At 45.2% G+C, this 144,179-nt stretch overlaps 2 long non-coding RNA genes across 9 annotated transcripts; one reads left to right on the top strand and one right to left on the bottom strand.

The window, feature by feature from the left end:
* Positions 1-82,777: 82,777 nt before the first annotated feature.
* Positions 82,778-129,286, top strand: LOC129383518 (uncharacterized). Of its 8 annotated transcripts, none has more exons than XR_011895304.1 (6): positions 82,778-82,864; positions 92,080-92,131; positions 93,061-93,185; positions 98,588-98,665; positions 124,614-124,743; positions 129,167-129,286. It is a non-coding gene; the product is annotated as an uncharacterized lncRNA (long non-coding RNA). The 8 variants fall into 8 exon arrangements; XR_011895301.1 differs by lacking the exon at positions 82,778-82,864 and adding an exon at positions 126,169-126,250 and having other exon boundaries at positions 91,453-92,131; XR_011895299.1 differs by lacking the exons at positions 82,778-82,864; positions 129,167-129,286 and adding exons at positions 126,169-126,250; positions 128,149-128,327 and having other exon boundaries at positions 91,453-92,131.
* A 9,456-nt stretch (positions 129,287-138,742) lies between these two features.
* On the bottom strand, positions 138,743-140,289 carry LOC140218841 (uncharacterized). Its single transcript, XR_011895029.1, has 2 exons — positions 140,229-140,289; positions 138,743-138,936 (listed from the first exon to the last, which is right to left on the bottom strand). It is a non-coding gene; the product is annotated as an uncharacterized lncRNA (long non-coding RNA).
* Between the last annotated feature and the right edge of the window lie 3,890 nt (positions 140,290-144,179).

Here is a 144,179-nt window from a genome sequence, read left to right as displayed (position 1 = left end):
ATAACTACGTTACTACCAGCAGGTACGGATGCCGAGGTAGCTAAAAGTAAAATGTAGCCATTCCCCTGCTACGACATGTAACATTCTACACTGTATTAACTTTTTATTTTATCGTATTTGTTTCAGTAACTTTATTTCATCTCATTGTATCTACTTTCGTAGTATTTATTCAAACGACACCATTTCTTTATTGCTCTTTGCAGACTTTCTCTATTGTTTTCTTTTTACACAGAATTCGAAAGTTAGATGTTCCGGTGTGCAGTGGTGAATGTTATGTTCGTGAAATATATTAAATGGGGACCGAAACCTATTTAAGTAAATATGCAATAAAGAGGAAATGTCCAAGTGTATGGCCACTAAATTTTATTTTCGGCAATAGACGAACAGAAGGATATGGTAAGCACTGGCTCATTTTAACGAGAGAAGAAAAAAGGCCTTAACGAAGGAACACGGATCTGTTTATATACTGCGCGTAATATGACAAATTGAATACTACGAAACCTCCAATGCGCGGTAATATCGGGTGAACAAGCGGAAGTGCAATAAATGTGCGCATGCCTTAAAGTGTAACATAGAAGGTACTGCGGCACATCTACTCCTCTGCGAGCGTAGTTCTCTATTCCTAAAGTGCTTACTGATGCTGCTGTAACATGCCATGATAACTCTATGCTTTATCCACATTCTCACTAGCTCGACGCAGGCAAAAATGAAGAACATCTGATGGGGCGCATGTCGACATTTTATCTACTTTCAGTCAGTTCACATCATGTCCTTAGGTTGTGCATCAGAGCTTCCGTTTCCAATCCTCTGGAATCTGCAGGTCGCCGCGAAGCCATTCGCGTTTTGCCATCAGTTGCTCCTGATTAATATCCGCCCAGCAACAGCGGTGCTCCAGTTTGTGTGGCTGCCTCGATGTCGACATCCTACGTCACATACCATCGCTGTTCGAAGAAGAGGGGGCGTATTATTCCCTTGGGCGCGGTCGTCACGGGAATTCTGCTGTGCTGACGCTGCCGTCATATTAGGCTCATCCCGCCGGTGACAGCGCGCTGTACCGGCAAATTCCCGTGAGCAATGAGTTTAGTCCACACGTGACAGTGTGATTTGTCTATGCTGCATTCCTCGCTCGCCATTTGGTATCGAAGGGTACGATGGGTTAGGGATTATGCCACCGCTTCTTGGGCGAATTGCGCCCGCTCTTGTGCTTCACCCGGACCTGAGTCCCTGGAGCCTATGCGTTTAGGTAGATGGCCCACCGAGTACATGGACACAAGGGCAAAAAAGGAAAAAAATATCAGCTACGTAAAAGTGACTTTAGAGAAGCTGTCTTGAAGCAGCTGTTATTATGCTTGAAAAGAGAGCTCAGTGCGCTTCGACCTGGAAGGATGCTATTCCTCCCCATACCTTAAGGACGGTTGTAGGTGAGGTCTTTAAACTTCCAACGCAATTATCCAAGCTTATGGAAGGCTTGTCTATATATTAAAATTGTAGGCGGCTTTCAAGAGCCCACTCAAACAGCGACAGCTGGCTTAGTAGGCTCTTGAGTAGTAGTCGTGTTCTTCCAGACACGATTTCGACCATTCAATTCGTTACACCTTGTGTTGGTTATGACATTAACTGCTGCTCTTTAATTAAAGACGTAGTGATATTTAGACCACATCTATTACTCCATTTTTTTCCGTCGTTCGTTTATGTTCATTGTGCAATAAAAAATTATTTATTTTGACTGTATTACTACTAGAAAATTTAGGTCTCTTAATTTTTACGCCAAAAGTAACCTTTCATAATGCAGAAGTATCTCAGTATAGTCATCTGACCCTATTTAACCAGACACTGCGATCGTGCCAAACAATGCAACATACCACTGTGCTTGTGGGGCAAAAATTACTATTTCTGTATTTTCATCACGTAACACGATCGTGGTTGCGCCAAGCAATAGTCAAGGTTATGGCCGGTTCCGGGTTTTAATACCGTAAGCATTTTTGTAGCCAATTGCACTTTGCACAACCAATTAACGGTGACCATCAGCTCTACGAAAACCAACAACAGCCCAGAAATCACATATGCACAGACGGCAGCTGAAAAGTCAAATAATCGTTTATGCAATATGAATTTTAGCTATCAGCTAGACCAATTTCTAATCGTGCTTAATAAACGTACACTTGCCAACTGAAAAAATTCAAACCACAGATTGATGTTTCGGCGCCCAATAGAGGTGCCTTGTTCACAATGAACGAATGCATGATGGTCTTTATTATATACGTGTCGGAAGACGTAATGCACTTTTGTACAACTCGGGGAGGGGTCCCCATGTCCGGTTTATCGTGTTAGTGCTAGATTGTATGCAGAATGATTCAAGTAGCAATCGGGATGATATTTTTTTCTCTCTTTCAATGATAGAAGCCGAATGCCAGTTAATACTGTGTCCAGTCTTTTCGTGATGCTGTGCCAGGGCGCTGGCGACCGTTTCCTCGCCAGCCGAGTTTTCGTGAAACCCTAGACTTCATTGCTCTTCGCAAAAAGCATGGACGGTCCGCCGTAACGAAGTCGAAGTTGGCATCTTTTCAATGCCACCTGCTGTTCAACCTGCGCTGTAAAGCCCACAGCATCATCCCGAAGTCACTTCACCTACCCGTCTTGGTTCGTACGCCGTTTGGAAAGCCTGTTATCTCACTCTGCGAGAAGCTCCTTCTAAAAGCACGCATCCTTGAAACGAAGGCTACCATAAAGCGTTGGAGAACGATGTTTTCTTTAGCCAACGCGCGCTGGAGCGCACCACTCCCACGGAATTCCACGAGATTTTACTCAACTCTAACGGAGCAGCTACGGCGACTCGACAGAAAAGAGAAAGGTGTCAGGAAAACAAGTTTTCGTCTCTGCTTGACAAATGTCAGGCCCCTGACAACCAAGCTGGTGTTTGCAACTTGTCGTCACACGACCTTGATACCGCAGAGCTTAATCTACTAAACCGCGGCCTGAATTTCAACATTGTTACCACGCCAAGTATGCGAAAAATGGCTTGTGCAGTTGAGGAGGTAGTACGTTATGTCGAGCCGTCTCTGCAAAACGAAGCACGTACCCGCGCCATTCGGGCTCTTTCAAAGCTTCGTAATGCTACGACCTCAAGTAGCCATGAAAAGACTGCAAAATAACAAAGCCATTGCCATCTTGCCTGCGGACAAGGGGAATGCCGAGGTTGTCAGGAATCGGGATGACTACGTTTCGAAGATGACGGAGCATCTCCAGGACCTGACCACGTATTCGAAGATCAACCGGGACCCCACAAGAAAGACCGAGTCATAACTTCAGAAGCTACTGACTGATGTTTTCAAGTTTGTGCCTCCCGAATAGAAGCATCTGTATAACCAGCTGCTGTGCCACAACGGCTCAGCTCCTGCAATATACGGCCTGCCCAAGGTTCACAAACCTACTGCCCGCTGCGGTCTATAGTAGACTACACTGGCTCTCCGTTGCACCGTCTCTCTGTCTATCTTCATGGTGTGCTCCGACCCCTCGTTGGACGAACGCCGACGTACGTAAAGGACTCCGCTGATTTTGTCGGCAAGGTCAGGAACGTGACTTTAGACAGCGAAGACGTCATGGGTTCCTTTGACGTTAAGTCTATGTTCACACGCATACATCTAGATTATTCTGTTGACTGCTGCCGAACAGCATTGCAAAACGACACATCTCGGCCTTTATGCACCTCACTCGAAGTCGACGACGTGTGCCGCCTCTTGGATTTTTGCTTACGCAACACATATTTTTCATTTAATGGATCATTTTACAGGCAGGTGTTTGGAACGGCAATGGGAGCATCGGTGTCAGTGTCTTGTGCCAACATTGCTTTGGAAGCCCTCGAAGATAAAGCCCTCACGACGTTTCAGCCCGCCCCAAAATCGCTCCTGCGGTATGCTGACGACTGTTTTTTCTATTCATCGATCACTTTCTCGCTGCCTCTTTTTTTAGCTCCCATTTCAATGTATCAGCAAATCCTAGCTCGCAACGTGACGCTTGATTTGAAGCCATTAGGTTTTGAGACATTGCAATTTTCCTACAGTAAAATTGTTCAGCAGCGCCTACTGTAAAATGAACTGCCTCTGGGGCTTTTGTTCTGGGTATTGAAACGCTTCCTCGTACACGGTGAAACGAAACAAATGCAAGGTGAGAGCAACAGAGAAACGTGAAATTGCATAGGCATTGACAGAAATCCTTGAGATATGTCGGAGCACAGCAATGAGCTCTTCTGTGTGCGGGGGCGGGCAGAGTCGGGGTAAGGGAGAGCAGTACTGAACAACAGAAGTATACACTAACTAGAATTTAGTCGACGACAGCATAGAGTTAGCAAAAAATCGATATCACTATGCAAAAATAGAACTTTACAGCGAAGACAGATGTTGGTCGGAGCGTTGATAAGTTCCATAGCACCCCATTTTTTTTCGCCTCCCATATTATGCATTTTAAGCTAGAACAGTTCACTAAAAATTCATACTCGCAGTAAGAGAGCGAGGGGATGGGAGTGCGGGGAGGGGGGTATTTGGCACAGTAATTTTTGAGACTTGCCAATGGACGCCTGAAAACGGTGAAAACTTTCGTCCTCATCCCCCTAAAGGGTTGCTTGGCGAGAGACTAAATCTGACACCGAGTTGTGCCTTCCTTTTGCAGCACCAGACCTGGAGAGCCAAGTATGTGCAGCGCGATTGCTTTCGAATGAGTTCACAGTGAAGCTTTCATCCAGGTAGTTGATACAATCACAGCAAAAATATTATTTCCTTCAGAGCCTAACAAACGGTTCAATTTCTTCCATTCCATGAAACGGCCAACCTCGAACGCTCTCACTGTATGGGCCAACGGCGCTCGGGCTTTCAGCAGCCAATCATCGTCAAATTTAGAAAATATAAATCGAAAGCACGAGTTTAGGTGACTTAAAGGCTAGTCACCTAAACTGCGTCACGAATAATATTGTTCGTGAAAAATTGAGCTGGCGAAATATAAGTGAAGCGGCAGAAGGTTCACAAGAACAATCGTGGTGAAAAGGAGCGTCCTATATACCTCGACATTCAGCAGCTTTTACTTTCAGGGCGAGACCTAGCGCTGCGAATTGACTATTGGAAGTGTAGTTCCATCTTACAGTGGAAAAGCACATTCTACCTTGTGGCCAGCACCTAAATCGAAGCTTAAATGTGCCCCGCAATAGCCTGCTACAAAATGCGTCACTTCTGTGATCCGGTTAACTTCCGCAGTTTAGTTCCCCAAATAAGTTTCCTAAACTCGTTTGTGTCCTTATGCTCAGCAGATATTATAATAGATACTGAAATTTAGCTCTCTGATGACATCACTATCAATAAACGTGCACTACTTTCATATTTTCCCATCTTCCGTAAAAATAGAAGCGGTAGCAGAGGGGGAAGAGTAATGGTCGGTATTAAATTACTCTCAGCCCAGTGTTCTCAAAATTGACTCATCTTTCGATACCGTTAGCTTGTGAGCTCGCTCTGACCAGTTGTGCTGCATTATAGGTTCCTACTACGACTACCCCCCGACAGATGAGTTCAGTGGCTTCTTGAATGACGTTCTCAAAATTTTGTATAAGTTTGCACATTGTCACATAATTTTGGGCGGTGACTTTATTCGTCGACCTATTCGGCGGCCAACCAGATCAATTGCCTTGGTTTTCTTCACTCTGTTCAGCATCACAAACTGATGCAGCCTGTGAGGAAACCAACTCGATCATGTTCCTGACCTGATCTTTCCCAGCCACTCCTCCAATGCTAACATTAACGTGTTAGAGGAAATCAGTGACCGGAGGCTCTTAAGCCGCCTGGTGACTCTACCCTGCGCAAATAAAACCAACGTACGAAAACGATATTTTATTACGCTCTTGCAGATATAGACAGTACGAAAAATGCTTCAGCTAACCTAATGAGCGACTTTGAAGAAAATCTCAATAACCCTTGACACTAATTTCAACTGGTCGACATTGGGAGATAAACTAAGGAAGTTAAATATAGGGACCTGCGGAAATTATCTGCTGCCACTAGAATTTAATGAGCCTAGGTACACTTTGTAAGTGAGAATATCTATGAATAAGTAAAACATGGTATAGAAAAACTCCAATATAAACTGCCATGATGACTGGCGAAGCTAAAGGGATATTTTTATAATTGCTAAAGGAACTATCTCTGAAGCCGAACGCACATACTTTACTTGCACTCTCCCGCACAGGCCCTCAGAACGTTCGGCGCGTAATCAACCGAAAGTTTAATGATTCAGTGCCAATGCTTACCGGCGAAGATGGTATAATGTTACGGCCTGGTGAGCGCGCTCACGCATTTACCAACATCTTTCCCGAGATATCTACAGACGAAATGCCATTTAAGAGCCCCGTAACATTCCCCCAAAAAGCTGTCTGGGGGAATGTTCCTCCTGCCTTTGTCTCTTCTAGTAACATAGCTTCAGCGCTAGACAGACTCCCACTAAGTACCAGTAGTGGACCTGATGGCATTAGCACAAAATACTAAAAACGAATCTGCCGTTACTCATTTAACATTCTAGCTCTCCTATCGCGGCAGTCTCTAGTTGCTGGAAACATCCTGGGTGCTGGAAAATAGCTCTGGCCTTTCCAGTATTCATGTCACGTGATAGCGCTGATCCGAACAACTGCAGGCAAGTTTCTTTAGCCTCACTCTGCTGCAAAATAGTACTGCACAGTATTTAGCTGCGTGCCTGCTACGCCACGTGAGACGCGCATCACGCCACCGTTGTGAGACGCATGGTAGCGGCAAGGACATTGTACCTTCTGTCTAGAAGAAGTTGCCTTGCACGCTGCTACTCCCTTTGGAGGCTTAGCGACTATGGTATTGCCTCGCTATGTATGTGGTCGTGGTGGTTCAATTTCGCTGTGGATAAAACGTTCGTGCACCATGCATTGGGTGCACGTTGAATAACTATAGTTGCTCAACATAAATGGGAAGTTCCCCATTACGGCGTTCATCATAATCAGACCGTGGCTTTGGCAGGTAAATCAACCGAACAATAATGCGTAAGCATTCTTACGCTACCTCACTCACTCGGCGGGATAAGTTGTGTGTGTGTATGTGTGTGTGTGCCTGTGCGTTTGTGTGTGTGCCGCTGGGTAGCTTAAGGTTCAATGGGCAGCGCATCGGGCCGCGGTGCTGAGGATACAGAGTTCGAAACATACCGTCGGAGTAACTTCGGTCACTCGGTATGGGACAGTGTGTGCTAGTGTGCCGTTCTTCGACGAATCCACTTCATGCCGACATGTATCACTGCTCAAACGGCACAGGGCGTGTACAGCTTTTCAATCAAATTCTTTGATCCCGTCTTGGAGCACTGGGCATGAGTGCTGGTCCTCAATAAACGTCTTTGACACCCACTTAAGGTAACTATGTGAAACTGGAAGGTGCCGTTCTACAACGTCAAAAAGGATTCTTTAAATTTCTGCGATGCTCGTCAGAATTAAACCTACTTCACCCAGGCTCCTCAAAGACAGCAATCCGACGCTTTAGTAGGCTGCGCCACAAGCGCACTGGATATGTGCCGTACTTCAATGAACTTCCCGCGAACATACGTGATTGAGTATGTGCCACTGGGCAGGGGACAAGCCAGGAAACCGTTCTCAGCTTTCGGACGCACAGGCGTGCCACGCTTCTGGTCTCGGAGGCCATGCGCGGAGTTCTGGACAGCGCCAATAGATGGTGCGGAGTCTGCAGAAAGAAGCGCGAGTGAGGAGTCCGCCTGCCGCATGACGCGTTTCTCGGCCGTGAATTTCGGAGGCCATATGCAGGCTTTGTGGCGCCGCCGCTCGGTGGTTCCGAGTGTGTTTTAGGAATCGCAAAAGAGCAGTCCCGCTGCAGTACGCTACGCATACCTAACTCGTTCCGATAGTGCCCAACACGTTGTGTCCTTCTACTCTTTCAATGCAGAACGCATTACCATGCACAGTCACCCTGAGATGGGTTCTGAAGAATTTATATTTTGATATAAAAAGAAAAAAAAACACAGTGCTCCAATTTATCACGGAATCGATTCCATCAACTGGGTCAACATTAGTGAAAAAGCTTTGACGTTGGAATTTTTTGTAAGAGCGACGGCCGACCGATCCCGACTCTACAGAATACCAGCAAGGAAAGCTGGTTCACAGAAAAGGGAAGCTGCGAGCGTAAAGCTACGTGAATTCTGCCCCAGATTTGAAAGGAAAATGGCGGTTTAGATTTTCACAAAATAATTATGCTTGATGTGCTCTCACGTCTTTTTGTTAATTTTCTCGCTCACCTGGTCGGAGACGAATGAATGCAATTTAATGCACGCATTTCTTAATGCCGAGAACGGAGGTAAAAGTATCTGAGAAGTGGCGAACGAATCTGCAGCCAGAAATAAATACATGCGACTGCGCCCGTGGTGGTGTAGCGGCTTTGGTGTTGCATTGCTAAGTCCGAGGGCCTGCCATGAAGATTACAGTCGCTGCGGCCACATTTCGATGGACGCGCTGTGCAAGAACACCCGTCTACACTGGTTTGGGCGCACGGTAAAAAAGCCTGCGTTGTCAAAATTATTTCGGAGTCCCTACTACGGCGTGCCTCATAATTTTATCATGGTATTGGCACGTAAAGCCGGCTACTTTAATTAAACTTCTTTACAACCAAGTTCTTATGACCAAAAAAATATGACGTGGTGGAAATTATTTCGAAGCTTTCTACGGCACCACACTTTCATACACCTTACTGTTCTGGCAAACCTCATAACTTTGATTTGCAGTGGTGTTTCATTGTTTCTTGATACGGTGTTTCTTTTTTTGATGGTGTAATCTCCCATGCATTGGAATTCGTAGAAATCTATAGAGTTAATTTGGCGCAATTCAAGAGTGTGAGCTGTTATGGGCTCGTTCCGCTAGCCGTTTTGGTTGCCGATGTTGTCCACCGCCGCCGCCGCCGCCAGTGACCGTCGCAGCTATCGCCGGGAATGAGAAAAGTAAAATACTTAGTTCCCGCCGGGATCGAACCCGGGCCTGCTACTCTACCACTGAGCCACGCGAGCGCTTGCTAGCTTGCCGCGGGAACATGCCCTATACAGGCGTCCAAGCGCGCGAGGAAACACGTGACCTGACATGTGCTCTGAAATTGCGCTCTTTTGCCGCTGCCAAAATTGTTAGAGAGAAGTATTCATGCTACTTTCCTTAGAGGGCATATCTTCAGCTTGTTTCCTAGTTGCTTTAATGAACGTCGTCAAATAGTATTAATGAATAATATCTCATCGTCACCACAACTTCCGCATGAAGGTGTGCCCCAGGGGTCAATTTTGGGACCCTTGCTTTTCTTTTTATATTTCTGAGCTTCCGCATGCCCTACACTTTGGAGATATGCTGATGTATGCAGATGACACCGCTATAATAGTTACAGGAGATAACATCAATGAAAAAGAGTCTAAAGTAACCTTAGATTTGGCAAGCTTCTCCGAATGGTTCTCAGCAAACAAACTTTCCGTAACTGTTTTGAGAACAAAATATACTATATTTCACTCCAGTAGTAAACATGTAGACCTTAACACTGTGCACATTAGCATTGACAATTACGTACTAAAATATGCACCTTCTTTTAGGTATCTTGGCATAGTTTTTGACAGGCACCTGCACTGGCAAATTTATTTATTAGTGGTGGGGGCGAAGATGGCTTCAGGGTGCTATAAACTGATACTGGCTCGTGACTTCTTTGAGAAAAATACATTACGAATATTATATTTCTCTTTTATTCACAGCTGCCTTTCATATTCTCTCGATTGATGTGGATGGACTTACAGTAGTTACGTCGAACCGATCCAAAAAATAGAGAAACCGTCATAAAGACCAAACCGTCATAATAACACTTTATAAGCGGGGTCCCCCAGCAAGCCCCTATTCGTCGACCTACACATACTAACCTTCGATTCACTGCGCCTGCAAAAAAAGCAACAACTGTTGTAAACAGTATCGTGAGATATAACCACCCCTTCCATATATCCATCTTTTATATATCATGTCGAGCTACTAGAAATGTAACACTTGCTAATTTCAACCTCCCTACTAAATGCAATGTATATGGACAAAGACGGCTCTCTTTTATCCTGGCTATAATATGGACCACCCTTCCGCACCACATAAGATATGCTAGAACGTTTGCTACAGCAGTGCAACAGTTCTTCATGCAGATGCATATTTTGTCCTAAATATATTCTACCTGTTGTGTGCATCCAATTTAACCATATAATGTCAATATATAAGATGTTCTCTTGAATTGATGAAATTCCTCCTCGTTATGCTTTATTTATTTTTTTTACATTTGTGCTCATGTAAATTTTCCTCTCCCCGCTGTTTCAAAAATTAAGTTATGGGGTTTTACGTGCCAAAACCACTTTCTGATTATGAGGCACGCCGTAGTGGGGGACTCCGGAAATTTCGACCTGGAGTTCTTTAACGTGCACCTAAATCTAAGTACACTGGTGTTTTCGCATTTCGCCCCCATCAAAATGCGGCCGCCATGGCCGGGATTCAATCCCGCGACCTCCCCGCTGTTTTATGCTGGTATATTATATGTAATTAAGGGTCTGCATTATTGTGCTTTACTTTTTGGACCCATGACTAAGCTATGGCTACGGGTCCAAACAGCGTTGGAGACGTTCCTATTATGTTGGCAAGGATTTTTAAACAATTCTAATGCCAGTCTTGAACTTGGGCACTAACTGGAGACCTCACAAAACTCGGTGCCTTCCACATTCTACTATATGTTTCACAACAAAGCAGCGTGGAACAGATGTACCAGGTATAGCGACCAGTGCAGAGTAATTGCCGTCTTTTATAGCAAGGTTTACTTGCTGCTATCATAGCGGCCATACAAGTTTGAAGTGCAGATGTTTAGATCCCCAGTCTCTTTATATAACCTACAAAACAGTGGTTCCTAGAACGTCTACATTCCCTGACCTTTCTTGTTTGTACCTTCACCAACACAAGTCAAACATTCACATAAGTCATGCTTCAAATACTGTTCCGCTATGCCAAGATCGATGCGAGCGCTTTAAGTTTAGTTATATATTTTATGTATTAAAAAACTTTGCTTCTTGAAACAAAGACAAGTACTTTGCAAAACAAGAGATTTGAGAATGACACCGACTTCTCATTACTTGAAGAAATATTTACTGCATTATGACCAACAAAGACAGAATGCCACGGTTTCTCTTCCACCCTTCCAGCTTTTCTTAGGAACAGAATCAGAGTTCTTCTAATCTTTAACTTCTTTTCTTCTCTGAAAGAAAAGAATAATTAGGGCAAGCATTGCTCTTTTTGTTTTGTTTTCGACAAAGGTTTATTCTGATAAGCATATCGCACAATCTATCATTTGTTAGTTGCATTTATAGGCTCTCTGCTGGTGGTAATTGTTCGTCATTTATTATTTCACTCACAAAAAGTTTGCCATGCAATTTTTTATTCTCTTATAGCTTGTATATTTAAGGAAATCGCTTTATGCTCAATTCAACAAATTCCTCCTTATTTTACCTATAGCTCCGCGAAATATATGATACAGAATATAATGCCGACTCTGCACCTCGTATTGCAGCCTTTTAAGTAAGGCTGCGTTTCTGTACGTTCGCGTTCATTATTTAATGTACCATTTCCACGTTAGCGAACTCAACTACGCTCATTGGTATCTACACTCTTTTGACAGCTAGAAGTACCCAAACTTTCGAACGCCATTTGTGCAAATAGACTTGAGCTATCAAGAATGCTGGAAGATCTCACATAGTCAAGTCCTTTGAGTTACGAAATCAGCCTTGCAACTAAACAATACGAATGCCTAACTAGTTGTGAAGTTCTGTTCAGGTATTCTGGCACGCAGATATTTATTTTTGCCTGATCCAGAGCAGCCGATGTGGGACTTAAGCTCTGAGCCATCTGAGGGAGCAAGAACTACCGGTGAAATGTTCTACGAGACTTCTAGCAAAGATCCAACCGTAGTTTTAGTTGGCAAAACAAATTCCTTTCGGGGTGCGGGAAGATAAAGGAGCGAGAAAGACACCCATGGGCTGTACTCATTTGTAGGACCGCAACATTTCCTATGACCTCGTATCGCTCCAACTCAAAGGCATCTTCACCTTATAGGTTCATTTGCCATTCCACGTGGGAAGTTGGCGCCGCAAATTTGTTTTCTCCGGAATATCCCCCGCCCCCTTTGTTTTCCCGGCCAATGCGGACAGATGCAGCCGATTTTGCTCTTCAAATAGCTCGCGCGCCAAGAAGTGAGCAGTTACGTCGGTGTTCGACAGGCACGCGAGTCTCTACACACGGTCGAGAAGCTTCCTGGCACAAACCAGCCGATGTCCGTCTTTCCAAATCATCTCAAAGACTGACTTCAGTGGTGGCTAAACAACTACCGTTCGTCTGCTTCTTTGACTTCGTGTATATGCCTACCTTGTACGGGAGATCCTGCGCTCGGGATTCCTACCGCAATTTTCTTCGTCAACATTACCAAACGAATCCCCCGGTACTTGAAGCCGCGTGCCTCAGCTCTCGAGATGGGGGCTCTAACCGAACGTGCTTTCGATTTCCGAATTCTTCGGTCTACGGCGCTGCGAAAATGCAAGCATGCCTCGCATTCTTTTTAAACAACCACTTTCCATTCCTCTTTTTTTTTCTGTGAATTATTTCCGATCTTCTCAGGCACTCTGTCTTCATTTTTATTCTTTTCAGGCCGCTGTGTACACTTCGCGTCGCGAGAAACATTGGCAGGTTGGTGTTATTTGTAACATTTCCGGTTCTTTGGAGCCGCACTTAAGTAGACTTGCACAACCCACCGTCTTTAGAAATAAAATATACTAGAAACAAGCAAAACTTGCACAATTTATCTTGTATATAATCAATCATCGCAAACCGGAGTAATAAGGTTACTCAGACAATAATATTCGTGCAGTCCCATAACCTAATGTATGCGAAGGCCATGGCCTAATCAAAACGTCATGGGTGGGCAATGATTAGCCTTTAGGTCAACGTCGACGTTAGTCATCATACTTCGAATTGAAGGCTCCACATGTTTTAAACGACGCAAGTTTCTCGAAACATTGAAAACTGTTTACTGTGGTACTGCCATCTGATTCTGTCATAAATGTTTAGGAGTTTCGATTTGCAACATTTTTTTAAAATCAATTTAATCACGAATATTTGACCTAAGCGATGTTTCAATGTCGGATCGAATACCGAATATTTGTAATTTCGAAAAAAAAGAAACGATATGAACCTTTAGGGGAGTCAGCTGGGTAACATAGGATTTGCGTATACCAATGGAACGAACCTTATCTGAAGCGCAATGCCAGTGACAGTAATGGAACGTACTACCTCGGGAAATTACCCTGAGAGTTGTACGTTTTCTTCCCCTATGAACTATCTTCAATAGACCCTTATGTGCTATCAGCTATCGGCTCGCCGATTGTTAGCAAATGGAAAGTTATTTCTGCCGTGGAATACATGTTGAGAAATTAAAGAAAGGAAACAAAAGAACGGCATGTAATCAGACGGATTTAGTAAAAGGGTACTGCTCGTCAAAGTATTTGCAGCGCAGCACATCGTCTCAAAGGAAACCAAACATGGTTCAATAACTTGAGGCAAGGCGCAAGAAAGCACGGCGACAACAGAAGGGAACGAAGACACAGCACTTTGTCTTTGTTCCCTTGTGTTGTCGTCGTCCTTTTTAGCGCTTTGCCTCAAGTTATGCGGTACCAACTAGCGCACCACTCTGTTCTCTTGATGGTGGAACAGGAAGCAGTATGTGATTCATAACCGAAATTTCGAATATTCACACTCCCTTATTAATCTTCATCTACCTAGTGAGCAGGCATTCAGGCATAAGCTCAATTCCTACTAGAAAACGCGTGTGAACGCGATATAACTTGAGCTTGAGGGCGAGAAAAGTGAGGGCCGAACTTGCGAAAGTTCGACAAAAACAGGCGATGCTTACCTTCGGAAGTTAGCTAAACTCGCCGATTCGACTAGGCGCATACAAAAAATTTGCCGATGCATTCCAGCGCGGGAGAAATTGCAACGGTTGCTTCGTGCAAAATTGGCCGACTCACGTGTTTTCTTTCTTTCCCGCTTTTCTTTTTTCTACCACCGTGAAAACGCGGTACACAATTGAAAACCCTGAGATGGGCGTGTTCTTCCATTTGTTTTTTTTTTTCTTAGTTCCTTATTTCTACCGCCCACTCATTCGTTTTTGCTTTTCTTGCTTCTTTATTGCTTCTTCCTTTGATTATTTATGTCTTTCTTTCCCTATGTTTGTATTTGCGCTTTGCTTTCCCTATTTTTTTCTTGGCCGCGCCGCATGGAGCAACGCGAGCTCGGAATCGCTGCAACGTTGCATGCTATTTCCTATATATAGGCTGCCGAGCTTGTGTTCCATTTCCTCCTTTTTGCTCTCTTCTCTCCACCAACGTCATTCCCTCCACAACATACCACTGTGGCTGCACAGTAGTTCTGTGCAGAACCTTTCAGTTATGCGGCCAGCGTTCATACCTGAGCAGGCCCGTGCACATGTTCTTATATTCTAGGTAGCAATTCGTGGTACAATAACGAATCCAAATATAAATTAAGAAAACCTTACAAACTACATTTGAAATAACCGGTTTAGCAGCACATGATTGAACAAACAATTTTTATGGACACAAACTCACAATGGGTCGTGAAATGTTTTGTTGTTAATACTTTTATTACTTTTCCGTAATAGATTTCTTTCTCGACATTCGTAAATACTGGACTCGAAGTACATTGCAGTTTAGTGCACATTTGTAGAAATGGCGGAAAGAGGATAGTTGCTATCAAAAGGTTAAGTTCTCGGACAGAATTAACTCAAAGAGAGAGAGAAAGGATGGGATAATTTGCCGGGAGGCTAACACTACTGACCCCAGTTGGCTACTCTTCACTGGGGGAGAGAGAAATGGGAATAAAATATTGAAAGAAAGACATAGCAAAAGGTCACAGCAAACGCGAACACACGCATTTAAGCGGCTGGCGTTCATTTCGTCAAAAGCTATCGCATAGGCTGCTGCATTTAAGAAAACATGCCAGTATTTTTATTTTGTGACTTTGTACAGGCTCGGCCACATTAAGACGGTTTCATTCGCGAGAGAGCGCCCCCAAGAAACTTCCGGTCATGGGCCTGATCAGTCTGCTGCGCAGAAACACAAATCGTGCTTTTAAGTTCTCCCAATATGCGGAGAGTTTATTTTTAAGTTGTGAGATAAAATGCATGCGCATTAGGCCTTAGGAGCAATACATAAAATTTCTCGTATAACCTACGACAATATTGACTCGTAAAATTGTTGTTATGTACAGAGGAAAATTGTTGGAAATCTGCGGGCTTAGATTTTAACGCGCTCCTACTACCATTTTCATGCTTACAAACAGAGTTCCTGGAAGACTTTCAGTTAAGCCTACGACAATTTAGACTCGTAAAACTGGTATGTACAAAGGAAAAGTGTCGAAAATCTGCGGGCGTAGATTTTAACGCGCTCATGCTTAGAAATAAGAGTTCCTGGACAACTTCTACTTAAGCCCTTCGCAAGAGTACGCTGCAATAGCCTATAAATTTATAGGACCCTCTAGCTCGCACCAGCTTTGTTAAGGAGTTATAGTGTTTGACAAGTGAATTGTATTGTTAAGTGAACAAAGCAATAGCTCATACATGAGTTCGACGCATGGCGCACGTTCTTTATATCTGAAAACATAAAGAATATGTGCCTACAGCATACTACGCTACAAAACACTTATTTTTTCTTGGCTAACGGGACTGTCATAAATGGCTGACCGGAAGTTCTCTGGGATCACGAACGCGCTGCTGCCACATCGCGGATGCAAAGGGGCTCGTTATATTGCGCGGGCTACGTCAGCGAGCGAAACCGGAAGCCGTCCAGGGCCTTCGCGCTCCAGGGAGCGCAAGTGCATCAAGCGCAGCCGCGCCTGTAAAATAAACCTGCGCAGCTGTATAGTGGAGTCTGCTTCACCATGACTGTGTTCTGGGGAAACGAACTTCGCTCGCGTGAGGACGTTGTCACAGTCGTGTTGGCGAAGACCGACTTGCGTTTGCGGACCTCACGTAGGCGGCGGTCGAATTTCCCGCAACGAGCCACACGAATTAAGGACATCGGCCCTTTAGGGAGAGTAAGTTTCTGTTCTTTCGTTCACTGTTGAGGGTGAAAAGAGGAGTAAAAGTGTTTTACCTCACGCGCGTGTTGGCTGGAATTGATGCAGCATATTGGAGTGAAGGTGATTAAGAAACCGCGATTTAGGTATGGCAAACACGCAGAAAGCTGGTTTTCCCGCAGTGACGACATGTATTGAAAACGAAGTTATATCCACGGAGAAGCAGGCTTCGTGCTCCCGAACAATGTGCACTTGAAAGTAAAAATAATGTACGCCATTATAAGGGAAAAAGGGTGTAAATGTCTCTATAAGTTACACCCTTAGGGTCATTTCATAAGAAGCCAACAAACACTGACAGCAAAGACAACATAGGGGAAATTCCTTGTGCTTAATAAATGTAATAAAGAAACGATAAATTAATGGAAATGAAAATGGACGAGAAAACAACTTGCCGCGGGTGCGGAACGATCCCACAACCATCGCGGGCTCGTCTGTTAACGTCCTTTCTTCTCGTTTTTTACATCCTTAGGGCGTGATTTATATGACCAACACGCTAAGGGTGTGAGTTATAAATGCATTTAGACCCTTTTTCACTTTTAGATATGTAAATTATTTTAGAGTGTGCCAGAGCACGCTTGCGCAGGTTTCCTTGGATGTGCGGCCACGGCGACTGCACTGGCACTTGGCTGGCACACGCGCTCACGTGTCCCCCCTGGAGCGGACACCCACGTGTGCAGGGTTGCACAGTCTCCGCAGACGCGAGGGACTCGCAATGCGTTTGGCTGCGAAAAAAAAAAAAAAGCGAGACAGGCAAGTGGTGGACGCATTCCCGTGCTCCTTTCAATCGACTTTGCAGCAGAGCCTTGGCACCGTACTGTCTCCCACTGCTGGAAATGTCGTTCGGTGCACAAACCCTAGCTTTTGTGCTGAGCAGAGGTATGCATGCGCACGGCCACGCTGGAACGGCAGAAAAAAGAGTGCACGCATTCGAACGCGGCCGCAGCATACCAATGTCTCCAACGATCTGGTGCCCCTATCTATTATTGTAAGAGATCCGTTCGTGTCAAACTCCTCCCTCTTTTTTTTTTTTTTTCGCCAATACTCTAAAGCTCTCTTGCTTATCTCGACTGCTGACCGGCTGATGCTCCCGTCCACTTTAAGTCCCAGCGCTTCTGCAAGTTGTGCATTACCTATGAGTCTCACTGGGTGGATCCCTTCGCATTTAATTTGTATATGCTGAATGGCCTCCGGATTTTCGGTGCAGCATACGCATACCTAATCTTGCTGCGAGTATTTGCCCCGGTATGTTTTTGTCCTTAGGCATGCGGCTCGATCCACAGAGAGCAAGGCACTGCCTTTTGTGTTATTGTACAGACTTTATCTTTGAATCCAATTCACTGCCTGTCAATCGTGCTTTCATTCTGAAGACTCCTGATTGTCTATTTACACTTCTAATACTCAGTACTTGGTCGCAAATTTTCTTGACCACTTCCTCCATTCTGTGTTCACGCTTTTCTGGTTCAGATGCCTGTGCACTTTAACCGCCCAATATTATCGATCCATGTTCATGCGACTTTCTTCAAACATAATTTTGCTCTGCACATCTCCCTCTTCAAAAGAGGCTCAACCCATGTCATCCTGCACTGACTCATTTGTGGTTTTATCATTGACTCCCAAGGCAAACCGGCCTACCGATCTTTGGTTAACTTCAAAGACGGATAAGATATCCCATTTTAAGCACTGAATAACATTTGCGCACATTAGCGTCAGCAGCGTTACTCCTTTCCAGATTCCATGCACCACCTGATATTTATGTTGGCCCCAATGTGCTCTCTGTTTTGTTAATTCTGCGTACCAGTTCGGAAATTTATCACCGGGTTCGTGGCGCCATCTATATACCCGCGCCGCTGATCGAAACAAAAGCGTCACCTTAAAATTTCTAGGGCATTAGTTGGCGTCACATAGAAAACTATCCTATTCTGTGGGGTGATGCAAGACATCATTTGACTGCCCTTTCAGCAAGTTTTATAACCAGTCGGTATCCCGTACTAGGGCATGCGCACAATGCTTATTCTACGGGCTCCTTTGAAACGTTCTGCTCTTGTTGTACTTTGATGTACAGAACCACACCAGTTACTGTAAGCCATTTATTATAGAACTCTTCTAACCCATTGCACTTTTTATATCTTTGGCGTACGTGATGGCTGTTCTCTTTTCTGTTGTTAGGTATGCCAGTGGTTGTAATGCAATATGTGATACTTTCCTGTGATAAATTATTTTATTGATTGCTGTAAAGCCCATGGCGATGAGAAGTGACAGTTATCGATTTGTGTCTGGCCCAAGAGCTACCAGCTCGGCCAGGCCTTCAGCTTTGTGAGACGCTGATACGCTACTAAACAGCTCCAAAGTTTTAGATGTCATGTAAAGAAGCGAGTTGTTACCCACTAAACTTCCACTGCCTTGTTGTCGACGCGGCAAGCTAGGTCATCTTGAATTTCCTCATTTCTGGCGGGAACGCCTCTCACGTTAAAAGGGTAATTCAAAACCGTAAACGCAAGGCAATTTAATACCTGTAGCGTCAACAGCCATGAGGGCATTATGTTACCATAAGAACGATTAGCAACTGTTGGAATAACGGTTTCTCTGTGACCCAGTTTCTGAAGAACATTGTCGAATGTTTTGACGTCAAGCTTCCAGGCACCGAGGATCTTAATGGGATTGCAGCAAACACGTATCCAATTACGTTGAAAGGTGGGTGGCTTATTGACCCCTTCATTCCTCTTCCCTAAGCATTGCAACTGTACAGCCTCCTTCTCTTTATTTAAATAGTTTCCGCTTTAGATTGTGAACTCTTGGAAACCGTGCACAAGGATTCGAGTTTTGTTTTATGCATTTGTATCGGCAGGAGCCTGACATCACCAAACAAACAAATCAATAGAATTTCGGTTCACACAGACCTCCAGTTTCTTTGCAAGTTTCTAAATATATGCTCGAAACAGTCAAAAAATTTCAAAACGTGAAAAATTCAAGGCGAAGATAGCTTTTGTAATAGTTGATCGGACTGGGCATCACAATGGAGTCTTCATGCAAATGAGGAGGTCAAGTTGCCCTACCAACGTGCACGTGCCAACGACGTAAGCAAGACAGCCACTGTGATTTGCCGTAAAGCAGGATCACTAAAATTGCCGAGCGTGGCAATGTGGCAGAGGTCACATCGTAGAATTCCGATTTCGCTAAAACCAAAATCGAAACGAAATGATGAAAGTCGAACGACAATACGCAGCCCTTTTTTATGCGCCTTGTGCAATTATTTTACGAGGAGAATTTCATTGCGAGAATCGTAAATAAACTGGACCAAAAGAAAAATTTCTTCCTTGTTTGGCAAAATATTTAAAAAAAAGGTCCTCGACTTTATTGGCGCTTAAATTTATTTAGTGTAAAATAGTACTGCGGGACAATCAAGTAATAAACTAACAAAAAAGAAATCCAGAGTATTTGTGCCTGAAAAAACAACTACATCATAGCTAAAGGTTTGTGGGAATTTTTCTAAGTCTTTTTCAGATCAAAGTTGCCCAATCAGCACCTTTACAAATTGGAGTATTTTTGCAGGTTCAGTATACGAATATTTGAAGTAAGAAACGCTAAAATAACATATTTAATAATTTTCATTGCAGAAACATGTTTGGCATAGTTGAGCCAGCTTTGAAAGCATGTCAGGTGGCACAATAGTTGTCCCGCACGAATATTTTAGGAAGAGACTGTGAGCCATGTACCAAATACCGGTGTGTTTTCTAACCAAAAACTAAGGTGGTTGAGTGACACGTCTTGGACACTTGGTGCAGACGGACCCATTGACGTTGCCTAGAATTTAAAAAGATTTGTGGGGTTTTACGTGCCAAAACCACGAATATGATTATGAGGCACGCAGTAGTGGGGGACTCCGGAAATTTGGACCGTCTGGGATTCTTTAACGGGCACATAAACGTAAGAGGGGCACAATAAACGCAGCTAGCGCAAGCGAGCCACGACTATTTCTTGCCGCGCAAACCCGTACCGGCCAGTGGAGCAATGCGTGAAAGGGCCGAGCCAGTAGCAGTTGGTGAGCGGGCCCGTGGGCGTGCGGGCACGTCGGCGACAAAGACGGTGACCTTGCATGGCCTCGCGTTTGACCTTGGCTCCGACTAGGCAAAGAAGTGCTTCGCATTTGTAATGCCGCTAAAACGAATCCTCAGTGAAGAGTTGGCAAAGTGATGTCGCATTCATGCCGAAAGAGATAGACAACGTTATCATAATCATAGTTAACCTAGTTTTATGTCTACTGCAGGACAAAGGCCCCTCCCACTGATCTGCAATGATCCCTGTCTTGCACTAGCTGAGTGCAACTTGAATCTGAAAATTTCATAATTTTATTACCTAACTTAATTTTCTGCCGTCCTCGGCTGAATTTCCATTCTCTTGGCATTCGTTCTGTAACTCAGATTCAGATGGTTCACCGGTTATCTGCCCTAGCCATTGCATAGTCAACCTAGCTCCATTTTATTTTTCCTAATATCAACTAGAATATCGGCTATATTTGCTTGCTCTCTAGTCCACACCGCTCTGTTCTTTTCTCTTAACATTGCACCTAACCTTTCTTGCTCCGTCGCTCTTGTCACTGTCCTCAACTTGTTCTCGAGCTTCATTGTTTATCTCAAAGTTTCTGCCTCGTGTGGTAGCCGTAGTAGAATACAATGATTGTACAATTTTCAATGACAGTGATAAGCTCCCAGTCATAATTTGGTAATGGTTGCGGTATACACTCCAACCCATTTTTATTCTTCTGTAAATTTCCGACTACCTTATAAAGTGCCACGCAAATGTTTGCATTATACACAAAGAAATACATTTTCTCCGGCGGCTCCGAGAAGCCTGCGCCAGAGCTATAGGCGGCTGCTATCTTCTATACATTTCGGAAAGGGCCAGTCTCCAGCAATTACAAAAGTGCAATTTTCTTTAACACAATATTACATTAGTGTGTACACGTCACTTTAATGTGGTGAGTTGTACCGGCTTTTGACGTCCTGGGAAAGAAAGGCTAAGTGAGCACATTGGAAAAATGTTTGGCTAATCGCAAAAGAATAATGGCTGAAATCAAATAGAAACAAACTGAAATAGCTTTACGTGAAATCGACGTAATTTACCTATATGAGCTATGTTTTCTTGGAGCGCAGAAATATGTGATGGTGGTGGTGGTGGTGGTGATGTTGAAGCAGGCGGGGTTAGCCTGGCATACATAGCCGGCAATTGTTCCGCCTGATCCTCCTTCGAGTTGAGATCAGGGGGTGTGTCACCAGGTGTCGATGAGCCCCGTGTCTCGCAGGAAGGCTATCAACAATCGTTGCGCTCTCTTCCTGAATGCCGCGGGCCCTCCGGGGAAAAGGACGTCTTCAAAGGTCCTGTGCGTGAGACCGCTTTTTTGCAGGTTGTCGACCAACGCTTTTCTTTCTGTGTCAAACTGTGGGCATAGCCAAATGAAATGTTCGATGTCACCAATGTCACCACAGAAAGCACAGCGTGGGGAAGCGCGAAGCCCAGTCTTGAATAACCAAGCTGGGGTGTATGCGGAGTCGGTCCTGATGCGGTATAAAAGCGTCGCTTGTTCGCGTGTAAATCCATGAGTCACACAGGATTCGTGTGGATTCTTGTGCATCTGTCTAAAGTTAAGGCGGATTGCATCCTTAGGGTTTTGAAAAGCTTTTGGAGCTTTCACTTTTGGGACACGTGTCAGCGCTAGGCGTGCAAGGGCGTCAGCTTCCTCGTTTCCATCAATTCCTACGTGTGATGGAATCCACTGAAACGTTATGTTAAATCCTTTGCTCGCTAGGTCGTCAATCAGTGCCAGAGACTGCCTTGTAAATTTCTCTAGAGGTAGGCCCCGATGTAATCTTTGTAATGCTGACTTGGAATCCGTCAGCACCACGACATCTCGTGCAGAAAAGGCACGTAGTTTCCGCAAAGCCGCGGTGATTGCGGCGCTTTCTACTGTTGTAGAGGAAACTACGCGATCCAGTCGGCCAGACCATGACACATCAAGGGATGGTATGCAGAATGCCGCTGCACAGCTATCTGCTTGTGCGCACACCGAACCGTCTGTGTACACTTGTAGATGGCTTTGAAACACAGCGCTCAAGTGGTCCAGCACAATAAACTTGGCTTCGGCAGTTGAAATGGTGCGTTTCGTCGGTAGGTGGGGTACATTGAGGCTGCAGGTAACATCCGGAAAAGACCATGGCGGGTCAAGGCGACTTCGTTTAGGCCATTCCAATCCTAAAAATCGGAAGGTGTTCAGCGCCTCATGAAAATGTGAGCGAGTTCTTGATCTTAGCCGTCGGAGAAGCGCCGTGCCTGCGCGTGACTCGCCCAGCCTTAATAGCTGCGTCAGCAAGGCCTGAGATGCCAAGAGGCGGAGTGGAAGAGACTCTGCCTCATTAGTGAGTTTCTTGTTTGAAGCCGCCGTTGGAACTCCCATCGCCAAGCGAAGTCCCTTTCTGTGCACTGCCTCCAAGCGCTCGTATTGACTCGATGACGGTGATATCAGAGGGAGCTGATAGAGAATGCGGCTTGTTATCAGTGCAGCGTTCAGTTTAAGCATGGATGTAGGATTGTTTCCCCAACGTACACCTGCCAATCGACGAAGTGCGTTGACTCTTTGCACTGATGCAGCCACAATACTTTCGACCGCACCACGCCATAGTAGCTTGTTGTCGATGGTGACGCCCAGGAATCGAACATGAGTTGCACGAAGTATTGAATTCCCTCTGATATTCAGCGTCAGACGTGTTGACTTGCGTCTCACTCCCGGGAAAAGCATGAAGGCAGATTTTTCTGCTGATAAATATAGGCCAAGCGTCGATAAGTGGCGATCGATAGTGGAGATTGTGGCCTGGGCTATCCGGGCCAAACGTTTGTGTTGGTACCCCGGGATCCAAATGCAGATGTCATCTGCGTCGATGGACATTTTAACTGCCGTCCGACCTACTTTCAGGGCATCTGGAAGGCTGGCCATGGCAACGTTAAAAAGCAAGGGGGATAGGACACTTCCTTGTGGGACGCCGAGGGAAATGCGTCGCTTGGCACTCATTATACTTCCCAGCTTAACTTGTACACATCGATCACTGAGAAATTCATGGACGAATCGAAGAGCATTTCCCGAGACGCCCATGGCTCGGAGTCCGTTGATGATGCCTGTATGAAGCACACAGTCGTAGGCCTTGGCAACGTCCATAAAGATGGCGAGTGTGGAAAGGCCGTCTACGCGATGGTGCTCGATATGGCTTAGTAGATCCAAGACACTGTCCTGGGCACTCAACCGTGGACGAAATCCGGTCATACATGATGGCAGTCTATTTCCTTGCTCAAGATACCATGCTAACCTCGTACATATTAGTCTTTCCATCAACTTTGATACGCATGATGTTAGCGATACTGGCCGATATGAGGTGAGGTTTGCAGGATCCTTTCCGGACTTGAGCACTGGCACCACCCATGCTGTCTTCCACGCTTCTGGGATCTCTCCTTTGCTCCAGACGTGATTAAATATGTCCAGAAGTGCTCGTTTTCGTTCATATGGCAGATTTGTCAGCATCTGATTGCTGATCGAATCGGGACCCACAGCACAGCGTCTTCTTAATTTGCTAAGCGCCAAATCCAACTCACGAAAGGTGAACGGCGTATCCATGGTATGGAATGCTTCAGATAACAGAGGGTTCGATACTCCTGCTGATCTGCCAGATGTGTATACGTCTGCAAAATCTTCTGCAAGGGTTTGCAAATCTTTTCCTTGCTTTAAAGCAAGTGCTTCGAATGGCCTGTGTAGGCGAATCTTTCCGGATAGGCTATTCATTACTCCCCATATCCTTGTCATGGGAGTAAACGCCGATAAACTCTCACAGAAAGCAGCCCATTGAACTCGTCTTAATCTTTTTGTGTGACGACGGATGACAGCGTTTATCCTGTTGTATTCAGTTTTCGCAGATGGATTTCCCGTTTTTCTCATTAGTTTTCGCTCCACTCTCCTACGCGCTGCGCAGAGGTTCTTTAGTTTCAAATCAGGAGTAGGGAAATGATCTGGAAGTTTCAACATTGAGGTAGCCACTCTTTTGCTCCGCAGCATATCTGCGAACAGCTCACCAGGGGATTCGTCCAACGCTTCTCTGTATGTGTCCCAGCGGGTCACAGCCCAGAATTGTCGCCCAGCAGTGTGAAATCCGGTGATGTTGGTGAAGATCGGAAAGTGGTCACTGCCCATCCTGTCTGGGGCCGTTGTTGACGATACGACAAGGTCTGTAGAATGGATCACGAGGTCTATGGCACTCCATGAATCTGGTGGTCTGAAGAAAGTCGGTTTGCCATCGTTCGCGATACACAAGTCAGCAGCTTCCGCGGCTGTGACTAGTTCCTTGCCTCGGGAATCTGCAGTCTTATCTCCCCAAAGCGAATGATGTGCGTTAAAGTCCCCACAGATTATTATAGGAGAGGGGCAACGAATGCAAAGGTCCTTTATGAATGCCTCCATGGAGACCTTCCTGCGCGGGCTTATATACACCGACACCACACTGAGTTTTCGTTTTCCTAGGCACACTTGCACAGCGGTGACTTCCAAGAAGGTAGAACAAAGGTCTCGCACTGGTAAGGTGACGTGAGGTATTTCTCGCCTGATGTATATCATCGCACTTCCATTTGCAAATGATGGTATACTCGGATTTCCATGTCTGTATACCCTGGGATCGTCCTACCATTTGGGAGACCGGCCTCCGAGAGGGCTAGAATTGGTATAGGTATGTCTCGAAGGAAAAGGCTGAGTTCAGAAAGACGCTGTAGAATACCGGCGCAGTTCCATTGCATTATTAAGGGCACTTTTGGACGACGGAATTGACCAAGTGGGCGAAACATTGCCATTATGCTACTGAGTGTATGTGGAAGTAGAGCAGAGTATTACTGACTCAAGAGCCAGCACTGCTTCCAGCATATCCTTCGTTGAACTAGCAGGCATCTTCGCGACGTGGGAACGTAGTGCCGTGAACAAAGCGCGTATCACATGCTGGCAGTTTTCCTGCTGACTGTTGCCAAGTGGTACTTGAGGTCGGTTTACTGCGGCCGCATAGGTGCGCTTTTCGGACTCTTTTCGAACAGGTTTCTCAGCCGCTGTGACCGTTTGCGTTGACTCAATAACTTCGTTTATCGGTGTGAGACGCGGGAAATGAGATGCGTACTCTGTTTCCAAACCAGTTACTTGTGACGCTCTGGACGTCTTCTTCGTGTTCGATGGTGCGCTTGCACTCTTTGGACCCAGAAGAAACATCTTATTTCTTCGCTGAGCAGCTGTCCGCGCCGGGCATCGACCGTAGCTAGCAGGATGGTCACCGCCGCAATTTGCACACACAAAGTTGTCTTTACTTGCACACGTCTTAAAGTCATGAGGTCCCCCACAGCGCTTGCGCCTCTGTTCCCCACGACAGTACTTAGCGATATGTCCGAAGCGCTGACACTTAAAACAGCGTGGTGGTGTCTCCACGTAGTCGACAAGCTCGTGTCTGGTGAAACCAAGGTTGATCTTCTCCGGGCGTTCAGAATTTGGTGCAAATGTGAGAACCACCGAGTTAGTGCGCCTTGACTCCCATTCAGATGACGAGGTTTGGACCCGACGGATGATTCTTCTTGCATGGAATACTCCCTGAGGTCTCAGGTAGGTGAGCAGCTCCTCATCCGAGTACCATTTAGGGACTCCTCTAACAATGCACGTGTTTTTCATATAACTGTGTGGGACACGGGCAGATATGACTATGCCACCGATATTCTTGGTCTCTAGAAGGACGTTGGCTTGTCCTTCTGTCTCTACATTTAAGAGCAGTGCTCCCTGTGCTGTGAAGTGGCTCTTCACTGGTGCTCCACCGAGCATCGTTTCAAGCTGAGAATACAGGACAATAGGGTTTACTTGCCTTAAATCATCTCTTTCGGATGTTGCAGTGATTAACACTGGAATGCCCTCCGCCCTGTCTTTCCGATGGCGCACAATTCGGAAACCACCCTCGTCCATGTCTAGGTCTGAAGCGTTCGCCACGTTGTCGTCATCGATGATAGTTGACTCGTCTTCAGATTCACCAGTGTCTTGTCGCTTGCAGTCAGGCTGGCTTGTACAAACGAGCTGGCGTTTCTGACCCGGTGTCAGCCCTTGGGAGGTCGTGGCGGGGTGCTCGTCGGTGCCAGCTTGGTTCCTTCTAGCACCTTGTGAGGCGGCGGGTGGCGCAGCACCCGTCGGTCTCCGATACGGAAGGTACCTTTTCGAGTCGACAGACGTCTTGAACCTTCTGATCAGTAATATTACCAGAAAATAACGATAAATGTAGGCAGAGCTACTCAGACAGGCTAGAAGCAGGTTCTTCGTCTTCTTCGTCTACTTCCAGGTCACTTCAGAAATATGTGAATCAGTATGGTTATATCAAGATTTATAACAATAACAAGCTATATCGAATTCGTATTCTTTATTGGTTGTTTTAACAAGTGCGAGGCCCACAAAATCCCGTACTCGTCAGTGCACTGTCGTTTGTGGTTGTGTTTAAATGGGGATTGCCGACAACTTGTGAAATTTATCTTATTGCTAGCAGTGCATATTGAGATCATGCTCTTGTTACAAGGGGAATGTGTGCCTTGCTAACTGTGCGCTTGGCGCTTGTAATGCATAAGTGCATCGCCCTTGTGCTGTGCAGTAGGCGTTGAGCCAGCACAATGAAAGTAGGCAACCGGTTACCGGTAGTCGTGCCGGTGTCTTCGATTGGTCCGCTTCTCCTTTCTCAGATTTTGGTGGCTCGTCGAAAGCCGTGAGGTCGTGTAACGGGGACTTTTAGCGTACGCAGAATATTACAATGCCCAGGAACAGGTGTTCTGTATTTTCTTACCTCTGTAGACTCAGCTAATGGTGTGAGAAATGTAGAGCACAAGATAAATTAATAAGAGAGTCACATAACCTGTAAACATTACTAAATAAATTTGTTTGTTATTGAAGAAAAACTACCAGCAGGACATCTGCTTCAAAATGTACTTGGATTGTATTTTGGCGAAGAAAATTGCCTCGAACTTGCCCCGCAAAACAGACCGAGTAATCTTCGTAAAAGCAAGCGCTGATGCATGAAGCAAACAAAATTTACAGTTTCGCCCGCAGGACAAAAGACTGACTGCGATACCAAGGCTTAGCGTTGCGGCTTATCTTCTGGGACGTTCCTCTAACTTTACGGGGCTCCGACTGACGCGGACGCGACTTATGGGTGCGCCAATATTTATCGCACTCTGAAAAGCTGTAACACGCCGTGTAGAACCTGTAATGACGTCACACAGGTGGTACTGCAGTGCCCGTAAAGAGTCGCGCCAATAAAGTTACACCACTTTCAGCTTGGACGGCGATATTTCGTTGCACTTTTAATATTTTGCAGCGTGACTCTTTGTTTTGCGCTTCCTTTGCATTTCTCCTTTCTTTGCGCGTTTGTCTGAGTGTATGGAATGCCTTTCTTTAATATGGGCGAAATGCGAAAACACCCGTGTACTTGAATTTAGGTGCACGTTAAAGAACCCCAGGTGGTCGAAATTTCCGGAGTCCTCCACTACGGTGTGCCTCATAATCAGAAAGTGGTTTTGGCACGTAAAACCCCATAATTTTTTTTTCTTTAATTTTTTTTTCTTTTCTTTTTTCTTTTAACACAAGGACTGGCCACATTGTCTATTCTGCTAAAGATGCAATAACCGTCTCCCACAAGTGCAGTGGGAACACCTCAGATTTCTTGTTTCAAGTCAGCTACACTGCTTTCTGCTTGGAAATAACGTTTATCGATAATCATTCGCCTTCTTTCATACCATACCGGTAATGAAAGACAAAGTGTTTTTCTTTAATAAGCTAGCTTATGTCTCCAGGATTACGTTATTTAGCGTAACGGTGGTTTCTTCACCGCATATTTACTTAGTCTCAGGCAAATGAAAATGTGTTACGTAGAGGAAGAGGCTGTTTCTATATTATTTCCGCTGCGCGTAAAGTGACAGGTAAATAGCTCTGCTCGCTTTCAATATTAAGTCACGTGGCAGCTGTCCTGCTTACTTCGTGAGCGAAAATGAAATCCGCAAAGAATTCCATGTTATAGTGCAACAAAGAAGACGTTCTTTTTTTTCACTTCTCATCGTTCACCTGATGTCTCATGCTTATTTCTGGTTCAGCGTGTCGAGTAGTTTAACGCCCCTTTGTTCTCTGCGGAGAAAACAAGAAAGATTTTTTTTTTCTGTGGCTATACAAAACACAACGTTGAAGCGTCTTCCACCCATCGGCCGCACCACGGTTTCCTATACCTTTTCATTCATTACACCTACACGTAACATATTCCAGGGCTGAACGTAAGGCAGAATCAGGGAGAGTGCACGGACGACGTTGTCCATCCATCAGCGTTACCTTATCGGGCAGCGTGGGGGATCCCCTCGAAGAAAAAAAAAAGGCATGCCCGCAGCGCCAGGCGTGTCGAAAGTTATTTGTCAGAGAATCTGGAGGTCTGGCGTCGACATTGGGTATAGGCGCGTTCGACAGGATCTTCGCGAGAGAGGAGCGCGGTAAAATGTCGTGGTCCGCTTTATCGCGAAAACAGCTCGGCCGAAGCAGCTTTGTACACGGGCAGGCCAGCGCCTTCTCTGGGCCATTCTCTACGCCTGCGCTGGCGAGATTGCACACCTTATCTCGCGAAACCCGGCTTTGTTTGCGGGCCGCACGTGGCTGTAGTGTAAAGCGTGAACGCGGCCCTATAGCGAGAAGATTCGGGGCACTTTTCGCCTCACGGAGGTTGTCGCTTTATTGTCCTTTAAATCTCAGACGTAAGCTTTAGGCTGTGTTCTGGTGCTTCGACCTTTGCTAACGATCCCCGGGCCGTCCAATCAATGTACTTTAGATTCGCCGATGCCCCTCCTCCCCCCCCCTCCCCCACCCGCGTAACCAGTTCTTTTGCGAGGTAATTTAGGACCCCCACGTTCTATATTGCATCGAGGAGGCCTTGTGTTGTGCTTGTATTCCTGAAGATGCTGTAAACAACGGTGCTTCACATAAACTTGCGAAAGTGCACAAACGGGGTGGCGCTCTCATGTGTTTATTTATTCGAAGGTGTTTTCTTCATTGCATTATCACGATGTGTTTTACAGAGGGCCGGTCATAGCGTTTGCAGGGTTAGTCCAGAACACTCTGTTCTTACGCAAGCATTATGACAACACGAGAGAAGAGGGAACTCATTACATATTGGGGCTGTTTCTTCAGAGGCCATGACTATTTATTTTTTTAATTTCTAATATTTTTTGAGGGGGAGGGGGTGCTTTTTCCTGCCAAGTAATGTTAGAGCGACGTCATGTTGTGTGCGCTAGTGCGATTTCAGCACTACATCAATACAAACACACTAACCAAGCGTTCGTCTAAGGGCACAAAATACCAGGCTACCCGTGGCCTCACGGAAGCATGCGTGACTACGCTTTCTTATAAAAAAGAGTGAAGACGCTTAAGCTTCGCCTTTAAGATTGCGACGTGATAGCATTTATTGATCCCTCACTGTCCTTACGCTTTCCGACAACTACAGCTTATGTAACCGTTATGTCTACCGGCAAGGGCTGGCGGCGAACGCCGTGCACGAAGGCGAGCGGGTGAGCTTTCTGGTAGAAACGCGGCCTCTCGCGTGTGTCGCGGTTGCGCACAGGCGAGCGCCATCTGGATGGTGTTGTTGCAAGGAGCCGAGTGGGCCGCGGCATTCTATCAATGCTAGAAACGCTGGAAAAGAAGTTCGTGTTTGAGTTTCCGTTAAACAGAATTATGTTTTCTGGTATATTAAAATTACAATCCGATGCTATCTTGTCCGTTGATTGCGTTTAGATTGAACTTTACGATTCTTTCGGACGCGTCTGATGTAGAGAAATTCAATTAGTCGAATAACGCCTCTGCGCCACGCGGAAGGCCTGCGCTGTTGTGGTTCGGTATCATTTTTCGCCAAACGACGCCTGATGCAGGGGGGCGTCACCGGTTTTCTTTTCTTTTGCGACATGGAGCCCTTCACGCTATCACATTCAAACTATACAAAACACGCAGGTTGATAAATTTCTCCTCACTGTCGGGCAACTCGACAAGCCGCAGAAGCCCTCCCAACACGCGAGCCACATGATCCGCATGGCCGCCTACTGCACTGTTTCCGAGGGCGCCATACCTTTCATCACCCCATCTGCAGCACATCCCCAGTTTGCCATCGCACAATCTCCAAAGATGACCAGGACTATTCAGCTAGAAACCGACAAAGCATGTGCGCCAAACACGAGTAAATCGGGCATATAATGCTTTGCTTCATTAAGCAAATCGCGCACTCGAAGGCGAGCAACACTTACGTTGAAGATATTTAGGAAGCGTCTGCTGTTTCACTCCGTATTTCTGTGGATAACAGAGCCGGCGACCAGCAAACCATTAGGGGCAATAGCAATCGGGTTACATATAAGCCGATTCGTTACATGAATGCTGACGTTTGCTTGCGCTATTGAGCAATATAGCAGCAGGTACGGTTAGCAAAGTTCGGGATGGTTCGCGTAGTAAAGCTTTGCTTTGAAGAGAACGCATTCGCAGTCCCTACTTCAGCAGGCCAAAGCACCACTTTGATTCACGTACACCAGCTGGATCTTCGGGCTATCCAACCCAATCTTTATTTCGCGTTGTAGCATCCATCCTGCGGTACTACATGGAGGGAAAGGAAAAGGCACACAAGTGACGTCATAGTACACCATACCGCACTGGAAAATTGTAATTACAAAGAAGCCGCGATAGAAATGGAGGTTGCGGGCTAGGCGGTTGGCATATTCACTGGCTCAAAATTAAACATGACATGGATCAGTCACCGCAGACTCATTCACGAGCCAGAGGAAACCGCACTCGCTTCTTTTTCACTTCTTTCGTGGCACCATGCATTATTATGCAAACAGGGGAAGCCATAAAGGAAGCCGTTCACCAATATTACTATATGTGCTAGGGGGAACGCTTATAGACTTACAATGCCGATGGCGCCCCCATTGTGCCTTTGGGGTCTGAGACATTGTAGGGTACGCTGAAGTAAATATGACGGGCGTTGTTGTTGCCTGTTGACAGGACAGGCTACTGCCAATTTAACGCGATAAGTTGTCTTATCAAGGGCACAACGGTGGCGAATCGAGTGATTTGGAACTTATCCATAGTAGCAGCGCCCGGCAATACGAGGCCACAGAAAAGAAATTGACTGAGCAGTATGTCTTTCAACTTAACATATTTTGATGCGAAACATGACATCAAAAATAGGGAACAACTACACTTCCAATAATCAAAACCAATAGCGACAATGACCGATCAGTGTGTGTCAGTCAAATAGAAAGTTACACAGACAAGTCAAGAGGTGTCAACGAATGATACATGTTGTCTATAGCACTTCAATTATTTCGCGCAAGAGCTGACCTTTGTGCGTGGCGATGACGGTAGTGTAACAGAAGGCTGGCACGCATCTATAATCACTTCAGTGGGAGGACAAATGGGACGTCGGTGTACCTTTAAAGTTCGTTTAGTTTCCGCGTAAACGAACGTTAATAGAACGTCTCGTATGTCAATTATACTTGTGACCACATGATAGAGGCAAAAGATGCACTACCCCGGCGGGACATCCAGAACATTTAATGATGTGATTACATGTACTATGAACTCATGACTCAAGCATTTAATACATACAGTCTGAACTTTTCCTTGATTCAGGTCTAGCACTGATGTCAATGTCTACATACGACATACCCACACGAAATAAGCTACATTGATTCCATGGCGTCCTGCAGCCTTCTTCAGGCGGTGCAACAAAAACCGCAAACAAGGTACAACAGCAACCCTTCTCTTAACTGTAGAAGAAGCAGCGGCAGCATTATTTAGGGAGCTTTTGACTTTCATGCGTAGCCTTTACGAAGTGCTTACCAACCCTTGTTTGGAAATCCTGCAGATATGAAACATTCGGTCTGCTTAAGAAAACCTAATTTTGCAGTGTGGAAGCAAAACTGCGACAAGGAAGACAAAGGGCAACATGCAAGGGGGCCATTTTTCACCAATTTAGACTTTGCAAGCTTCCAGTTTAACGAAGGCTTAACAGAGCGGGGGAACAGAACAAACAGACATGTCCTGGATTGCTCTAACGTAAAGCTATTCCAAACTTTTCTATTTCAATTCTGTAATCAGTCCTCCGCGATTGGCGAAAAGCTTTTTTAGACCACCCCCACTTCACCTGCTTGTCACTCGACGTCATGAAAACCGCAATAGCTCGCCAGCTGGTAGGACATGTACGCACTGATTATGCATCTTTCGGCAGAACGAAAGAAAAATTGTTATTTCTGATTCGACGCCTTTTTAGCATTAGCCCTCGGCTATTGGTGAAAAGTTCTCGAGCTGCACCCACTTCACCTGCCTTTCACACGACTTCACAAAACCGCGAAAACTCACCGCGTCAAAGTGACGTGTACGCGTTAAAGATGCAATAATATGCTGAAGAAAACATAATTTTCTTCTGAATAGCCGCAGGCTGCCCCGTTCTGAAAGGAATAAAGGATGGCAAATGCAAGTGTTTGAACACTTGCAGTTGCTAGGTGTTGTCGACAAATTCGACTTCGCCCGGCGATCTGCTAGTCACCTGGTTAGCTCAGATGGTAGAGCGGCTGCACCGGAAAGGCGGTGGTCCCGGTTTCGAGTCCCGGACCAGGACGAATTTTTCTTCAACTCTGAGGCTTTTCGTTAGCGGAACCCGTATAGGTTTCCTTTGCAGCAATTGCTACGAACGGGCGGATGTCTGATTTTCCCTTTATTAATTACTTCTCTCCACCTTTCCCGTTCGCGCAGAACTACTACGTCAAACCAATCAGTGTACATAACGGTTATCGCAAAGCTATCGTCACTGCCATTACGAATTAATGAAAATAAATCCGTTTACGTTCTACAACTCGCCAGCTGCCTGCTGGTGTTCTTTATTAATAGTGGTGTACAACCCGAGAGAACTGACCGTATAGTTTTAGTCTACTTCTTAGATAAGAATATTTTGCGTAGAAGCCAGACAGTATTGACACCACCCTCGTACCCGTATCCCCAATGCCCGTCATAAACAAAATGTTGCAGAACAACACTGTGCTGCATGCTACAGTAGCTCAGATGTTGCATAGCAATTATCACGGTGTCGACTGGCTTGCGATACACATCGTTAGCGTTTCGCTATCGAGCCTAACGCGATTCGGCCTTGTCGTCGTTGATGCTGCCTGCTCTGCTTTTATTCGCAATGATTTTCTTTTTGTTGAATGTCGCGGCCACCGTAACGTGTGCCATCGCGTTAGGAAATATTTGCCCGCATTCCTGCCATACGTTCGAGCTAATAATGTCTCCTCTTTCAGTGTGCCTACGACTACAAGGCTTGTTCTGAAGGTCTTTTCGGTGCCTTTATTCACGCTGTAAGAACTTGAGCTAAGCCAGAGTATAGCCTATTTTCTGTCACGTCGTTACATTGATGTCGATTGTATCAGACAGCGAGAAGGCCATTCACGACAGAAAAGGAACCTACGACAGCTCGGTTAACGAAAACTACGGGAAGCAGTTGACAAGTGCAGTAAGAAATATAGGAACAACCTTTTTGTGCCTCTCTATTTTGTCTTTCTACTTGCTCGTGATGTGCGGCTGTCAATGGCTTTACTGTGTGTGCTAGTCCCTCTCTACCTTTGCAGCCTCTCAGTGCTCATGGACAGGAACACTGCGGCTTTGTGATGGAAGAGAGAGGAAAGCGAGCCCGCCGGAGATGTGTTGACTAAAACAATAAACAATTGACTGACGTCGAAGACGACGACAACAAACAGCCAGAACAACAACAACGATCCAACATATGGTGCGTTGTAGGCGTTGCTGCACGTGTTCGTACGATAAGACCTCTCCGTGCTGCTTTTACAGTGTTAAAAGCCAAGCTTTTTCTTGTTTCTTCTAGCTCAACGTCGGCTGAAATTTCTCATTGTTGAGGAACGCGTAGAGTTTCTCACTGTATAACGCAAAAGAAAATTTGGCGCCACCGTCTATGGGAGCTTTTGAACGAGCGCTATGCCGTCATGGGAATGACGTCATATTGGTGTGCGAGGCTCTGACTGTTGTTACACGATGCTTCGTCCAAAACGTGGATTTAGCTAAACATATAATACGTTCATAAAAATAAAATCTTCATAGAAGGTTTCGATTCACCCATATCAAGTTTTCAATGAACTTTACTCCCCTAAAATGCATAATCAAGCGAAGAAAATCAAGAGCAGACGACATGCTATTCTAAAGCGATCGCGAATCTTGTCGTCTGTCGTCCAACTTTAGTGAGCCCCGCAGGGGCGTCTGCGTCAGCAGGCGTTTGGTGTGTTGCGACACCACGTACCCGAGCACACGAGGGTTGGACCCTCCCGCGTGTAGCCGTGCGCGGCTTAGCCGTGTCTGGGGAAAAGGGGATCTTGGGGGTTGAGCCGATGCTGGGTGTTTGGACCTTTAAGGCCCCCCGGCGGTGGCAACACACCTCTTCGGCCTCGGCTTCACATAGACGGCACCCCCGGACTGACCCACCCGGGGGAAATCGGCAGTCGCCTTTTCCTGTCCTCCTCTCCAATCTTCGTCTTTCTCTCTCGCCTTTTTCATCTTTCCTGTCTTCTCTTCACTTCTGCTAACTTCCTAGTCTCCCGGCGGCAAGGGTTAACCTTGTGTAGCTAGCCAGCCTTGGTTATGCTGTATTTGGTTATAGCAGTGATGTACGGCTGGCGTTGGCAGGGTTTCTCTAGCAGGAACTCCTGTCACGTCCCCCTGTTGGGCTCCATGGTGGGTGGTCGGCATCGCGGCCGAAAACCCTACTGTACTCATGGAAAACGCTTTTCCTAAACTCCCTGATCGCCCTCACAAACGAGGGCGCACCGACGATCCCTTTCAGTTTTTCGGACGACAAGTCCAGAACTTTCCTAGATATCATGTGATCCACTCAGAAAACCCAGACAAACTAGTGCGTAACATTTCACCGTTCCTTGTTTCGAAGTCTTTAACTGAAGTTTTTGGAACAGGATATAAGGCGTCGAGAATGACAAGTGGTGATCTTCTCTTGGAGCTCCACGATAAGAAGCAGTACGAGAAACTGCCGAAACTTGTCTCATTTGGCGAGACCCAAATAACAGTAACTCCGCACCGTACCATGAACACCACCCGCGGCGTTGTCTCGGACGATGACATGCTAGAGCTCACTGAAGCTGAACTCTTGGAGGGCTTCAGTGAACAGAATGTCATAAATGTTAAGCGAATTAAGATCAGGCGAGACGGTAAAGAGATCAATACGAAACACCTGATACTCACTTTCGGTTCAAGTGTCCTCCCCGAGTCCATCGAGGCCGGTTATATCAAACTTCGTGTTAGGCCATACGTGCCCAATCCTCTCAGATGCTTTAAGTGCCAAAGGTTCGGCCACAGTTCACAGAACTGTCGAGGCCGGCTGACATGTGCCAAGTGTAGTGACACTGAACATTCCTCCGAAACATGCCAGAAGACTCCACATTGTGTCAACTGTGATGGCGAGCACGCCGCATACTCGCGCGCCTGCCCGTCCTGGAAAAGAGAAAAAGAGATTGTGACAATCAAAGTCAAAGAAAATATATCTTTCAAGGAGGCACGTAGGCGGGTGTCATACCTGTCTAAGAGCAGCTTTGCCGATGTGGCGCGTAAGGGGGCAGCGTCACAACGGCCTCCGGCGGCTGTCCGACCCACAGGCAGTGAGTCGGCAGTTACGCCATCTGCCCCCGCGGCGGTTGCAGCTAGCGCTGCTCCGTCAACCGAGGAGAAGGGACCATCCACCCCGAAGGTGGGTGCAGCCGAGGCTGCCCCAACCTCCGAGGCCCCTTCCAGCACTGGCAACGGCCAGCGCAGCCAAATCCCTCAGGGAGCCCCATCGACCTCCGGGCTGGTGGGCGCAGGGGTCTTGCCCTCCAAGGCGGGACTCCCTCTGAAAACCTCTCGCTCGCAAGAGCGCTTGTCCGGCGCCTCACACGAGGCAATGGACACTACACCTGTCCCCAAGGCGCACCAAACGCCTAAGGAGCGTCGAGAATGGCTCGAACGCTTCAGAAAGAACAAAACACCTATTACAGGGCCTCGAAAGGGCTCTGTAATATAAGGCATCCACTCCGTTTCCGTAAACACAGCACCAATTTACCTTAAACATGGATACACAAATCATTCAATGGAACATCAGAGGTCTCCTTAGAAACCTTGATGATTTGCAAGAACTCATCCACAAACATAATCCAAAAGTGCTGTGTTTACAGGAAACACACTTAAAATCTAAACACACAAACTTTCTCCGTACGTATGTTACGTTTCGCAAAGATCGCGATGATGCCGTTGCATCATCGGGTGGTGTTGCGATTCTTACTCATAGAAGTATTGCGTGTCAACCTTTACAGCTACAAACGCCCCTTGAAGCAGTGGCGGTTCGAGTTGTCCTACTAAACAAACTCATCACCATTTGCTCCCTTTACATACCCCCGCATTACCAACTGAACAAACATGAATTTCACTCCTTGATCGATCAATTGCCAGAACCTTATGCTGCTCTTGGCGATTTCAATGCGCACACCTCCCTGTGGGGCGATTCTCGTATAGATGCGCGAGGTCGCCTTGTTGAACAGTTCCTTTTTCCTTCTGGAGCGTGCCTTCTCAATAAGAAAGAACCCACATATTACTCTCTTGCAAACCGATCCTTTTCGTCAATAGATCTTAGTATAGTCTCCCCGTCTGTACTGCCTGAACTTGAATGGGAAGTTACCGACAACCCTTACGGTAGCGACCACTTCCCTATACTGCTAAGATCATATAAAGAAAACGAATATCCACCATACGCTCCTAGGTGGAAGATTGAGACAGCTGATTGGGAGAAATTTCGATCTCTAACTAGTATCTCATGGGCTGACCTGTCTTCGTTAGGAAGTGACGCTGCAGTCGAGTTTTTTACAGCATTCATAATAGATGTCGCATTTAAATGCATATCAGAAGTAAAAGGCTTGGCCTGCAAACGACGTGTCCCATGGTGGAACGACGATTGTAGGATCGCTCGTAAAAAACAGAACAGGGCGTGGGGGGTTGCTACGCGCTTCTCCCACTGCAGAGAATCTAGTCAACTTTAAAAAAGTAAGATCCGAAGGCAGGCGAACCCGCCAACAGGCCAGACGAGAAAGTTGGCAGAAGTTTCTATCGAGTATTAACTCGTTCAGAGATGAGGCGAAAGCCTGGAACAGGGTCAATAGGATAAGAGGGCGACAAGCACATGCACTCCCTTTGGTAAACACAGAAGGCGATACCCTACAAGATCAGGCGGACTCACTTGGGGAGCACTTTGAGAGCGTGTCAAGTGCCAACCAATACTCGCAATCCTTTCTGAAATATAAACAAATAGAAGAATGTAAGCCACTCATGAGAAAATGTCAACAGAATGAACCATACAACTGTCCTTTTAGCATTGCCGAGTTGAGAGCTGCCTTGAGCGCATGCAAGAGCTCTGCACCGGGATCTGACAGAATCATGTATGAAATGATCAAAAACTTACATAAGGACACCCAAGTTACACTAGTCACAATTTTCAACACGATTTGGACTGCGGGATACTTCCCGACTACATGGAAAGAAGCCATTGTGATCCCGGTTTTGAAACAAGGCAAAGATCCTTCCTCAGTGGCAAGTTACCGCCCGATAGCCCTGACAAGTTGCCTTTGTAAGGTATTTGAAAAAATTATCAATCGCCGTCTCGTGCATCTCCTAGAGTCCAGTAAAATGCTTGACCCATTTCAATGTGGTTTTCGGGAAGGGCGATCTACAACCGACCATCTTGTGCGCATCGAAGCGAGCATTCGCGATGCCTACGTGCACAAGCAATCTTTCTTATCTGTATTTCTGGATATGGAAAAAGCGTACGACACAACCTGGCGGTACGGAATCCTGCGCGATCTTTCCGCGCTAGGTATCCGCGGCAATATGCTAAATACTATAGAGAGCTACCTAGAGAACCGTACATTTCGAGTGAAAATAGGTCCTGCACTGTCGCGTACATTTATACATGAAACTGGGGTACCCCAGGGTGGCGTACTCAGCTGCATGCTCTTTGTCCTAAAGATGAACACGCTTCGTGCATCTTTACCACCAGCTATTTTCTATTCCGTCTACGTAGACGATATACAAATAGGTTTTAAATCCTGCAACCTCACAGTCTGCGAGAGACAGGTACAGCATGGTTTGAACAAGGTGTCACAGTGGGCAGAGAAAAATTGATTTAAAATCAATCCTCACAAGAGTTCTTGTGTTCTGTATACAAGAAAGAGAGGCCTGGTTCCGGATCCTTGCTTAGAACTGTGTGGACAACAGATACCTGTAAACAAAGAACACAAATTTCTAGGTGTTATACTTGACAATAGACTCACTTTCATCCCACACATAAAACATCTTAAAGAAAAATGTCTGAAAACAATGAACCTATTGAAACTTCTATCGCAGTCTACGTGGGGTAGTGACAGGACGTGCCTAATGAATCTCTATAAGAGCCTGATTCGGTCACGATTAGATTATGGTGCCGTGATTTATCATTCTGCCGCCCCGAGCGCGCTAAAGATGCTATATCCGGTCCACCATCTAGGAAGCCGCTTAGCCACGGGCGCTTTCAGAACGAGTCCCATACAAAGTTTATATGCAGAATCGAATGAGTGGTCACTTTATATCCAGAGAACATACATCAGCCAAACATATTTTTTGAAAGTCCACTCTAATCCTCAACATCCGTGTTATAATGCCGTTAACGAGATGACATACGCTACACTCTTTCGCAATCGTCCCTCCGTAAGACAGCCTTTCTCGCTGCGTGTGAGGGAGCTTAGTGAAGAAATGAAAGTTCCACTCCTCGAGCTTCGCCTAATGCATCCAGCCAAGCTGCTACCTCCTTGGGAGTGGCAGCTGATACAATGCGACACATCTTTCGTTCAAGTTACAAAGCACGCTTCAGACATTGAAATCCAAATGTATTTCCGGGAACTCCAACACAAACACTCCTGCACGGAGTTCTACACAGACGCATCGAAGTCGCACGACGGGGTGTCCTATGCAGCCGTCGGTCCATCCTTCTCGGAATCCGGCGTACTGCATCCGGAAACTAGTATCTTTACGGCTGAAGCCTACGCAATATTATCGACCGTGAAGCATATAAGGAAATCAAAACTCAAAAGATCAGTTATATATACAGACTCCCTAAGTGTCGTGAAGTCTTTGATATCGTTCTGTAAGCACAAACATCCTGTTATAATTGAACTCTATTCCGTGTTATGTAAAGCATATGTATCTAACCAGCATGTGATTATATGCTGGCTGCCTGGCCATAGGGGCATCCAGGGTAACGTTCTAGTGGACCAGATGGCCACATCAATTTCATTGCATGCAGTTAATCCTACTGCTTCAGTCCCTGTCACAGACCTGAAGCCTCTTTTAAGAAGGAAACTACGAAACCACTGGCAACGCATGTGGGACGAAGAAATAAATAATAAACTGCATGTAATAAAGCCACAATTAGGTTTCTGGCCTCCTGTAACAAAATCCCGCCGGACAGATGTCCTCTTCTGCCGTCTAAGAATAGGACACACTTTTGGCACACATAACTTTTTACTCCCGGGAAACGAGCCTCCAACCTGTGGTAGATGCGGGGAGAGGCTGACCGTCCTCCACGTTCTACTGGAGTGTCGGGAAGCCGAATCTGAAAGAAGGAAACATTTTCTCTTAGCATACCGGCAGCACATCCCCCTTCATCCTGTTATGTTACTTGGTCCAGAACCACTCTTTGACACCAACGCCGTCCTAGGTTTTTTGAAAGATGTTGTATTGCATGTTATTAGCCCCACACATTCGTAGCGCTTCCTCTCTTCAGAGGATGCCGCTGTGATCATTATTTTGAATAGCACATGCCTCTAGGCCCTTGTGGTTCAAGGGCTCTGGCGAGGCAGCAGTGCTCCAAGTAATTTTACCATCTTATATATTTTATATTTTGCATCATTATTCTACGATGGATTTTAATGTTTATAGTATTCGTCATTAGTCATCGCCATAATTTTATAGCACGTAGATTTTACGCACTTTACAGCGACTATTTTTAGGCCACTTTACAGCCAAGTCACAGCTTCCATATTACATCGTCAACATTACCACTTGTCATGGCGCTCTTTGGCCAAACCTGGCCCTTGTGCCATTAAAAATCAAACATTCATTCATTCATTCAACTTTAGTGACCTGCTGATACTTTCGTTTACGTTATGTGTAATTGTACATCCAATCACAAGTCCTCATTATTAAACAAAACATTTTCTTGTGTAATACTAAAGCGAAAAAATATATTTTATGTTAGTTTAGCTGAAATAAACCATTCAGACAGAAGGAATAGTGCTAGCCAGGCGTGTCTTCATTGTGTCCGGGCTCTTCGAGAACGGTGCCAATCGGAAGTCACACGATACCGGCATTGCCATGCATACAACAGCGCCACAACGCCAGATTTTCCTTTGCGTAATAGGGTCAGAAAATCTATTATTGAACGTGCGAACCCGTTTCTCACTTTCTGGCATGTATTCACCTGTCTAAACGTTGATCAAGGTAAAGATTCCTTTAGCCATTTTGCACAACGTCAGCTTCTTCGTTGACCTAATTTCCAGCATGAAGGTGTCTCTTGAAGCCAAGTGCGGTTTTCCTCTCCAAATCATATGAAGCCCCTACATTTTTCATAGTAGGCAGAATCCGTAAGACATCGCAAGATCTCTTCAGCGTATAAGTCCGCATTTCAGAATTATGAGACCAGACTTTTGGCGAGGCTTGTTTTAAATCACAATAAATAAAATAATGAACCAAGTTAAGACTACGTAGCTCCTAAATGAAAGTAGTGTGGGCATTCATAAGCTATTCTTTGTCATCTGTACATGATCATCATCATGTGGGGTTCGTATGGGGTTCTTCGTCATCATCGATTGTGGGGCTTGCTCTTGAGTGTAATCCATGCTGTGGGCGTGGTCGGTTCGCCGCATCTTCGACGCGGAATAAACGGCGTGATAACTGCTTGCTCACAAGTGGTGGAGGTGCGGGATAGCGGAGGCCGAGAGTGTGGAAGTAGAAGTGCCTGTTGGCTCGTCCTGCGACATGCTGCCGGACAGCTGGCACAATAGGTGACCCGATCGAAGCTCCAGAAGGTTGAGGGGGGAGTCAGAGGACGGAGGACAAAACAGCACACTTCACTTGCTTAACACACCACTTCACTTGCTTGCTGCAAGTCTATCACCCTGACAGTCAACGCCGGGTTCCTGTTCTGCCACACTCTCTACGTGCTCATATCTTGCAGGCTTCTCACGACGACAGGATTGCTGGTCACCTTGGTTTCCAGAAAACCTATGACCACATCCGAGGTCGCTTCTACTAGCCTGGCTTGTCCGCCAGTGTAGCGAGGTATGTCGCTTCCTGTGCCCTATGTCAGCGTCGAAAGCTCCCTACGTCAGCTCCAAGCGGTCAACTGCAACAGGTTCCGCGTCCGTCGTAACCATTTGAAGTCGTTGGCATTGACCTGTATGGTCCTCTTCCTGTGACTCTCCCCGGTAAACGATAGATTGCGACAGCCGTTGACCACTTCACACGCTACGCCGAAACAACTTGTGTGAGTTTTGCCTTAGCCTCTGAAGTTGCTGCATTCATACTTCAAACTTTCTTATTGCGTCACGGTGCTCCTCGCGTCCTCCTGAGCGACCGTGGAAAAGCATTCCTCTCGCAACTACTAGACGAAGTACTCAGAGCCTCCGGAACCACCCACAAGACTAGCTCCAGTTACCATCCGCAAACGAACGGCCTAACAGGGCGACTTCATCGCACGCTCTCCGACATGCTAGCCATGTACATCGAATCGGATCACAGAAACTGGGACGCAATTTTGTCATTCGTGACTTTGCATATAATACCGCCGTTCAACGCACGACCGGTTACTCGCTATTCTACCTTGTCTATGATCGTTCGCCCTCTTCCTGTCTTGACGTCTCTTTCTTCGCGCCAACTGTCCATCAATGTCCCTCCTCCTGCGAAGAATATGTGTCCCGCATTCTGCGTTGTCGCCAGCTCGCCCGCATCAACACGGAAGCACGGCAACAGGACCGCAAGCAGTATTACGACGCCTCTCACCGCGTCGTGTACTTCCGCCCTGGCGAGGAAGTGCTACTCCGGACACCAGTTCGTGCTCCTGGCTTGCGTGACAAGTTTCAGCTTCGGTTCATCGGCCCCTACAAAGTCTTGGAGCACACCTCTCCGGTTAACTATCGCGTGGCAGCAGTTATTGTCCCAAATGACCGCCGCTGCCGTGCTGCTAAGGCTGCTCACGTTTCCCATATGAAGTCTTTCACGAGGCGTTCGTCGCCCCTTTGAATTGCGGCCAGGATGGCCGCTCTCGCACGGGGGGACATTAGTGTGGGCATTTATGAGCTATTCTTTGTCTTCTGTACATGATCATCATCATGTGGGGTTCATATGGGGTTCTTCTTCATCATCGCTTGTGGGGCTTGCTCTTGAGTGTGATCCGTGCTGTGGACCTGGTCGGTTCGCTGCATCTTCGACGCGGAATAAACGGCGTGATAACTGCTGCGTCACAGTACGTATACCAATTTCACCAATTGTGTGTAATAACTTGGCTATTCTATGCAGTCAATTTCATTGTACGAAGTTGCGCACTTTTTTTATTCTGGTTTTATAAACTTGACGTCTGTCGAGGGGTTTCAAACGAGAGCGAGATTTAAGGGACGAAGGAAAGGCCGGGAAGCTAACCAGACTGAGTCCAGTTTGCTACCCTATACGAGGGGAGGAGGAGGAAGTGAAAGAAAGACAGAAAAGACGCGAGTCTCTATGGGACTTTCACATAAGCTAGGTGCAGCACGCTTGCAGTCGGACACTCAAATATGTTGCCTTCAGGTGCTGAAGAAGAGCTCGAATGGCTTTCTGGGCTGATGAACTGTGAGGCCAAGCCTCCAAGACCTTTGCTTCAAAACGTCATATTGAGGAAGTTAATATAATATTGGCGTGTGCCTTGGATACAAGTGCAGTTTGTGGCATTCGATTTTTTTTTACCAGCGTCGAAGGTCTGATAATTGATTTCGGGCCACGGGGTCTCATTCCTGTTAGGTGGGTAAAAACAATGCTTGGGTAGCGCGTACCAGATCCGCATTGCTTAATGCCAGATCATCAAAAATCAGTCATGGATCAATCAACCCACCAATCAATCAATCACACTCAATGAATCTATCTGGCTAGATATGTATCATTTTATTGATCTTTCTCATTTTAGAGGTAAAGTGTGAAAAAGTACTGGTAGACCATTGTGACGCAGCGGACTCGCTTAATTCTCCGGTGTCTTTGTGTCACTGCTACGGGTCTCGTGCAAACTGCCCCATGTTGCGCCTCTTTGACGGTCACAATCTGGTATAACGAGGAAACAAAAGTCAGCATCAAGTTTTATGTCATGCATCTAGTATTTTACAAAGCAGGGAGAAATCCCAGTGGTTATACTGTCGGCAAGCGGCAACGATGCACCATCATGTGTGATTCTGCAATGGTGGACAGACTACCAACGGACTTAACGCTCCGTTTAAAACGACACGTGCCAGAAAGCAGAAAATTGTTCGCAATCAACAGGCCTTTACCGGTTAAAGCAGGTGGCTACGGAGCTGGTTGCCAGTGCTGGGAGTGTAGAAGCGGTCCAGAAGACGGGCATTTGGACTTTCCAAAGGTCATATCGAATGGTGTAGCAAAATGTCACTGACTGTCTTAACGAAAATATGTAGATTACAGTGAAATGTTAGCAATAGCGAAAGCTAATGAGAGGATGTTTTGCGAGTACTGGTGAGGATATAAAGATTTGTTTTTCTACTCAGAACACAAGAGCAATTAAGAGATAATCTTTTCGCAGCAGGAGGCTTCTGAAACACTTCCCATATTTCTCCTCATCTGATTGACCTCCATGCCTTTCGTCTCTTTGCTCTCTCTCTCTCTCTCTCTCGCCCACACTTCTTATACACGAATTGTAAAGCCCATACCGAAAGAAAAGATGTCCCAAAACTTCACGCCAGAGAAGAAGTACCCGGCTATTTTAGAATAAGTCAACTTTATTTACAATATGCACAAAGTACAGTTTTGAAAGGCAGCCTGGCAAGAAAGCTGTAAAGAAAGCCAGAGGGTCTGGTCAAGACGGAAATTCCAGACATGAATACCTAAATGTAGTGTCAGCCGCTGAACTAATGGTTTATTAAGAAGCCTTCTAGCGTATTGCAGGCTGAATCACTTAGAGCAAAAACGCATTCCGTCATAGGGCCTCAGGGTACAAATCACCAACATGTTCTTACTTGCTGAATTTGATTCAAGTGGAAATGGTTTGGGCGTGGGCCGCCTTCAACTGTGGAATTTGTTCGTACCTCAAAGAGTAATCGTAATAAGGTTATCATTTAAATTCTATGGAATGCATTTGCCGCTAATAACAGTGCAAATTGTGATTCCTAGCGATGCTTTAAATTCGTGTCCACCAAAATTTAGTGTTTTTTCTCAAGTGCCTTGTTTGAGAAATTGGAGAGGCATGTCGCTGAAACACTGGCTACAAAGCCAATAGCCTCAGAGTATCATTGATGCGTTATATTTTTGCGGACAACACTGAATGCCTCCTTCATCTTACAACACGCGGCGCCGCCATTCATGCTGCAATATAGTCATTGCTTTGCAGGTTTGCTCCAACTGAGATTGGTTTCATAGGAAAATAAAGAAATGAATGCTTGGCACGCTAACGAAAAAAAAGTAATACGGCTTACGAATTTTTTTTAGATCAAAGAAACTTAATCGGAATAAGAATAAATTCAAATCACGCATTTCACGTGAGTTCACGCACAGTTCGTGTCACTTAGTCTTCTGAGTGAAAGAAAAATAGTCATCCAGCCGAAAAACAGTTCGAAGCTACAATTAAAAGCATGATGTTCCTCACAATCTAAGCTTCACAATTGAAGAGAAATTCGCCCTTGTCGGTCGATTGAATCTGGCACCACCACCCTAAAAAGCCACCGTATCTTTAGGATGGTGGCTCAATACCTAGAGAACTAACGAGGACGCTAGAGGTAAACAGGAATGGGAAAAACTTTCGAAAAATGAAAGCGCGGAAACATATCTTTGGAGACTTTTGAGCTTTGGTCTATCTACTATATGGGCAACAAAAATAGCTTGTTTATATTTTTTCTAGAAGAGCTTGGCGCAAATAATAGAACATCTGCTGCAGTAAAAAAAAAAGCGAAGCAGAAGCTTAGCCGGCAAAAACGACTCGCGCAGTCAAAATTCTGTCGGCGACGGTGGGCCATCGACCGCAAACACGAAAGTTCCGTGTTTCGCCGCTGAAATCACTGTGATCATTTTCTCCTCTTCTCCCTCTAAACGTCTCGAAGTCGAAGAAAGTTGAACTTTTGCTGCCATTGAAGGCGCTCGGTAAAAAAAAAAAAAAAGTGCCGGGAGAACTAGGCGGAGTAACATTTGGCGCTCCAGAAGAAAGGCCCGGGTAAATACACAAAAGGGTGTTCCGCGCAGAGGCCGTCGTTTGTAAAGAACAAAGAAAAAACGAAGATCAAGGAATAAAGCCTGGATTCAAGGGAAGCGCAGCTCCTGTGGGAGAAAAGTTTAAAAAAAAAGAATCTAATAAACTCGGGCAAGTTCTCGAAATTCTAGAACAACATATTTTTATTGGCGATGGGCGTAGGTAGTGGCGCTGATAGCTAAATGATCAGATAGAAACTCAGTAGACGGAGGAAAGAGAAATCCCTGCGCTATAAACGGTTTCAGGTCACGATGCTTGGAGACAAAAAAAAAAAAACAGCCACAACAAAGAACCAGATATGTAGCGGCAATAACCGGTTCGTGGTGTTGCCGGCTGGAGGACATAAATTTAGTCTTTAAGTTTCGGAAATTTAGGAATTTCGGAACAATCACTTGCCCATGTTGTTTTCTTGTCCTTCGTTTCCACAACAATGAACTCATCCTGCTTGCAGTTTTATTGTGGCGAAATGCCGTAAACACTATAAAAATGCGCGGTTTGCCAAACAATAAAATAACGCTCTCGCATTTTAAAGATGGGGCGCCAGCGCAAAACACAATTTAAGCACATTTGACTTTGACACTGACTACGTTAAAATACTGTGAGAAATGTTCTTATATTATTCTATTTTTTTTATGAGGATGTAAAAAAGAAAAGAAATCAGTACGTCCGTACCTATCTCTAGCGTAGATTTTTGCTAAGGCAGGATGGAGCCCATACTAAGAAGTGTGGTAGGGTGAGCATAAATTAAATCGATATGAATAACCTATGTCCTTCGAGGCTTGAGATGAGTTAGCCAAGGTATATCTATAATAAAAGAAACATTGTGTCAGCTGCAATCAAACGAAGAAAGCAAATGCTAGAATAAGTGATCTGCTTCGTTCTGGACGCACCCATAGACTCTGCAACACTTTAGGAGCATGGTAAAGAAATCGTATTGTACACTGGAGAATGCCTCCACAAACACCTGAGCCAAATATTACTCACTTCTATGCAGCGGGGAACGTACAATTTCACTTCGAAAATTGCGCTTGCTTGCCGGCGGCTTTGTAAGACCCCTGCCATCTAAACTGCACGTTATGACGCAATGGCACCCTCACAGGTCTATTTGCTGGTTCTGTGATATCGTCACGATTAACAATAGCTCTTTCGACGGCAGCAAAAGCGTGTGCAACAGTAACAGCATGCATAATTGATTTAGGTATTTCTAAAGTTAGGAAATATACCACTTCGTTCAAAGCATTCACATAAATATTAGGTTTCGTACTTTCGGTATTCGGTGGCTGTTATCTGCTTGAGTATAGCCGCCTCCTCCGCAGCGCATGACCGTGGAAGCACTGCAGTTTTGCTGGCGCTCCCTATAGTCGGTTCTGCATTCTTCTGCGCTTGTCAATACCACCTGCCCTCTTTGATGCATCTCTATATGCCAACTGGACTCCGCCGAAGAGAGGCGACTCTGCTTTATCGCTTATGGCTAGGAGTGGCTTTCACGAAATCTTACTCATTCCGCATTGGAATGGCCGACAACGCTGTTTGCAATGCCTGTATTTGCGAGGAGACGCTGGAACACAATCTGTGCGACTGTCCTGAATATAATGTTCAGCGACAGTCCCTGGCATCTGTTTTAGCGCACCTTGACACTAGACCATTGTCCCTCTACACGATTTTCACATGCCGCCGACAGAAGACATCGCAGGTGAAGGCGACGAAGGGACTACTTCGGTTTTTGAAAGAGACGGGATTGGACAAGCGGCTGTGACAGTGATATCACGTACCATGCCAGATTGATGGACTTTAACGGACTATGTGTGAGCTAAGTGCTCTCTCTCTCTCTCTCTCTCCTTCCCCATCTTTCATCGCCCCCATCCCTCTCCCATGTGTAGGGTAGCAAACCTGTTAAGCTAAACTGGTTAACCTCCCTTCCTTTCCTTCTCCACTTTTTCCTTCCTTCCTTCTGCGCGCATATGACTCTGCGTGGAGAATTTCTGCCCACATTGACTAACTTGAAAACGAAGCAGAACTCACCTAGATGGGCAGCGCAAACGCGCCGTTTCTCCTGCGAGCAGTTGTGTAAAACGCGCAGCTTCAAACCAACGGCAAACAGCGACACCGCTGCGCACTTGTTGGGGGCTAAGGCTGTGACAGCGACGAAAAACGCGCAGCACCGATTACCGCAATATGCACACATTCGGGGAGCCTGGTCCGAGTGCACCGAACGAACAGCGTCTATGCAGCGACAGAACAGTTCTATTTGTGACCGACGCATTTATCTGCCGGCGACTACGCGCGAAATCATATGTGGCGCAAGGTGTGGGAGGCGGTCCTCGGGAGGCGTCGCTTCTTGCGCGTAAACTACACAGACTTCGGTGCGTCGGTGAATGGATCGAAGCCCGTGCATGTCAACCGCCAAGTGCTACAGCCACAGTCCCGAAGTTGGCTCCATCGTCGCTTAAACAACACCACCGAGTCCGACGCGATGACCGGCGTGGCGCACTACGCAAGTCGTCAAAAGAAAAAAAGTCTACGCTTTTTATTGTGATTAACATTCTCTACGTACTTCACGCACTTTGCGTGGGCTTCACGGTCTATCTATGTCTGGAGCCACTTTCCTACCCATCTGGGTCACGTGTCGAACAGATAGCCCATCGGGTGGCCGCGCTGTGTGAACAGGGTTGGAAACCAACCGTCAGACTAACTTAGGTCACGAAGTTTGCGGCTCTGTGCACGTATATGCCCCTCTTCAAAGAACCGTTTTGACGCCGACATTGCTGACTGGGTATATGACACAAGATATGCGGCACTCGGTGCGTACCGCTCTTTAACGAACCTCTTAGCCACTTGGATCACTAGGTTTGTGCCAGTCGGTCTGTGATGCTTTTAAGTGAACGTCTTTGACACCAACGTGTTTCACCGCGTGCATTTGAGCAGCTGTGTACCGCTGTTCAATGAACTCCTATAACAACTTGGTTTTCTTTTCTTTTTTTAATGCGAGGGTCAATGCCTCAGGGAATACAAGGGTATGGCATGCGGGTGAATAAGGATAATTAAATGAATGAAAAATGATTTGCTGATCTAATGAAGTCCAAGAGGGTTCGATAATGTGGTCCTTGAGTCCAAGTAGTGTAATCGCTTGGATTATGCGGTGAGAGTCCCGCTGCTGCGAGGTGCCGGAGCCTCGTCGGTTTCAGTGCAGGGCAAACCCACAGAAGGTGGTGTCAGCTTCAGCATTTCGCGATTTGCAGAGTGGACACTAAGGGCTAGGATATAACGGGCGAAAGTGCGGACATTTCTGAGTCACGGCAGGAGTCAGGGCTGCCCCGTCCCGGATACTCCGAAGCGCCACCTCCTCTGCACGGGTAAGACCGCGGGGGAGGTTTACCGCACACGGAGGTATGAGAGCACGTGCGCGGCGCCGGAGGTGCTCATTTCTTGTTAAAAGGAGGGTGGCATTATCTAGGTGAAAGAGCTGACCCAATGACGATGGAGAGGTCGCTACACGAGTCGCAGAATCCGCCTGGCTTTGGAAGCTTATAAGGTCGCGGGGATCCACTCGACAGATATTGGCTGCGGGATGCTTGCCGCCACAAGATGGATCTGTTGACATATTTCAGGGCTGCGAATGACGCGTCGCAGAAGCCGCGTCGCCTGGAGGGCATCAGTGCGGATGACGATGTGGGCCGTGGGGACCATGGGAAAGGCGGCCACAGAGCACAACGCTTCTCGGACAGCAAGCAGCTCAGCACAAAAGGAGGGAGGAGGTTCTTGGATTTGAAACCGGGTCATCTTATTAAGGGCAGGTGCGCAAGGGCAATAAATTGCGGTGGCTGCAGCGCAGTCCTGAATGCTTGCGTCAACGTAAAGCACGATGGAGCCAAGTGACAGGTGGGCATCTTGAGCTATAATTTGGTCACGAAGCGACGCCGCCGCATGAGTTGATGTTGGGCGACGTATATCAGTTGGCTTGTTATCGCTCAGCTGTACAAAACTCCAGGGAGGAAGAACTGGTGATGGTGCTGATAGAAGGGAGTACGAGAAAGCGTAAGTGCTGAGAGCACACGTTGCGTGTGAAAGGCTGGCCTTAAGCCTGCGAGTATCACGTCGCTGCTGCACCAGCTCTTCTAGTGTGTTCAGCTGTGCATTTACTTGGAGAGCCACGATCGGGGTGATGCGGGGAAGCAACGTAGAAGAACAGAACCACAGTAATGCTGTTTGCCGTCGCTTAGAGGTGCTCAGGTTATTTTTTGCATTCGGCCTAATTACAAAATTAGTTTAACTCAATTAACCAACAAAGAAAATACTGTAGCAAAATGACGCAGCCGTGAGATATCAGACGCATCAACTCACCAGGGAGACGGAAGAAGAATGGGGATGAGCTCTGGCAGCAGTCAGTCCAAATCCGCAGGTACGACGACGAGAGTAGCATTTGAATAACTAAGTTTATTCACTTGAGATTTACTTTAAGTTAACACTGTACAAAATATTTACAAACAGAACGATGTCATACCCGTCGTCGTCGGCCTGCCTGACCGGCCTGGTCTCCCCTGGTGAAGTTGCGCCGTGTCTGCTGCTGTCTACTTGCTCACTCAAAAACTACTCGAACTACTCCTTAAATAAGTTTACACAGCATCCAAGAGACACTTTTCTCCACCAATGAGGTATTTTGTTACCCCGACCAATCAGGCAAGCCGACATCATCCAATGAGCGTCAGAGTTCAAGGGGTCAAGAAATGGTCGCGTCAACACTCCGTACACAAAAGCACTCTGACCATAACTAATCGGCTTTTGACAGCCGAGCGTGGGACGAAGACGCGTCAGGTGCACGTGTGACGTCAGGCGCGGCGGCCGGGCGGTCAGTACCTGCCCGCGGCGCCGTCGCGGTTATTTGGGGTACAAAGGTTGCCCCCGCGTCGAGGAGCCCACAAAATTCCCCGAAAGTAAGCAAAGAAGCCCGCGCTATTCACTTTTCGCGACAATATCTGCCCTCTGTACTGCAATACTATCTGCTGTAGTGAGCAATTGGTCATGCTAATTAATATGACACGCTTTCCTGGCGTCTTAGCCAATAGTGAGAATTGCCTGAAACTTGGAGGTATATTTTATGAGAGCAAGGAGCGAAAATCCGTCGCATAGCAACATGCCAAAATTACAGAAAAAAGCCTATCGCGAAATGTACGGTCAACCGCGAGTTCTCTCGAAATGACATATTGGGGTAGTCGGCGCAAGCGCACTCCTTGTCGCTTGTGGCTAGGGCTTGTAACAATAAAAAAAAAAAAACAATTTGTCGCTCAAAACTTCTTACGATTTGTTCCTTAGCTCTACTGATCGCGATTCTTGTGCCCAATACTAACTCATTCAGTTGCTGTTCCGAATATTATCCGCAGTATCAAAGCTAACTTTGAAAATTTATTCATTGGGCTTAATTGCCCAAAGTAGTAAGCGGTCTATTCAGGAATCACTGTACGAATTTCCGACCTCATGGCTGTGTGACCGCCGCAACCGGGAGTCGGACCCATTCTTTCGTGCTCAGGGGCAGAACGTGCGGGGTAATGAGCCACCAGGGCTGGTGATATCTTTGTTTCACGCCATGGTCATTGTTTCTATCCTCTCAGATTGTTTTAGCTGCTCCACGCGTCCGGTTTGGAGGTTGCTCTATGACTCTCCTTAGGAAGCGTCGGTGCAAGTTCTTAAGCAATTTAGGTAAAACAGGTTTGCTTAGGCCGCGAGGTGTTTCCCCATCAATATCGGTAGCTGACGCAGTAACGTAAGTGAGAGGCCTAAAGTATTTGTAATATAATTATGAATTTGGTTGCCCATTCGCGAGAACAGGGCTGGCGAGTAACATTTTTCGCTGGACACGCGTGTTCTGAAAGTCAGTTCTGTGGACATTGTCGCGCAAATTCAAATCTATCAATTTACCAGCTCTCCGTCCTCAAATCACGTTTACATTACCTACTGTACGTACGTTACACTTGAGACACTAAATATTTGAAGCCTGCGCTGTATAATTTACCGGAGCCGTCACACCGCGTGCTTTTCCCGTTCGCGCGTGACGGTTGGATAAACAAGTGTACACAAGAACTGAAGAAAGAGAAAAAAGAAAGTTTAGCAGGATCAGTAAGTATATGGACGACAGACGCCGCCTATCAAGAATAATGGCTGATGGATCGCTTTTCAACGCGAAGCGCGCGATCTTCAGTAACACGCTGCAATAAAAGAGTTAAAAGGGTTCTGCACCACCCGCATCGGGCTTGGTGAAAAAAACACAATCCTCGGATAGCATACGCTGCTGTGAACATCTCTGTCAAATTTTGCATTCGTGAGCAGCGTAGGGAACTCGCGAGCGGAGCGCGAAGTCACCTTTCTCTCAAAGGCTGTATTTTCAACAGAAGCCTACTCATCCCTCTTTTGTGGACGCTTTATTCCGTAATATATCACATTCCCATACGTGGTTTCTATTGACCAATAGCTGACATACTTAAAATGAATAAACAAACAGATAAACAAACAAATAGCTCACCACCACTTATGCAGCGTAGATTTGAGACCATGTCTTTATTCTGGGGTTCATAATTTCATACCTGTCTCGCCAACACCGACGTCGCGTCGTGCTAAAAATGAATGAATGAATATTGTAGATGACCCTAATCTTTCGCTTAAGTGTCTCTTAGTGGCACTCGCACCCCGGCGTTGGTGATCTTTAGGTTAAATTTAGGTGGACCGATTGCGCGAAACAAACTCAGAGGCAACCGTTTTCCATTACTTAGCTGAGTAAATATCATGTCACCTTCTTCTGTGTGACGTTATTAGTGACGTCATTGTTTCCGCTTTATACTTCCGGGTTTCCAGGAATTTCGCCAAAGTAGTGCTCACGTGGCGGATCTCTGTCTAGGAGTGAGTGAGTGAGTGAATAAACTTTATTGTAGGTCCGGCGAGGACTCCTAGACAGAGAACTGGTGCGCGACGAGTTCTCTGTCTAGGAGTGTGTGCTTTGGTGTGCGGTAATCGGTGATTTCTTAATAATTATAATTATTCCAGACACTTCAGTAACTCAACTTGTAACTAAACTTATTCTCTGATATCATATCTATAATGAAATCTGTCAATTTTGTACTGTACTATTTTTCTCTATATTTTTTTTCTCATCTATTTTGAATTTCGTCCGTAGTCGTCTCAGTGTTTTCTCATTCTAATTATTCCGGACACTTCAGTAACTTAACTTGTAACTAAGCTTATGCTGTGATAACATATCTATAATGAAACCCCTAAATATTGTACTGTACAATATTTTTCTATCTTTGCTGATTTATCTTAAATTTCGTCCCCAGCCATCTCAGGAGGTGAACCGGGAGTGCAGTGCAAAAAACGAGAGTGTCGCTCGGTGCGCGTGAAAATATAAATAAAAATAAAATAAAAAATTTGATGAAACCTTAGCAGCTCTCATTAATTGTGAATGCGAAAGCAATGATGTCCATTTGAACTCCGCTGAACGCTTCTTCGAGTTCTTATCTACGCGTGGACAAGCGACCACGTTCAGACGCTTGGCTCGTTTTGATTTGGCCTTACCAAGGCGCTGTTTTAACTCGGGCGAGAGCTTGCACCGTCAAGGAACACGTAGATAACCCCGTCTTCCGAGAGGGAAATCGGCGGTGACCTGGCGTCGCGGCGATGCCCTCTCCCCTCACGCTATACCGCGGCATGAGATGTGCCCTTTCACGTGCTTTGCCTTGTCGGGGCCCGAGCCAGCAAGCGCGAGCCAGCGTCACAAGCGCATGTCGAGCACTCATGACGTGGCATCGCAGCCAACGGGAAGCTTCGCTGCTAGAGACGGCGCCGGCTCTTTCGCTCAATGCACGGAGGAAGGAAGCTAAGGAGAGGCCCTGACGTCACTCTTTGTGAAGCAAAAGTGAAGCCGGAATTTGGCGTTGCTCATGGCGATGCTCCGCCTTTTGGGCCACCCTCCTCTCTTGTTTACATTTTTCGCGAAACCACGCCGCGCTGCGCGTGGTGTCGCGCGCGCTCGCGCAACATCTGGCAGAGCACGGTGCAGGTAACACAGCGCAACAAGACACGGTGACTAACGCAAACCCGCCCACTCAGCGCCTTTGCCACGGCCCGAAACCTGCCAGAGTAACACGTGTGAGCGCTCAAAACCATAACAACGCCGCCATTGTGGCCCAAAAGGCGTGGCCATACAACAAAAAAAATAAAAAAAAGCAGCAAAAAAATGAGAACCTACTACGTCATTTCCGCCACACTTTTCTCCTAGCGCGCGGAGGGGGTAGGGCCTCTCCTTAGTTTCCTTCCTCCGTGGCTCAATGGGTCATTTGACACTTTCGCTTCAAGAACTATCCGTTGAAGCGGTCCAAGCTCTAGAATTGTCTGTCATGCTTTGCCCACATCACTTCTTCTATAGCCTTCTCGCCGGTGCAGAAAGCAACGCCAGCACAATTAAGGTACGTTCACACTGAGGAATCCGGCGTCTACGGCGAATGGAATTCTGCCGCCGAAAATCGCGTAGTTCACACTGCTTGCGGACCGCGCCGCCGGAAAGACATACAGCGCCATCTGCCCCATAAAGTGCTAACCTCCAATCAAGCTCCGGATATCCCGGATGCGTATTTCCAACTGCTCGTAGGTACAACGGGGCGTGGAACTTGCGGAGACGACGGACGTTTGCGCGCATGCGCGAGTGAGAGCGGGTGCGAGAGAGGAAATGTGGGGAGTTTTGATTCTTGAAAATACGACTCTGCCTAGGTACTACGGAGGAGTCCCTTGGGGCGCGGTGTATGCGCTTGTCCCTAGGCGCGCCGTGCCGGCAGAAGTCGCGGGGCGCGGTTGTGCTGAACTTAGCATCGCAAGTTGGCGGCTCGACGCAATCATATTTAATCGATCATGTTTTTACTAATGAAAACAACGTGTCATTATTTCGCATTATTGGCGCCGCCTCCAGGACACCAAAGCGGCAACGGGGATATCAAAGCTAGAAGCCGGACTGGTCCGTGGGTTGGGGCTCGCAGAGGCCTGCGCGTGCCAGGGGAGTATAAGATCGGCTGTCCGCTATCGCGGACAGCCAATATTTTATGCGAACACCCCCAGGCACGCTTCGGCCTCTGCGGCCTTAACCCACGGGCCGCCCGGCTTCCAGCTTTGATCCCCCCGCTACCGCTTGGGTGCCCCGGAGATCCTGCGCCGCCTGCTTTAATATAACCTCAGGTGCTCTCCTGAGGCCTCCGTTTGCAGGTTACATGTGCCCTCCTGGAGCAGTGCTTGTAAAAAATCCGATCTATCGTCGCGACGAAAAATTCGACCCGCGACTTATAAAACACCAGTCAGAACATTGTCCCTTCAGACACAGCGATCAACAAGCGGCGTCCGCGCCCACTGCCTCACCGCGCGGGCAGCCAGCGGCGGAGCGTATAAACCAACTCGACCGAACTCCGCAATGCCGGCATGTCAGGGGACAAACGAATACAACGCAATCTAAGAAACCTCCTCCGTAGTGCCTAGGCTGAGTCATATATTCAAGGAGCAAAAGCCCCCAGATTTTCTCTCTCGCGCCCGCTCTTACTCGCGCCTGCGCAGAAACGTCGAGCTCCGTCAAAAGTGGCACGCCCCGTTGTACCTACGAGCAATTCTAAATACGCATCCCGGATGTTCGCGCGGCTCGAAATTGCGCAGTTCTCTCCGCTCGCGTCGAGTTCGTTGCGCCAAGACAATAATGAACCCCGAGCAAGAAGAGGCAGTACTGCTCGGCCTGTTGGCAAGCACCTTTCTGGCGATGCATGACGCGCAGAAGCATTCGCCGAAGAGACGGCGGCAGCGGCGTTGGTGGGTTCGCCCAGCTCTGCAAGAGCGCGACTCGGCCGCCATCTTTAGAAGTTCTGTTTCGCGCTCCCCGATTGGTCAGCGCCGCGCGGCGGCGAGGCAATCCGGCGGCAGCTGCCGCAAAAATTGGTACGGGAGCGATCGGCGCGGAAGGGGCTATTCTGGCGGATCTCGCCGCCGCCGAACTGGGTTCCGCCGAACTGGGCGCCGCTCCAGACGCCGAATGTCTCAGTGTGAACGGGGCATTAGAGTACATGAGGTCGACAGGTCTATACGACCATTTATAGACTTGCTGCTGATCTTCACGTGTGCAAACGTGATTGTGTTCTCTCTCCCTTACCTTTGTTCTCTATTTTATCCGTGTATTCTCATTCCCCAGTGCAGGGTAGCAAACCATGTGTGTGTCTAACTTAACTTTCAGCCTCTCCTGTCTTGTTTCTCCCTCACTTCTTGGAAAGCTGATGCTTTGCGTATTTCAATGCCTGCGATACTCAATAGCAATCTGAGGTTTGGGAGCCTTATCTAGTATACAATTACTGGCCTGCCATTGACAGAATGATGGAGAGAGTAGGTAGAATCGGGAAAACTGCAGTCACCACGACCCTTATGACAGCGGCATTATGTTATGTGGATTTATGTGGATAGTAAATTCTTCTCTCTCATCATTTGGTTTCAAACGATTTTTCTCGCGTCGTCAGCTCTGACGCACCGCCAATCAACTAGCTCCTCCTGACTCCTTCTTGGGTGGGCGGCATTCACTATTGCGGTGCAAGAAAAAGTAATAATAATAAGGTGCTGAGAGCGAAACGATTCTAAACAATAAAGAAACAAAGGACCGTCATTTGGCACTCCTACAGTGAAAAAGGGAAGGGAAAAGAAGCTTCGAGGTCTAATAAATAAATAAAAAAATAGAAACGCTTTCACATTTACACACTGCGGAGCCGCCAAAGGGTCCGCGATAAGTGACTCTTCGTGTGCCACACCTTTTCGCATCGATGCAGTGATCGAGAACGTGGCTCTATGCGACCGAGATGAAAAGCCAAGCGAGAGTCGCCGACTGCTCGCACAGTCGAATTCTATAGCAATGCGATGGAACCGACTAGGGTCTGTCGGGCTGTTTCAGAAGGTATCCCTACTTCGGCTGCTATTTTTTTTCTGGTGTCGCGATGGGCGCAGCTTGGCAAGACGTATATTGGCTATTTTTCCCCTTTTATTTTCTTTGTCTCTACCCATTTCTGTTTTTCAATGCTATAGACCTTTGTTCTCATTCTCGATACGCACAAAAGCTAGCACGAGCGATGCAGGGGTGTGGAAAATGTTGGCGCTTTGAACGGCGAAGCCACTTTATTACCACTGGGCGTACATGTGACGTGCTGCGGAGGGTGGCTGTAACTGCGTCGATTCGGGAGTAGGGGGTGGGCGAGAAATACACTCACGACGCTCACTAGTGTATCCGGGGTTTAAGCAAGCGCCAGATATAAGTCTTAGGGCAAGGAAGGCTATTGTTTTCTGTACCATTGCCGCGGCCATTTTAATAATTCACAGAATGGCGTAACGTAAGATTATTTTTGGAGAGCTATTTTATTAGGCGATGCGATCGTTTACTCTTTAGAGAGGGCAGCTTGAAAAAAAAACAAAAAAAAAAACAAGTCGAATGCTGCTCGCGTCGTTCTGAGCTGCTGTTAAGCAATAGAGAAAAAAATTAAAAATAAACAAACAGCTAATTTATGGCCCGCGTCACATTTCTACGTCATTTGTAGTCCTGCGCAGATTCAGAATGGCTATGATTTTATTTTTACTTCGCATGTTTAACAGTTAGGTATCGAAAACACATGAAGCTGGTACCTGTACTTTGCGCTATTGTACATGCGTTTTTCTTCTCGTTCAGCGATGCGGCTAAACGTCGACATGCTTATTTCGGTTAAACATTTACGCGGATTAAGCGCATCATCTTTATTCGAATGCAACGGAGTCCTTTTCCTAGATTATTGAGAAATTTGGCATCAAAATCAACTCAATGTAAGCATGCGTCTTCCCAGTCCGACGAAAGCTACGACCACAAAATTTAAATTTAATAGCTTGTGGAAGTACAGTGTTTCTCGTGTGAGGCTGCATGTTTGTCGGGACTACAAGAAATAAAAAACTCTGGCAGTCCCTCAAGTAGTCTTACGTCACTTGGATGTTAAAGCATTAGAACCTTTCTATATTATACCCTTAAATAAAGCTCCACTTTATTCAACATTGGTCTAATTTATAGCAGTCTTCATCCACTTTATTCCACCATAATATACTTAAATCCTCCTTATTCCATTTTAATTCACCTTGCTTTTTATTTTACCAACCTGAATCCACTTAAGTTCACTTTAGTCGACTTTAATCCATCTCAATCTAACTTTGAGACTTGCCTACGGCGTCCGTCCGACACCGTTGACGTTCACCGTGGGATTTCGCAGTGCTAGACGCAGGAGGTCCAGCGCCGGGAACTTGGCGTCATCTCTTGATCACGTGGCTTTTCTTGCCAGCGGATGTCAACGCAGGACGCGCGCCGTATTTCTCGCTTATGCGGCCACATAAGGCTCTCGCCTTAAAACGCATTCGTATCATCCATTTCTCGTATTTGCAAAAGCGGCCCGGGGAAGTGGGAGCTCGCGCAGGCTCATCTCTAAATATAATCAATACGCATAAAGATTCTTTAGAGTGGTGGCGCCACAAGCGAAGTACGAGTGGACTGGCGGGCTAGCTTTGAGAGCATATAGAAAATGGCAGAACTTGGCACTTGCAACCCAAAGCGAGAGCGAGGGGAACTGTAACTTCCTGAGAAAAGGGACCTGTTTGTGCATCTCTCTCTTCGAGACAACAGAGACGGTCGAGGAGGAGAGAAGTGCGCTGTTGGTCCGCCATCTCTTTCCGTCCTATGTGTCTAAACGCGCCACCATTCCTAAACAAAAAAATGGAAATCCAGATCCAACGCACATCTTGAAATCTATGTGAAGCAAAGCTTTCAGGAAACTGGTAATCAAATGCTGTAGAGTTGCTCATTTCAGTCCTGGATCTTTAGTGTAAAAGAAACCGGCAAATCAGCAGGTGCCCTGGCCCGCCTCTGTTACGCAATGGCACACATGCAGCGATCAGGTGACACAGCTAGTCGGTGTTCGAACGGGTTGTTAGTAAATCGCTTCATGAACTTGTGGTCGGCAGCAGAGAAAGCCGCTCGATTTGCAGGTCGGCGACCATGATGCAGGTTTGCTTGGCACGCGGCGTCCTGCTGCCGATGGCTTCGGCGAACGTACAAGTATTCTTGTCCAGCTCCGTAGTGTCTTGGGCAGCCAGCTGAGTTGCAACGCGTTAGGTTTTACGAATGCGAGTGGCAGAGTTCGCAGCGTGTGCCACGAAAGTGCGAAGGCGTGGTACGTCACGATGGCGTGCGTCTCTGCGGGCCAAAGCGATGTCGACATCATCGCCAGTCAGCGCCGCTTAGCGTAGTAGTTTCTTTAGTTGGTGCCATCGCAAGCGAATCAGTAGTCGGCGTGTAAGCACTACTGATTCAGGTTGAAGCTGCATCACGTAGACTACCAGGCATCATCATCATCATCATCAGCCTGGTTACGCCCACTGGAGGGCAAAGGCCTCTCCCATACTTCAACTGCCCCGGTCATGTACTAATTGTGGCCATGTTGACCCTTTAAACTTCCTGATCTCATCTGCCCACCTAACTTTTTCTCACCCTCTGCTACACTTTCCTTCCCTCGGACTCCAGTCCGTAACCCTTAATGACCATCGGTTATCTTCCCTCCTCATTACATGTCCTGCCCATGCCCATTTCTTTTTCTTGATTTCAACTAAGATGTCATTAACGCGCCTTTGTTCCCTCTCCCAATCTGCTCTTTCCTTATCCCTTAACGTTACACCTATCATTATTCCTTCCATAGCTCGTTGCGTCGTCCTCAATTTAAGTAGAACCCTTTTCGTAAGCCTCCAGGTTTCTGCCCCATACGTGAGTACTGGTAAGACACAGCTGCTATAAACTTTTCTCTTGATTGATAATGGCAACCTGCTGTTCATGATCTGCGAATGCCTGCCAAACGCACCCCAGCCCATTCTTATTCTGCTGATTATTTCACTCTCATGATCCGGATCAGCAGTCACTACCTGTCCTAAGTAGATGTATTCCCTTACCACTTCCAGTGCCTCCTTACCTATCGTAAACTGCTGTTCCCTTCCGAGACTGTTAAACATTACTTTAGTTTTCTGCAGATTAATCTTTAGTCCCACCCTTCTGCTCTGCCTCTTCAGGTCAGTGAGCATGCATTGCAGTTGGTCCCCTGAGTTACTAAGCAAGGCAATATCATCAGTGAAGCGCAAGTTACTAAGGTATTCTCCATTTACTCTTATGCCCAATTCTTCCCAATCCAGGTCTCTGAATACCTCCTGTAAACACGCTGTGAATAGCATTGGAGAGATCGTGTCTCCCTGCCTGACGCCTTTATTTATTGTGATTTTGTTGCTTTCTTTATGGACGACTACAGTGGCTGTGGAGCCGCTATAGATATCTTTCAGTATTTTTACATACGGCTCGTCTACACCCTGATTCCGCAATACCTCCATGACTGCTGAGGTTTCGACTGAATCAAACGCTTTCTCGTAATCAATGAAAGCTATATATAATGGTTGGCTATGTTCCGCAAATTTCTCTATCACCTGATTGATAGTGTGAATATGATCTATTGTTGAGTAGCCTTTACGGAATCCTGCCTGGTCCTTTGGTTGACAAAAGTCTAAGGTGTTCCTGATACTATTTGCAATTACCTTAGTAAATACTTTGTAGGCGAGGGACAGTAAGCTGATCGGTCTATAATTTTTCAAGTCTTTGGCGTCCCCTTTCTTATGGATTAGAATTATGTTAGCGTTCTTATAAGATTCCGGTATGCTCGAGGTGATGAGGCATTGTGTATACAGGGTGGCAAGTTTTTCTAGAACAATCTGCCCACCGTCCTTCAACAAATCTGCTGTTACCTGATCCTCCCCAGCTGCCTTCCCCCTTTGCATAGCTCCCAAGGCTTTGCTTACTTCTTCCGGTGTTACTTGTGGGATTTCAAATTCCTCTAGACTATTCTCTCTTCCATTATCATCGTGGGTGCCACTCGTACTGTATAAATCTCTATAGAACTCCTCAGCCACTTGAACTATCTCATCCATATTAGTAATGATATTGCCGGCTTTGTCTCTTAACGCATGCATCTGATTCTTGCCAATTCCTAGTTTCTTCACTGCTTTTAGGCTTCCTACGTTCCTGAGAGCAAGTACAATTCTTCCTTATGTCAGCTGTCTTACGCTAGTTGATTAACTTTGAAAGTTCTGCCAGTTCTATTCTAGCTGTAGGGTTAGAAGATTTCATAGATTGGCGTTTCTTGATCAGATCTTTCGTCTCCTGCGATAGCTTACTGGTATCCTGTCTAATGGAGTTACCACCGACTTCTATTGCACATTTCTTAATGATGCCCACAAGATTGTCGTTCATTGCTTCAACACTAAGGTCCTCTTCCTGAGTTAAGGCCGAATACCTGTTCTGCAGCTTGATCTGGAATTCCTCTATTTTCCCCCTTACCGCTAACTCATTGATGGGCTTCTTATGTACCAGTTTCTTTCGTTCCCTCCTTAGGTCTAGGCTAATTCGAGTTCTTACCATCCTGTGGTCACTGCAGCGCACCTTACCGAGCACGTCCACATCTTGTATGATGCCAGGTTTAGCGCAGAGTATGAAGTCTATTTCATTTCTAGTCTCGCCGTTCGGGCTCCTCCACGTCCACTTTCGGCTATGCCGCTTGCGGAAGAAGGTATTCATTATCCGCATATTATTCTGTTCCGCAAACTCTACTAATAAATCTCCCCTGCTATTCCTAGTGCCTATGCCATATTCCCCCACTGCCTTGTCTCCAGCCTGCTTCTTGCCTACCTTGGCATTGAAATCGCCCATCAGTATAGTGTATTTTGTTTTCAATCTACCCATCGCCGATTCCACGTCTTCATAGAAGCTTTCGACTTCCTGGTCATCATGACTGGATGTAGGTGCGTAGGCCTGTACAACCTTCATTTTGTACCTCTTATTAAGTTTCACGACAAGACATGCCACCCTCTCGTTAATGCTATAGAATTCCTGTATGTTACCAGCTATATTCTTATTAATCAGGAATCCTACTCCTAGTTCTCGTGTCTCCGCTAAGCCCCGGCAGCACAGGACGTGCCCGCTCCTGAGCACTGTATATGCTTCTTTTGGCCTCCTAACTTCACTGAGCCCTATTATATCCCATTTACTGCCTTCTAATTCTTCCAATAGCACTGCTAGACTCGCCTCACTAGATAACGTTCTAGCGTTAAACGTTGCCAGGTTCATATTCCAATGGCGGCCTGTCCGGAGCCAGGGATTCTTAGCACCCTCTGCTGTGTCGCAGGTCTGACCGCCGCCGTGGTCAGTTGCTTCGCAGCTGCTGGAGACTGAGACGTCACAGGCTAATCCGACGCAAAAGGCAAACCATGTGCAGAAACTGCCTCGTCAGCTCAGCAGAAGGCCTACACTGCCTACACCAGGCTACATCGCGTTGGAGTCTTCGCTGCGCTGAAACTGCCGAAGCGCTCATTGTCAGCGCTCATTAGTATCACGATGCAGTACTTCGCTTCACCGCTCCTAGATGGCGGCGCCACCCCTGTCAAGAGAGCATATTTCACGCGTTTGCGCCAATGTCACATCCGTTGCAGGAAGTTGATCGCGCACCCGGGCATAAGACACTTGCGTATTAAAATATTGGAAGGTCACTCAACCTCCAGTTGATGCGATAAATTAGCGCATTGTGAGTTAAAAAATGGGGTCGAGCCACTGCGCATGGCTCTCTATAGCGTCACTGCCACGTGAGGGTAGTAGGAAAAACGTCGGATTGCTGAACTGTTTCAAATACGTAGGCATTTCAATGCCTACCCAACGACAAACTTGTCCTTCCGTCACGCATGAGGAACACAATGGCTCATGCGCCCCTAAACAATGGCTCATACCCCGTAAGCAAGCAAAAATGGAATGGCTCATACCCGCGTAAAGCAGAGGCTACAAGCGCTCAGCAAAGTGAAGCGAACAGTGCATGCATTCACTGAAATCACCCGTACAACACACAAAACAGCATACGTTTCAATAAAGAACAAGCTCAAAGCAAGCGTCAGAACCACCAATAACGCATTGCATGCCCCCCTCAGCAATTGTAGTCGTGGTCCTGCTAAAGCTTCGTTGGGCATCCAAGTCGATAAGGACCGATAAGAGTTGATAATGGCCGGTTTATGTTCGATAATGTTGATAACGACTGATGAGGGTTGATAAGGATCCCATAATGTTCGATATTGTTGATAAAGACCGATGATGTTTGATAAGTGTTTATGCTGGTTGAATCAAGTTTCATAACATTGATAATGACACCGGACTGCGTGGAGATGAGCAAGTGAGAGGATGCTTACGCATGCTTAGACAACCAGAACAGTAGTTGCTGCGTCAATTTGTTTTACTGCACTATGTTCGAGATGGGCTCCCGTTTTCAAGTATGACAACATGTTAATCATTTTAAAGTTTCCGTAATTCAGCTCCCATCACCTGCTTGACCCACCTTCTTGCCAGGCCTCTCTGCATGGACACCTGAGTGCGACGGCACATTTACCAGCTTCCGCTGGCTCTTCACGTACACTTCAGTGCTGCACCACTTGAATGCCAATCCGCTTACTGAGATTCACACGGATGCTAGCGGTTTCGCACATGGTGTCACAAATGTGGTCTCATATGCCAGCCATATGTAGTACACTAACGAAGGCAGAATCACACTTTTCTATGGCGGAAATGCCAGTTTTTCAATGAGACAGAGCCCCTGCTGGCCTGTCACAACGCATGCTGGTTACCTTTCTTCAAAGACCCCACTGGTCGACTCGCTCTTTGGGCTTTCCACCTTCAAAAAGTATGACACACGTGTCTTTTATCGCACTGGACGCAAGAACTCAGATGCTAACACTCTATCCCGCTCTCCGCTGCGTTTTGATCCTGTTCGCTCGCGAACTTCCACCTGTGGTTTGTCCTCTCTCAGCTTCATTGGCATGCCAGCGGAGTGGTGCAAAGATCTCTGGATCATTTCCCTGCTGAAATTGCTGTCTCGTCCTTCTTCGTCAAGCACAACAGTTCGCCCATCGCGAAGACCTGTTGTACCGGTGGAATTGCGCAAACGATTGCATAGACGGCTCACCGTTATCCCCCGCCATTTGTCCTCCGATATCTCATCGGCTTTCTCCGATGAGCCCCAATGCGACCACGCTGGCGTATTGAAGACATACTCGAGTATTTGTATTCGGTACTGCTGGTAAAGCATGTACCAATCAGCAGGCCAGTACGTACTATCACGTGCTTTGTGTGAACGCCGCAAGGCCCCTCCTTACATTTCCTCTGTTTCCCTGCAACTTATACCCTGCCCTGCCCGACCATTTGACCGTATTGGAATTGCTCTTTACGGCTCCCTTCCAAGCATTTCTGATGGAAACCGGCGGAGCATTGTTGCCGCAATCCAACTCAAACAGTACGCTGAATATATGCAGAATATCCGAAACATAACGGGGATCAGTAGGCCCAGGGACAAATTTTCAGCCTCCTTTGTTTCCAGGATAGGCCCAAGAAAGAGGCTAGAACGACACCCAATACAGGAAAGCGGGGGCAACTAAGAAATACTATGTCTAAACAAATTCTGAAACAACACATTCATTGCTGGAAAGCAAGCAGTAGTCGCTTGTGTCTCAAGATAATACGGCGCTCGTGAATAAATTCTGCGTACCGCTGTGTTTGTGTAGTTACTTGTCACATGGACACTGCAAGTTAAACTCCAGTAAAGTTTTGACGGCTACACGCAAGTGTCTCCAGTTTCTGGTGCGGAAGAAACAGGAACACGCACGCACGCTGCCTTCGTAACCTGTGGTAGCTGGCATGGAGGTTCTTCGTTAACCACTTCAACCGAACTGGCGCCCATTACTGCGCATAATAGCAGCGCGTCTTGTGCGTCGTCATCATTTCCAATTTATGCAACCGGCGACTCTCCCACGGTAAGCCTTGCCACAATCTGCGACGCACGCTTTGCCTCTCACCGCCACACTCCATGGTACGGAATCCAGTAATCTTAAGCGGGCTTGTGGATCGAGCAGCGTAAAGTCCATGTGACCATGTCGGGAGACATTTAGACCCGATAATTGCTGCGCAGTACTGTCCAAGCAGTTCCCCATTTACACTTCTACGGCGAAGCAGGAGAACCCATTATTTGCTTCGCCGTTTTCAAAGCAAAACGCGGCAGTGAGAATCCCACTGAATTCACGCATGAAAAAAAAATGAGAAAGAAACAACCTGATACTTTCATGGGGGTGTGAGATTGGAGGCTGTATTTGCGACGAATAAAAAAGAAATGTTGAAGTAGTAAAAACGAAAGTAAATGTGGTAAAGCAGTTTGGAGTACAATGCGAGAGAAAGAAATGAGAAAAAGAAAGGTGAAAACGAAGCGAAAGTGGTTTCCCGAAAAATGAATGCCCAAGTCTGCGGTGCGTGCTCCCTGGAGGCCCACGTGACGCACAGGATGCGGCAATCCTGTCGCTGTTCGCTTGGCTGCCTGCCCGACCCGAGATTTGATGCGCGTCTCGCTGCAGTAAGCGTGCCCCGTGTATACGACTATATACGTTGCACGGTATTGTTGCTGCTCTGCAGGAATACTGAGCGGGGCGCCAGCGATCAGATAGAAATACGAAAGCGCGGTGGCTTCGCAGTACCCGGCTGAGTCTTTTAGTCACTGGAGGCAATGCCGAGAAAGCGTTGTGAGCCGAACTGTTTCGCATTGTCGGGGGGAGTGTAGTATTCTCGAGGATTTTTCCTTTCCGAGCTCGGGCCTACATCTTGTACCTGTATCTGCTCAACGAAAACCCAGGCGCCCTTCTCTCGTTGAACTTTTTCGTTGAGATTGCGTAAAGTTTGGATATCAGTGTTTGGCTTCTTCGAAGTTTTGCAACACGGGCAGTCGAAAAAAAATTAAGGGCGCACTTGTTTATCACGCAACTTTCAGTAGACGTTTATGGGCTACCAATGATGCCTGTCTTTCAAAAACGTTTATCGTGATACGCGCCCATATTTTCAAGCACTCTATGGGCATTACGTACGGAATGTAAAATATAGGCAACACAAAACAAGCATTTGAGTAATGCCAGTAGTCCTCGAAAAGTGTTCTTACGTATTTTTTGTCGGGCTCAGAAATTATACGCCGGAGTGGGTAGTCCGTAAAATTACTAATTTTAGCAGCAGCCAGGAGCTTTATATATTTTTTTTAAATACCGACCTTCTTAAGGCATTGACTCGACGATGGAAATGATGAAGGTTATTGCAACTTCTGTTTTGTTGTGCGAACGCTAACACGGATGCGCTCAGATTAGGGTGGTTTCCGGGCACGCCAGCTTTGAATGTACGTTGATTTTCCGAGAAACGTCGATAGGTTTTAGTAAAAAAGAGCCAGAATTATATCATTGTAATTGATTTACGAAAATAAATACAAAGACTTGAAAGCCTTTCAGCGAAGGAGAAAGGCCAACACGTAGACATTTGATTTCAGTACCATGATACCCGCTGTTGCGGGAAAAGCAAAATATCAAAAAATAATTTCGAGGATATGGGCCAACACCGCGATCTCGTATTATTATTTGGCCATTTAGGGTTCTTTAACGTCCGCCCAATGCGCTGTGCATGGTTGTTATTGCATGCCTCCTCCATTGAAATGCTGCCGGCGCGGCAGGGATCAAACCCACGACCTCGACCTCAACGCCATAGCCACAGGGCTACTGCGATTGGTTGCGGGAATAGTAGAAGAAAGTAATGCTTGCTGCACGGCTCTGAGTGACTTCCATATAAGTATGAGTGAAATGGCTTCGTGTGCCTCTGTCTCTTCTTAATACTGCTGCTGGTATATTGCTTGATCACTTATTCGAAGTAGCGGAGGTAGGCGAGTATCGCAAGATCGAGGATGTCCCAAAGTCCTTAACACACGGCGCATCACTAACCATCCGCGTCGCCGATGGAGGAACGCTCACCGTGCTCGGAATGTCCACTGCTCGCATCAGCATCGCGGAACACCTTACTACACTCTAAAAATTTTAACACCCTTAAGGGTGTAAATGACTTGTCGCATGGGTGACACCCTTTTTGGGTGTATTGCTACACCCCAAGCAAAGGGTGCAAATTAACACCCCACAAAAGAAGGGGTGTTAATATGACGTCACCTCGCCTATGGGTGTAAAACAAACAACACCCTTTCTATATGGGGTGTAACACAGACACCACCCCTTCAATATGGGCGCAGCATGGACAACACCCTTCCAAAAGGGCGTTATCCCTGCAAGTATTTTAGCGTTCACTACAGCCATGTAGTTAATGGGCAGACTAGCTGTTGTGAATGCTGCCTAGCCTTAGCTATGGTACTACTTTGTTCAGTATGAGCCAGAATCTGTGAGGCGTCGTCATATTGCGCTTCTGGTCCGTCATGTGGTAGCATAACGTGCGACCCTTTCAGGCAAAGAATTTAAGGTTTCGCCATTGCAGCAAGGCACACACGCCATGCTTTTCGTAATCTTCCTCTGCAGTGATAGTACACTGCCGGCAGGATGCAGAGTGCAATAACAATGCGCGCTGCACTAAGGACACAGGATCTCCCGCACCTTGGTGCACCAGTACTTATAACCCCGTGGAAACAGCACACAGCCAAAAGCATAGTTACATGCATTTCAGAAATAATTAAAAACCTCCAATTTTCTTGGTCAAAAATTTTCGCAACACCAGCTCAACCAGGAGGGAAAGACACCACAGCTCGTTGTTGTAGCTCATATTGAATGCAATAGAGCGCAAGCAACGCATGGATTGGCGACGGTAACAAGTGCAGTACTACAGAAGCATACGTTTGCCTGTCAAGCAGTTTTTTGCCGTTTTAAGCACACAATTTATACCTCTATTCATCGAAGTTGTCATTTATCTCCACGGGATGCTTCTACTAGTACTTTGACACATATGACTTAAAGGTAGCACTGAAAGCCAAAGAACAAAGTGCTTCCACGTCGAACAATGTTTCAGCATTTACGAACAGCATGTGTAGCTGTGCATGCTGTTCAATATATAAGCATGGACTATTTCCTGATATATATGTATGCTTCATTTACTGACAGTGACCTGCTTATACCCAATAACTTAGTTTATTTTTCACCATGTGCTTGCATTGAATATTCCACAGGCATTGTAAGTTAAGCTACCAGAATAACAATCAGCTAGTCTAAGGTTACCTAATTGAACAAAATCATTGTAAAACTTGTGACGAAATGTCAGAAGTATTTATTTCATTCAAAAGAAATGGTTACATAATAATGTTTGCACATTTTAAAAGTAAAAAGGAAGATGAGTGAAACCATACCAATACAAAGACATAAGCACCGAATAATGGCACAGGCTTGCTCAATAAATTTTAAGCAGAACAGTCTTTTTAAATAACCTCACTACGAACTATCACATGTTTTGATTCGAAAAGCACTGCATCTTATTATAAAGCACAAAAATAACCGGTCACATAAGTAAGAACAAGTCTGAGTGTGTCTTTAACACAAGGATAAAAACTTGGGCGACTTGGTACAGTAACATAATCTTGGATTGTAGCGCGAAGTGACACGGACACAGACTAGAAGCAGACAGGATGAGCGCTAACTCTCAACTAAATTTTTATTGAAACGAAGAACATATACATATATAGGTGACTGCAAAAAACCGCAGCACATCTAAATGAATATTGAATACATAGTAGAAACATGAAGACGACAAACAAAAGCTATCAGCCATCAACTGCGAGGCAAATCTGAGTGCAAGCTATTCTCTTATCAAGTATACCTGTAGGCATTGCGACCAATGTGCTCCCAAGATGTATGAGGCATTAGTCATTGCAGAGTTGTAAGGACATGACAATCCTAGGATGATTATGTTCTTGAGGCTTTTTTCCCCACTTTCCATCTTTTGAAACATGTATACTTTAGTCATGAAAACAAAAATGCTACAACTGGCGTGTGATAAGTTTTGCATCTTATTTCCTAGCAGCTCATTGAAACGAGCCACGATGACAAATTTAAATGCTGTTACCTCATCAGACATTCAAATTTCTTAAACACAAACAAAACCAGATAGGCATTAGAGTGAGCATCACTTAAATACATTACACTGGTTTAAAGTTATTGCACCACTTTGTGCCAGGTAAAAACCTTAGAAACATCAAAAATGTTAAGATTCTACGGCCAACCGTGAAAACTAAATAAAAAAATCATTAAGCTTTCTTAAACGGGTACAGGAGCTTTTACAACTGGCCGTCTTGGTGATGGACACGCAGATAGATGAGCAGCCATTCCACTGAGACGAGAATGTTGAGGGCTTCGCATGGAAGTCTGTGAGACACTGCAGAGTAGTTCTTGGTCCACATGAAGGAGGTTGCCTGCATACACGTCTGGGCCACCATACTGAATGCATGGTGTTACCGGAACCTTTTCCCCCTGCATTGTGGTAAAAAAGCATGGTTAAGTTTATACGATATTTAATATGCAAAAAAAGAGGTGAGGCATGCAGACAGGACACGAGAGTAGAGAAGTGAACACGAACCGAAAAACATGAAAAATTTCATTAAATTGTTTTATTAGATAAAATTTTTATACTATGTGTCATTCATTATGAGGGTTCACAACCGCAACACATTTAATATATAAGCAGGTAGAATTATCAGCTTGGTCAGTTTGTAGAAGCTCGTTTGAGGCAAGAAATCGAGTTTCACAAACACAACCTCAACATTCTTGATTGAAAAAAGAACACCTCACATGACATGCAGTCCTGTGAGTGGGAATTGCACAGTTCAAGAAAAACAAATTAAAACTCGCAGACCGATCCTGAAAAAGGAATAAGCACCTGCTACAGCAAAAAGCGAATTAATTGATAGGTTTTAGTAGCACAAGGGCATCTTTGGCCAATGAGCGCCAAGTCTATATGCAAAGGATAAACTTAGTGCATCTTTACAAAGCAAATATATAAAGATGACTAATGCCTCTCTGCACTACAGTTGCTTTGCTCTAGCGTGAAGTCATTTTAATGCATGCACACGTACATACACATGCTAAACCCAAGTGTAACAGCTGCAGAATTAAAATTGGGCGGCAACAAAGTCGCAACCTTTAACCATTGATTCCAAGCTGTACTAGTGACTGGAGGTAGTACCAATATCGCCAATGACGAGTTGCACTCTTTCTGCCCGATGTTATGCTGCTCTTATTGTCAAAGATGAGTTACAGTCGGCATTGAGGGAAAGCTGCCCTCAAGAGCAGCTCTTATTTTTGTGTTATTTCTAACCAGAGGCCAATGAAGTAATATATTTTTAGAATGAGAATGACACCAAAAAATTGAGTACGTAAAAAATTTGGTACATTTTTCCGGAATTAACTTGGGGGTTAACGGCTAAAGCGGCAATCCAGACACTAGAACAAGTTTTGACATGTCTGCTACCAGTGAATGCTACAAAATATGTTGGCATTCTGTAGTTTTGTCCAACAATGCAAAAGGGATTCTTAATAACCGAGAAAATAAATGGAAAAGTATCATGAAGTATATTTCGTGAATGTAATGCAGAATCACTCAACTTCTGTTACTATATAATCTCCACTTGATTAACCTGCACTTTCTGAACTAGTTCAGGAGGTGCTGCATTTCACTACTCATTCCACCAGTTCAACGTGGCAGCAACTGCACGTTGTGATTTGTTTTACTTAGTGCAGGCTTTGTACAGGGCGAGTTCACAGCATTCCCTGCACTTAGCCGAAAGGTAGTGCATGTTTACGCAGCAGGTGTGGTGCCGCTTCTGCACGAGTAGGCGCAGAAATCAGTTTCATACAATAATTACTAGAGTGAACTCTGACGTTAGTGTCCACAGGGGATCAAACAAGATCGGTTGTACCAGCATGGAAATTATGGGAAGTACATGGATTTGCCTAAACTTCGTCTGTTTGGCTTCAAACGGCTTTGTGACTTTGTAAACTAGTCATTTTCAACAATATACTGTGTAATAATTAAATAAACATAAAAATCGTCCGACGACAGGATTCAAACACAGGAACTCAAGAACAGAAGTCTGATATTGAAACCATTAAGCCACGGGGGCATGTAACGACAAGCGAGTGCAAAGTCCTGATGAATTTATCGCGGGCATACCAGGGCCTTGAGACGCTTGGCGCCTTTCGATTTGGCCACCTGGACAAGCTCAATCGTTGCAATTAATAGCAATTGTGCATGTTGGCGCCGTCTTCTGCACTTCGAAGAGTATAGACTGCGCTGAAATTTACGACAATAAGATTTATATAGCGTATAATATACGAAGCAACAAGAACGTCTGAATTCACAAGCACGAATATCAGACAAATCCATGTGCTTCCCATCATTCCCATGGTGGTACGACTGCAGCGCCAGAGTTCTCTCTAGCAATTACTGTAAGAAACTCTATGGCAGAAATAACCGAAGTGCCTCACATTTTGTTCTGGAGTAATAAACTAAGTTTTGCTGGTCCCATAAATCTTACTGGTCATTGATTCCAAGTTTTAGTGCAGTCACATGTCTAGTAGGCAATTGTGGTATTTTGCATAAACATTGCAAAGCCAACTGTGATGAATGTTCACTCTGGTAAATTGTTTATGATCGAGTAGCATAGACTACTGAAGCAATCTCTGGAAGGCAAGTGAAATAATTTTCTTATTAGCAGCCTTTAAACGGCATTCGAGCATATGACACATGCACCTCAGATATGCAGATAACATTTCCTTGACTCAGCAAGAAGCGATGCTTAATGTTCCACGAGGCTACTTCTATCAAAGCAGTATTGGTGCTCTCTAAAAACAACGCCAATGCAGATGATCTAAATATTTTTCAGGGGCAAAAGTTATGCCTGAAATCATGCTAGATTAGTTTTTTTAAACACATGCTCAGACCATGTTAGAAGTGCTTCTTAAGATCCTCCTATTTATTAGACTAGTCATATATCTCTACACAAAGGCTACTAATTAGGTCCCATGCTATATCATCATCTTAACAAACACTTCACTTAGTAATACACATGCTGTGATAAGATTTGAGACCACACTGAGATGCTGAGCAAGGTTAATTCATTATTTTTAAAATGAAGCTCCTGTTCTTCCAAACGAGAAGAAGGGATACCGAGGGTCAAAATTTTTCTGAATCACAGCTGGAAGATGCCAGGGAAGGCACGTGGAAACTTATTTGTAATTTTCTATTTAAATGTAGAAATGATAAAGGGAAATGAAAATGGTAAAAAAAACCAACCAGGCATGGGGGGAGAACGAACCTACAGCCTTTGCATTAGGCATGCGATGCACTAACCACTGTGCCACCGAGCAGCATTGAACCGTCCACAATGGCCCCTCAGATTGTCGACGCTCGAACACGGCCGTAGTACCACAGTGGTTAGTATATCACATGCGTAATGTGAAGGTTATGGGTCCGTTCCCTACCCACAGGTGGATATCTTTTAATCCACTTTCACTTACCTAGAATTTATCATTTCTATACTTCATATAAAAAACCTAAAACATGTTCCTGTATGCTTTCCTTGGCCTCATTATCTGCTGGCTTTTTCCAGTTCTGTTACTTCCAACACTTATACATATTCTAATCTGGTAAGTAAACAGTTCTGCATGATGATGGAATGCAATATAAAACATTATTGCATGGCCGTGTTATGTAAAATGCCTTACATTGCCCAGGCAAGGTGTATTTATGTCAATCTGAAAAAAAAAACAATTCCCACTCTACGCAGAAATGCTGTGTACTGCTGTGTGCAACAGGGTTTAACGAAAACAACTTGTTCAGAAATAAAGCCACCAAACAACGAGGAAATATGAAAACTAGATGAAAATTTGTGCAGTTGCATGTTAAAAATTTAGCACAGCAACAGATGAAGACATAATGAAGAAAGTGCGAGGATGGTTTATTTTGGACACACGAGGCAATATACTTGAAAGATGCATATGAGCTCACACGTGGAGAAATATTGTTTATGTAGCAGCTAAACTACGAACAGACCTAGAACACACTGATACAAGGTGTCGAGCATGTAAATCTTATCATGCCCTTAAGTCAAAGAAACATGGCTGTTTCTCATGATTCGCTACACATGGCTGGCTCACACAACTTAGCCACTTCTATATATGCCTTGTAATTACCAGGTGGTCTGTATGACATGTGCAAGCTTTAAATATGTACAAGTGCCACGTAGCTGGACAGCACCAAGGTAATGTCGTCTGCCATCGTTTTGAGGAAGTGAAACCAATTCTTGCATTTTTCCTAATTAGGTAATTAGTTAATAACGATTACTTAACTGCTCAAATATTATATTCAAAGCAAAAGTGTCAGTGCGAAAATTGTAGAGCATCCTGAAAAATTCCCAATCCAGCTTTCTACTGCTCAATAAGTGCAACAAATTTTTCTTTCAAGCTTGAAAGAAGCCAGTGAACACATGCAAGAAGTGCCGTGCAACTAACCGCTCGTGCACCTGAACACCATTTGGCTCCTCCTTTCATGCTTGAAAAAAAAACTTTTTGAAAAGAATATTTTAGAAATTGATTAATTATTATTGACTATGTTTTAGGCAAAATGCATGAAATAGTGTGACTGCCACCTCCATTTTCGGCGACATGAATTGACTCCATTTTCATGTCCAAATCCAGCTATACATGGTGCGTGTTTTGAGCTGGTTCTGTAATTTAGGCTGGTTTTCACTAATTGAAGCTTCGCACTTTAATAATAGAGTCAGGTTAAAAAGAAATTGGTACATAAACGGTCGCTGTAAGTACTCCATACTCCTTTAACTTAGGGAAAGTGCTTGTGAGGCAAGAAGTTGGTAGTTCTAAGCAGTATTTCTCATTTTGACCTGGTGTTATAGCCCACTTACTATGATGCCATGCTGCTCAGTCATGCTGGTCCCAGCTTCAATCTAGGCCATGGCAGCTGCCCTCCAATGAGGGTAAAATGCAATAACGCTTATGCACTTAGATTCAGGTGTACATTAAAGAAGGCAAGGTTCCCAAAACTTTAGGTTGTGACTTTGGAATGTAAAAGCCCATAATTTAATTTTAAAATCTAAAGGTGCTTTATTAGGAGCAGGGGCATCATTTTGAGCTTTTACTGCACTGCCATGTCACCAAGAAGCTCCAATAAAAACAATTTCTTAGACAACGTACATATCTTGCAAACATTTACAAACTCTTCTCTGCATGCACCTCTGTTGCTGTTATATTTAGATCCGTATGCGAAGGCGGGTTATGATGTTAGAACATGTTTCAAACTTGTCTTTTTTTTTACCGCTTTAAAGTTGTTGGTTACTTTGCATCTCATTGTGTGTCGAACGCACATTTCAGTGCATCAATTTCTTCAGAAAGTGCACTCCTCTTTATTTATTTGTGCATGCAAAAAGGGTTCAGAAGAACTGCTTTCTGAAGGTCTGTATAACAATAAAACAATTCTATGTAGGCTGCACAAAGAGAAAGGATTGGTTTGTAAATATGTTATTTAGTTCTTAAAAAAAGAGGCAGCTGTCAGTATTCTGTTCCAAAGTAAAAATTGCCCCTACCTAGCTCTGCTTCAGTTTCCGATGTTGATGGTCCATTTGGGGGCACTCAACTGATAGGCTGCACTTTGGCGATGTGGGTGTGCTGTCACTAGGCCAGAGGTCGATCGACATCCTCACCAAAAGTCGAGTACAAACGCTATAAAAGAAATATCTCATCATTTTGCTATCAGTTTTGTCATCTTGCTTGCTTCACACACGGCCGTCAGTGGAATATTTCGTCACTTGGATACTGAAAGAAATTCAAGCATTTTCTGGCAGCCAAGGTGATGATGATGATGTGTGGTGTTTTATGGCGCAAGGGCCAGGTTTGGCCAAAGAGCGCAATGACAAGTGGTAATGTTGACGATGTATTATGGAAGATACTTCGCTGTAAACTGGCCTAAAAATTGTCGCTGTAAAGTGCGTAAAATCTACGTGCTATAATATTATGCCGATGACTAATGAAGAATACTATGAACATTAAAATCCATCGATGAAGAATGATGCAAAATAGAAAATATATAGGATGGTAAAATTACTTGGAGCACTGCTGCCTCGCCAGAGCCCTTGAAACACAAGGGCTTAGAGGCATGTGCTATACGAGAGAGCTATCACAGCGGCATCCTCTGAAGAGAGGACGGCAGCCAAGCTGAATACACAGTAAATGGAGAACATTAAAGAGCAAATGCATTGTCGCATTATATTGATCAAGTACAGCAGAAATTGAAAATAAATCAGTGATACTCTGTCTGTTGGCTTTGAATGCAAGAAACGTAAAAACAGGAACTTGCAGCCACGCCACTTTGAATTTCCCGCGTTTGCTACACCTCACAAGTTTGGCATCGTCCGGTACTCGGGGATAGTAACCGCTTAAAATAAAGATGAACGAGCGTCGGCATAAATTAACAGGATACTTAACCGGGCAATATTGGCGCATAAAACAACTCACGTAGCGAAGCTACTGTCAATTACCCGATGACGCATCTGCGGGCGGTGCGGTTTGGGCGAATTCAAAAAGGAATGAGAGTTTCACTTGTTTCACGCCTACTAAGCTAAGACAGAATTTGAGTTTCTTACTAAACTATACAGGATATTTACGCTCCGAATAAAACGCTGGAAATTTTGTTACGTCACATTGCATACGTATGAAAGTGAGGAAATTGCTTTTATTGTATTCTGCCCAGACGGCATGCAGCTGCTACCACTCTCATGCAACAAAAGCATGAAAGTGGTACTCGTGACACCGAAAACAAACATATACAGCGCCAACGTTACGCCCCTTGGAGTTGGAACTAAGCATGATCAAGCCAGTTAGTTTTCTAGCTTTCATAACGCCATGAACACGACCAAACATCGAGCGAAACAACTCTCTGCTCTCGAAAATTATTACCGCTTCCATTTACATACCTATCGCTGCCACAAGCAAAAGTCAATGGGCTAGCTGTCTACAAGCCGCAGATTAGACTGACAGCAACATATTACGGTAACGTAAAACAATTTCCACGCTAACTTAGCAGCCGCGGTGTGCTCTAAGTGCCAAAGTTCTCGTTTGCCGCTCGAAATTCACACCATGATGACGGGCACTGCATCTTTCACATGAAATATTGCACGCTTTGCTCCGGAGCTCAATAGGAGGGCGAAACGTATTTGCACGTACCTGAAATCCGCATACTGGAAACCCGTCGACGCTTGCGAGAACGGGGCACACAGCCATACACCCATACGGCGGCTTGACTTCGACGTGAGGCACTTCTATCAAACATTTCGCATGCGACATGTTTCACACCAATTGCGCGAACACCAGAAAATGACGCAGGCCGCATTGCGACGCCGAGCAGACGTGCATCCACCGATGAGCTGTGTGCGCGGATTGTAGAGAACAAAACCATACAAAACGTTAGGCGCGAGAAGATGGCGGCTCTCGTTTCGGAGACGAGACGGTCATTTGAATCGCCAGTCCACGGGATTGGCCAGTCGTTTCAGCGGGTGCGAGAGAGAAAATCTGGGGGCGTTTTGCGCCTGAAATTTCTCCCTTTGCCTAGGTACCACGGAGGAGCAGTTTCTTTGCTCGTTCTATATGCGTTTGTCCCTAGGCGTGCCGGCATTTTGCCGTGTGTCGGCTGGCGATCCTTCACATCAATGTCTCCTTCCTTGACTAAGCTGCGCGGGCCGTGCGTCGTCTACAAGTTTTCCTCGTGCGTCTCCTTGGGTGTTGCTGGCGCAGTGCACTGGCACGAACGATTGTTGTCATTTGGTCAGTGGTCTCCCGTGAAGGCGAGTATGATATGGCGTTGCCCTGTCACTACCAGTGTCACACGTGTACTTCTGATCGCGATCGGCACCAATCCGGATTGAAATTCTCGACTGCGATTGGGTCTCTCGCTCATTTTGTCCAAAGGAGGCAATCACGACCGCGAAATTCGATCAGGATCGGGTGTGATCGCGATGAGCAGTGCGCCGGAACACAAGATACACACACAACGCACACTGTCAACAATTTCATTGCGAAAGCATTGCGACCTTTGAAGATTAGTGCATGGCACTAGTCACTTGATAGATATAGCATGTATTACATATGTAGCAAAATATATAGCATCTTCACAGTTTGCCCTCTGTGTTCGTTTTCGTTCCTTGCTTGTGCCCCTGTCACACTGGTATCCTACCGTCCTCGCGAATTTTCCCATGCGTCGAACGCTTGGAGAGGGCTCAGTTGCGCGTTATTCAATTGCCATAATTTAAACTTTAAAATACTACTAACTTGTAGCGTGGGGTCTCTTTTTCACGTTTCCGTGTCTTCGTCCGAAGGCTTCCGCTGCTGCCTTAGTATGTCAAACGGCAAACTTCTGACTGCTGTTGCAGAAGTCTTAGCGTCACAAGTTGGCGGCTGGACGTAATAATATTTATTTTAAGTCCGGCACGCTTACGCCCCCGCCACGCTTAGGCCTCCGCCACTCCAATCTACGGGCCACCCTGCTTCCAGCTTTGACCCCCCCACTACCCCTTGGGTGCCCTGGGGATCCTGCGCCGCCTGCTTTATTATAACCTCAGGTCCTCTTCTGAGGCCTCCCGTAGCATGTGCCCTCTTGGAGCAGTGCTTGTAAAAAATCCAATCTATCGTCGCGAGTTAAAAAGCGACCCGCGACTTATACAACACCAGTCAGAACTTTGCCTGTCGAACCAAGTCATTCTCACCGAATTATTTAAACGATTAAGCGACTTCTGTAGGTGTCGGTCAATGTCATATTAAGCCACTGGCAAATTTGTTCCCTTTACTGGACGGATCCTGCATCTCGGCATGCATTTTATAGCTGTGTATTCGTATAGATGTAGGAGCTTGGTCGGAGATCTCTAATAGTGCAGGCAGCATGCGCAAACACCATGTGGCAGATACTGCTTGATGATTTCTAGTATACCATACCTGCGCACAGCTATCGTGTGCGCTACGGCCTTTATAAGTTACTTGGCTCAGCCTAAGTTTCAGCTTTGCTCCGACACCACTTAAGTGCTGGTTTCCCATGTCTGTCTGTCCACCCAGTTCTTTTAGCTGACAACGACTGCTGTCATCATTGATTTTCATTTTTCGTTGGCAGGATCGTGATCCCAGTCTTCACATTGCATTAGTACAAATAATAAGAAAACTTTGACTACTATTGTCACCACTTTTATTAAAGTTCAGGTCCCTGCAATAATGTGCATTTCACTGTTCAGCTACCCACAGCACTAGCTATTAAACAGTTTTGTTCTATTGTGTATCTATCATGACAAACTAGCATCAACATACATAATTACGGACACTATGATTCAGTTATGCACTCAGCATCTCTGTAAACTTGCAACAATCACTCTCTCAGGCATAAAGCGCACTCTAAAGGGCCATCATAAAACAATATGTATACATTTCTTTTCTTGGGAGTTCTTCGAAAGTATATTTTTTTCACTGGAAGGTTGGTAACAATGAGCACCTCACCGTCATGGGCTAACAGTTTGGTGCAATGTCCCACTCATTATAAAACAAACGGTCCATTCTGTGTTATGGTTCTACCTACCTGTCTTCTACAAGCTGTGCATTCACATAAGAAAGAACTGTATATAATGATAGTGATGAAGCGGTGCATCTGAAATAACCTTTGACATCATCACAGGAACTTGAAAACACGTACCACATAGTGATAACTTTGGTAATCATTATTCATGTCTTATACATGGCTGGACATGTTTTCGTTCGCTTCTGGCCTTCCTTGGGTCACATGATATTTTCTGTACCTCACTATGGGACCTTGAAGCATAGGCATCTAAGGCTCTCACCTTAAAATAGAAGGACACAAAATTGATTGCTTCAATGTTGCTTACCATGAAAATGAACTACTTGTACTTTGTTTAATTTATTCACTTGAGAAATGTACATATAATACCATCCATGTTAACATAGCAGCGTAGGTGGCGACTATGTGGGCGGCTCCGGGGCCCCAGCCCCCTCCGGAGATTTCCAGGGGGGGTGGGTGGCTGAGGCCCCCCCACCCCAGGCGTAGCCAAAGCCTCCCTCCCCCTTCCCCCCCACACACACCTAAAGTGCCAATACCAGTGCTTTGTCACCCACATCATTTGAGGTTTCTTTTCACTTTCCTCGACCTTTTCCCTTAAAATTTTACTGAGGCTCATAGCTTACTGCATCCTTGTTGGCGCAGACTTGAACGGCTTTTAATTCATATTTTCGATTATTCCTGCAAAAAAAATTTAATTATGCGGTTTTATGTGCCGAAACCACGATCTCATTGTGAGGCACCCCTTAGTGGGGGACTCCGAAAACTTGGACCACAGGGGGGCTCTTTAACATGTACCTAAATCTAAGTACATTGGTGTTTTCACATTTCGCCCCCATCGAAATGCGGCCGCTGTGGCCGGGATTCGATGTGGCGAGCTCGAGCTTAGCAGCCCAACACCATAGCCACAAAGCAATCACGGCGGGTCACTTTATTTCTTCAAGTCGTGACAATAGGGGGACGCGCCCATCAGAAGCACTCGCGGTGGCTGCCTCATCCGCACTTTCTTATTTTAACATTATTTTAAATTTCCACTGTAAACATCATGCACATATACAATATATTTAAGTATACACACAGGACAAAGTTTATAATATTTTTGAAAGAGATGGAGGTAGCCAATTAAGAATTATTTCTAATGGTATGGATAGCCTGTGCCTAGAGAATGAATATGTTGTTGTATGCTCACGACGCTTCAAATTGTTTTGAGTGGTTTTTTGATCATGAATAAAACCTATAGACTTCAGTGACCCCTTCAGCAGACTCTTTTATCAACGGCGTGTGAAATGCACATAAATGTTGTGTGTCTCGGTATTGCTTCTCTTTACAATAAGCAATGTCAACAACTCATGAAAAAAAGAACATTTCTAATAATTTACAACATTTATTATGGATGGGGACATCGTCACTTTCATTCAAACGTAAATATATACAGAGTGTCCCAATTAATTATAATGCACTAAGATTTAAAAAGAGCAATGCGTTACTCGAAGAAAACCTAGTGCATATTGTTTACAGTACATAGCAGTAGCTTCCAGTAATTTTTTCGTTATAGAGATTTAATTTGATCATTGTAATTAATTATCTAAGTCAAGATGTACTATCCTAATTATCAAATTATCAATGAGGCATCTGAAGGCACAGCCAAGAGACATCTGACTGCGATATTTTCAGCGACGTACTAATTGCGTACTAATTTTTTATGATAGATAAATAAACCCTGCGAAATATGGAGAATACCACGTGACTGTGCTCCCACCCGCATCATAAAGCAGCGCACTCGAACATGCTCCCTCTGAGTTATCCAGGACGAAATAAAGGAAATAAAGAAAAACATTGTGATCGACCTAATGCCTTATCTGCCGCATCCCTGCCGAAGTAACACGTCTCGTTTGGTGTTACCTGGAAAAAAGTTGTGATAGCTGTTGTCTTAGCGTAGATAAAGTGCACGGATGCTTTTTTTTTTCCTACAGAACCTGTCACCACAAAAGTGAATTGACGTCAGTGCAAAGATTTAAAGGTGCGTTTTGTTCCCTCCCATTTGCCATGTGTTTCTCTAATGAGCACCCGGTAAGCATGATCCTTGCCTTGGCATCTGCAAATGGCAACAAGAAAAAGACTGCAAATATGTATATCACTCATGGAAGTGTGGCGGTAGACCAAATGCATCGACTATCATCAGAAATTGTGAAAACCTGAGACAAACCGGCAGCTTCAACAAACCGGCGGAGGACTCCATCTTTGAGTCCTTGCCTTCGTAGGGATGTTCTAGCATTTATGGCCTCAAACCCTCATGCTAGCATGCGGGACATGGCCGCCCAGGTACCAATTTCCAAGTCGTCAGTTCGGAGAATTCTAAATGACAGCCTTTCACCCATCCCACCTTAACAAGCAACAATGCTTGGAAGATAGGGTCCCGTAGAATCGTTTATATTTCTCACAAAAGCCCATGAGTCACCGTACTTTTTGGGCTCCAAACACGCACCTTACCCTCCCCTTATATACGCTCGCGCTATCACCACGTCCACACCGACCCCTCCTGTACCCTCTGCCACCACCCAAAAGCCACTCTCGATCACATTCTTTTCCTCTGCCCGGCGGATCCTCCCCCGCGGGGCCTGGAGCACCTTACTACTTGGGAGGCTTGGGAGACCCTACTGCGCTCCGAGGACCCGGCCAAGCAAGCCATCGCCACAGGCCGGGCTGCCAGCGTCATGAGCCTCCGGGACATGAACGTTTGAGTGCAGTGGGGCCGTGCGGGGGCCCAAGGACCTGCGTGTCCGCAACTCCCCTGTGTGCAATAAAGTTATCACCACCACCACCAGCAACATCATGTGCACAGATGAAGCCAATTTTCGCCGAAACGCCTAGGTACATTTGCATAATGCACACTAGTGGAGGGACTCCAATCCATGATGTGTGAAGTGCAATAGGCACCAGTACCAGTAGTTGCCCAAATTGTGGTTCGGAATTTATGCTGGTGCTATAATCGGTCTCATTTTCTTCGATCACATACTCACTGGACAGGGTTACATCAACAAAATCCTTGTAGGAGTGGTGGATGAGTTTCTCTGTGAAGTCCCGCTGTCACCTCTTCCGCTTCTGTGGTACCAGCAAGATGGGGCGCCCGCACACAGCAGCAGCCAAGCACAAAACTGGCTGGATGCGACTTTCAGTGCGCAATAGATTGGAAGGCACGGGCCTGTGAATTGGCCCGCTAGGTCATCTGACCTCTCTCCACTCGATTTCTTTCTTTGGGGTTATTTATGCGAATGATCGTGCTTACGTAATTGAGATGGAGGTCAGATTAGTTCAAGGCAAGGATAACAGATGTCTGCCATAGAATTCCGGCGTCGGTCATCAAGAAAGCCACTAAAGATGTTTCATATTTAAAAGAGCGCCAAAAAACATGGACAAGGAAGGACACAGAACGAGCGCTGACTGCCGACAACACCTTTATTGAAGCATGCACAAATATATACAATTCGCAATGGGCATAAAGAGAGTAAAAGAAGAAAGGGAAGGTGAGTCATCGTCGTTCAACTCCTGCTGCGCATGCGTCAATAACATTAAACTTGAGCAATGTTAGTGACATGTTAGTCGCACATTCATCCACACAAACCATAAACAAAAATAGTGACCTATTTCACTAAGTGTCCCTTAATTCATAGAATAAGGGTTCTCTCTTCTTTAACATGTCCAGCCTGCTCCATTGTTAGCGGCGGTATGGTGTACAATCTTTACAACGAAGTGGCCAGTATTACGAACGATTTTGGAGGTCCCAGGCATTTTCTTATGTCTTTGACTGTACATGTCAATGCCCATCTATCTGTCACCCTGAAGGTCGAAGCCAAGTAGGTCCACTTGCTGAGTTTCTGTTACTGAGTAAGATGCATGCCAATGAACCAGCAATAAGTGCAACAATTTTTTTTCTCAAAGTATAGATCAGAAGTCACTTCTTGAAGCAAACCAGCTTGGTGCCTTTATACAAGTGCTGCTTAGTCACTAAAAGTCGACCATAACATGTTTGAGGAAAATCAATTAGAACATTGATGCTTTAATGCAGTGCTGCTGTCGTGCTTAACACTGCACTGTAAGTCAATTATAACGCAGTATTTTCTCATTCCAGTTACAGTGGAATCTTGTTAATCCCATTGACTCCTGCTAAGCTTGTGCAATTTTTCCTCCATGCAAGCATGGACTGATTTATCTTCTGTTTGGGAGACAGCCGTAGTTTGTCCAGTGACCCACTGGGCTATTTGAATAATGTACACAATGATGCCATTTCAGACTTTTCTATCATCATGATGTCGATGGCACTGTCTACAAGACTATCGCCACTGTATTGCCCCTCTTCAGCGGGCAAGGCAGCAGCAGCACTAATAGGTGTGGTACCATGATAAAGCTTACTGCCTATGTTCTGACCATCCCTTCATAGCTTTATTGCCCACATAGTCAGTGCCTTAATTTTATTCCTACATATGCCCAGGTGGTGTCCCAATCCTGTAGCCCTCTGGTGAATGGGGGTATTGAGATGAACCATCGCCCTATTAGACCAACTAAAAGTTCACAGGATAAAAATTGTAAACTTGGTCCCGCACTTGATGAATGGCTAACGTCATGAACTATTGTAGTGTTGATAGCTCAGATATGTTGAGATAATTTTTGCTCTTCAAAATGAAAAAAACACATGACATTGCTGAACTGTGGCTGTTTGTCAACTCTTGATATTAAACAATAGAAAATCTTCTTACTGCCCTCAAATAGTTTGTGCGCGGTTTACAAGCTGGAACATACATTCAAAAAATGTTCTCCTCAAAACTTAATAACTGCTTCTCAGAATTAAAATATTTAAAATTGTTCATGGCAGAACAGCTCTTTTTGCATCATTTTGTGGAGTCTTGATAATAGCGATCCCCTGCTATTGAAAGTTGTAACATTCTTTTCATTAACATTGAAGTTCGAAAGATTTCAAGTCCTCTTAAATAAAGAAAAAAAATAGGAGGCTTGGGACATATTGTGATATAGGGCCTATCCAGACATTTTTAAACTGCTGGAATAAGAAGTGAACATTCACGAATGTTTGTACTGAGAAAAAGGTACCGAGTTCCATTTATCTAAGCAGTGGTTCATACACACCTTTAACACCACCCCAGGAGGAGCCAGACACTGCCAAATTTTTTCCAATATACACCCCCCCCCCCTCCTTATTTTCTCCCGCACGCAAGAGATATTCGCCAAATGCCAGTTAGGTCGGAAGAGACCAAATAGAAAGGCGTCTTTTTGCGCCTCTTGTTCATCGAGCAATGTTTCAGAAAAAATGAGGACATACAAGGCACTGTTTCCAACTAAATTTTTTATCCAAGAAAACCAATATATAGTAAACTACCACTTGAATGTCACTTAAACAAATTATTCAGCTGTACAAACTTTTTTATATCCCCCATCGAAACACCATTCAACCCAATTCAAATGCCTTTCAGTTTAACAAAATTCAGTACAGTGGCATTTCAGTTTTGTGACCGTATTCTGCTACATTATCATCATCATGATTTTTATTTTCACCACTGGATACAAGGTGAAAAAGGGAGAGCCGGAAAAAAGCCGAAATCTCTTCGGCTTGACAAAGCTCCGGTCTCCCAGACAGGCACGAAAGCGGCTGGTGTAGCAATACAATCACGTTTAAAGTGTGGATATAAGAGTATTTATAAACACAAATACATATAGAAATTTTCATATTATTACATAGAAACTAGTTATAATACAGCTGTGTCAAATGACTCCCAGTATACATATATAATCTGTTATCTTGCATATTATTATTTAACACATACTCAGTCGCATATATCATAAGAATGCAAAAGCAATGTATGTATACATATATATATACATATATACATACTTGAACGAAAAAACCAATCAAAAACACAAAGGACAAGAGGAGGGGTTCACACCACAACGACTGGACTATCAACTGAGGTTTATTAGAATCGGTGTAGTCCCAGCAAGGCCAGCAGAGCATGCGCAACTGCATCATCGCTAATCACATAGCATGAAAAAACAAGACTCCGCTTGTCCTTTGTGCTTTTGACTGGTTTTTTCGTTCATGTATGTACCAACTGGCCCAGATTTCAACCCTTCTATATACATACACACACATACATATATAAATATAACAAATTTCACAGAACTGTAAAATAAACACAAGTTACCATCAGGAAATGTTCTTTTCTTTAGAAATTATTTTACATACTTGCAAATCTATATGTGCATCTATGTTTAAAAAAAAATATCTGCATATAGGCTGCTGCTTTCACAACAGACATCTCGGCAACATAGCCCAGGGCCTCGTCACATCCTTGAATTTTAACAAACGCGAAGACGCCCTTTGCAGCATCCAGTTTACAACGCAGAACCCTACCACGTAGTCCAGGCACAATCACTGCAGCGGAAACCTGGATTCTAGGAATAATAGTTACAAGTGTGAACGTATAAACACAACGAGAGTATATGATAAGTTCTGCGGAACTGTTAGAGCAGTTAACAATACACATCTATAAGAACAAATCCAATATTTTAGTTTTGTTTAGAGATAACACATCAACATCTTGTTGGTTAAAATAGTTAAGTAGGGAAGGTAGTGTATGTTTAAGGCATTGGCAGCCATAATTAGTATGTGTGTGGTGCCTGGTGACGATATGAATATGCACTTCTAGTCTGTTGTAGAGTTGCCAGGGCTAGGAATGAATCGAGCTTTCCCAGCATAGCATTTCTATAGCTTAGTAATGTATTGAATTTATATATGTCACGGGCTCTGATTATTCTGTTTTGTTGGAAAAGCTCTTGCGTATGCTCGAAAAAAAGAAACTTTGGCTATCGCCCGAATTGCTTTCTTTTGAAGTATTTCCAGCATTTGAATATTTTGCGCTGTAGTGTTACCCCATATAAGTGAACAGTAACTGAGGTGTGAATGGAAAAGAGCATGATAAATGAGACGCTTAACTTTAAAAGGTAATGCACTTCTATTGCAATTTAACACACCAACAACTTTTCGTACCTTTGAGCCTATTGCAATTTAACACACCAACAACTTTTCGTACCTTTGAGCAAACATGACTAACGTGTTCATTCCAAGACATATGCACTGTGAATATTACGCCTACGGTTTTTATGGATGACGTAATGGTAATTTTATACGTACCCCACACAATGTTATCTGGCAATGTAGTAGAACTTCCCGGAGCATGAAAAATAACGCATTTGTTTTGGTTTCATTGTGGATGAGGCGGTTTGCCTTAGACCATGCTCGAAGTCCATAACAAACGGAGCTTGCTATAGGCGTTATTTCTTTTAAATCTTTACCTATAAAGAAAACAGAGCGATCATCTGCATACGCGACAAGTTTACACATATCGCTCACTTGTACAATATCATTAATGTAATACAGGAAAAGTATCGGGCCAAGAATGCTACCTTGGGGCACACCCGCTGTCAAAGATTTTATCTGCGATCTGTTCTCATTAATTTCAGCAAACTGATGTCGGCTTTCTAAATAAGATCAGATAAGTTCAAGTGTTATTCCTCGGAAGCCATATTTTTCCAGCTTTATCAGCAGCAATTTCTGGTTGACCCTATCAAAGGCTTTGCTGAAGTCTAAGTATAACCCTAAAGTCAGACTTTTTTTTTTTCAGTGTTCTCTAGAATAAGCTCCTTCTGTATACTTAAAGCAGTTTCCGTAGACCGCTTTTTCTTAAACCCGTGTTGACAGTCGGTTAGCAGGCTATGTTTTTGCTTAAAATTATCAATACGAAAGTTAACAATTTTTTCGAGTCCCTTTGATAGCACAGGAAGTATAGATACTGGCCGATAATTGCCCATATTATTTTTGTCACCTCCTTTGTGAACTATTACTCTCACTACCTGCATATTATGCGGGAAAACTCCGGTTGACAGGGAAATATTAAAAATGTGCATTACTGCAGGTGCAAGTAAGTCTATGACGCACTTAATTGGCCTAATTTCTAAATCATCTAGGTCTCGACTATGGCTATTTTTCTAGGATGAAAATGTTGTAATCACCTCAGGGATGCTAGTAGGCTTTAGGAATAAAGATTCTTTTAATGAAGCGGCATGCATTGTATCATGAATGTTGTGATCTATGCATCCTACTTTAACAAAAAAGTTGTTAAAACGGTCCGCAAGTTCCGTACCATCTACAAGAGTGCCATCAATGTTCAGCGTATCTGTTTGTGTATCGACTGACTTCCGATTTAGTGTTTCGTTTATTCTTTTTCCATACTTTTTCACTTCTGCTAGTACCTCCATGGGGTTGTTAGTTGAGTTTTCTTCTCTATTAGTTGCAGGTGTGCCTAATACAGTGTTTTCACTTTAACCTCCGTATTTGCCTTTCTTCACTCTCATTTCCACTTGATAATTTTGAACTTTAAGTGCCTACAACCCATATTAGGAAGTAGCCGCTAGCAACACTTGGGAAGCAATGTTCTTTTTTCTTTTAAGCATGAATGGCATTGTCATTCACTGTATTTTGTGTGTAGTGCACAAAGCATCACATGGCAATAATTTCTTTGTTAAAAGAACTGTAAAAGACAGACTGGCAAAAATTACTGCATATTTCATTTGGGATAGGTAAGTTGAAAACCCTGTATTTTTTTTTAGAATGCTTTTCTTCCCAATTAGATGTTTTACTGGAAAACATTTTGCAGCAGAAATTATGTTCCTGTGTCGTTCTTCCAAAAGACATAGTGAAACTTGTGAGGCCACTTAGTGTCTGCAAAACTGAATGAATTGGTTTTATGTGCAAGATTAGATTGCCCAAATTATATAGAAATTTTTATGTTAATTATTAAGCTCAAGGATGTAATTAATGCTTTGAAACATTCGTTCTATGCTTCCATATATGTAAATGTAAGCTTTCACACAGTGAACACACTAAATTAGAAATATGCCTGCTATCCATGCTTTTTGCGCGTTAAAGGAACTTGCATGCTTTTGCATGTTTAGGAAATTGCCTTTTATTCTGTTTATACGGCATAATTTTCTCATCTATACTAGTAGCTACAGTGTACTGAGGTTGAGTGCCAAGGCAAGGGACCCGGAAGTTTTACGGGAATAACTACCCAAAATTACTGTGGATGGATCTGGCAGAGGGAGCGGTTCAGGAAGCGCACTGAAACTTGGAAATTGATGTTCAGTGTGACCGCAGCATTCTGGAGTGAGGGTCTGTGCTGGAAGGAAACTATGAAATATGTTAGCAACTAGTCAAACATTGTTTTAACCCCAATGAGTGCTTTTAATGGTGCATAATGGGAAAGGACAACCTGTGACATCGATGCGAGCCTTCCGACTCTAAAGTTTGCTCTATGCATTCCTCTGCGTCATTTCATCAATGGCAACAGAGGAGGCGTGTACCCAGTAATTTTTTTCAGGGGGGGGGGGGGCAACCATAGGTCTCTTTCCTATGCAAATTAGGGGGGGGTACATTTATTATACAAATATGAATAATGCCCACCATTCACCATAAAGACACATAAACCCGAAAAGAGAAATGAAATTAAGGTGCATCTCACAGGTAGGCCTGTGAAATGCACTTCTACTTTACATGGCAAACAAGAACCACATCAAATGGACTCACGCTGGAAAGAACCACAGGAAGAACACTGCCAAGAACAAGTAAACAAGCGAAAATGTAAATTAAAGATTTCTATAGTAGAATACATAGCAACCATGGCACATGAACCACGCGGGGTTGTGTTACTTAGCCAGCCAATCACAAAAGCAAACAAAATCAACGTCATGTGGCCTTTTCAACAATGCGTTGTGCTTGATAGACCCGGACAGCCTGCTGTTCTTGAAGAGCCTTTTCATTGGCGGAAGCAATGAGGTGTGCAACAGACACGGACAAAGTGTATGGAGTCTGAGCATTTCACTCTTCAAAAGTCTGCGGTACAGTTCATCTCACCGCTGAACCCGTTTTACTCATGAAACTTCACTGCCAACTGCACTGAAACTTGAAAACAAATAGTTGCAGCAAAGCAAGCATTTTATAATTTTCAGTTCAATAAAGAATTCGACTTTCGCCATTATACTTTAATAGGCGAGGGAAAATGTATAAAATTACGTGCTAATAATTTTATTTTTGTGGTTACTGCCTTATTTGCCTAACAGGAAAATTTTGAAGTATGAATTATTTGCGGCCTCACAGAGGAACAGTGGTTGGCAGTTATGAGGCCATGGGCGGAGCTTCGCTGCAACTTAGGTTGCATCCGACTATAGTTGCGTTTTTTGAATTACCTCTAGAAGAATTATAGAGAAATATATATTTTCGGAACAATCACATTTCTTTTAGATCCCTCGTTTACTGCTCTACCAAGTGCCAGAACTGACTCTTATTGTTATTTGGGAAGTTGTGTAACGATGCGTGGCCGCCAGTCCTGTGCAACCGCATAGAGCGCAGGACACTGGGGTTCTAGACATGCTGCACCCACCGTGAAAGGTTAGAAAAAAGCCCACATAAGCACAGCAGAGAAGTGGCAACATCAGGCGGTTTGACTGGTAACTGTAGAAGCGTCATTCAAGACACACGGAATTGTTCCCTACTTCTGGTAGCGTTTACTCTACTTCTTCTTTAAATAAAAAGATGTTTATCCATAATTATTTTCATAAACGGTTAAATTTGTTAATTTTTGCTTTATTTTCCTCTTTGGCTGTTGCCTTGGCTCTCTCCTTTAGTAGATTGTTTAATTTCTCAGCTCCTTGTGACTCTTGTTTCCAGTTGCCAATTTTGCACGAAAAGTGCTGTACAATTAGGGAAAAACCAGATGAGGTTACGCATGAGTCATATTGCTTATGGGTTTAAGGGTTATTGCAGGGTTTCATGATTGACGCTGTTTGGCATTATTTTATTTTCCACTTTATCTAACCCATATCGCGGGTATATTGTTTCAGCTCGCCAGCGTTGCGGCGAGCCGCCACGCAAGGAAATAATGAAGCAAAGGGAAAAGGTAAATGCAATTGGTGTTTTCTCTGACTGCAACTCGTTCCACGAGCATACAGACCAGCTGACTAAGAAACGAATCCCTTTCCTGGTCCATGTATCAGTCTAAACAAAGAAGGTTTAACTAACGAAGCAACAGCGATGCACGTGACTGTTGAATAGATGGTGAAAACTAAAGGCATCTTGAATTCATCGCGCAGGCACCGAATCTATGAGAAAACTGGCCTTCACACCCCAAGAAATGCCGATAACTACTATCATCCAAAAGGAGTGAAAAAAGGCAGCAAAATGGCAGCTCAATAGCTGTCAAATATCAAAATTCATTTGGCGATGCTTTAGGAATGTGTGAGGAGTGGTGGCGGGGAGGGGGCGGGCAGGGCTCCCACCACCTGGGTTCGTGCCTGCAAGAGAGGAATGCATAATGTGTTGGAACAAGCTTAAATGGAACTTGGCCTTTACACAAGCAAAATAGTCTTGCAAATCACCAGATGCTAACTGTGAAGGCCTGCAGTTACCATGCTGATGGTGCAAAACAAGCTGACAAGAATTAAAATCAGAAGGAGAGAAGGTAGCTATGAATCTTGAGAATTTTTAGCTCTGCTCATGTTTTTTGTAAGCACTGCCGGCATTTCAATTTTTTTTTTCTCTGGACCCGTGTTATTGCATTTCCTTTATATACCAACAAGCATATGAGCAAATCTTTTTGCAATATTTTCACTTAAACTTTCTACAGTTATTCTTAACATAGTTGGTTATTCAATGAACTGCCAAGATTGTATGACTTTTTATAAGACTCCATTTTATAGAAAGGCATATTTATCGGAAGAGCACATCTTTATGATGCTGGATAGTGGTGACATGCTTAACGGACGCAGGAGAACAGTTCATTACAAATGCGGTGGAGTATGAAATAGTTTTGATAGGCAAGCACTGTTATTGTACATGTCTATAAACTAGGTTTTACTGTATTTCTTTTTCTTTTTTGCACAATATGCCTAATGACAATTCTCTATTTCAGTAGACTCTGTTTCTATGCTGAAGTGCATGGAACTGCTACGCTCTTATATACACCCTTTCGGTTGTATTTTGACCCCAAACAATAATCATCATCTGTGTCGCCCGTATTTCCTTTCTTTAACACTGCGAGCTCGGTACTTCCTAGTCACGAACGGATGCGCATTATAAGCTTGACAAAGGATTCTCGACAGGAAACTGCAGAGTTTTCAAGGGAGGAAACGCAAGCAATGCAGACGACGATTATCGTTATGGGACAAGATAAGCTCCAAAGGGTGTAAACTTTTTTTAAGAGAGTAGACCTGTGTCACATGGCCACTTTTGATCTCGATCAAGTCCCATCCGCATCGAAATTCACTACCCCGATGGCTTCCCTCCGGCAGATGCCTCAAAAGAGCCATTCACGACTGAGAAATTCTATCCCGATCGAAAGTGTGTCCTACACTCCAAAGGGTGTAACTTTGCCTGAGAGTGTAAGCTCTACACTCTTAGAAAAATTTATACCCTTTGGGGCGTATCTTGTCCCACAACAATAATCGTCATCTGTCTTGCCCGCGTTTCCTTTCTTTAACGCTGCGAGCCCGGTACTTCCCAGTCACGAACGGCATGCGCGTTATCAGTGTGACGCAGCATTCTCGACAGGTAAGTAGCGAGCGCCGAGTTTCAAGAAAGGAAACGCAAGCAAGGCAGATGACGATTATTGTTGTGGGACAAATATACACCCCAAAGGGTGCAACCGTTTTAAGGGTGTAAGAAAAGTTTACACCCTTTAGAGTGTATGTTTGCCACAACAATAATTGTCATCTGTCTTGCCTGCATTTCCTTGAAAACGCTGCGCTCGTTACTTTCCTGTTGGGAATGCTATGTCATGCTGATAACGTGCATGCTGTTCGTTACTGGAAAATACCGGGCTCGCCGCGTTTAAGAAAGGAAATGCGTACAAAACAAATGACGATTATCGTTGTGTGGCAAATATACACCCCAAAGGGTGCAACTGTTTTTAGAGTGTAAGAGTGACGATTATTGTTGTGTGGCAGAGATAACCCTTTGGAGCGTACCTCTGCCACACAACGATAATCGTCATCTGCCTTGCTTGCGTTTCCTTTCTTCAAAGCGCCGCGCCCGCTACTTTCCAGTCGGGAATGCCATGTCATTCTGATAACGCGCATGCCGTTCGTTACTGGAAAGTACCGGGCTCGCCGCGTTAAAGACAGGAAATGCGGACAAGACAGATGATGATTATCGTTGTGACAAAAGCGTGTAATTATGCTTAAGAGTGTATGCTAGCCACCATACCTTCACGATAAACATATCTTCTCTTTAAAAAAAAAAAAGTTTAACACAGCGATTTTTAGTAAAAAAAAAGTTAAGTTCGTCTGGCAACAACAACAAAAAAGTCGCTTCCAAAGATTGTGCGCATCTATAGCCAAGCCGATCCATGCCTAAAACTTCCCAAAATGGCCGACTGCATCGTCAACATCGTTAATACACACTAAGCGTTCACTTGATTTTTCGCTGCATTGGAAATGCAAGCGGTTAATTTCGCCGAATGAACTGTCTCGATGCTTTACAGCGCCCGTCTCGTGCTTCTGAAAAGAGCTTGCGGTATTGGCGTGAACAGACAGGCAAGTGGACGTCTTTATTCTACAGTTATTGAACCGTTACTTATCGATACATCTTGAAGTTAGTCTACAAGCTGTCGTTAAAAGTTCCGTCTTTCAGTAGACCTTGTGCAGCGTACTCTCAGCTCAATGCGAAATTCTTGACTGCGTTCTCGAGTTTTGTTTAACGGTAATGAGAAGGAGTTAGATAATGCACAGAGGCAAGGTTTTGTCTGGTCTTGCAGAAGTCCCAGGTGCTTTTTCCGCCGCGTACACTGTCGCAATCGTTACACGTCTGAGGAACCAGACTGGCGGCGCATAGGTAAAGCCGGCTGCCAGTGCAAGCCACAGTCCCCTACCTTGTCGCTATAAAGAGGAAATTTGCGCGTGTACTAAGTGTACGCAACGTTTGTTTGTTTAGTATAATTTGGCGGTGCCTCCAGCAGACAAAATGGGGATCCCGTACTGCTCCGTCGGTTTGGGCTCGGCAATGCCTCCGCGTTATGGTGTCAAGATAGGCTTCTAGACACCATATCCGCGTGGCGGGCGCGTTTAAGAGGAAGCTTTAGCTCGGGTGTTCCGATCTAAATACATGTAAACGGAGTATTCGTTTTTCTCGGCAACCACTGCACCAAATTTGACGAGGTTCGTTACATTTAAAACAAAAGCTTAGAATCTAGAATTTCTGCATGGTACACAAAAGCCAAGCGGTGCATGGTGCTTTCAGTTCCAATTTTTTATAAAACGTAGTTTTCCATTATAAACGGGGCTGTAATGCGATGTCTTGAAGTAAGGGGTTGTCTTATATTCAGAGTCAACTTATGTTTCAATATGAACGAAATTTCTTTTAACGAAATTTACCCCTGCTGTTTAGTTCCATATTGTGCGTAGAAGCAACAGTGCGTGCACTTTCAGATGCTCAGTTTCTCTTCAATGCTGCTCTCATTTTGTAGAGTTCATCACATGTGCATTTGCAACACATTGGCGGAGGCAATACGAACTGCATTTCTCGCTAGCTGGACAAATCGGAATGGCAATGCATCTTGGAGAACAAGACTCGAATTGTGAAAGTCTGGTGGTAAGTCTGAAGTAATATATTTTCATTTATATTTGGTGTTAACTTTCCATCGAAAGCTTTCTATCCTATTGAAGAAACATTTAGCCCCCTGTTTGGCCTGTTTTTTTAGGGCCTTTGATCAGGCCCCCTAGCAAGTTTTAGTTTACACTGCAATTTAAAGCTTCTTGAGACCCGAATAGAGCCATGGGACACAATTACTTTTCAAGGTGATTATTGCCTCCTGGCATGTTACGAACATGAAAGATGTTATTTTTTTTAATAATAACATAGTTTTAAATAACTGGCATCCTTTTTAAATATCACAGTCACGTAGGCAGGCTAAGAGCTGCATCTCCAACAAGTAAACATCTCATGTTCGCTATGGTAAAAACTGAATTTCATTGCCTGAATGCAGAGGTGAAGATGGAGAGATAGAGTTATGTGTAGTAGACTTACTTTGCTGTTGCATCCTGGATTTTCATGCATTAATGAGGAATTCAACAGACTTCAAGGTTGCTTCCTGCTGTCTGTGACAATGCAGAGGTCTAGGTCAATTTAGAGTGAAATTTCTTGAAAGTAGATGAGAAGAATATGAGTGAACCACTTTTGACAGTTCCACATGCATTGGACTTCATATCCACAATGAATGTTTTGAGTAATGACTTCAGACTTCTCGCATTGTTTTACCGAAATAATCTTTTAAACTGGTTTATTATTAGAGGAGACAGAAGAAATTGAATGCCCTCTTACCATACCACCATGAGGTGAGCATGACTGCCAACAGAGACACTCTCTCCCTCTGCCTGGAGTAGCATCCGCAAGCGACGTTCCTTCCTTGCCTTGTCACATACTTGAGCCGAAGAACCACATCGGGTTCACGTGACTAGCACCACCCATTTTTTTTTTCTTATCCAGTTTTGTTGCGTGGCACATTTTCCACCATGGCATTGCGCATTCTGAATTGTGCGATTTACTGAAGTAATGCGTCATGGTGAGCGACACTTTTAAGACTGTGTTTTGCGTCGCACTGTTTGTTTGTGTTGCCTTGACTCTGGCTGGGTGTGGCACTTTCTCGAGAGGGAGGAAAGTAGTGTTTCATTTGAAATTTCAGCTGTCTGTATGACATGGACAGATTTGTCATGAATACCTGTGTCATGTGCTGTAAGACTGTAAACTTAAGAACAGCATTAAATATGTTCTATTAGTGGTGAATACAACGCATACTTATCTTTTGCGCTCAAAGAAAATGTGAACAGTGTACAGTGCTCCCACTTCTGCGTCAGTCTGATAAAAAGGCCAACAAAGAGTGATACTGCACTAAATCAAGTATCTTGAAATTTGTAGACATACTAGGGATGCTTCTGCAGCAGACATGATTGACCAGAGAGGTTAACAATGTACAGCTGCTTGCGGTGACCAAATGCACAGCACCATTAGCTTTGTGCCATGCTATAATTCTATCAAAACTGCCTAAAATTCTTGCAGCTTTTTAGGAAAGGATTAGTGGCACATAACAGTGTGCCTTTTTTCCCAGTTTTTTTTAATGTATATTTTGCTCCCACGTAGCTGATGCGGCTCAAAGGTTTATAGTCCTGAAAGCTTGTTTGCTTTGTTATGAATGTTACCAAAAACTTACGTGTTCAAGCTTACCCCTGCCCACACCGAGCGCAGACCCAGTGAGTTTATTTAGTATAGAAAGCTAAAACAATGTAGCGGCAGCACTATTGTTATGAATCTGACGTAATGATAGATGTTGCTGATTTTATGTATTGCTTGTTTTCATCACTCAGGATATCACCCAAAATGCTAGGAGGTGAAAAAAAAAGATGTATATAATGTTCACAAGATATGGTTATGTGATGAGTAGGGACTGGGTGGTGGCAGCCGATTGAGGGAACCAGCTCGCCTGCGGATCTTGCAACCACAAGAGAGAGGTTCAAGTAGATTTTATCGCATTAAAGTGCAACAAGTGACTAGAAAAAAAAAAGCCTGAGCATGTCATCAAAAGATACCGTTGGGAACAAAAGTCTATGGATCTACACGCACCATGAAATACCCAATTTTTTTTCTTACTTGCCATGTTGGCATACACTGGTCCACAGTAAAGTTGCAGAATGGGGCAGGGCCCTCCATTTCATTCCTACTTGACAGAGTTGAGATCTCTTAATTCCACTCTTTTTAACTCCCCAGAATGCGAAGAATTGTACCATTCCTCCAACTTTAAATGAAATTCTTACTATAGTTGTTTACTAGCTGTGCCTTACAACAAAAAATTTATTTTTGAAGTTCTAACAACATTGCAAATAATGTTATGCTTTTTTCACGAGAACAAATTCGCTTTGTGACCTTTTACTTTTGCAGTACGTTGCTAGCTGTATAATCGCTCTCAAATCTACTCTTTTTGACGGTACATACATGTTACCTGCGCAAGTTTAATTCATGAATAAATAATGTGATTACAGAATATATTCAGTAATGTTAATCTATAATGGCATCAGTTGGGCAGATGTAGTTGGAATGAAACGAGCACACAGTCCTGTAGCGCTAAACCTTCACTTAGAATAAGTCTGCAAAAACAGGTATCTTTGCCAATTACTCTAAACTAGACTAGGCCAAATTTGTTTACTGAATACTGGCTCTTTCAGTCGCTACCTCTGCCATAGTACTTGCCAACAAAATGGTATTCTACATATTGTGAAATTCTGAACTCCTGGAAACTGTTCCATGGACAAGCTTTAATTGCACTTAAACACTAACTTTTAGTTGCCAAGAATGATTCTATTTAGCAAGAGCTTGCTTGGACTATGACAGAAGGATAGAGGCCAAAAAAGTTACTGCCCTTCCACTGCTGTGAAGCGGGGTGCAAGCGAAGCTTGGGATCTGCGGCACTTTGTAACGCCTCACGGTGAGGTCGGCACGTCATTGTCGACCTCTTTTTCGAGCGAGTTCCTGGTGGCATTAATCAAACACTGCCTGTTCTTTGGTCAAACGCACAACACGTGGCCTGATCCCACTGCCATTCCTTCAACGCAGCCTGCTCTTCGGCAGAACAGATCAAACGCGGCCTCCCCATCTGACTGCTGGGCCTGAACTGGTGTGGGAAACTGCAGGTGTCAGGCGAGCGAACACACCCTTTCCCTCCTCTGGAGGAAGGGTACGCCCGTGATTGGCTCATGCCTTGCGCGGCTTCTACTTACCCTCCTTAAAGGCAGTGTTTGATGAACTGACAGTGGCCGAATCGGTTAGCGTGGTGGTCTCGCAACCCGGGGATCGGTGGTTCGAATCCGCAGCCTGATAAGCAATTTCTATTTTTCTGCAGCTTGGGTTTTTTTAGTGCAATAACACCGACACCAGTGAGGCAATACAAGCTTCTGTTAAAAAGGTCGCAAATGGTTGCATCTTATGCCAGTTCCTGTTGATGTGGACATTCACAATGTTATTTTTCACTGTCAGAGGTATCCTTGAAGAAAAAAGGGGGGGGGGGTGTCAACAATGTATCAACACTACAGAAGCAACATCGACGTACATGGTAGTTGAAATAAATTGATGATTAAATGTTGATTATGCAGTCATGTACGACGCACAAATTAAGGTGATGGATCTGGCGAGCTTCAAGGTCACGTGTCAGCACTCTCATTGGCTTGTTGAGCATGTGCAGCGTCGGTAAGATTAGCATTTCTTTTCTTCAGTGTTGACTGCTGCATTGTGACGTGGTGGAGCATTGCCATTACGAATCCCCTCACAAACTATGAGCTACCAAGCTGCACTGAGACCAGTGCACCAGTTTCACGTCTGTGCGCACTCAAGGATGACAGCGCGCATGTATTGTTGGATCTGGAGGACAATTCCAGTTGCTGTCCCCCAGATTTCGGACCTTGCCGTTGGGTGCGGGAGTTTGCCGAGGTTGAGCAGAACTTTGAGATGAAAACTGGAGGTTCATTTACATTATTTACAGTGAGAGTACAAAGAAATTAAGTCCTAAAGTCATTACGGGCCGGCAGCAACTCGGACGCTGCAGCCCGTGACAAGAAGCTCGAAAGAAATGAATGAAGGAATGCTCTGGTGCTCCCAATCTCTGGCTTTTAACCCCTTCGGTGTCTCGAAGTCACGTTCGGCCAATCAGCGAGCCCGCTCAGGTGGCGTCATTTTCGGCCAATGGTAGGTGCCCGTGCAAGTGCAAGTCACATTCGGCTCAGAGGGTCGCTCCTTGGGCTCCAGTTGTCGGAGGGACTACTTGTCTGCGGTATTGCCTTCCTAATCTGCAACTGCCGTCACAAAGGTGGACGGTGGGGATTGCTCCCAGGGCTTCACGGTGCATTACGGCCATCGTTGCCTCGCGGCTTGCAAGCACCGTCACAATAGGCGGATGGGGGGAGACTGGTTGTCTTCGAGCGACTTTTCAGAGCTGCAAAGCAGCTTTGCTCGGGACCTAAGTTACCTGGAACCGTGCCAGGCTCCCGCTACACTTTCAGGAAGAGTCAAGCAGTGGGTTTGGACATGCCGCGCCTCGGGAATGTGGTAGATGTGCTTCTGCGCTCCTTAATTAGGTGTGGCGCGATTCGATGTGGTCTGGTGAACTCGAAGTAGGCTCAGGAAAACGTCCCATATCTAACAGCATGCGCACTCAAATGTGCATACATACAAATTCTTGATTACATCTCTCATTGTACTGTTACACTAAGGTACGTTTTAATACTGCATAAAATTACTGCTTAGTTTGCATATCACCTAGCATTAATTATAAAAAATTCAGCATGTGCATCATATAGCCGGCTATAAAGAAAAAAAGTTACAGGGCTCCTTCCAACACATCATGCTACGTTTCGCAAGCTGTTCCAACAATGAAATAGATGATTGCACAATGGTGGCCGCTTTTCATAAGTTAGCATCGCTGGAATACATCCGTGTTAGTGGCAAAGCATACAAATTTGGTTTCGTGTCTTGGTGAACTGTGCAGCTATTTCCGGCCCAAATTTCTTTTTAAAGAGTTGCACGCATTCATCATCCTATTTTAAAGTTCAATGCAGGATGAAGGTGCCTCCCTGCAATCTCCAATTATCATTGTCTTGCACTAGCTGATGCGAACTTGTGCTTTCAAATTTCATCCTTTATGGAACTTCCCTTCCCTTGGCACCCATTCTGCGACTCTAATGGTCCACTGGTTATCTACCCTAAGCATTATATGGCCTGCCCAGCTTCATTTTTTCCTCTTAATGTCTACTAGAATATCGACCATCCCCGTTTGCTCTTTGATCCACACCGCTCTCTTTCTGTCTCTTAACATTTATCATTGCATTGCTCTTTGTGCGGTCCTTAACATGTTCTCGAGATTCTTTGTTAACCTCCAATCTTATGTGCCATACTGCATGCTTAGAAGAACGTGTCTACCAAGTTGACATTTTCAAATTCCCTGATTTTTTCAGGTTTTCGCCAAGTTTCACAGAACTTTGTTTTATGTCAAGATGGGCTAACACCATGTCACCTGATGCTGTCACTCTCTGGTAAGCATGTTAAAAAAATAAAAACAACAATCCAGTTTGAACAGTAAGGAGTAGTGTTTATTTTATTCAAATTAGAAAACTGAAAAGAGGGGTTTGTAAAATGCACAGCTACTAAAATATCTTCGAAAAATACTTGGTGCCTTTTTACTCTGTGAAGGATGACCAGCGAAGCTGTGTATGTGGGCCCCTTAATGGTGAACTGCACCTCCGCCGCGGGTCGGCCTGGTATTGCACTACCTATGGGATTGGCCCGTGTGTGGGGAGTGCTTAAAGCCTGCTTCATCTCCGCCGCAGGTTGGACTGGCATTTCACGACCTTCGGGATCAGCCCACATATGGGGAGTGCTTAATGCCTGCTTCACTTCTGCCTCGGGTCCGCCTGATATTGCACTATCTTCGGTATCGGCCCACCGTATGAAAAATTGTTGGTCTATGCGCGGATGCAATCCGCCAGATCCTAGCCATAGACAGCTTTGCTGTAAAAAAAGTGGTCTAGCTCACGGCAAATAGAGTCGAACATATTAAAATGCGAATAAAAAGAGATGCTGTTAGGAATGGCCGTACGGGGTGGGAACGTGCCAGCTATTTCAGCCCGCTGCACGTGTTCCAATCCAACCAGACGGGGCGCACTTCAGAGAACTGCGGATAACCGGCAGCCACGTGGCGCGGGGTCAGCTCAGGAATGTGGTACTCGGCAGCGCCACCCTTGACGGAGCAGAGTTCTACGAAGCCCTCTGACGTCGGCTCCGGACCTTTACACCTGTGTGTGTGTGCGGCACTGAAACCTGTGCAACACGTGTTTGTGAGCCCTCCTCCAAAAGGGCGGGTCATCTACGGTGACGTCGAACGATGACTGGACGAACGTTTCCGTCCACTGGGAATCAAGGGGGGAACAAGTGCTTATATGCAGCGTTTGCCGGCTGCTAGGGTGTGCTTGTCGTCATGAGCTGAGTGCTCGTTGTCATGCTCGAAATGTACTAGTGAGCTGTGTGCTCGTAAGCTGTTTGCTGTATGCGTCGTCTTGCGTGCTCCATGTGGGAGTCACGCTAGACTGGCGATGTATATCATGTTTTAAATATAAATCCTGCAAATAAACCCTGCTCACCTAGCCCTGTCGTCCCAAGGTCCTCCCGACAACTACGACCGCTCCAATCCGGATAATGCATACAAAAGCAAATAGAGCTATTTGTATCAACTGATCGCAAGCTCATTGGTATTATGCCCGAACTTTGTCACAAGTGAGATTCTCCAAACAACTGGAAAGTCAACCTCAACTGTCCTGACATACTCTCAGCCTGCGCATGCCTCAGTGTTGCGTTTCACTGCTTTAAGGGGTTTATTTTGGTTTGGATGTGGGCAACCTGCATCTCAGCATCAGCCAACACTTTGCTTTTTGAGCTCAAGCTCCTTCAAAGAGGCGGTGGCACTGTTCCTTTCCTGGTCATTCCTCAATGCAATGGTCTTTCCTATTCTTGTCCTGGCTTTGATTAAGGCCATTTCAAATCTGCAGTTGCAGCACATTCGGAATGCGGATCAATGGTGAATATCTGAGCAACAGTGGGGACAAATTATTAGTGATTGAGGACCTTAACCAAAAAAGTGTTAGTGGGTTTGAAGATTAATATGCAGAAGACAATGTTCAAGAATTCACATCGCCAGTCAGCCTTTAGAGTCTGTACAGGAGTAATTTTACCTAGGTCAGTTGCTCTCAAGGGACCCTGATCATGAAAAGGAAATTTACTTAAGAATAAAAATGGGTTGGAATGCATATGGCAGGCATTACCGAATTATGGCTGGGAGCTTACCACTGTAATTGAAAAGAAAAGTGTACAATTCTTGCATTCTACTAGTGCTAACATATGAGGCACACATTAGAATCGGGTAAATACCGTAATTAAATGTTGTAATATATGGTTCTTGCTTGAAAAGTTTCCTAGGGCAGGCATAAATGGGAGTTGTCGACACGCGATCACAGCTGTTGAATGCATACATTGTTTCCTAAGCATTGCCGAGGTAGACGTGCTGCCACTAAAGGGGTCGTTATTGGGTTCACCATAGGGGTCAACAGCGAGTCATTGCTCAAGTTCAAACTATCCCGCGAAGGCCAATTTTACAATCAAAATAAGAGATTCGGGACTGTAGAAATGTATGACCGCCGGCCAGGATTGAATTACCCGGAGTCGAATTAACAGAAGTCGACTGTACCATACGGCAGTGGACTTTGCAGCAAGAATGTATCTCCTACTAGACATAGCAGAATATTGGAATGCTGCAGTGCTCAGTGGCTGCAGAACAGCAGACTCCTATTAATTTGAGCCCGGCTGAAAGTCCCAGCCGGCACACGTGCATTTCTATAGGTCCAAACTTTAGTTATTTTGATACTAAAATAGGCCTTCACCCAATAATTCCAACTTGAGTAGTCGGCATGCATCCTGACCCCTACAGTGAACCCAATAAGCGACCCCTTTGGTGACATACCTTAGAGGACAGTGAATGTGTTAAACAGACTTTATCTCCTGCAGGAAATGCCTATTTTTCGCCTGCCCAGGAGGAGCTCGAAGCAATAATCACAGATCGAAACGTCTGATTGCGGTATTTACCCATTTCTAATGTGTCGTGCTTAACAAAACTTCCTTGGCGATTTTTGTATGCTTTACCGCATAACACCGATGTACTGCGGCGAAGCTCATTTTGGAAAACTGGTTGCAATGTGCAACACATCAGACCCTTCTCCATTTTTTTAAAATAAAAATTGTGTGCGCATTTGATTTCTCTTTCATTTTAGGGGCTTTTGTCCTTTCTATGCTAGTTTACACTTTGGACACACAGACAGCGGGCGTGTGTTTCACTTTGGGGCATGTTAGAATCTGTACATCATCATCATCATCATCAGCCTGATTACGCCCACTGCAGGGCAAAGGCCTCTCCCATACCTCTCCAACTACCCCGGTCATGTACTAATTGTGGCCATGTTGTCCCTGCAAACGTCTTAATGTCATCCGCCCACCTAACTTTCTGCCGCCCCTACTACGCTTTCCTTCCCTTGGAATCCAGTCCGTAACCCTTAATGACCATCGGTTATCTTCCCTCCTCATTACATGTCCGGCCCATGCCCATTTCTTTTTCTTGATTTCAACTAAGATGTCATTTACCCGCGTTTGTACCCTCACCCAATCTGCTCTTTTCTTATCCCTTAACGTTACACCTATCATTCTTCTTTCCATGGCTCGTTGCGTCGTCCTCAATTTCAGCAGAACCCTTTTCGTAAGCCTCCAGGTTTCTGCCCCGTAGGTGAGTACTGGTAAGACACAGCTGATATACACTTTCCTCTTGAGGGATAGTGGCAACCTGCTGTTCATGATTTGAGAATGCCTGCCAAACGCACCCCAGCCCATTCTTATTCTTCTGATTATTTCACTCTCATGATCTGGATCAGCCGTCACTACCTGTCCTAAGTAGATGTATTCTCTTACCACTTCCAGTGCCTCGCTACCTATCGTAAACTGCTGTTCTCTTCCGAGACTATTAAACATTACTTTAGTTTTCTGCAGATTCATTTTTAGTCCCACCCTTCTGCTCTGCCTCTCCAGATCAGTGAGCATGCATTGCAGTTGGTCCCCTGAGTTACTAAGCAAGGCAATATCATCAGTGAAGCGCAAGTTACTAAGGTATTCTCCATTTACTCTTATCCCCAATTCTTCCCAATCCATGTCTCTGAATACCTCCTGTAAACACGCTGTGAATAGCATTGGAGCGATCGTATCTCCCTGCCTGACGCCTTTCTTTATTGGGATTTTGTTGCTTTCTTTATGGAGGAGTACAGTGGCTGTGGAGCCGCTATAGATATCTTTCAGTATCTTTACATACGGCTCGTCTACACCCTGATTCCGCAATGCCTCCATGACTGCTGAGGTTTCGACTGAATCAAACGCTTTCTCGTAGTCAATGAAAGCTATATATAATGGTTGGTTATATTCCGCACATTTCTCTATCACCTGATTGATAGTGTGAATATGATCTATTGTTGAGTAGCCTTTACAGAATCCTGCCTTGTCCTTTGGTTGACGGAAGTCTAAGGTGTTCCGGATTCTATTTGCAATTACCTTAGTAAATACTTTGTAGGCAACGGACAGTAAGCTGATCGGTCTATTATTTTTCAAGTCTTTGGCGTCGCGTTTCTTATGGATTAGGCTTATGTTAGCGTTCTTCCAAGATTCCGGTACGCTCGAGGTTATGAGGCATTGCGTATACAGGGTGGCCAGTTTCTCTAGAACAATCTGACCACCATCCTTCAACAAATCTGCTGTTACCTGATCCTCCCCAGCTGCCTTCCCCCTTTGCATAGCTCCTAAGGCTTTCTTTACTTCTTCTGGCGTTACCTGTGGGATTTCGAATTCCTCTAGGCTATTCTCTCTTCCACTATCGTCGTGGGTGCCACTGGTACTGCATAAATCTCTATAGAACTCCTCAGCCACTTGAACTATCTCGTCCATATTAGTAAGGATATTGCGGCTTTGTCTCTTAACGCACACATCTGATTCTTGCCTATTCCTAGTTTCTTCTTCACTGTTTTTAGGCTTCCTCCGTTCCTGAGAGCCTGTTCAATTCTATCCATATTATAGTTCCTGATGTCCGCTGTCTTACGCTTGTTGATTAACTTAGAAAGTTCTGCCAGTTCTATTCTAGCTGTAGGAATAGAGGCTTTCATACATTGGCGTTTCTTGATCAGATCTTTCGTCTCCTGCGATAGCTTACTGGTTTCCTGTCTAACGGCGTTACCACCGACTTCTATTGCGCACTCCTTAATGATGCCCATGAGATTGTCGTTCATTGCTTCAACACTAAGGTCCTCTTCCTGAGTTAAAGCCGAATACCTGTTCTGTAGTTTGATCCGGAATTCCTCTAGTTTCCCTCTTACCGCTAACTCATTGATTGGCTTCTTGTGTACCAGTTTCTTTCGTTCCCTCCTCAAGTCTAGGCTAATTCGAGTTCTTACCATCCTGTGGTCACTGCAGCGTACCTTGCCGAGCACGTCTACATCTTGAATGATGCCAGGGTTCGCGCAGAGTATGAAGTCGATTTCATTTCTAGTCTCACCATTCGGGCTCCTCCACGTCCACTTTCGGCTAACCCGCTTGCGGAAAAAGGTATTCATTATACGCATATTATTCTGTTCTGCAAACTCTACTAATAATTCTCCTCTGCTATTCCTAGAGCCTATGCCATATTCCCCCACTGACTTGTCTCCAGCCTGCTTCTTGCCTACCCTGGCATTGAAGTCGCCCATCAGTATAGTGTATTTTGTTTTGACTTTACCCATCGCCGATTCTACGTCTTCATAAAAGCTTTCGACTTCCTGGTCATCATGACTAGATGTAGGAGCGTAGACCTGTACAACCTTCATTTTGTACCTCTTATTAAGTTTCACAACAAGACATGCCACCCTCTCGTTAATGCTATAGAATTCCTGTATGTTACCAGCTATTTCCTTATTAATCAGGAATCCGACTCCTAGTTCTCGTCTCTCCGCTAAGCCCCGGTAACACAGTACATGCCCGCTTTTTAGCACTGTATATGCTGCTTTTGTCCTCCTAACCTCACTGAGCCCTATTATATCCCATTTAGTACCCTCTAATTCCTCCAATAACACTGCTAGACTCGCCTCACTAGATAGCGTTCTAACGTTAAACGTTGCCAGGTTCAGATTCCAATGGCGGCCTGTCCGGAGCCAGGTATTCTTAGCACCCTCTGCAGCGTCACAGATCTGACCGCCGCCGTGGTCAGTTGTTTCGCGGCTGCTGGGGACTGAGGGCCGGGGTTCGATTGTTGTATTCATATAGGAGGTTGTGGCCAAGTACTGCACCAGGGTGGCCAATCCTGCTCTGGTGAGAGAGTGCGTTACCGGTTCTGGTCACCGGGATCAGGCCGCACTCCAGGCCTGTTTGTGCAATTTTCTCAACACACGGTTTTTTTTTTTGTATTTTCCGGTGGAGAATAGCGCGGCACCGGGATTTGAATCACGGTCCTCTTGCACTGGAGACGGATACTCTACCGTCCCCGTAGGAGATAAATTAAAAATTAATTTATGGGGTTTTACGTGACAAAACCACTTTCTGATTATGCACGCCGTAGTGGAGGACTCCGAAAATTTCGACCACCTGGGGTTCTTTAACGTGCACCTAATTCTAAGTACACGGGTGTTTTCGCATTTCGCCCCCATCGAAATGCGGCCGCCGTGGTCGGGGTCCGATCCCGCGACCTCGTGCTCAGCAGTCTAACACCATAACCACTGAGCAACCACGGCGGGTCCCGCAGGAGTTGTACGCCTCATTTAACCTACAGTGGTGCCCTACTTGGTCAGTCAAGGTGGACCAATCTGAGCTCGGTTATACCGCATGGATGGCACTCGGCTAGAGAACCTGGTATTTATGACCTGCACATGTGAGTGTGAGGCCATACATATTTGAAGATATATATCTTTCTTTTTTTTTTCTTTTTTTTTAGGAGGGTTCCCGTACAGTGATAAAATAAAGGAAAAGACATTAAAAGAAAGAAAAAAAAAAGAAAGAAAAAGGGGCGGAAAAAAAAAGGAACATAACAGGTGATTTGAACTCGTGACCCTTCGATGTTGCCCGGAAAGATAGCTCAGTCGGTTGGTTCGTCAGGCCCCAGGCTACTTTCAAGCGCCACAGCTCCTGCTCCGAGCCTCACACTTACGTGGAAAGAGACTCATGTTGTCCGCGGTAGTCGGTTACACCTTATAATTACACCTTCGTGTAATTATAATAACCCTTATAGGACTACTTTTGAAAAAAAAAAGGAAACTGCCCAGAGGGCTATACTACGAGAGCTATGACTAATAGTTTTCTATATATATATATATATATATATATTCATCTCATCTATGGAATCGCATGCGCGCGCTGTTTCTTTGTCTCTGCGTGTAGTACAGTTAAGAGAGCCAGTTTAAGGGCGGAGAAGAAGAAAGAAGAGAAAAGCAAAAAAACTGCAGCGCCGTGGTTTTAAAGCGCACCCGTGGTAGAGAAACGAAATGCGATATAAGCGTGCGTAGCCATGATACGCACACGACAAACTGCCTTAAAATATTTAGACTTGAGGGAAAGCTTCGTTAGCAAACGATAGCACGGCAATCAGCACTCGAATATAATTATAACCCTAATACTAATTGTATATATTCATCTCATCTATGGGATCTAATGCGCGCGCTGTTGCTTTGTCTCTGCGTGTAGTAGTTGAGAGAGCCAGTTTAAGGGGGAGTAGTTGGAAGGCATACTTTATAGGAAAAATGGGCGCTCAAGGAGAAGAGCGAACTCGAGCGGCTTTAGAGGCTAGGAAAACTGCCTTAAAATATTTAGACTTGAGGGAAAGCTTCGTTAACAAACAATAACACGGCAATCAGCACTCGAATACGACGAGAGAAATTACTGAGACGTGGAAAATTGCCTTAAAAAAAAATCTGGTTTGCTAGACAAATGCTTGTATGTATTGAACCTCTTAAAAGATGAGGGGTGAAATATGCGCTCACCGAGAGGGCATCTTCAGCACGAGACATCCCCAAGGCACCTTACAGAGATGTGGAGAGCTTCGCGGCCGGAACGAAGCTCTCTCTCCGCCGGCCGCGAAGCTCTCCACATCTCTGTAAGGTGCCTTGGGGATGTCTCGTGCTGAAGATGCCCTCTCGGTGAGCGCATATTTCACCCCTCATCTTTTAAGAGGTTCAATACATACAAGCATTTGTCTAGCAAACCAGATTTTTTTTTAAGGCAATTTTCCACGTCTCAGTAATTTCTCTCGTCGTATTCGAGTGCTGATTGCCGTGTTATAGTTTGTTAACGAAGCTTTCCCTCAAGTCTAAATATTTTAAGGCAGTTTTCCTAGCCTCTAAAGCCGCTCGAGTTCGCTCTTCTCCTTGAGCGGCCATTTTTCCTATAAAGTATGCCTTCCAACTACTCCCCCTTAAACTGGCTCTCTCAACTACTACACGCAGAGACAAAGCAACAGCGCGCGCATTAGATCCCATAGATGAGATGAATATTTACAATTAGTATTAGGGTTATAATTATATTCGAGTGCTGATTGCCGTGCTATCGTTTGCTAACGAAGCTTTCCCTCAAGTCTAAATATTTTAAGGCAGTTTGTCGTGTGCGTATCATGGCTACGCACGCTTATATCGCATTCCGTTTCTCTACCACGGGTGCGCTTTAAAACCACGGCGCTGCAGTTTTTTTGCTTTTCTCTTCTTTCTTCTTCTCCGCCCTTAAACTGGCTCTCTTAACTGTACTACACGCAGAGACAAAGAAACAGCGCGCGCATGCGATTCCATAGATGAGATGAATATATATATATATATATATATATATAGAATCTGTACATAAACCATGGCAAATAAATCAGTCGTGTGTGTCGGCATTTCTTCTGCACCTTCTTAAATTTGACCCACCAGATAATTCAGTCTGTCTCGTCGGTCCCGTCACAGTCGAATTAATGGAATGAAGTCAACTGCATTTTGCTTGCTGCTCAGAAGTATGAGCTTGAATAAAAAACATAACACACAGGACATAAGGAGACAAATGAAGTGCTGCGACATTTGCCAACTGGCCTAAGTTAACACTATATGAGCTTGAACCCAGATGTGCCAGCTGCATTAAGATTGTGATAAAATGTAAAATCGCATGTGTTGAACTCAGTAGGTTGGTTTTCCTTCTTGAAAAAGTGTTGCAGAGGGCCTGTTAAGGATTTACTGAATGATGCTGTCGAACTGTCAACAAGGTTGCCAAAAAATTATTCTTAATACAACCCTTTCATGGACACAGCAAGGTAACAAATTGTTTTGTGTGTGAAGCATTAAGAGTATATTCGTGATCAGATATTGTTCTTAAAAAGTGAACTTTGAAAGCAAACAAGCATTATGTATGAATCAAAAAAGTGGGAGATATATGTCTCACTGTCTAGATACACTGTTTTTATCAAGGAGACGGTTACATGATCTAGTCACCCGCTTCTACCTTCTCATGGCTGCCTGTAAAATGGTAAGAAGCAGCATGTGCATGTTTGCATGCTTTTGTGGTTTTTACTGGACAGCCTTTACGCCAGCAGCATATTTTGTGATTTCCCATTCCGGTGGTCGGTCACATCAAGATGTTGGGCATGACAATAGAGGTGAACGGCTCGAACACCATCGCAGTTGCTAAGCTCACCACGAAGGCTGAGAACGCCACACGCCTTCTGAGACGAGTAGCCAACCGGCATCACGGGCTCAAGGAGGACAGCCTGCTTAGACTTGCACAGGCCTTTGTAATCAGTCACTTCATGTACATCGTGGCCATGCACTATTGGTCCAAAGTGGAGAGAGACAAGCTTGAAACGCTCCTGCGTAAGGTCGCCAAGAGAGCCATGGGTCTACCCATGCACACAAGCACTGGACGCATTAAGCATGTACAACACGCCGAGCGACATAGCGGAGGCACAGGAACGGGCACAGATCACTAGGCTGTCCAGCACACTTGCGGGCAGGTGGATCCTACGAGAAATTGGTGTTGCGCTTTGGGAGATCGAGTGTAACAGCCACGGGCTAACACCCGACAAGAGGAAAAAGATCAGGGCAGCCCCTCTGCCCAGGAATATGAACCCAGAGCACAATACCGACAGACTTGATCGAGCCAAAGCACTCTGACAGGCAGCCGCCTCCGGGAAAGCATGCTGCTTTACGGACGCAGCTAAATATCCTGGCAAACGAGCCTATGTAGCAGCGGTGGTCAACAAAGATGGCATGGTCATCAACGCGTGCACGGTCCGCACTGATAGTCCTAAGGTGGCCAAGCAGGCGGCCATCAGCCTTGCACTCCTAGAATTCTGTCCTTCGAAACAGGGAGCATATCCTGGACAGTCGGCAGAATACTTGGTACTCATCACCTCACCCCACACTATGTCAACTGGTTCCCGGCACACATGGGACCATTCCTCCAATGGCTGCTCCCTAACCTCAACGACACAGCACACGAGACCGCACGAGCTCTAACTCACCGTGCGAGCCCGGACTTCCTCTTGGCAGGATGGGCAAGCGAGCGCGATCCCCTCGTCACTTACAACGATCTCACCCAGCTTTATAAGTTAGTCAAGAGAACCGTGCCGCTACCGCACAAAGCACTCAATAAAGCACAAGAAGTCACGTACAGGTGGCTTCAGACGGGCACCTACCCATGCCTGGCCTTCCTGCACAGAATCTTTCCGGATGCGCACCCTCACAATGCGAGTCGCTACTGTAAAGATATAGCTAGCCTTGATCACATGCTCTGGGCTTGCCCCCTGGCGCCAGAACCACAGGGGTGAGTGGGACCGAGCTCTACACAGCTCGGACCTTGAAGCACAGCTCTGGGCTGTCCATCAGGCCCGCGAGGCAGCGGAGAGGCATGGCCTCTCTGTCCCGACGTGGGAGCGGCCCGCTGCATAGTAATCGTGCGTACCGACGGACCTCAAGAAAGTTATCCATCCATCCATTATCACAGCAGTTGTCAGAAAACATTCTGCAGGGAACAGCTAAAACACTATGCATTTCTCATTATAGTGCTATTTTGTGTGCGTGAGTTTATTAAATAGATAATTTGCAGGTGTGTGTATGGCACATTGAGATGCTAACTTCACCGAAATCATAAAAGCACACAGCACTCTACTTAAAAGAATCTGAGCATTTGGCCACTGTTGTGTCACTAATGTGCACTGTCCTAGCCGTCTTCATTACCAAGCAGAAATACAACCAACAAACTATTTTTCGGGCATGCATGAGAATTTGGGTATCTTTGCAACACCGCCACGTACCCCATAGAGGCAATTGATTATAAGGACAGCTGAAATTTCGGATGCTGAAATGCTTTGCCTTCAAAGTGCGGAAGGCACGACCATTGTCAAAAATGTTGTATAATGCCGGTTTTCAAGCGTCAACTTTGCTGGAATATAGCTTGCTACTGGAAGAAGCTTATGCAATGTATTGTGGTGAAGCATACCAGCAGTGGAAAGGGGCCACTGTAACATGGCATGATATGTATTTCTTTATTTACACACATACATACTCTCTCCTGTTACAGCACAAGCACCAAGAAGCCTAATAAGTGTTGTGGTTTGTTTACAAAAGTAAGAAAAATTAAATTATGGGGTCTTACGTGCCAAAACCACTTTATGATTATGAGGCATGCAGTAGTGTGGGACTCCGGAAATTTCGACCAACTGGGGTCTTTAACGTGCACCTAAATCTAAGTTGTGGGGATGCGTGACTCTCGCGCGTCCCCTGATGTTTTTCCCGCATAGCGCGTCTCCTGCAGGGCGGCTTCGCCCGCCGCGTGGCCTGGCGCTCGGAGTGGTTGAAGCGCAGTGCGAGAGATGGCGCTAGTGTTGCGCTGCTAACGCCGCCGACAGGCGAGGTTACTTGGGCGCCGAAAGGAAGGCGCTGGCCCTTTGGGGTTCGGGAAGCGAGCGGGAGCGGACGTGCCGCCCGAGCGTGCGCCGACCATGCTTCTGCGAGACCATCTCGCGTGGCCGCCTTCGAACGTGCCACCATTCGCGTGACTGTACACGCGAACGAGCAGGCGTTGGGATCCAGCATGGGGCGAACATATTCGCTCGCAATGCGGTCGCGGTAAGTCGGACTTCTAGATTTGTCGCGCGCCCATCGGCATGTTTTGGGGATAGCAACTCGGCTAGCAGGCATTGATCTATGAAAGGTGCAATAAATGCCCTTGTGACTGTTTGCACTACTGTGTTGTCGTTCCTTTGTCCCAAGAGTACGGAGGAGAAACCCACATATCTCCCACATCTGGCTGCCCAACGTGGACCTCTTGGGGCATAGGACGATATTTTTTTTGCTTCGTTCGAGACCTTTGTTCGAACCGAAGCGTAGGCCTAGCGTGGATTTTGATCGCTAGCGTCGGCGGCGTGCTTTCTTGAGCGAAGCGGCGGTGGCTGTAGTGTGTTTGAACATGTCAACATGCTAAGCCTTTTCGCAAGTGTTTTTTTTTTATGACATTCGTCAGTAAGAGAGCCACGTGGTCTGCATCCTGGGAAAGCGAGGCTGAGCGCCCGCGGAGCAGTGCAAGCCTGAAGCGAGTGAGTACGGAAGCCTCGTGGGTGGCCCGAATTTCTTATGTAAATAGCTTCTTCTATCTCTTTGACTCGGATGAAGTCGCGGCTCTGGGAGCCGGGTGGCCGCGGGCCACGGGTGCCACGACGGGCTGACTGGTATTGCGGCCTGGCACCGGGTGCTCCGACACCGTCTGGGACGGTGGGCGCCGTCAACTCGGATGCTGTGTGCACCGAGCGGAGTAGGAACACCTCACAGAGCTGACGTCTCCTCGCGGCTGCCTGTTTTGCGCTCATTTTGGGTGTTGTTTTTGGATGCCGGTTGTTGTCAGAGTAGCGACGCTTTAGGCCTAAGGCTTCACGAAGCTGCCTGTCGCACGTGGAGGGACACAACCTGGTGGACCGTGGCGTTGAGGCGTTGCAATTTGCTTCCCTCATTCTATTTAGCCTCGCACGAATTGAAATTACTCGTTCGGCTCAAGGAAGCGAGCTTCGTTCACTTGAACTTAGCATCTGAGTAGCTGCCCGATCTTTTGCTAGCCGAGTTGAACATCGTACCACGTGGGCGATGCGCATGCAGAATTCCTCACCCTTGCACTACTTTAGTGTTTGCCGAGTGTTTTGAGGGTACGCAGCGTGATTGGAGTCACCCCTGGCTTGCTGTCACCTGCACATCGTCTGCGCTGCTGCTCCGGACTACGATTGAGCCACCCCGGGCGATGATGATGCTGTGGCCGGTTCGGTGCAGCGACTTCGGCGGCCTCCTGCATCCAGCTCACAAACCCTCGGCGGTGGACAAAGGAGCCAGCGGTCACCGACAGCTACGGCGGCTCTTGCCAGCAGGGCGCGTCGGCGCGAGCGACGCTTGCTCGTACAGACTACTGCGTCGTCGTCTCCGGAGTCCTGGCCTGGGATCGTGCCGTCGAGTCGCAAAGCTGCTGCTGTGACCGGCGGACGCCAGCGGTGTACCCCAAGGACAGTCGGCTCGCATGTTATGGACAGCGTGTGGACATTTCCTCAGCGCGGCCACTGTTGCATGTACTATCTTGTTCGCGAAGCACGGGTTAATGTTAGACCGTGTCACATGTTTCGCCGGAATAAGAAGTGATTTAAGGTTGGGGGGATGTGGGGATGCGTGACTCTCGCGCGTCCCCTGATGTTTTTCCCGCATAGCGCGTCTCCTGCAGGGCGGCCTCGCCCGTCGCGTGGCCTGGCGCTCGGAGTGGTTGAAGCGCAGTGCGAGAGATGGCGCTAGTGTTGCGCTGCTAACGCCGCCGACAGGCGAGGTTACTTGGGCGCCGAAAGGAAGGCGCTGGCCCTTTGGGGCTCGGGAAGCGAGCGGGAGCGGACGTGCCGCCCGAGCGTGCGCCGACCATGCTTCTGCGAGACCATCTCGCGTGGCCGCCTTCGAACGTGCCACCATTCGCGTGACTGTACACGCGAACGACCAGGCGTTGGGATCCAGCATGGGGCGAACATATTCGCTCGCAATGCGGTCGCGGTAAGTCGGACTTCTAGATTTGTCGCGCGCCCATCGGCATGTTTTGGGGATAGCAACTCGGCTAGCAGGCATTGATCTATGAAAGGTGCAATAAATGCCCTTGTGACTGTTTGCATTACTGTGTTGTCGTTCCTTTGTCCCAAGAGTACGGAGGAGAAACCTACATATCTCCCACAAAGTACACGGGTGTTTTCGCATTTCGCCCCCATCGAAGTGCGGCAGCCGTGGCCGGGATTCGATCCCGCGACCTCGTGCTCAGCAGCCCAGCACCACAGCCACTAAGTAACTAGGGCGGGTACAAAATTAAGTTCCTTGCCTACGCAAATAAAGATGTTTGCAACATTATGTGCATGGTATACCGTCCTTGGGAAGACAAGCTTAATTGGTTGCTATTGGCTTTATGTCTTGCTTCACTCTTGAGCAGCACTTACTGACTGCACAGTAATAACAAGCTCCACCAAATGGCTACAGATTACTTCTGTACTACTCCAAGTGTTCCAAAAAGACTTTTAGAACACGAAGTAGAAAAAAAATTTTCTGCTCCTAGACTGCTCCAGAATGACAACTTTCTGCTTGAAATCCTAAACTGTCTTGACCACCACTAAGGGGTTGATCTTCAACATCACTTATATACTTAAGATAAAATCTCGAGTAACACTTACTGGTTGTCTAGACATTTTGAAATGGTTTCACAGGTACTAATTTAACACTTCTTATATGCACTTTTTAAAACATAACAGTGCATAACGATTTCGGTAACATATTTCAGTATTCTACAGTTGATTTGGAGGATTATGCGCCATCACTGGTCTGCAATTATGGAAGTGTAGATAAAAAATTGGGGGCAAGAATGCCTACGTTTTACACATTGTCTTTGTACAGAACAAAACCTATGCAACTTGCTATAAAACTGATTTATATAGTATTTGAAATTACCATAAAAAAGTATGTAAACAGCTGGGGTTTCATAGTTCTAGATTCTTATGTTTTCGACTAGCACGTCCCTTTAAATGGCAGTAAAAGGCATGCATAAATTGTTTTTTTGGACTGCCTGATTTTTTAAATGTTTTGTTTTCGCAGTCCTCAGGGAACCACCCCCAAGAAAAAGCACCTTTGACTGTAGCAGTAATCAGTGGTTTGCCTAATTGGCAAACAGTTCAGGATGCCAAACAGCCTCGAGACAGCTGTACCTCTGATAGAAGGCACTAATACACAGTGTAATGCACTGTTTCTGCACTCTGGACAACGGTGATAACAGCTGTATTATGTTACCTATTATAACTGCGTGGTGACAATACAGACAGGATATGCAGGGCATGCAGCGATGAGGACAGTAGCAATGGAATGATATCACCAGTGTACAGAGCGCTGAATTCATTCTTGCTCTGTTTACTGATAACTGAGAACTGCATGAAATAAAAAATGTGAGAAAAATTAAGAGAAAAATCCTAAGTGTGAAGGAATATAGCATATATAGCAAGCACAGTGGCATGCGCTAAGATAAGACCCATTGACCACTGGAAAGCACACAGTTTGCATTGCATACATGTGTTCTTGCACGTGGTTCAGAACTGTATGACACTTTGTCATCTTTTAAGTACAGGAACTAACTTCTGTGCACGCTTGTGATAGTTGCTGACTTGTGAAAAGAGGGGGAGGTTACTTGTGCCAGGTTCAAATTATTGTCCAGAAAATATCGTATATGGTTTGTGAGCCCTGCATATAGTAGAATAGTATACAAGCTAAAGTGATGAAAGCTTCACATGGAAAGCACATCTGCTGTGGATCTTGTGGACTCGTACAGCATTGCTTCATCAGTTATCAAAAGCCCGTACGAATGATCTCGGAACCAATCGCCAATTAGCCAATCGTACCAATATATTAGCGCCAAGCTTTCTGCGACGGCTTGCAGCCCATATCACAATCACCAAAAGCTAATTTCATGGCACACTACCCTGACCTTTGGCCCTAATCAGCACTGCTTCTTCAGGTCGGTTGGGTATCAGCAACTAAAGCTACAGTTAGCTGATTAATCGACTCATATCTATTTGCAGAGGCCAGCAAACCACCTCGCAACAAAATTGAGTGCATGGAATGGTAGCAATGTTGTTCGTGCCCACTACCGCCATCTTTGCATCCATTTGTGCTATGGCACCTCCTTCTGGACGCCGTTCATAGCCTCGCGGCAGTCTCTTGTCGAGCTTCTTGCGTTGTTATCGGGTGTAATACACTTGTGCAAGCACACATGTCATTTGCAATGCACATAAGACATTCACCTTTACTTCTTTTGTTGTGTGACAGAGCAAATTGTTCTAGTGCAGTTGTAATTTCTTGCCTCTCTGACGCCTAGGCACACAGCTGCTTTCATTAGCCCACAAAATTTTTATTTGTGTACAATGGCTTTCTACCTACTCAAATAAAAGTATTTGCAACATAATGGCATGGTACTAATTTGCTGGTTCTAGGTGTTAAAGTTTTCTTAAATGTGTAAGCATTTCTATGCTTACCCAACGTCCATCATGCAAGATAAAAATGTGGGCCGATCCCAGAGATAGTGCAATACTGGGCCGACCCACGGCGGAGGTGAACAGCCTTCAAGCACTCAACAAAGTGAAAAGTGCATACAATATAGATAGAGCATGCAGCAGCGAGTGGCTTTACCTTTGTTCTGCCTGTTGCTACCACAAGATCGAAGCAGCGCTCACAAATCTCTCAGCACACACCGCACCCTGCCCCTTTCGCAGATCGCTTTCACGATATGGGCCCACTCTTCAAGGCAAAGCTACGACAACACGGTGTTCAAGATATGGTGCACGCGGCGCATAATAATTTGACGTGGACGGATAAGGCACTAAAGAGCAGTACCAGCTTATGATCAGAACGTCGTCAGCACACCTGGTGCCACCATCCGCAGCAGTCCATGTTGCTGCGATGCTGCTGTTTATACCGGTCATAGTAACTTCCATAACTCTTTTTTAAAAGTTCAAGTACCCTAAAGAGTCCAGGAGGCATAGGGGTGGGGGATGTTACGATTGGCCAGCGGGGATAGTGACCTTCTGGCTTCGCTGCAATGAATCGCTTCGTGAAGCCAACAACACGCCCCCTTCGAGTAGCCCTACGGAGCCAGTAAGGCTAGACACGTTTGGCGCACAGGATTGTTAGCTGGTTCGCTGTCACCTTCAGGGACCAATTGGAGCAAGAAAACTCCTGGAAAAGTTTGTTCTTTGGCGTTCCCCCATATACTCTGGTAAAAGTCACGGTCGTTTGACAGATTCAGCAGCTAACTGCAGAGTCAGCTCAGGAACCAAGACGTGCCAGCTTGAGTCAAGCGTGACAACATCTGTCCACGAGGCCCCACTCGTTTCGGTGTGTTCAGTGAAACAAAAGTGCAAGAGAGTATGTTAACCTTCGCCCTTAAAGGCGGGTACTTCGACGACTTTGAATGCTTTGATTGGATGAAGGTTGGATGGCAGCTTTCCCTGGCCTAGGGATCTAGTAAGGACAGAGTGTGTTTAAGCAGACATTTTCGGCGGTTCAGTGTGCATTTCAGTCATGCTAGACCCCTACTCCTCGTTCTTAATGAGAACAAGTTCCTCCCTTCAACAACATCCTTAGCATTGAATGAGTCGGACGACGGTATGGGCCAGGTACCCCTTTTTTCATGGCAGACACCAACTCATTATCAGATCTCGGCTTTGGCACGTGAAGTGTCAAAATTTGAATGTTTGATTTAACTGCAGGTACGGCGGCTGCCTAGTTCCTGTGTCATTTTAGATTACCTTTATCGTTCATTTCTATCTTCGTTTTCTGTTTGGGCTCCCTGGGGCTAGACCATAGCAGTTATGGCTAGACGCGGCGATGAAAAAATAGGCGAGTCTAGAAGCGTTGCCAATTTTGGTTCCTTAAAGTCAACTTTGCCGTAATACACTGCGGTGAAGTATACCACGAATGCAAAGGGGCCACTGTGAGGGGACACAGCACGAGTTCCTTAATTATACACGTGCGTTCCAGTTTTCTGTCAGTACGAGCACGGAGACAACTAATAACCAGAACTTTATTTCTAACAAGTTACAATTTGTTGAGGTTCTTCAAGCGAGAAGCTGTTGCAAACAGCTTGAACGTCCTTGACAGCACAGCAGTCAGTTTAGAAGAAAATAAAGCATGTATATAATCATATATTATATATAGTGATATACTACACACTATATTAGATCGTGCTTAACCATGGTAATTGCACAGTTATAAAATAGTAAAGAGGGTGGACAGTGCAACTCTATGTCTCAACCGAAACTAACATGAACACGGTATATATATATGTATATACATATATATATAAAGAGAGAGATAGAACAGCGCATTAGTAACTCCAGTTACGGATATACATACATTTGTTCCCGCACACAGGCATCATGTAACGAACGATTTTAGACCAAAAATTATTTCGCGTTTCTATCCGGATAAAGACATGAACATTAATAATGCCTTGGTTTTCATACTTATTTGGAAGTTAAGGAACATTACAGGTTAGCGATTGCATTAGATAAATTGTTAGCCTTTTTGGCACGAGCCATCTATTCTGGCGGGCTAGTTGGTGCGAATCCATGAATACTTTGTTTAGCGCAAAAGAACAGACACAAGAAAGACGATAGGACAAGGCGCAGCACCTTGTCCTGTCGTCTTTCTTGTGTCTGTTGTTAAAGTATCCATCTAAAGTATCCATAAAATAATGTATATCCATCTATCCTGGCTGTAGTCCCGACAGTGACTTTACAAGTGAAGAGAATTTGTTAGAGGAAAAAAATATGAATGCAGTAAAGGAAGGCCATATACATCTGGCAGTTTGATAGCATTAAATTTGGTAAAAAGTGGTGATGTTGCGTGGAGGTATGGAACGTTGGCAATAATTTGACGTGCACGTTTCTGAAGAAAAAGCTTGTGTGTGTTAGTGTTCACAGTGGTGCCCCACACACGCATGCAGTAGTTAATGTGAGACGCAAATAGTGCCTGGTAAATTTGTAATTTCAACTTTTCTGGAAAGAAATAATGATTTTGAGGCCGTTGTGGCTGGACCATCCCAATGAAGCGGAAAGGAGCGCGTTCGCTTTAGGAATGACATTGCAAGCCTCCAGACCAGAGACAAAGAGGTTGGTATCATCTGCATATAGAATGGTTGTTGCCTCGCTTTCTGCGAGGGTTCATCGAGCAATAAGGTTCCCAAAGAGCTCCAGCCACACTGGAAGGTGTGAGGTGAAATTTGGCAACACTGATGCACACGGCTGTTCCCCCACTCTCTATTCCCCCCAGCCGCACTTTGCCTCGCTGCACCGCTCATTCTTGGCCCAGCACCCGTCCGATATGGAGGTTCCCATTGTTGATCCCGCCAAGTACGAGATTCGTTCCGTAATTCACTTTTTGCACGCCAAAGTGACTCCACCCATGGATATTCATCATCAGTTGACAGAGGTGTATGGCGACAAGTGCATGTCCGTTCAACACGTCCGAAAGTGGTTCAGGGAGTTTAGTGCCAGTTGAAAGAAAGTCCACGATGATGAACGGAGTGGAAGACCGTCAGTTTCGGTTATCAAGATGGCCCAATGCAAAGTGCTTCAGAAGAGGAGGATCAACATCTGTGAACTTGTTGCTCAGATTCCTGGGAGTTCTTACGGTACAGTAGAAAGAGCTTTGACTGAAAAATTGGAGTATCATAAGTGTTGTGCTCAATGGATGCCGCGGCTATTGACATCAGACTACAAGGAGAAACGCCTTGACTGTGCTGGCCAGTTTCTTCAAAATTGTCAAGAAGATAAGGAAGGATTGTTGGGCTCCATTTTTATGGGAGACGAATGAAACAAAAATCCTGATATGAAACAAAAATCCAAAGAGTGGCGTCACCCAGAGTCACCAGTCGCAAAGAAGTTCAAACTCCTGCTGGCAAAGTCATGGCCACTGATTTTTGGGATCGTAAGGAAGTACTGCTTATCGATTTAATGGAACGTGGGACAACAATCAACTCTGCGAGTTATTGTGCAACACTATGAAAACTCAGGCAAGCTATCCAGAACCGCCGGCGAGGACGACTGGCAGCCACTGTAACACTGCTTCACGACAACACCCGACCTGACGTCTCCCGTCAAACCCGGGAACGTTTGACAAACTTTGGCTCGACTGTCACGCCCCACCCACCGTACAGTCCGGACCTCGCGCCTAGTGATTATCACTTGTTCCCCAAGCTAAAGGAACATTTGAGTGGCCAACGCTTCCGGAGCGATGAAGAAGTCGAAGAGGTGAAACGCTTAATCAATGGGTCGGCGGCAGACTTCTACGACGCTGGGATACAGAAATTGGAGCACTGTATACAAAAATGCGTAGAAAAAGATGGCGATTATGTAAGTTTCATCTTTCCAATAATGTAAATTGCTATGAGAATAAACAGTGTTGTCTCTTTCTAAAATTGATGGGAACCTTATTTCTGGATCAACCCTCGTATGCCCATCCATGATGTCATTAATGTAAATGTCGAAGGGGACCTAAAATGCTGCCCTGTGGGACACCTAACAATATTGCCCTGTTGGAGGAAATACTATTTCCGATGACGACGCATTGCCTGCAATCAAGCAGATACGAACACAACGAAAGAATATGCCATTGCGTGTACACCGTTGGCAGTCAACTCTTAATAGAATCTTGTGTCGCAGACGGTCAAAAGCCTTGCTGTACTCAATAAATATCCAGACTACTAGGTTTCATTTTTGCAGCTTCTTGATTAACACCTGCTGAACGAGCAGTGCAGTTTCGGTAGAGCAGGTCATCAAAGCTGTTTCGCCATCCCCAGGGTTCGTGCCACGCTCCAACCATGATTCCTCGCTCCTTTGTGCCCTCCAGAGGGGCACAGTCATCGCCCCCCAAACAAGGGGCTTAAATCACCACTGCAACATAATTGCAATTTTTCGCTTTTAAATATGCTTCAACGCAATACATTGCATAAGCTTCCCTGCTTAACTCAACTGTGATGCGGCAGAGGTGACTTTAGGAACACTTTCTAGACGTGCCAAACAATATGCGCATTCTGGTCGGAACTACACCTGACTTAACATTCCGACACGTCGGCATATGGATGGCCCTTGTGCAGTTTAAGAGCACGAATACGCATGCTGGTTGTGGCTTGAGGAAATGTGATTTCTTAAACAAGTTTCAATGCCAATGCACTAGACTCAGCTTCACCGCAATGCAGTTGTGTTATGCACTGGAGCTTCCGCAATGTATTGTGGTCCATCACTGCAGCAACGCCAGAACCAGCTTTGAATGGGTGCCAGATGAGTTATTAGATGTCTCGGTGCGCATACTGTGACAGATGACGGCGCGTGTGCGCATGTATAGTCGGGAACATGTGCAAGGCTGCGTTGCAGTCTCGTATATGGAGCTTGCAAGATGGGCGAAGCAAGGCCCAAATCACCACAACCCTGCCGGAAGTAGCTCTAAATCCCTGCCTGTACACTTCTTAGGGGTCTCGGTGCTTTTACAGTGATCGGAGATTGCACATATAATATTATATTTTCAAAACTGAGCTCATTGGAACATCTTCCTGTTCGTGCTACGCCCACAAAAACGAGGAATAAGAAAAAAATTGTGCAGATCCCACACACTGTGGGAATCGATGTAAGTGAAGCTTTCCATGCTGGATGCTCTGACTGATGATATTTAGCAGTGTTGACGGCTAAAGCTTAATTTCTTGCAACGTTTAGGCTAACACGAGATTGGCGAATTGATGTTAAACGTTACCTTGCGTGCACCACTGCTGTTTGTCTGCGTAATAGGCAGAACACACAGGGAGAGGTGTTTGCATGAGGCGTTATTGTGCACCATATCTTATAACCTCTGAGATGGTTGAGCATTGTCATTTCCTCACATGGCACATCACATTATGGCAGAAGTATTAAACGAATTGGATTATGGGGCTGTACGTGCCAAAACGACAATCAGAAGAAGAAAGCTAAGGCTTAAATTTTTTCATAACATATATTACTATAAGATTGCTATTCCTAGGGAGAAGTACATTTTTCATCCACACTACAGATCCGAGCGGGTTGATCATAACCATAAAGTGCGTGAATTCAGGTCAAGAACCGATATGTTCAAGATGTCGTTTTTTCCTCACACTGTTCGAGAATTGAATGCTTTATCTTCATTTCTTGTTAATATTACTGACAATGAAGTGTTTGCATTGTCATTGTGACTGCCATTGTAATATTTTTTTCTTTTGTACAACCCCCCCACTGTAATGCCACTGTGGCGCTGTGGGTAAATAAATAAATAAATAAATAAAGCACGGCATGGTGGCAGACTCCAGATTAATTTTGACACCGTGACACCATGATGTTCTTTAATGTGTCCCAAATCTAAGTGCACATCTGTTTTCTATTTTGCCCCCGTCGAAATGTGGCTCCCGCGATTGGGATCAAATCCATGACCTCTAGTAATGCCATAGCCGTAGAGCTAATGCGGCGGGCACAGAAGTGTTGATTTCACAGTCAACCACTTCTGTAGTGTTTCCTGGACGCTGCGGTGCACGTTAATTAATGCAGCTCTGCTTCTGCACGCCCTGTGTGAGTTGCCCGCTTGACATACTTACATGGCGTTTATTTTTCATAAATAGCAGCAACGTATTGTATCGTGCCTTGAACTTAAGCACCCTGCAACCGCTGTTGTATAGTAGTGGAGTTTCCTTGCCTTCTCAAGTCGCTTCCCCCGTCTTATATGGGAACTGCCTCTTCTCCTTCTTCGTCTCCTCTCTACAGTTCTATCTGCATCCCCTCTCGCCTCACACGTAAGCCTCACTGCAGTTGCTGCAGTGCTTCTGAGGGGAGTCACGGATAATTGCAGCTGTCAAGTGGCTAATGTGACAACGGCCAGGGAGCTTCAGAGGGCATTGTGCACACTCGATGCGGTGGGGTGAAAACAAGTTTCTCCCATGTCCTTTCCTCTTTTACTTGTGCCTGTCATGTATATACACACACTGAACACCCTCCCCCCCCCCCCCCCCCCGACGTGGTGTGTGCGACACCAGCAGCAGCCCACAGCAGCTGCTGGAGTGGGAAAGTCAAAGGAAGAGACAAAGAAAGCTTCACTTTAAAACAAAATGCGTAGAGGTTGCTATGCTTACCCAATGAGGAAACCCGTCCGTCACGTAAGATGGTTGCTTTCAAGATAAGGCCCACATGAGCGAGCAAATTGTAAGATCGGGCCTGCGCAGCTGCGCCATACGCAGCGGCGGCTGGTGTACAGTTGATAATGGTTTGCATTGAGAGGAGGCAGCGTCATCGACCACATCTACGTATGACGTCTACCTAACTTGACACTGTTCAATTAAGTCACGTAGAACAGCACGCATTGGCCAATGCTCATCTTCCACGAAGCAGCAACATCATCCAAACGCACCATGATATAAAAGGAGTGAACAGTGCTACTACTGGCCTCTGCTTCATACTCATGATGGTCTCAGTTTAACATTTCAGTGTTGCAACTGCGCTTCTCCATTTTATGATTTTTTCGTGGCATTTCTCGCAATTATATGAAACACAGCAGCATATGATGACAAAACAGTAGGTGATCAGTAGCAAATGCTTATGCATCATTTAGATAAATCCCACAGGATATTCTGCATGTAATTTTATCTTTTTCCACTTTCAGTATGCTTCACCGCTATGGTATGCTTGACTGCGTAACATTGCTATGTCCAGTGTCTCTGACCCTTTCCCACTGTTGGTATACTTCATCACAATGCTAAGTGCGTGGTTGAATGTGTAACACTACTGTATTGGGATGAAGCTAACTTATGGGTCTCACATTAGACAGCTTTAATTTGGCGTACGCTATATGCTATAGTATAGCGTATGCCAAGCAGCGCACATTTTTTAGTTTAGTTGGCCTGTGAGATGTTCGGATCTCAGAGGCCATGTGCCGTCATTGCGGCTATCTCCCGACTGTAGGTATAGGTGGTGCTAACATGTCGATTGTTTCTTTCATTAGGCTTCGACTCGTTCGAAATGAGAAGCGGTCTCAAAAACACCACACGGTTATCCAGAATACTCTGTCGTCGAAGCAGCCTGAGACTAAGCGAAAGCCATTTACACAGTCATTTGCTAAGAACAAAGTGCATTTTACAAAAGCAACGCCAAATTCAATTCGAAGTGGGCAGCCGGGCCGCCGCCATGTTTCACGCAAACTCCGCAAACCACGCAAAGACGCTAACGCTAAATCTGAGAAATAGAGTGCGTACACTATACGCGATAGGTCGTTTAGCGTTCTGCGCATGCGCAGTGATGACCCACTATTTTATAGCGTACACTAAACTAAAAGTGTCTATTATGTAGCATGTTTTAGATGCTTGCTAGTTCTAAAGTCCAAAAGCCGAGATACAACAGCGTCACACACTATCATGTGAGGAAAACGAACCGCTGCATGCAGCAAGTAGCATCAGCATAAGCACTAGATTACAGTCGAACAGCTCTACAGTGAAGACCACAATGAATTTGCCTGTACAACAAAGAAACCTATGCGTCCCTGGCGGCTGATTTATGTTTATAAAACGAATGCCACACCAGCGCCGCCACTGCCCTGTGAAGATTTCACCAGGGTAGGCTGTGCGCTAGTGCTAACAGCAGCGTATTTGAAGAGCGTGCTGATATTACTAGTCCTGTTGCCCTGCTCCAGGGTTCACTCAACTCGTATGCTACTTGTTGTAACGCATCAATGGCTGACGAATGCATGGAAAGGCCACGAATGTCAATGAAGGCGACCAAAAATTTTTACAGCAAGGGAGGCTTAGTGGCACTAGACAATCGGGGGCTTTGCTTTACATGGCTCCTGCATTTGGTTGGAGAGCAAGCTGGGAACCTCAATGGAGCATAGGGTGGCTACAGCAGAACATGCTGTCAGGGATATTGTGCGGAGAAAAATTATCAGCCTATCTCGTTAAGTCTTTCTTGAATTCTTGTTAAAGATTTTCTTTTGTTGAAAGTGCTTAGCTATTGTGAACAGTGAGCTGCGCAACCTTTTGCACAACGTGACCTGCATAACGAAGGATTTTGAAGGTGCGAGCACTTTGTTAAAAAGGCGTTTGACTACATAGATACATTCAGAGCAGCGCGTTCTATCCTTTAGCCCATGCAGAATTTGTAGGTCCTATGTTTGTAGGTCCTAGGTTCTGCTGATGTACTGCAGTGAAGCCTTTAATATGTGTCCCAATGTCCGATGCTGCGGAGTTCAATATATCCATTTAATGTCAGAAGAAGTTTGATGTATGAAGTTTCATATACATGTAATTCTCTTGGTGATTCACCCCGTTATTTAAGCAATAATTCCATTTATCATTGTTTCATAAAACAAGGTTCAATTGTAATGAATTATTGCTATATGACATTCTTTCCATTACTATAACTAATACTCTCAAGCTTGGAACCTCCCAGCTTCCTCATACAGTTGGCCAATGTGACAGCACACCTGACGCAACAAGCCATGTCGTACACTTACTCTGTGCATATTCACAGCCCATGCAAGCTTGTGCTGAAAGCTTGTTGCTGCTTGCAGAGGTAAACGTTTCACTTAACTGTTGTAATGATCTTGCTATGTGATGGAATAAACAGTTACTCCACAATAAAACAGTATCAGGCCATTTTGTAAACATTAGTTTGAAGTAAAACTGTGCCATGCATCGTCGAAAAAGGAAAACAACATTACAGGGATGAGCATAAGGAAAACAACATTACAGGGATGAGCATAGTTATCGTGGGCTTGTCTCTATAGCTTTTATGTCTTGCTTTGTCCACATTATGCTGCACAGTTTTGGTTGAAGCGGTTATTGGCTGGCAGACGTCTTCCCATCATGTTACTACGAGTTTTGATGAAAGCAGTCTTGGCCAGCCTCTCTACCCCTGGTTCTCTGGCTTAGGTGGTGGTGCCTCCAGTGGTTCAGATTTGAATGGGTGCAAATTAATTTTCCCTCTCAGTGAAATCATACCAACTTTCCCAGGTTACCTGGCTTCTACAATTCCTCCTAAGTTGGACTTGTTCAACAGCTTTACCGAGTACTTTAAGTAGGCAGTGGATTCTATGTCGTAGGGCAAACAGAAAATTAGCATAAGCACTCTTGCTTTCAGGCTACCATAGACTTCGAGTTAATAGTGCAGTCCAGATCAACATGTCCTACCTTGATCCCTCCAGCCTATGTGCCAGCCTTCCCTATGAGCCACTACTTGTGCAGGTGGACATACCTTCTTTGTTCCATGCAAAACATTTTGTTAACTGTTTTCAGGAAAAAGTAGTTCAAGCATAAATGGCTAACACATGCTCTTCATACCAGGGTGCCATGGATAATGGAGAAGATAGGGAAGTACAGGCTAGCATCGCTGTCCAAGATCCATCCGGCAGCTTCTCTGTCACAGGTCCATGTGTCCTAACTGCTGGTCTTCAATGGGAGTTGACACTAGGAGGTAAACACACCTCGTCTGTAAAAGAAGACTGTGGAAACATACCCAGGACTTTCTAGTTATGTCTGTGGTTTCAATGTTGTGATCAGAAGTCATGTATGAAGCGAACCCAGCTTACAGTATTATAGCCAGAATACAATGGTTTAGTAACATTGAAGTTGTTCTGTCATTTTTTTAGCTTGGTCAGAATCGCAACAGAATTGAAGGCAGCAGAATTGTGCACCAAAGGCGCAAGTAATTTTTGATAAATCCAATGCTTAAGGTGACCATGAGCTTATTCAACCTAAGTTCCTAACGTCTACTTAACATGTCACAAGATGTTAGTGGAAATGAAAAGACCGCCATTTATAGTGATAGAACCAAGCATGCTGTTTGTAGTTCAAGTAGGAATGATAGTTTTGAATTGGCACAGAAAGTTGCAAAAAACTGGCCATGAAAGCTTTTTACTTGAGATTTAGTCTATGAGGTCACTGTGTAAGTCACCTGTTATGAAGAGCAGCATACTTATTGCTTAATATTGCAGCCTTTATATTACATATATGTTCCTGCTTTATTGTATGCATATTAGGAAGTAAATAAAAAGTTCATACTAACAAGCGGCGATGCCTTCAGGGCAACGAGTGGAAGGGCAGAGTGCTGATGTTCCTCACTGCATGGTGGCGAACGTGAGTGTTTTTGTATGAGCAGGAGTTTGCAGCTGAATACCCCAGTACTGTGCCACAGATGGCTGGCAGCACTAGAGTAATAGCACTACTGGCATTACTACTCAGGTTAGCTTGATTAAATAAAATGAAAAAGCTTTCACTTGTACATGATGAAAGCAGTTGGATGGGAAACCATAAAAGGATGTACCTATTATTGTAGAAATACTTCAACACTTCTGAAAACATGAACAGCAAGAGCATTGGCTCTACACAAAGATTACTTTCTTACAGCTATAAACACTATAAATTGGGAAGGGCCCATTTCCTCCCAGCACAATCCTCGCTAAGTAGACAGCAAGCAACGGCATGGCGCCTCTTAAAAACGGATACATATTCAAACCCAATGGCCTACCACTGCTACTACCCGGACCTTTACACGAATTGATGTAGATTCTGTCAAGAAAGGGCAGACCTACACCATATCGTTTAGGCTTATACTCAGATGCCCACGCAGAATAAAATACACAAGACCAGAAAGCAGTGGAAGACCGCGTAGCTCAGTTGTGCACCGGAAGACCAACTTAAGCGAATCCAGCAGGCCGAAGATGCCGCCATGGTCCAGGGGCTCGAGGCCATCATCTAGGTAGAGAGGCCTAGGTCTGAAATCTGCTGTCCTAAAGTAGTTTATTCCTCCTCCTCCTTAGATCTAGGGCTGCACTTGTCTGCTTTCCACCAATGCCAGCGTATAAGTTCTATTATGCCCACCTATCACTGTTTCTGGCAGGTTCCCAGATAAAAAAAATTTATATCAAGAATTTTCCACAGCATTTTCCACGTTACCTCTGTATGGTTGGATACACTGACCGGTAAGCTTTCCATTGCATTTTTAAAAAATGAGTTCCACAAAAACTGGAGTTCAGTCCGTTTTACTAAATCTAAAGGTCGCTGTTACCAATTATAGTTAGCAGGCACGAGTAAGTGTGGTTGGTATTCTGGCAAGGTCATATAAACAAGCTTACAGAACTGTTTTAAATACACGACTGCTTTCTGATGTTTTACTGGCATTTCAATTTTCTTTCTTTTCTTTTTCAAGAACTAAACTTAGGATGAAGTTTTCATAGTACGATCATGCTTTTGGAGATTAATAATAGGTAAAATACTGTAATGTACTGGTGTTTCCAGCAAACTTCCTCATTTTCAGCCACGGTGCTACCTTGAGGTTCGTGGCCCACATGATGACTAGTGTAGTGCATTTATTGTGTTAGTGCGAGTAGTGTAACCTGTTATGATATGACATGCTAGTCTTGAGTATTTTCTTACAATGTGCCAGCACGCAACATCGGAATATTTACTGTGAGGCAATTCGCTACAAAGCTCGTCCTGGTCCAGGACTCGAATCCGGGATCACCGCCTTTCCAGGGCAGCCACTCTAACATCTGAGCTAACCAGGCAGCTAGCAGATGGCAGGGCAAAGTCAAATTGCCTTTGCATCGAGTTGTCAACAAATTCGACTTCGCCCTGCCATCTGCTAGCTGCCTGGTTAGCCCAGATGGTAGAGTGGCTGCTTCAGAAAGGCGGTGGTCCCGGGTCCGAGGCACGAACCAGGTCGAATTTTCTTCAACTACGAGGCTTTTCTTTGGAGGAACCCGTATGGGTTTCCTTTGTAGCAGTTGCTATGATTGGGTGGATGTGTCATTTTTCCCTTAATGAATTACTTCTCTCCACCTTGCGGGTTTTTGCAGAACTATTACGTTAGTTCAGTATAGTACACTAACAGAAGACAGTGATGTGTATGAAAAAAAATAGTTTTATTTCAAATAATGCATACTAACTAGACGTGGTGTATTTATCCGCATGAACATGGAATATTAAAAGCTTAAACGGGCTTTGCTTTGATGTGGATAAAGTGGTAACTGTGATAGTGCGGTGTTCTTTTAAGCAGGATTATGATATAATTGTAGGGAATTGTCATAGCTGGAAAAGTTTGAAGTACCAATTAACATCATACCTGCCAACTCTCCCAATGTGCCTGGGGGACTCCTGAATTCCAACCAATTCTCCAGTTGTACAAACATGGCCATAAATTTCCCAAATATCTGCCCCGACCCCAATGCAAAAAGGAGCATCATGCAGCACAGCCGTGTCATAATTGCCATTGTGCACTAGAAAGCTAGCTAGCTGAAGTGCCATTTAAATTCAAAACATCTGTGTGTAGGCCTAAGTAGCCAAATTCGTTTCAGATGGAGACATTCATTGAAGAGCATGTGTGTGAGACAAAGGTGTAATAGGTGTTGCATAACAGCCGGGTCTTTTAGGTCAGCTTTGCTGCACTTGATAGAATACACAAATGATGGTGAAGCATATCAAGAGTCGAAAGGGGCCACTGTAACGGAACCTAGCATGCGGTCCTTAAATATACACGCGCGCACGCGGAGTCTCCGGTCACAGTGCAAACATTGAGACGGCTAATAGCTGTACTGGCAGCCATTCAGTCTCACATTTCTGTGAGCCCAAAAAAATGAGTGATTTCATCATTTTATTGTCGGTGGCCCCCCTCCCCACCTTTGGTTGGCGAATTTTCTTTCAAGGTCCCAAAGTTGGGAGGTTTGATTAACATGGATATCGACAGGAAAGAGAGAAGAATGCAGCCCAATATGTCCCCTGGCTTATTTATAGCATTAACAGAAGTTTAAATTTGCACAGATATGAAAGCATACTGACTGACAAGTTAGCATTTCTTTTTTCACTTGGTTTTACATCGTAGGTCGACACCCCTGAGAAGGCTTCCTTGCAAGCTCGTGCAGCAAGACTTGCCTCTAAGCAGCAAAAGCAAAGAAAGGAGATGAAAAGTCTGCAGCAGTCAAGGTGGCATTTTCAAAAAGAGAATGCTAAACTGAAATCCGTTCTGAAAAGACAAAACACACAATATATTTTATTCAGAGAGCAGGTTTTTGTGCTTGGTATTCTTGGTGCTGCAAATCAGTTGTTTTTGCAACAACGAATGGGTAAGCAGACAAGAGAACAAACACCAACAGACTGCTTGCTTAAGCAGAGATATTTTGCTCTTACTTTAAACTTTACTCTGAACAGGCATACAGGTACACGAGGAAAGTGTTTGATGCATGTTTGCCACATCCTTGAACTTTAGGCAATTGGACAATAGCGGTAATAGAAAAGCAGGATTTTCCAAGGAGGGTGTAAGTGCGCTTAAGTTGCTCAAAGAATAGCAAGCGAGACCATCAAAATATGTGGAGCCTTGTAGTTGACAAGATGTCCATTAAACAGCAGGTAGTGTGGCAAGAGGGACATTTTGAAAGCTATATGGACATGAGCAAAGGAGCCACAGGTGACTGCTTGCCACAGGCAAAAGCTGCCTTTGTAAGAATGGCTGTATGCATGAGCCACCGCCATTGTTCACTGGAGTCTGATCACATGACCTAAACTCGCCACTCTGATGTGTCTGTGTCTGCTCAATGTTTTTCAAATCAAGCATAACAAGTACAACCGCATACAGGTTGCACAGTGTATTGCACATTTTAAAGGAGAGTCATGCAAGTCATACAAGTCATGCAACTACGTCATACCTGCCTTGTTGAGTAGGTGCGTGGATCACGTCTAGGGCTCACTGTCATCTGGTAGAGAAAAAATGCAAAACTCAAATATTAAACAGTACCGGGTGGCACAGTTCTTTCCTTCTTTCTAACCATGCTATGCATTTCATTCAGTGGAATTACACCAGAATGGGCTTTTGTGTGAACTGCACATTATATATCTTTTTACAGGTTTGTCAAATGGACAGTGTACAGGAACATACACACAGATTACCACATATATCTGCTGGGCAAGGCAAACAGCTGAACATTGGCCTGACAGTGACTTGTTTTTGCCTTGAGAATGATTATGGGTGTGCTGACAAGTTTGGCCGGACTTGTCCTGGGAGCATTCTTAATTTTGATGATTAAAATGAATTTTTTGTGCCTCATAAACGAGAAAACTTACATAATAATAGTTTTATGAAAAACAATAATGTCTTCACAAAATAAAGTAGAAAAGAAAGCAGGAGTGCCCAGTCAGTCACAAGTGCTTTTTGCAAATTTTGCTGAACCTGCATTTTGTTAGCCCCTAAAGAAAGAAGTGCTGTCGCTAGAGTTTTAAGAATATTAACTGATTACCACATGAAGAATAAAATAATCACAAAAAGGAAACATTGAAGATTGACGAAAGTTCAGATTTTTGCTTCCACATGTACAAAGAAGATGCCTTAAAATTTTTCCAGCCTGTTGCGATAAGAGCCAACAAGTTTGAGGAAAATACATTTGCTCTTGTCGGAGCTGAAAATTCACAAGTGCTCCATGTTCAGCATGTTTGAATTAGTGCTATGTTAAATACCTTTCTTCAAAAAGAAAAGCTTTCCTTAATTTTACAAAATTACATGTATTGACATAATTACGCAATCTGGAAAAACATGTTCCTATATTTGTTTGCTAGTGCATTTACAAAGCAAGTAGTGTGACTGAATAAATGCCACCACTGCTGTGACATAGTGTTTGTAGGTGCTTGATGCAGGTTCTTTTCCTTTAAGACACCAGAACACTTCATGATGGCTCGAAGATCGCCTAAACAGAAAATTTATGATTAAGAGCTTTTGGAACATTCCTGGGTAGGGGTCGCAAAACAGTGCATGGGTGCAGTGAGAGAAGAATGGTGGGGCATTGTCACGGGGTTTTAGAGGGCCTGCTCCTGATATCAAGCAATAAAGTGCATCTCTTGCATGTGGAGAGCATCCAAGAACAGTTTACTCTGTTGAATGCAGAGCTATCACTTTATGAATGAGAGAGAGTGTGCAGTGGAACTTGCGGCACCGAAGTGAAGTAAAAAGACACTAATGGAAATGAGATTTCATCCTCCCAGTGCCTGTTTAAAGACTTGGCCTTTCTCCACCAGAAGTTCATCTATTTGTTTGTGAAATAAATTTTTTTTCTTGCAGGACTAAGATTCTTTTCGTTGTCCTGAACACTAGGGTGGTAAAATACACTTTTTGAAATCAAAATTAAAAATTGTCGCCATATGTGGCTAGCTTAAGTTATATGAACACACCCTTATGCACGACATAAATAAGTCACACAGATAGACATCTTTAATGCTGTGCTGCAACAGTAAAATACTAGCCTCAGATGAGACTACACCTTTTAATTGTTAATATCCTCTGAATACAGGTGCACTTTTCAGCAGCAATCTGAAAAGTAACGGGAGACAGAGACCAGGACTATGTGCGCCAGCATTCAACAGGTGCAGCGGGGTAAAAAAACATGTTTTTGGAATAAGGCTTCTGCCTTGATGCCATACACTTGGCCATGCCATAGGTTTGGGCAAGAAGTGGTGCCTCTCTGCCCATTTCCTCCCGCGTCGAGATCCAGCAGGCAGCATGACAATTGCGTAATACACTCGTCTTCTGGTTTCCCTGTCACTCTCGCAATGCGTACTGCCCTTCCCCAGACTTTAGAGTTAAGGAAAGTATCTCTCTCTGCGGAAGAGACACTGGCTCCCTGACTTTGGCCATGACTGGATTCGATGAATACTTGCCACAACCTATGAGTGACCCATGCCCAACTATCGCAAACAAGGCAAGGCTATTTACTATGTTTTTAGAAAGTGAACCTTCTCTGTGCAAGTGCTACTTATTGCTCTCCAGAATAAATAATGTTGTAGCTGGCACCACTGGTTACCCAATTTGTCAAAACCCAACGTAGCTATGATTACCTGCAGTACGGGTTGCGGAGTACTAGGGAATGCGGGTGTGTGGCTAGATCAGGAGCTTGCCTTCAGCCCTCTGTTTCTTCAGCCCTGTTCAGAGATGGGTAACATTTTGTTTATTGACAGTGGCGTACAGATTCAACTTCGAATTTGTTCATTTCGTAGTACTCACTGCTTGCCCTTCCTTCGTTTGTGTGCGAGTGGATGCATGTGCATGTTTTCCCTTCCTCTCTTCTTTTGATCTCTTGGTATATAAACATGCCAACTACTTGGCTATTGCCAACAACTTGGCAATAGCATGCCAAGTCTGCTCAGCTAACTTCTCCACCTACCATTACAATTTCTTGCGAGTGCAGACATATACTGACATACTGGTTGATGTGTATGGTTTGCTTGCGATAAATTTTTTAAATTTTCACCTTTGTAATAGTCAGTAAGGCTCTGGAACAAGCTGCCCAAAACAATGGTAGAGGATTTTAATGAAGCTGTAAGGGCTCTTGATTTTGCCAAAATGTGGTATGTTCCAAAACAGTGCATTGTATATTTTATGACCTTTTCTTTTTGCTGAATTTTTTGTCGCATTTCACTCATTAGTAATAATATTGGAATAGCCTGTTACAACACTTATACATATTAAGCCTCTTGTTTTCTTCCATTCTTTTGTTTTCAATACTATGTTATTTACTCCACATTAGTTAAAGTGCACGTATGGGCAATTTCAGGAAAATAAACATGGAATTAAATACATTCTCAGAACATGCAAGTTTTGTGCACAGTGGGTGAGCTGTGGAGTGTGAATAGTGCGACGTGCAGTGCATGTTAAGAGAAAATTGCCCTAGGCTAGTGGTATGGCATAAAGCAGCACCAAGATTCTTAGGAATTCAGCGCACTGGAACCAAAATGCAAAATATACCTTTTCGTTCACTATTGTACCTAGTGCGCAATGAAAGACTATAATTAAAATGTACAGAGGAAATTTTTCACCTGATCACAGGACAGAAAACCAGTGATTCCCTTTTTTCACAGAAAAAAAAACATGATTTTCATCTCTTTATATAAAAAGTGGGGACAATCAAAACAATCCATGTCACATAATGCAAGATAGCTCCATCTCTTCTTCAATCATTTCAAAATTAAATTAGGGGATTTTAAATCCTGCCAATGCCCAGTGGAATGCTATAATGGGTGATTACGGATTAATTTTGCCTATCTGAGGTTTAACATGCACCCAAAGCATGTTATTCAAGCATCTTTGCATTCCATCCCCTGCAGCTACCATGGCCATAATCGAAGCTGCAACCTCTTAGCCAGCAGGAACATTGGACATCCTCTAAGCCACTAGAACGGGTCCCGAAATGTATACCTTGACCTATGCCCATGAGCAAGAAGTATATGGACCAGGGATCGTGCAATAAACTCAATTTTCTCATTCGCCTGTAAATTGAACTTGAAAGTTGAGAAGCTAATCCCACAGGTGAAAAATTTTTTTGGAACTAATATATCTATACACGTAGGTAAATACAAGGTTGCTAGAGACTGATACTAAGCTGGCAGAAAAATGTGTGTTGGAACTATTAAGCACATTCTAACATGTCTTGTTTCGCTCTCAGGCAATGCATGATGAGCATGTTGAAAATGCAATTAAGTATTTGCATCTGAAGCTTCAAATCACCAGAAATCATCTGAGTTAGAGATATGAAACACATGGGAAAAAAAAAAACAAATTCTGCCCTACAATTCAGCCCACTGCAAATTGCTTCATGAAAAGATTGAGCAGTTGTGCCATATCAACAATCTCGCCAAGTGGCATTAACAAATGGTTCAAACTAGGGGTGGAGGAGACTGAATGCCCGGTCACTTCCGGAAAGGCGCAGTATATATATTTTTTATTTCTGTTTTGAAGATTCATGCAAAGGCTTAAAATGTTGAAGATTCCAGTTTTACGGGAAATGATGAGACATGATAGCCTCTTCATTGCATAGCAGTCAACACTCTTGTACAGGATCATTCATAGTAGATGCTGCATCCAACATTAGCTTTAATGATAGAGTACATAGAACACAAACGGAGCCACTAGCACGACTATCTGAAAGTGCGGCACGTCAGCATACTGCATCAGCACCCCACCTTTTCTTTCATTGGTGGCGGAGGGCTCTCCTGGATCAGGAGCAAATGATGTATGACGCATGCTTCCTCCTTTCCCCTCCAGCCATGCTGAATCTGTGCTCCCATCCCCATGGCACACTTTCTCCTGTCCCATCAGGTGCCTCCTCAGTTCGCAACTGCATCGTCCTCCTCTCCAGTTTTTCCTCTTTCTTGCTGTACACAAGGTGACAGATGGGTTTTCCTTCTCATGAGCGCTCTAATGCTAAGACATCACAAAAAAACAACAACAGAAAGCCATAATGTCTATGCAGCTGCCAAAATTAGAAGTAATATGTCGTACATTACATTGAAGGCAAACCATGTTGTACAAGATCCTGCTTTTGTGCAGCAAATACTGTTGGGCAAAGCTGGAAACAGCTGGCTGTGTGAACATAAAAATGCAAGGTGCATGATAGAAGAGCATTTGATCTCAGTAATTTATGCAGTAATGGCAAGAGGACAACAAGAGAAATGATTCAAGTAGCCCAGATGGCGCAATAAGACAATGTATAAGTATGCCATCAATTGGTCTCACTATAAAAGAAATGTGAATATGACATCGGCCTTTAATAGGACAAAGAATCAGTGGTTCCATGTAGCATGACTTAGGGACAAAGTTGCTTCTGTACATTTTGGTTTTGGTGGTACACTGCACAGTAGTTATATAACTGTTCCTTCTGCGAATTATACATTAAATTAGAAAAAAAAAATTCAATTGCGCTGTTTTTAGGTGCCAAAACCACGATGTGATTATGAGGCATGTTGTAGTGGGCAACTCTGGAAATTTGGAGCACCTGGGTTTCTTTAAGATGCACCTAAATCTAAGTACACAGGTGTTTTCGCATTTTCCCCCCATTGAAATGTGGCTGCCGTGGCCAGGATTTGATCCCGCGACCTCGTGCTTAGGAGCCCAACACCATAGCCACTAAGCAACCATGGCGGGTAAATTCAGTTAGAAGTCAGGGTTATCAGTGCTGTTTGTTGCTTACATCTTTTGTTTTACGCTGTATGTACACTGGATTTATGACGCGGTTTGTACTTCAAGAGGTTGTGAAACGGTTGTGTGACTGGCCCAAGTTTATTATTGCAAGAGTAAAGGTCCAACATGGTCATAGAGACAAACATAACGGCTCTCAGCACATATTATACGAGTTGTGAATATAGAGTGCATCTTTATAAACTTGATTGAATACACAATAAAGAGAAAACTAATTGACATTTCATATTCTTTATTTCATGTAATATCCATTGACACTCAGTATTTTCATAATACAATGTACACTGACCCACAAAATATTATGGGGTGCGCGAGCACGTGGCGAAACGGCCCTCCTCCGTTTCTAGCGGCGCACCCCTGGTGTCGAGACTGACGCCTGCGCACATGCGCCCCTCCGAGACTGCAAGCGTGCATGTTTCCACGCTTACTCCTTGCACCAGCGATATGCGAATGTAGCCGCGAGGTGCCCCTCTTGTGATTGGCACTGTGGCGGCTTCGACGGGCAAAACTTTGTTTATACAATGGAAATTTAGAGTTCATTTTCTTCTCGCCGGTCTCCTTCTATAGGGGGCGTTTTCTGACATGCTCTTCTGTGGGAGAATGCCCCGTTCATAAAAAGAAACAACAAAGATTGGACACGAAATGGTGCAGCTCAGAAAAAAAAATTACTTGGGTTCGCCACTGGGCCGTATGTGTCGGCGCTCGTGACTCGACAAAAAGCAGCCGCAGCAGCACGCACAAGCTCAGGCTTCACATAGTTTTGCGCCAATCGGAAGAGGGGCACCTCACGGCTACATTCGGATATCACCGGCACACGAGGAGGAAGTGCAGAAACATGCACGCTTGCAGTCTCGGAGGAACGTGCATGCATGCAGGCTCGATACCATGGGTGCACAGCTAGAAGGGGAGAAGGGTCGTTTTGCCACACGCTCGTGCACCCTGTAATATTTTGTGGTTGAGTGTACATACCAGACATGTTGTCTGTAGTGTTTATTTCTAAAATATGATCTTTTGGGATGTATAATACATATAATAGGCATCTTAGCTTTGTTGCACATTAAGAGGAAATTATTTTATAAATACTATCTGAAAAGATGAATGTTTCTTTAGGTTTCACACATTTCTTTTGCTACATTGTAAATGTATATCCTAATAGATTAGTGTTTCGTATGTTATACGTTTGCCGATAGGAGACTTACTGCTGCCATGCGAGGGCCTTCAGGCACATTAAAGCTGTATGTTGCAGCTTTTCGCCTGGAGGACACTCAACAGTTTGTTGGAAACAAAACCATTTCTGGTATGTTAAGTCGAAAATTCTATTTCGTCGCTGCCTTTAGACACTTCGTGCCAACCGCCATTTTGGCAAGGCTGTGTGATGTCGGGGAATAAGGCTGCTTCGATGGATTTCAAGACCAGATAGCAGCCTTCCTTCACACATTCTGGCACCAAAAAGGGCAGCACAGGTGTCAGTGTTACTTTTGCTACAATTCCTTCACTTGTGCTATAAATAGCAAACTGCCGAGAGATGCACATGCAAAAGCAAAACAATGCATGAGGGCCATAACATATTTCCCAGCTCCTGAAATCAGTTCCAGTGTTTGCAGTAGGCAAAAGCATGGCCTTCAAGATCAGATTACCAGTGGAAACAGTTTCCGAGGGTGCCAATTCATTTCATCAAGACTCACTGTTGCCACACTGCTTTTGATACAATTGTGAGAAAAAAAATTTAAGTGAACATTTTCTAACACATTGAATGCAGTCAAATTTTCTTTCTGTTATGCTTTCCTTTTATTTGAAAGCAAAAAAAAAAATCTAAGAAAACAAGACGCAAAACAGAAAGAAAAATACCTCAGTATAGGGCGAGCATCATTACACAGTGTGTGAAACCAGATGTGCACGCCTGTGAGGGTGATGATTGGCCAAGTGTGTGCACTATACATTCAGTGATGCTACAGGCACGCGCTCTGCTGTTTGCGTTTCATTTGACGCTGATAGTACATCCACACAATGTAGCCACAGGGACAAGTGAGCAGTCAAGTGAAGCTTTTTGAGATTATGTTTAGCTGGATCATGAAAATAAAATGTATTAATTAATCATATGCCATGGAAGATACAAGCACAAGTACACAAATTACTGTGCATGACAGGAGTGGCTGCGAAGATGTATAAGGCCTCACACAAAGGCTGGACAGCAGACAAGGGACGATGATATTTAACTAATTTCACCAGGAAAAATGACTTCGAAGTTTGTGCATTAAGTACAAAGAAAATCCGAAGACACCTAAGCACTTCTTACGAGTTGTGAATACTTTAATGTCCAACTGAACGCCACTGCCGAGTTATGAATTCCTCGCGGGCAAGCGGGCACGTTAAGACGCTTGGCACATATTGATTTAGCCTTACCGAGGCGCAGTTAGAATGCACACAAGAGCTTGAGCAGACAAGGAACACAGGCTTGCGAGAGGGAAGGTGATGTGCTGTCGTAGCAATGCACTCTCCCCTCGCCAAGTAGCGCGGCAGCAGATGTTCCCCTTCGCTCGCTTTCCTCTGCTTAGACACGAGCCAGCAAGTGCAAGCTAAAGTCATGAGCGCGCCTCGTGTGCTCACATGGCGTCACAGTCAATGGCAAATTAGGCACCGTTTTGCTGCTACAGATACTGTCGGCTTTTTCACTGAAGGATCCACTTAACACTCTTGCATAAAAAAAATCCTGTCACTGACCACATAATAGACAGCAATAAAGAAATTCCATTAAAAGTATTGCATCAAACCAGCTCAGAGCACAAAAGATTGACCAAAACTGTGAGGCTTGGCTGCTGAAAATTAATGTCTTGTAGCAAGGTTTAACGAGCACAAATGATATGCAAGAATACTCAGAATGATGCGAATGCTCAGATGCTGAGCTCTGTTCTTGGCAAGAGCTTGGCAATGCAGCTGGCATAAAATTCCAGTCTTCTGACTACTACTCTGATTTTATGAAAAGTAGGTTATTCTGGCAAGAGTATAGAACAACATCACTGCAGTACACTTTTCAGATCAAAACGTCAACAGACGTCTGAAGTGGTTCAACCACAATTCACAGCCGGAGAACAGGATAGCAACTATAGAATTTGGCGAGATGATTAGACAACAGCCAAACGAGAGTGGACGAAAGTTAGAGGTGAAAGCTGTTCTGTTTGACTGTGTCGAGGTGTATTGGAGTCGTCAAGCAACAGGCAATAGCGATGATGGTTCCTAGCGTGCCGATATTGTTCTGGCTGCAAGGCACATAATGGTGATTATTGCATTTTATAGTGTCCCATTCTTCTTTAGATGACAAAGTATTTAAATTTGTGTATTGGTTACATTTGCAGTGACGTCCAAAATCTAGATTTGTACTGGGCAAAGACAATACTTAAAAATTAAGCTCAGTGGTTTTACATGCCAAAATCACTAAATGATGATGAGGGATGCAATAGTGAGAAACTCTGTATTAATTCTGAGCACCTGGGTTTAACGTGCACCGAACGCATGGCGCACAGCATGTTTTGCATTTTGCCCCGATCGAAATGTCGCCGCAGCGGCTTGGATTTGATCCCACGGCCTTGGGCTTAGCAGCCAACACCAAAGCCACAGCACCAGAAACATTAAAACAAAGCAGCGATTTGATAAAGCGTGTAAGAGCACAACAGTTTTTAAGCATTGCTTCATGCTAAGGTCCAAGTCATAAGTTCGGTACTGTCACACAACAGCCACATTAATGAGATGAACAATGGGGGTAAAATGCGAAATTAAGCTGCAAAATCATGAAGCAAAAGCCTTTGAAGCTGTGAAGTTCTTTCGGAACTTGGAAGGTGTGGACATTTGGACATGCAGAGGATGCAGTCTTTGGAAACAACTTGCCAAGTTAATTAGTTGTTTTTACCAAAGCAATATTTCATCACAAAGCAAATAGCTATAATGTCAGTATGCTCCAAGATTGAAGGCCTTATGATGAAAATTTCTATTGCATTTCTAGCAAGTTAATGGAGCAACCAAAGGTAAGAGACATTTGATGCTAGTATTCAATAAATTTCAGTTATTAGAAAGCACTTGTCCTGTGCCCTTCTGTGTGTTTTCCGTTGTTTCCGCACTGATTAGTAAGTATGACGCTAGTGACTGCAATAGAATACGTGAAGGCCGAGAAAATAGCAATGGCAATGCAGAGCTATTGCTTGAACAAAAAAAAAGAAGCATAGGTGTAGTGCCAAAGCAGAAAGGAAACGAAAAGTATGTGCAAAGCCATGCATGACAAGAGAAAGCAGTAGGCAAGGAGATGTGGTGAGCAGGGGAGGGGGGGTATTCTGTAAGAGCCCACCTAGTGGACTCCATTTCGGCCGCTACTGATTGGTTAGGGCTGCTCGTCTCCTCCTCTCTCACACAGCTGCATCCAATCAGCAGTGGCCGAAATGGGCAGTACACTAGGTGTACTCTTACAGAATACCCCCCCCAGGAGAAAATGATGAGATGGATTCTTGCCTTGTGAAGTGCAGCAACTGTTTTTTTTTTTCTGTTCAGAGCGAACGTGAGCGAGACTGGAGATATAATGGTGATATGAGGCTTTGATGTGGAGATAAGCTGTGGTCTAGGATGAAGCACAATTTCGGTTTCCAGCTGTGGATGAATTTCCAGGAGACCCTGCATATACAAGTTTTTTTTAGCAATTAATAATTCACGTATCTGGCGAAGGAAATCATTACAGTGAACATGCGGCATAAGCAATAGTCAGGCACATATAGCAAAGTACAGTGCCACTGTAGAGGAAAGGCGACAGGGAAGAGCAACAAAAAGTGATCAAGCATGTGCAGGGAGAAGGGTACAGAAAAAGTACCCAAAGGAGATCAGTTTGACAGTGACGACAAGAGCAGTACTTATGAGCACAACTTTCGGAAGAAAGTAAGTAGCAAATTAATTGGGTCATCAGTTGCCAAAGGGCAAGCATTGTCTGTCACAAATGTTACTGACGCCAAGCGTCATGTCCTGGCGCTGTTAAGGAAGTGAAGGCGCAGTTGTGGCAAGGGATAGCAGCAGCAGGTGTGTCATAATAATGGTAGTACCAGGCAGTACTGGGCTACAGTGAGCCAACTGTACCAGCCTGTGCTTCTGGAAATCTGTCACCTATGTCGAGTTGAAATGTACTACTAAAGTGGGTGTACGTCGGAAAGACTTTCTCGCCCGTGCGGCGCTCGTGCCGAGTCGGTGATTGCGGATTATTGGTTTAATGAGCAATCTTTCGTCTCATTAAAGATGTTTTGTGCCTCTTCCCGGGGGAGGAGTAGGGGCCGGCCATAGTGTAGACCAGGCATGCCCTCCTGGAGCAGTACCTTCGCTCGTGCAAGGCTTTTTGTATGCTGCTCTCCGTGACTATTAAATGGCATTTTTGAATGGTCTCCTTCGATATAAATAAAGGTTCTTCAGCAAAACCATGTGCAATAAATCTGTAAGCGGGAGCCGCAGAGCTAGCGAAACGGAAGCAAAGCAGGCACGTCGGACGTACGTTTAGACAGAGCGTTATTATAAGCTCAGGTGCTCTCGTGAGGGCTCCGTTTGCCGGTGACGTATGGCATCTTGTTGCACTACTGGTAAAAATCGATTATATCGTCGGGACGAAAAAAGCACCCCGCCACTTCTATAACACCAGTCGGAACACTGCGGCCGCCATCACCTTTTAGAGTGGTCTACGGCCATAAATTCCATAACGACTTTCGCTTTTCCCAGCTACAGGGTGCTAAATCTGTTTCAACATGCAGACATGCATGTTCACGCGAATCTCTTGAAGGGTGCAGTATGCACCGATAACCAACATACGATGGACACGGCGTAATGCTTTGGCATTAAAGTTATCCGATTGGTCCTCGATATCACAGGTTCACTGATCCCGTCGCACGTTCCGTATGTTAACGTTGCGACATAAAGCGCAACAAACCTACCAGCAACATCCAAGGAGACGCAGGAGGAAAACTTGCGGACGACACACGGCTTCGTCAAGAAGGACATTTGAAGCATGGCCAGCCGACACCCGGCAAAATGCGCGCCTAGGGACAAACGCATACAAAACAAGCAAATCAACTTCTCCTCCGTGGTACCTAGGCAAAGGGGGAAATTAAAGGCGCAAACGCCCCCAGATTTTCCCTCTCGCACCCGACAAACGACTGGCGATTCCTCAAATGACCGTCTCGTGTTTCGGAGACGAAGCGGACGAAGCAATGACGCGCGAATGAATGTTGCCAACTGTTGGTTCCGCGTTATGCCGGCAGTGGTGGCTTTAGTGGCGTGTGTTGCGGCTGTCTAATTTTTTATTTCTTTTCCCCAAACAGTATAGCTAAGATCAGTTATTTGTTTGAATTTTTAACTGTGTCGTTTGGCATTATCTTTGTCTTTTTGTGCTATTAAGCGGCCAATTATGAGTCCATAAGACAACTCGTTGGGGAATGCCGTTCTTGTCGTTAACGTTTCATCATCGTTTCTTCAACTGAGATAGGTAGTGTCCCTTTTCCCGGTGTTGGGAGGGGGCGATCAAGACGGCATCGCTCCGCGGGGGGCGGGGGAGTGGGTTGGTGTTGGTTCTTATCGCGAAATTCGCGAACCCTGCGATTTTTTTTATAACGTAAGCATTTCTATACTTATCCAACAAGAAAAACCATCCGTCCGTCAGTCCGTACCACACGATATCTTTCAAAATAGAACCCGCAGCAGCGAGTGAATTCACCTTCGTGCTAGCTCTCGCTTCAACGCGACCGAAGCGGCGAGAACACTGCGCTCACGAAGCTCTCAGCTCATGCCGCACTATGCGCTTTTCGCAGATCACTTTCAAGATAGGTGTACGCGCGCCTGTTTTCAAAGCGAAGTAAACGGTGAGAACACAGCGCGTGAAGTTTTCAGCAGTGGGCACACTCTGTCCACAATGCAGTTCGCTTTCAAGATACGGTTCGCGCGGCCGTGCCACAAGCAGCCGCCGCCGGAGAACGGTTGATAATGGTTCGACGCGGATGAGGAGGGCTAAAGAGCGATAACAGCTCAAAACGAACGGAACGTCGCCAGCGCGCCTGGCCCCGCCACCTGCAGTACTTTGCTTGCGCCGCCGACCAGAGCAGCTCGTGTCGCCGCAGCGCTGTCGCTTATACTTGTCGGATCAAGTTGCTTTTGATAACGATAACATATAACATTGATAACATTGATAACGACATGGACTGCGTGTAGATGAGGAAGAGTCACAATGCTTACGCACACTTAGACAAATCAGAGAGGAGTTCCTGTGTGATTTCTTTTACCGGAAATGTGCAGTCAGCGGTGGGACCCAGAATTGACAATGCCTGTAAGAGGGGTGCCAAGCTTCTTTTTTTTTTTTGTGAGAGTCTTGCCCAGCTCTCAATGATCTGCTCAAGCTAAGACTTGCTGATGGCTGTGTGTGTGTTTTTTTTTTATTGTCGCATGCCCTCGAACCGCCACGAATCCTACAGTGTAATGACATTAGAGCAGTATTCACGTCCAAAGGAAAATGCAGCCGGTAATTGGGCTGCCTAAGGCTTGCGGCCCGGCGGCAGCTGCCCTCCCGTCCCCCGTTTCCGTTGAAGACCTCCTCCTCGCAATGTACGGCGCTGCCCCGACAGGTGGCGCGCCACTCGCCCGCTTTTCCCCTTCGTCTCGTTTGAGCACATTGGGGCCGTGCGGGGACCGCTGCGAGGATGCGAGGTTGCGTTTAATACCTTTGCGTTTAATAAGTTTTCTCGCTCTCTCCCCTTCCAACTTCCTGCGTGTGTCACTCAAACCCTCGTTGTTTAGGCGACGGGGCTCCTCTTTCCGCTCGCAGCGCGATTCCTAGGTGCAGCGTCCGAAGCGGGACGCCTCTGACGTGATGGCTGTGCCGTAGTGCGTCTGGTGGGAAAGCGTCCCCTGCGATGTGTGCTGTGCTGCTGACGAGGAGTCATGCGTCTTCCTGGAACAAATATTAGAAAAAAAGCTGTGCTGTAGACTTGGAAGTGTTGTGTATGAAAATTATGTCTTTGTGTGACTCAAAAGCATGTCGAGCGAATGAGTGGGCGGTGCGAATGGGGTGCGATAACGCTATCGCGTTCCACTCTTGAAGGCGAAGCTTAAGCGTCCTCGAATTCTTGTTTGCAGTTTTGGAGCAGTGCCCTCAAGACATTATACTAGGATTAGACTTCCTATCGTCTCATTCCGCCCTCTTTGACTGCGCGTCTGCTGTGATTCAACTGCCACGGCCCCATAGTTGCGGCATTTCACAAGAGACACAACCACGCTTATGTTCGCTCGATGACATCCGCCTGCCACCGCAAGCCCCCATGTACGCTACTGGGACCTGATTTCCGTGTGTTCTTGAGAGCGTCCACGTGGTGTGTCCGAGTGCTGACGTAATGCTTAAAAGGAACGTCGCCCTTACACGCATCCTACTCACTATTGCAGACAACCGAACCACACTCCCTCTTCTCAACTTTAACTGTATGCTTCGTGCATGTTATCCCGAGAGGCATGTCGTTGGCTCATATCACGCCTATCGATGATTGCGGGATATCTGTCTTAGACGCAGAAGTTTCAACATCACCCGCAGGCAATTTCGGTCAGTCTAATTCTGCACCACGCGAACTAAGCAAGGTGATCGCATCTGACTGTCTTCCTACGCAGGCTGCGGACATACTTGAAGGCTTATCGCGACATTTTTTTTTAAATTTTTGTGTCCGTCCCTTAGGCCAGACGTTAGTGGTCACTCGCCGTATGCCTCTGTCTGGAGACGCCAGTGCCATACGCCGACGTCCGTACAGCGCTTCACATGCCGAACGTGAAGTTATGCAGCACGAGGTGGATAAAATGCTGACAAATGAGTACAAAAGGTGTCATCGAACACTCGTCTTACCCGTGGGTGTGCCCAGTTGTCCAGTTATCCGTGGGTGTGCCCAGCGCAAGGATGTCTACCCACTGCCACGTATTGATGATGCCTTGGAGTGCCTGCAAGGAGCCAAGTACGCGTAGTTCTCGTCCATAGACCTTCACTCTGGGTATTGGCAGTTCTCTGTGGTTGACATGGACCGCAAAAGCACCTTCGTAAAACCGTACACGGGCTTTATCGATTCAAAGTTATGCCGTTAGACCTTTGAAATGCCCCGGCAACCTTCGAGCGAATGATGGACCCCCTGTTTCGCGGATATAAATAGTCCACCTCTCTGTTATTTAGAACATGTGAGAGTTTTTTCGTCCACTTATGTGAACCATCTTACGCGTCTGTCAGCCGTCCTTGCGGTTTTACGACGTGCTGGCCTGCAACTCAGCTCGTCCAAATGCCACTTTGGATGCCGCCATATTACTGTTCTCGGCCTCCTTGTCAGCGCCGCAGTAGTGCAACCCAACCCTTACAATATTCGCGCCGTCCAAAATTTTCCGGTACCGTAATTCAGAGCAGATGTCAGAAGCTTTGTTGGACTATGCTTCTATTTCCGTCGCTTCATGAAGGACTTTGCCGACAGCGCCTGCCTGCTCACTGACCTATACAAAAAGATGTTTTATTTTCATGGGGCCCTGCGCAAGTCGACACCTTCGCCGCCCTTGTGCGCTTGCTAACAGCTCCCCCTTTGCTGACTCGCTACGACCCATCTACTGCAACTGAAATTTACAGAGATGCCAGCGACCATGGAATAGGAGCTTTTCTCCTTCAACGGCAAGGCAACGCACAGCGCGTAATTGCGTACGCTAGCCGCCTTCCCTCACCCACAGAATGGAAGTTTTCTATCACAGAGCGCGAGTGCCTCGCCTTGGTTTGGGCAGTAGCCAAGTTCCGCGCTTACTTATTTGGCCGCCCATTTATCGTTCTGACTGATCACCGTGCACTGCACTGGCTCGCATTACTGAGACCTGGCTGGATGACTGGG

Source organism: Dermacentor andersoni, chromosome 6, assembly GCF_023375885.2.
Source record: "Dermacentor andersoni chromosome 6, qqDerAnde1_hic_scaffold, whole genome shotgun sequence".
NCBI lineage: Eukaryota > Metazoa > Arthropoda > Arachnida > Ixodida > Ixodidae > Dermacentor > Dermacentor andersoni.
The sequence above is the reverse complement of the archived record's forward strand: the minus strand, read 5'-3'. Positions and strand labels throughout refer to the sequence as shown.